This window comes from Vipera berus (assembly GCF_964194415.1).
Source record: "Vipera berus genome assembly, chromosome: 1".
Taxonomy (NCBI): Eukaryota; Metazoa; Chordata; class Lepidosauria; order Squamata; family Viperidae; genus Vipera; species Vipera berus.
In genome coordinates this window covers 204,333,486-204,477,664 of record NC_138202.1, presented here as the reverse complement: position 1 = coordinate 204,477,664, position 144,179 = coordinate 204,333,486, and the positions used below count along the sequence as shown (strand labels likewise).

Here is a 144,179-nt window from a genome sequence, read left to right as displayed (position 1 = left end):
AGGTCACACAACCTGAAAAGTGGTGGCTTGGTAAAACAGTGCTTTCATAATTGAAAAGTGTCATGTCCCTTGACAAGATGCCATCTCTGGGGTGTTTTAACGTCAGATTATGAAATTTAGCAATCCAGCATATCTATTATATAAGCCTTTATTTACAAACAGTTTGAACAAATGCTAATAAAAAACTTTTCCCCCATATGTTTAATTAAAATGTGGAATAGTTGGCTGTTTCAGCTCTATACTTAACTGATAATAGATCAAATTAATATTCCTTCATAAATGTTTATTTTTAAAGATTCCATAAATGTTTATTTTCAAAGATTCCAGTCTACCTAGGCATGGTTGTGAATTTTATGTTTTTGTGGGGGTGGGGGGTGGAAACAGACTAGGCTTTTTTTTTTAGTTTAATTGCTTTTACTTTTTTTTATAAAAAAGACAATTCTAATTGCATCTGATGAGCTGTTTTTCCCCGATTGAAAAGTTGTATATCTCCAGAAGTAACTAAAATAAACCCATTATGGGAATCAAAGCTAATGCTTTTCAATCAGAAGCACAGTCTGACTTTCACAGGATGTGGCTATAAACCAAGCTTTTTAAAGCATTTGAGGCTGTGTTCCATTGAAGTCATGAAGCAACAAAATTAAGTAATTATATGGTTCATCTCCTTTGCTGCTTTGTTCATGCCCACAGTCCAGTTATCTTCAATGTATACCAACTTTCTGTACTTGAAGATCAAGTATATCATTTCCCAATGTGTGTGTGTGTGTGTGTGTGTGTGTGCATGTACACACACACACACACACACACACACATGAAAACAAAGGTAGGAGCACTTGGGGAGTGCTGGGAGAGTGGCTCTAACAGATCCCAAGGACAACATCAGAGCACTCTGCCTAGAAGAGCACAGTGCTAAGAACAACTAAAATATTTTCAAGGAACCCTCAAATTCCCAGGCTTCTGGTAGAGCACCCAAACCTGAGGAACACAATGGACCACCCATAAGGGTGTGAAGAGAATTGTATTATATCATGTGGTTGTTTAACAAAGTCCTTCCACAGCTTTAGGCTCTGGAGACCAATGTTTAATTTTCATCCACCATCTCTTCCAAATAGGAAGAGGATAGGAGGGTAGAAGAAGGCGCAGTCAGGAACAATTTTACTTTATCTGCATATGACACGTACAGTACTGACAGTTCTCTTTCAGCTACCAACTGCCATTCTGAGTTCAACTGGGGGGAGGGACATTAAGCATATTTGAAAGGCTTGAAAAAAGCAAGATGATGATTGCCTAAATCAGGGGCAGGCAACCTTGGCTCTTTTATGACTTGTGGACTTCAACTCTCAGAATTCCTGAGCCAAGTCATAAAAGAGCCAAGGTTGCCTGCCCCTTGTCAAAATCTAAAGGGAGCCTTTATTAGCTTATCTCACCTCTGTCTACTGCTTAACCCTGACCAATTAGCCTCTTTGAGTACTTATCCAATGAAATTCTATAGATCCAATCCACCAAAAATGCCATTTATCCAATAATTCCAGGCCAGTGTAGCTAGCAAGATCAATGTGGATCATTTTCTTACCGAGTAAAGATGTCAGACAGCTCTGTTAAAAGTTTTTATTAAATAGGGCTGATCTCTAGTATTTCAAAATCTTTTAATGCGGGATTAGATGAAAGTCAATAAATGCGCCCATTAACACCAGGAGTTTATTAGCAAATTTTAAACCTTTTTTTTAGCAACATAACATCTCATATGCTTTCACTTTCACACAAACTGTAAATGCCAAAAATGACAAAAGGGGCAGAGAGATTCAAGTGAGCTTTCTAAGATGAACTTCAATGAGATAGACTTCAGTCTCCCATTCTCAATTGTCATTTTATAACTGATGTTGAATTGCCTCAGTGTTGTAGCAGTGGTGGTAATTGATTATTCTCTATTAAGCTGCAGAGGTCGTTATAATTTAATACATTACAAGAAATGTTTTCGAATGAGAACCATTTGCAACCTGGTTCATCTTGGAAAGACTTATGCTTAGGACCTCGGAGTCCTAGTGGACAATCACTTCAATATGAGCCAGCAGTGTGCTGCAGCTGCCAAAAAAGCCAACACAGGGCTAGGCTGCATTAACAGAGGGATAGAATCAAGATCAAGTGAAGTACTAATACCACTTTACAATGCTTTGGGAAGGCCACACCTGGAATACTGCATCCAGTTTTGGTCACCACAATGTAAAAAAGATGTGGAGACTCTAGAAAGGGTACAGAGAAGAGCAACAAAGATGATTGGGGGACTGGAGGCTAAAACATATCGGGAACGGTTGCTGGAATTGGGTATGTGTAGTTTAATGAAGAGAAGGGTGAGGGGTGACATGATAGCAGTGTTCCAATATCTCCGGGGCTGGCACAAAGAAGAGGGAGTCAAGCTATTCTCCAAAGCACCTGAAAGCAGGACAAGAAGCAATGGATGGAAACTAGTCAAGGAGAGAAGCAATCTAGAACTAAGGAGAAACTTCCTGACAGTTAGAACAATTAACCAGTGGAACAACCTGCCTCCAGAGGTGGTGAATGCTCCAACACTGGAGGTTTTTAAGAAGAGACTGGACAGCCATCTGCCTGAAATGGTATAGGGTTTCCTGCCTGAGCAGGGGGTTGGCCTAGATGACCTCCAAGGTCCCTTCCAAATTATTATTATTATTATTATTATTATTATTATTATTATTATTATTATTATTATTATTAATGTACCATCATATATCACTTTTAATAAGTGCAACACTTCAGTCCTTTAATGCCTGGTCATTAACCCATTCTACAACATTCTATGGACACTACTCTGGAAAGAAATTCATAGCTGAACTTTGCCCTGAGAAAATATGCAGTAGTTTACAGTATAGTTAAACTTACTAACAGAAGAGAATCCAAGTTGTGAGTGGATGGGATGCAGAGAACAATGTGCTGCTCTTATGGCCTGGAGATTCAAGGCAGCTGGTCCAGATTGCAATTCCAGTACTATGATCTAAGCATCAAAGCCACCAAAATAATCAAACAAGACAAGATGGGGAATCACTAAACATTTGAAAAACAGCTCTGCGTTTGGAAAATAATGTGTAAATTGTCTTATTTATTGAAAGACTAACAACTGAATCGGGCATCAGGAATTTATGAAATGTTTTCTATAACTCTCTTATAAATCTGCTTCTCTTCTAAATGAAAAATGACCTATGGGGAGAGGGTTTGCTTGTAGTCCCAGATTTCCTACAATATTTGAACCATTTGCTTAATAAAGTGAATGCCCACAAAGGACTATAATTACTGAGAGATGCTAAAAACTGCACTGAAGACATCAGTAAAATTCATTTTGTATAATTTGTATAAAACATGGCTCTCTTCCCCTTCCTTCATTAATGTTCATTGTTGTTGTTGTTGTTAGCTGCGAAGTCGTGTCCGACCCATCGCGACCCTATGGACAACATTCCTCCAGGCCTTCCTGTCCTCTACCATCTTCTGGAGTCCATTTAAGCTCGCGCCTACTGCTTCAGTGACTCCATCCAGCCACCTCATTCTCTGTCGTCCCCTTCTTCTATTGCCCTCGATCTTTCCCAGCATTAGGCTCTTCTCCAGTGAGTCCTTCCTTCTCATTAGGTGGCCAAAGTTCTTGAGTTTTAGCTTCAGAATCTGGCCTTCTAAAGAGCAGTCAGGATTGATCTCCTCTAGGACTGACCGGTTTGATCGCCTTGCAGTCCAAGGGACTCGCAGGAGTCTTCTCCAGCACCACAGTTCAAAGGCCTCAATTCTTTGGTGCTCAGCCTTTCTTATGGTCCAACTTTCACTGCCATACATTGCAACTGGGAAGACCATAGCCTTGACTATACGCACTTTTGTTGACAGGGTGATGTCTCTGCTTTTTAGTGTGCTGTCTAGATTTGCCATGGCTTTCCTCCCCAGGAGCAAGCGTCTTTTAATTTCTTGGCTACAGTCCCCGTCTGCAGTGATCTTGGAGCCCAGGAAAATAAAATCTGTCACTACCTCCATTTCTTCCCCATCTATTTGCCAGGAATTGAGAGGGCCAGATGCCATGATCTTGGTTTTCTTAATGTTAAGTTTCAACCCAAGTTTTGCACTCTCCTTCTTCACCTGCAACAAGAGGCTCTTTAGTTCTTCTTCACTTTCTGCCATTAGAGTGGTATCATCTGCGTATCTTAGGTTGTTGATATTTCTTCCGGTAATGTTCATTATTGAACATTAATTCAGGGTACAGATTACTGATTTTATGCTGCTCTCCCAAGAACTACTGGGATATAGGTATTAATCCTAGTAGTCGCTTATATAAGAGGAAAATAACAGTCCTATAAGAGGAATACACAAATCTATCCTTTAATTTTCAAAGGGAATTAAATATTTGGTCTCCAAGGTAGAAGTGGAATGGATTAGATTTTCAGTTGTTTCACTCTAAATAAAAAGCTTTTAATAGTTCTCTTGAATTACCGAAGCAGAAGAGTGCAGATTTCAGATCAGAAAATATTTATTTTCCGTAACAAAATTCTTCTAATGGTGAAGTACTATGAGGATGGGAGTAATTTGGAACTATTGTGTTATTTTCTAAACTAACTCAAAAAGCAGTTTAAAAAGCACCCAATTCATATGATTAGACAATGAAAAAGTAAGTTAATATTACAAGTAGTTGCAGCTCAACTACTTTGCTTCTATATTTATACCTAGATAGTGATCCATTACTTCAGGTGTGAAGAATACAACCTAGCCGTCCATTTGGAGTTTGTGACAGGGCACAATATAAATCAGAATTCAGCAATATCTGGAAGGTTACTGACCCTTTGCTTTGTTTACTGTCTAAGAGTCTAAGAAAGCAGACTCTTGGCTTTTCAAAACACTAAGTGGGTATCAAGAACCCAGGTATAAATATTTTAAAAGACAAGCTCTGAGATTTGTCTATGTTTTACAGCTGATATAACCCTGTACACTTAAGTAAAAAAAACACCTTGTGAAAATTCATTTTTAGATCATGATCCATTATAGAGTAATAATTATGATTAGAAGAAGGGATTGGAAACCTAAGACCCATTACTGAATCACATCTCCCAATTTACTGACTGGGACATTCAGGAATTGTGCTTAGCAATGTCTGGAGGATTATGGGTTCCCCAGCCTTACTTTGATGCGAATTATATATGCTACCCGTACAATTTCTATAGGCAAACTGTAGCAACCAACTAGCTAAAGAAGCAAGTGGGATGAAAAGGAGAAGTAAAATATTCTATTCAGACACACACAACTAGCTACCTGGCTCAAGAGACAAACAGGATCCAGATTGTCTGGCCAAACAGTTGTTTCAACTCAGGCAAACTTTGACCTGCTTGTTGATGATCTATCCATCCCCATCTTTGCTACTGTACTTCATAGCCACGTCTTGAACAATGGAGATTCTGTACAAAGGCCAGATCTTTAGGTAAGTCACATTTTTCTGGCAGAAAAATTACCTGAGGTTTGGAAGTATCTGTCTACTTTTTTAAAGAAGTGGAAGACGGTTGTTCCTCCTAAATGTTTTCTTCTTCCTCCTGTGTCACTGAGAAATATAACTGCTGCCAGAGAAGGGGGAAAATTACTTCATCCATCATTTTAAAGAACTGCTGTTGGTTCCATTCATACTGAAGAAGAATATTCCATTTTTTTTAGTGAAGCCTGAAAAACTAAGGGAAGCAGAAGATATGAAATCTCATGCAGTGCCAGTACAAATAGGAGGACAGTATTTATTTCCTTCAAGTTTATTTTTTAAGACAAATAAGCAAGCACATGGTAGTATATCTAAGAACAGATCCAAACTCTAGATCCAATTATCAGAATAGTAGATTTCTATAAGGGAAATGTTAAAAACCTCTCTGCAATCCAAATAAGTTGTACATATGGGGAGAAAAAATCTTGGATAACTTTTATGATAACATCTCCTTAAAATCAAGGCTGACTCCTGGTGTACCCATGGACACATCCATGTAGGTTTTGTGGAAGCAATGCAAAAATATTTTGCCCCTGACTTCTTTTAAAATGATTTTCCAACCCCCAGGTCTAGCACACGGTACTTATCATCATTTCTCATCCAAGTAGTAACTGACCAGACTGTACTTAGCTTTTGAGCCCTGAGTAGATGGGGAAAGGTAAATAAATGCAAGGTGGATTGCAAGCCCTATATTCTTCCAAATAAGTCAAAAAATTTCTTTGGTCTTACAAGAAAGATATATATGTAGCAATATTTCCTTATCCTGTCTTCAGCCACTGAAGATGTTCTGTCTCTAACTGTCTTCATAGAAATAGATTTTTCTGGTTCTCATATATATAGCCAACAACTATTACCACATTTTCAGGAGCTCCCCTACAATTACATATTTTATTTATTTTATTAAATTTCTATACCGCCCTTCTCCCAAAGGACTCAGGGCGGTGTACAGGGCAATAAAATGCAACATACAAAAGTTAAAAGAGAATTAAAATTAATTAGCCCTAACAATAAATATTAAAATAAACACAAACCCTTAGTCCAGGCCGGCCTGTTCAAACAACAAAGTCTTCAGGTCACGGCGGAAAGAGCGAAGACGGAAAGCAAATTCCAAGACCTTGGGCTTTCCTATATGTGTATGTATGGAGAAAACAGCCAAAATAAGGACATTAGGGAACATCTGTTCTGAAAAATTTGGTAGTTCTCACAGATCAGACCACTGTTTCTTTAAGATAGGCATATGGTATAAAAGGAACCTATTCACTCAAAACATCAATATTGGTCACATCATGTAATATTCCTTGAAAAGAGGTGGTTGGGAAAGCCTGATGCTTAGAAAAATCAAAGCTAATCAAGGTGAAATTGGCAGAAGATAAAATAACCAAGCACTATCATTGATGACAGGAGCTTATAAACGTTCAGATAAGCATTAACAAGATACAGACCTAGCAAAATGTTGTCCATGAGGTCCTGAAGAGTCAGAAGCAGCAACAAAACAAAAAGTTATCATTGAGAGAATGCTTTGATTTTGTATTGATGTTCTGGTTTGATAAACTTCCCAGCATTTCTGTGAGTGATAAGTATAAAATTTTGTTCCTAAAATAAGCAAACAAGTCATCACAGAGGCTTATCTGTGGTTTCTGAAAGCCCTTAGGTGCGTCCATTCAAGTGTAAGATCAGTTTGTGATGTCACAATAGCCATTTTTTTCCTCTTTGCTTGGATAGCCTTAGCATGAGGTCACAATGGACAATGAAGTAAAGACCAGCAATGAATTGGCACATATGTATCTCTCAAAGAGGAAGAAAGTAGTAGATAATCCTGGGCACTGGTTCTCGTTTGCCGTAAGTAGAGAAAAAAAAGGTTGTCCTAAAATCTGGTCATGGAAGAACTCAAGGAACAATTGTTTGTAGTTTAAATCCAGTCATAATAAATGATACATTAAAAAGGAAACTGCAATTAATTATAATATTAACATAGACTAATTGAAAATTTGCTGCCTTATAAATAATAATCTGTTTAATATATGCACCAATTTCTTTAAAATATTGTTAGGGCTAGGATTCAAGTACAAGGCTTCAAGGCTTCAATGTCTATATAGAAATATTGGTTTCAGAAATTAAATCAAGAGTAGGAGATTTGCAGAATTACAATTCTCAAAGTCCCTCACCAGAAACAAATTGAACTTTTGCAGAATTAACAAAACAAGTTTAACTCAGAAATGCTTCTTGGCAGGGTCTTCAATTTAAGCATTTACTACTCAGTTTATTTAGACCATATGTCATTGCTACTTTAGAAGTTCCACAGTGATTAGAGGTTTCAAAGGAAGAATCTGTGGCTGCTAATACTACATTTTTCTTTTGAAGAAGTTGAAGGAAATTGAAGGAAATTGATTAAATTGATAGATTCACGGTCATCTGACACGTAGAGGGAGAAGATGTTCCATAAAATAGGAACCACAACAGAGAAGGCGTTATCTCCAGCAAGTCTGGTGCAGGATTGCATGGAACAATGTAAAGTGAAAGACCTATGATCTTAAATTTCTCATGTGTACTGGATAGCTCAGAGAACGTTCAGTAAAGATTACGTATAATGGGGATGTAACTTGGATTCTGAAACATTAATCCAAATTGTCTTACTTAACTGTTTCAACATCCAATTTATATCCCCAAACTAGGATGATTATACTTAATCCTTATTGAACATTCTCTGAGACAAAAATGAGCAATTTTTGATGCCTGTATTCTAGGTAGATATCAATAATATTTTTTATCATAACTTTTTTTAAATGCTGTTGTAGGCGCTTGTATTTTTCTTTTGTTAATTATGTGCAATAAAACTCTGATAAACTGGCTGAGGTTGCCAGGTCAGCAGGACCACATTTTGAAGAGCCACGATTCCTGCCACTGTTTGGATTAAAGACTTGCCTACCTCAGGTCATCTTATAGAACATTATCATTTACCTTCTTAAGTACATTTGGAGATGTGATAGGAAGTACTAAGTGGTCGGAGAGGTGATAGGAAGTACTAAGTGGTCTGGTAATATATTTTAATGGAAGGCAATATATGTCTTGATATTGCTATTTTAATGCAACTGATGAAAATCAATTCTGTATATACTAACTTTATTATTAGAAGCAATAGAGGTAGAGATAATTAGCAAAGGGACCATTCTTTTATCTCTTATTCTTATTCTCTAAAAGATTTGCATGTCTTCACATAACCTGCCTCCAGTTAGTTAGACCCACAGTTCCCAAATTGCGTCCTGAGACACCATGAGCACCGCAGTGAGCTTACAGGGCACTGCAGATATTTTAAATTTGGATATAACTATTTAATAAATGGGGACGCGGTGGCTCAGTGGGTTAGGACGCTGAGCTTGTTGATCAGAAGGTCGGCAGTTTGGCGGGTCGAATCCCGAGTGCCGCGTAACAGAGTGAGCGCCTGTTACTCGTCCCAGCTTCTGCCAACCTAGCAGTTCGAAAGCACGTAAAAATGCAAGTAGAAAAATAGGGACCACTACGGTGGGAAGGTAACAGCGTTCCGTGCGCCTTTGGCGTCTAGTCATGCCGGCCACATGACCACGGAGATGTCCTCGGACAAGCGCTGGCTCTTCGGCTTTGAAACGGAGATGAGCACCGGCCCCTAGAGTCGGAAACGACTAGCACACATGTGCGGGGGAACCTTTACCTTTACCTTTTATTTAATAAATAGCACTGTCTTTCCTTTGGCCCAGGGATACCATGAAAACATTAGTGAGATAGTAAGGACACTATGAACCAAGAAAGTTTGGGAACTTCTGGGTTAGACTAATATTCTCAGGATTTTATTTATTTGTATATTTTCATCCTTCCTTTTTGTTCAATTCCACTTTTCTTTTAAGTTTGAATAAAGACACTGACATTCTCTAAATAATATTTTTAAAAAAATTACAAATGGAATATGCTTGTTTTCTCAATGAGGAACCCCTAAGTCAGTCACTGAGCAGAAATCTAATACAGGTAGTCCTCAACGTACGATCACAATTGAGCCCAAAATTTCTGTGGCTAAGTGAAACAATTTGTTAAGTGAGTTTTGCCCCGTTTTATGATACTTCTTGCCACACTTCTTAAGTGAACCACTGCAACTGGCAAGTTAGTAACACAGTTGTTAAATGAATCTGGCTTCCCCATTGATTTTGCCTGTCAGAAGGTCACATGACCCTGGGACACTGCAACCGTCACAAATATGCATCAGTTGCCAAGCCTCTGAATTTTGACCATGTGACTATTGGGATGCTGCAGTGGTCGTAAGTTGGAAAAACAGTCATAAGTCACTTTTTTCACTGATGTTGCGATTTTGAATGGTCACTAAATCGACTGTTGTCAGTCGAGCATTACCTGTATAGTAAATCAAAAGATATACATATGAAAATAAGTAGGGCATGGCTGCCAAGCAGACCACATTATTTAACACATAAATATTAGGTAACAAATGCATATCATATTAGCATGACACAAATACCTAATTGTCTTTGGAATGTTTATGGGGTAAAATACTGGGTAAGCTCTATTATTCATCAACATTTCAATTTCAGAAACTTTGGATCACTCGGGGAGGGGGTGGGGAGGGAACTCAATACACTTTCAAAGAATTAAAGATGCACTCGAAGGATCACCTACAACAGGAGAGAAACAAATTTCAGCCAAAAAATGTACTCATATTTATCCTTAATAGTATTTGAAGACTTGTATTTTTCCTGCTATATTTGGAATGTTTAGGTCTTCTGCTAAAGAAAGAACAGCATAATTTGAACCACAGTAAGGAGATAACATTCCACACAGACTCTGAATCCTCAAAAGCTATTTTCAGCATGCCCAGAAAATTAAGTCCACAATTTGTGTTTTCTTTCCAGAGGAAGCACTCAAGCCCTCCCATAAGCTGTCTCACTAAGTCCCCTCCAGTCCAAAATGTATAGTACTCTGGATCAAGTTCTGTACCTAGACCAAGGCGACCAAATTCATAGACAATTCCTTGAGTGATTTTTGGTCAGTATCACCCAGAAAAACATATTTATTTCCTCTCATATATAGAAATAAAGAGTGAAAATATTTTTAAAAAGTCACAAGAAACAAAAAGAAAAGGAAGAATAAGGGCCCAAAGGTGCTTTTTCAGGAGGCAAATGGACTTTGTTTTTCTTTGAAGACATTTCACTTCTCATCCAAGAAGCTTCTTCAGCTCTGACTGGATGTTGGGGAATGGAAGGATTTATATTCCTTCCAAATAACTGGTCATTTGCATTCTTTCAGTTGCCTCCCAAAAAAGCACCTTTGGGACAACCATCACCTGGATGACTGAAAATCTCCATAGACCTGAAGAATAAGGGCAATATATAAAGTTCTAAATGTTTTATATTGTTATTGTTATTTTATGACTGTAAACTGCCCAGAGTCTTGATAGTGAAATGGGCAACAGATAAATTGAATTAATTAATTACTGGTATGTTCTAATCTAAGTAAAAAACATAGCATTAAATCTTGACCTTTTTTTTCAACAGAGAGCTTGATCATAAGCAGAAAACAAACTATTAACAATCTGAAACTAAATATAAGGTGACACGCTCTATTTCATAAAATGACTTGGCTAGGTTTTATGTTTGTTCAATCCATTATTCTTCATATGGTTTCCAAATTCTACATACATCATTCAAAAATCACATGTGCATTCATAGCCCAAATTGCTTTTCTCCAAACCATATTAATAATCTATGGTCTATGGGGAAAAAAGTAGAGCATCTTGGTAAGATATTTCTCCCCTCCTGAATGCTAATCCTTTCTAAACATTCTCTGTGGTGTCCCAATAAATATGAATAAACGTTTTGTTGAACTGCTCTCATTTTAAGACAGGAATCATATTTAATATTAAGACTCTTCACTTCTGGTTGGTTGATTTGGGATAGTCCAATTCTTTATCCAACATTCTAGCCAATAATTAACATTCTTTTATGAAGTAATGAAGTAGATTTGAAATAATCCAATACTAGCAGCAATTCAAGATGTTTAAATGTTGTTAATGTGTCTGGGCCAAAATCAAAAGATATTTTAATTAATACAAATGCCATTTGGCAGTTTTATATATATACCAATTTGTTTTCTTGTACTTATTCAGTTGACTGTCAAGCTGATTGGTTGATTGTTGATTGTTCAAAAATGTTAATATCCTTGTCCATAATTTTTTTAAAAAAGCCTATTATTTGGAATTTTCAACCTGGGATATCCAGTTTGTTATGTGAATAAGAGTCAAAACTATATAGCTAACACAGGGTCTAGCAAATATGCCTTGCAGCCTTTAAACAGAATTACAGTAGAACTGTGATTAACATAGACCAAAACTCACATCATGGTATTATGGGAGTCAGATAACAACTTAATTGTGCTCATGGTGGTCTTTTTACTTGGTTGCTGTTGTTGCAGTCAAAACATATGCCTAATGATAAAGCTGAAAATCAGGAAAATTAAATCCTCTAAAATAATATGGCAATCATAGTTTAGATTTTAAAAACCTAGCAGTTTTTCCTTCTCATATGAACCTTCTTAATAACTTATCTGCTTGAACTAAATTTAAGATAGTGGATTCCTCCAAGTATATAATCTTGAAGTGACATTCATTTTTACAGTGTTTGTCTTTCCACATAAACTGTTAGGGATTTTTAACCATCTTAATATCAATATTTATCTGAAATAAACTGTCTGAAATAAATACATTTTTTGAGATAATTATTCCAAGATAATTTAAAAATCGTGAAAGCCCAGGTTTTATACATATCCACAGATACATTGGGGCCCATACAGTGTATGAGAATTACTCCAATTAATAGAATAATTCAGCAGTTTTCTAACTATGGGGCCACAACCCTCCACGACTGTTGCAAGCACAATTTGTAGGGAATCACATAATCTCCAGTCTGCCTGGACAGAGCTTTTGGCTGGACCAGGGAGAAAGGGAGATCAGTCTGGCAGTGATCTGTCTATGCGAAATCCAGGCTTATACATCCAAACCTGAATCCAGGACCAAACTTAGACTGCCAGGGGAAACCATGAGATCTGCTCCAGAAGATCCTTTGTCTCTACTCCCTGTCTAATAGCTCTACTTGCTGGTATTGCCCATCATCTAACTCACTTTCTTGCTTTACCTGCATCCCACCATCTTTATACTTCCTCCAGTGGCTTCTGTCAGCCTGCACCAGCCAGGATGGGGAGAATAGGTGGGCATAGTGAAACCAGCATCACTCAGAACCTCTGTGCAGTCTCCAGATGTTACCTGAAGAGAATGGCTGCTTTGGGGAAGGCTGGCAGAAGCAGGAGTGTCTTTCAGCAAATCTGGACAAGCAGGAGGCAGAGGGAGGGGGCTTATTGCAAAGGGATGCAAATACTGACCCCTTGAAGGCAGCAATAGCAGAATGCAGTGCACCTGATAGGACTTTTTCCAGCCATGCTCCCTTGGCAGCATCTGGGGCCCAGCCACAGAGTTGAGGCACAGAAACATCTCAGTTCCATTTGGAGAACATTGGCCTTTCTTACTTGCCGTGCAGGATCTACACCCACATAGCAGTCTGTATTCCTGTTTGGCATAGATAAGCCAGCTTTTGGATTGGCTTGTGCATGTAAAGCCAGACCCAAGATGGTTGATGCGTGAATTAGATTGGTATTCTACCTAGGGATAAACTTACAATAGCTGCTCCTACCTTTGACCCCAACAGATTCAATGCACATCAATGACTATTGCTGCCATCCTTACTTGATGTAGAAGCATTCCCCATATTATCAGAAGAATTCTAGATAATTTTTTTACCTTCCTTGTAATTTTTATGGATTAAAATTATAGGGCGCAGCATATATTTTTAAATGATAAATAATATTTTCTTATTAAAAAAATATAATGCATCTACCATGATAGTTCATTTTAGATCATTTTAACCTACTGCATTCTGCATACATGAGTCCCATATTTCAAGTCTACCTCCATACGCAAACCTCTTGTGAATGGCAAGTGTAATTAGGACTTCAACCCTGACAAATCAGCCATCAACAGACACATAGAAATAAACTATACTTACACACCATTTGAAAGAGACAATAAAAAGCTAGGAACAACCCCCCCCCCCCAGAAAATATCCTCTCCAGCAGCCATTTAAGCAGGAATTACTACCAGGCAAACAATCAAGCAGAAAACAATATTCTAATCAAGGAACTACTAATGACACAAACAATCAAGCAGACAAACATAAAATGATGCTCTAATCAAGGAAGGACCAAGGGGAAAATGACAAGCCCACCAACACTGGTACAGCAAGCTACTGTATATAAACAGAGAGAAAATCCCATACTCAGGTTCATGTAGTCAAATAATGAAATGTCTGCAAGCAAACAACGAAGCTGAGAGAGCACTAAGGACTTTGCATCCATTCTCACATCCATGCATCCATCAACATATATGTTTATACATAGAAATGACACAATGCAGTCCTATATTCATATATTCGTCTACCAGAACTCATTAATATATACTCCTTCGCTGGTCTACACATACAGTAGAGACAACTCCTTGCAGTATTGATCATCAGCTGAGCCTGATTAGGAGTAGCCCAATTAGAGAGGAGACCAACAATTAAGCATATACAGGTGAAACTCGAAAAATTAGAATATCGTGCAAAAGTTCATTTATTTCAGTAATGCAACTTAAAAGGGGAAACTAATATATGAGATAGACTCATTACGTGCAAAGCAAGATAGTACAAGACATGATTTGTCATAATTGTGATGATTATGGCATACAGCTCATGAAAACCCCAAATCCACAATCTCATAAAATTAGAATATTGTGAAAAGGTGCAATATTCTAGGCTCAAAGTGGCCCACTCTAATCAGCTAATTAAGACATAACACCTGTGAAGGGTTCCTGAGCCTTTAAATGGTCTCTGTCTGGTTCAGTAGGAATCACAATCATAGGGAAGACTGCTGACCTGACAGTTGTGCAGAAAACCATCATTGACACCCTCCATAAGGAGGGAAAGCCTCAAAAGGTAATTGCAAAAGAAGTTGGATGTTCCCAAAGCGCTGTATCAAAGCACATTAATAGAAAGTTATGTGGAAGGGAAAAGTGTGGAAGAAAAAGGTGCACAAGCAGCAGGGATGACCGCCGCCTGGAGAGGATTGTCAGGAAAAGGCCATTCAAAAGTGTTGGGGACTTTCACAAGGAGTGGACTGAGGCTGGAGTCAGTGCATCAAAAGCCACCACACACAGACGGATCCTGGACATGGGCTTCAAATGTTGTATTCCTCTTCTCAAGCTGCTCCTGAACAACAAACAACATCAGAAGCGTCTTACCTGGGCTAAAGAAAAAAAGACCTGGTTTGTTGCTCAGTGGTCCAAAGTCCTCTTTTCTGATGAGAGCAACTTTTGCATCTCATTTGGAAACCAAGGACCCAGAGTCTGGAGGAAGAATGGAGAGGCACACACTGCAAGATGCTTGAAGTCCAGTGTGAGGTTTCCACAGTCTGTGTTGATTTGGGAAGCCATGTCATCTGCTGGTGTTGGTCCACTGTGCATCATTAAGTCCAGGATCAATGCAACCGTCTAACAGGAGATTTTGGAGCACTTTATGCTTCCTTCCGCAGACGAGCTTTATGGGGATGCTGACTTCATTTTCCAGCAGGACTTGGCACCTGCCCACACTGCCAAAAGCACCAAAACCTGGTTCAATGACCGTGGGATTACTGTGCTTGATTGGCCAGGAAACTTGCCTGACCTGAACCCCATAGAGAATCTATGGGGCACTGCCAAGAGAAAGATGAGAGACATGAGACCGAACATTGCAGAAGAGCTGAAGGCCGCTATTGAAGCATCCTGGTCTTCCATAACACCTCAGCAGTGCCACAGGCTGATAGCTTCCATGCCACGCCGCATTGAAGCAGTAATTGCTGCAAAAGGGGCCCAAACCAAGTACTGAGTACATATGCACGCTTATACTTTTCAGAGGTCCGATATTGTTCTATGTACACTCCTTGTTTTATTGATTGCATGTAATATTCTAATTTTCTGAGATTGTGGATTTGGGGTTTTCATGAGCTGTACGCCATAATCATCACAATTATGACAAATCACGGCTTGAACTATCTTGCTTTGCATGTAATGAGTCTATCTCATATATTAGTTTCCCCTTTTAAGTTGCATTACTGAAATAAATGAACTTTTGCACGATATTCTAATTTTTCGAGTTTCACCTGTATGCCTTAAAAAGTGCTATGTGTACTGATTGATCCCATTTCTGCTTATGCCTACGAGTATGGAACTGTCACATTTCAATCCATCAGCATTGCCCAATTCTTACGTCACAAACTCCATTGTGGCCCCTGAATGAAATGTATGTTCACATGAAGTTAGTTCTCAACTTATAGCTATTTGTTTAGTGACCATCCAAGGTTACCACAGCAATGAAAAAAGTGACCAATGGCCATTTTTCACACCTATGACTGTTGCAGCACCCCCATGGTCACAGGATCATAATTCAGATCACTTGGCAACAATTGCAGTGTCCCAGGGTCATGTGATCATCTTTAGTGACCTTCCGACAAGCAAAGTCAATGGAGGAAGCCAGATTCACTTCACAACCATGGTACTAACTTAACAACTGCAGTGATTCACTTAACAATGGTGGCACTGTCATAACATGGGGGAAAACTCACTGAACTGGCTTAGCAGTGTCAATTTTGGGCTCAGCTGTGGTTGTTAAGTCAATGACTACCTGTACTTTGGAAACAGAATGTAAGACGTTTCACATCTGCCTGCAGAGCAGTTATCAACTACTCTGGTGCTTTTCATAATGTTTATAACTTTCCATTCTTAATAAGAATCTGTTTACATATTGTGTGATTGCTGCTGGAGTAGAAAAAAATGCAACATGTATTGAAAAGGTATATTTTGTGTTGTTACATGGTTAACAGCCTTCCTTCTTCGGTTTTCTGTGTTATACCTGATGAACTCGTTTCATCCACAATACTGTAATTCCTGCCCTCGTGACTTGCTTTCTGAAGTAAGTCTCAGATTCTTTTTTATATATATAAAATGGGTTCTACCTAGGGATAAACTTACAATAGCTGCTTCTACTTTTGACCCCAACAGATTCAATGCACATCAATGACTATTGCTGCCAACCTTACTTGATGTAGAAGGACTCCCCATATTATCAAAAGAAGTCTAGATAATTTTTGACCTTCCTTGTAATTTTTAAAATTAAAATTATAGGGTGCAGCATATATTTTTAAATGATAGATAATATTTTCTTATTAAAAAAATATAATGCCTCTACCATTTTCCAGTGTAGCTAATACTAGGAAAGTGATATATGGCCAAACTGCCTTCATTACCAGGCCCAGAAGGAGGCATCACACTGCTCTTTGAATCAGCCCCAGTATTTTCTTGAACTATCTCAATTTGTTTTGCATTAATAGCTATTCAGCTCTCGCTCTCTCCCTCTCCCTCTCCCTCTGTGTATGTGTGTGTGTGTGGTTTTTAAGATTGGAAACTGAAGTTGTGGAAAATAAGGGAGAAGGAGAGGGAGGGATGGAAATCTACCCAAAATACAATGGTGAGTACATTCAGATTCCAATTACTTTCACTAGTTCCCCCCCCCCAAAAAAAAGTTCATGAACATTGGAAGAGTTTTAATTCCTAGAACAAATCCAATAATTTGAGATTTAGGGTCTTGCTTGGGCTCTACACTCCAAATAAAATGCAAAAGAGACACAGTCTAACACCGTGTCACACATACATAATTGTAAACTAACCTGGTTAGTTCTTAGCACACAGCTTTTAAACTACTAAATATTTGAATCGTTACAAAATAGAGTTGGAAGGGATCTTGGAGGTCTTCTACTCCAACCCTCCAGTTTGTTCTTAAAAATCTCCAGAGATGGAGCGCCCACAATTTCTGGAGGTAAGCTGTTCCACTGGTTAATTGTCCTCACTGTCAGGAAGTTTCTCCTTAATTCCAGGTTGCTTGTCTCCTTGGTTAGTTTCCACCCATTGTTTCTTGTCTTGCCTTCTGGTGCTTTGGAAAATAAGTTGTCCCCCTCTTCTTTGTGGCAGCTCCTCAAAATATTGGAATACTGCTATCATGTTACCCCTAGTCCTTCTTTTCTCTAAACTAACCATATCCTACTTCAATAAAATTGTATGATTAAATATCTCCTCATTTAAATCATTTCCTGTAGTCTACTTCCAGTTTGTGTCCCAGTGGAACAGGACGCAGGAAGGCAGGGCTCTGAGTTCCGTGTCCGATTTTGCCCTGTTGGGGGCCCTAAAAAGGGCCTAAAATTGCCCTGAAGAGGTGATGAAGAAGGAAGAGTGCCTCGTTGATCACAGAGACACAGTGGTCTTTCCGTTCGATCCAAGGAAAGCCCCCCAAACCAGCAGGGGAAAGACCAGCTACGTTCCTGTGGCCAACCCTTAGCTGCTTACAACCAAAGAAGGAAAAAGCACTACTTAAGACATTGTAAACAGCATGTTTGGAACTGGGTGAGAATATTCATCCTTTCTTTACTATTTTAAAACTGAATTTTCTAGGAAAGGCTCCCAAGAAGTTAAAAACTGCTGAATGTAAATGGAAGCGGCGTTTTAATCTCATGGGGAACAGAAACATACAATACCGAAGTGAAAGTAACATAAAGCTACAGTTTTGATAAATTAGAGAACTGAGATAACTGTTAAGATTTTCACTTTAAAAAAACAAACAAACATTGAGGCCAAATATAAGAAATCAATCTTTTATTTTAAGAGTGGAAAATGGACTTTGAATGACATCTAGTGGTGGATTTGTGTATATCACTGTGATTCCTAGGTTGGGGGAAGAGCTGGCAATAAAGGAAAATATTTTGGCATACCTTCACCCTGACCTTCTTGGATTATAAATATCTACTGAGTTTGGACTCAGTAGTATTAAACAGATTTATATTGAAGAAATTAATGTTAAATGTTTGAACCCAGACAACATGTTGTTTACTAAGCACTAAAGACTGTAATTTTTAAAAATTAATAAAACTTTTATAAAAAAAATAAATCATTTCCTGTGGTCAATGTTCAAAGTGACCTTTTAACAATAGAACAACATGCAACACACCTTAGAAAATTGCTGCTTCAGCTGGATTGTATTTTTGTGTGCTGTGCCAAAATAGGTTACAGCTGAGTCAGAAAAGCAAACAGTCCTGATTTCCTCTTCTTTCCTAGATTATTTGTAAATACTTGGAAGCTTCAACCAAGTGGAAATGCAAGTAAACAAGGGTCAAGCAACCAAATTTTATATTTCCCAAGATACTTTGTTCTTATCTAGACTGTGGACAGAAGATGATGTATGACCACCTTCCTTTTTCTGTCCTTTCCCTGGATCATGAATAATTGCTGGAGGTTGAAGTTGAAATATTTATAGCCTCCTCCCCAAAAAAGAGATAAGGTAAAGGTAAAGGCTCCCCCGCACATGCGTGCTAGTCAGTGCAACAAAATGGAACCTGCAGATATCAGATATGGCTACCAGTATAAAAACATTTAAAAAGAGCCAGTGGAATAATGGTTAAGGTAGGCTAAAAACTAGGAGACTGTGAGCTCTAGTCCACCTTAGGTAAAAAGCCAGCTGGGTGACTTTGGGCCACTCTCCTCTCTCTTAGCCCTAGTTAGGAACAATGGCAAACCACTTCCAAAAAACAGCATTGCCAAGAAAACTGAAGAGAGTAGTCCACGCATTGCCAGGAATCAACAATGACTCAAAGGCACCAACCCCAATACTTGTGTTTTGAACTCTGGAGGGAAGCAGAAAACAACCAGAATTCAACTGATAATAAAAAATATTAAGCTAACAGCCACCCATCCAGGAAAGGGGTAGAATATCTCCACTCCAAGATAATGTTTACCTCAGTTTTCCTTTGGGACTCACAATACCAAATCAATACCTTTTATTTATGGAAAAAGCCAGCCTGAGGGTTTGGCCCCTGTATAACATTAAGCCACTGTCTGAACTCTTCCCATTTTTCTGTCTGAGTTTCCTTTACTTATCAAATTTGTACAGGTAGTTCTCAACTTACAACAGTTCATTTAGTGACTGTACAATGGCACTGAAAAAAGTGACATGACCATTTTCACAGTTAGAATCATTTGCAGATCAAAATTCAGGCCCTTGGCAACTGGCTCATCTTTATCATGCCTGCAACGTCCCCATTTGCCACCTTCTGCCAAACAAAGTCAGTGGGGAAGCCAAATTCACTTAATAAACATGTTCCTGACTTAACTGCTATGATTAACTGTGTTATGCTGTGAATCATGTTGCTGACTTAACAACTGCGGCAAGAAAGGTTGTAAAACGGGGCAAAATTAACTGTCCCACTTAACAACAGAAATTTGGGGGTCAATTGTTGTTGTTTTGGAGAATATAGTACTTGCAACAGCCTACAGCAAACCTGCACAAGTTTAATCAAAAACAACTCCCACTTTTGTGAAAGAATACCAGATTCTGTAACAGCTTTGTTCCCTATGCCATCCATCTGGTAAACTCGCAAGATTCATTTTTCTTCCTATATATCTGAAGTAGACTGTGTTGTTTCTCTGGGTCATATATGTGTATGCATAATTATTCTTATGGTTATAGTTATGGTTATGGTTATGGTTATGGTTATGAAGTGTGGTTACACCCTTTGAGAGATGTATGAAACAAAAATTCATTTTAATGTATGCTGATTAATTTATTATTTTATTAGTTGAATTTATATACCGCCCTATTCCCAAAGGACTCAGGGCAGTTCACAGGGCAATTAAAACAGTACAAAAAAAGAATAAAATGGAATTAAATTAGTACAGGCCCACAATTCCTAATAACAATAAAATTAAAATTTTAAAATTAATTTAATATAATTTAATTAAATACTTTAAAATTTAAAATCCCTCAGTCCAGGCCAGACAATTCGAACAACCAGGTTTTTAAGTCCCGGCGAAAAGAGCGAAGGTCGGGGGCAGTCTGAAGTTCCATCGGCAGTTCGTTCCAAAGGGCGGGCGCACTCACAGAGAACGCCCTCCCCCTGGGAATCACCCGCCGGCAATCTCTAACCGGCGGAACCCTAAGGAGGCCCTCCCTGTGGGTGCACACAGGACGATGGGAGACTGATGCTGATAGCAGGTGCTCCCTACGGTAATCCGGACCCATGCCATTTAGGGCTTTATAGGTCATCACCAGCACCTTGAATCTCACCCGGAGGGCAACTGGAAGCCAATGCAGCTCGCGGAGAAGAGGTGTTACATGAGAGTATCCGGACACTCCCATTACTACTCGCGCGGCTGCATTCTGCACCAGCTGAAGCCTCCGAGTGGTCCTCAAGGGCAGCCCCATGTAGAGAGCATTGCAGTAGTCTAACCAGGAGGTCATGAGCGGTACATTTAAAGTGACAATTCTATTCTATTCTATTCTATTCTATTCTATTCTATTCTATTCTATTCTATTCTATTCTAAATCCCACTTTTGTGAAAGAGAGATTCCCCCCCCCCATGTGATAATACATTGAACTGTAACTGTTGCCTGTGTGCTATAAATTTGGTGTGCATTTGGAGGTTTGGTCTTAAGTGGAAGAGGGGCTTCTATTTGTTCTGGTCAATCTTTACATTATATCCAGAAGTAAGGAAGAAAAGTCCATAATCAGAGCTGGACCTGAGGAGCATTTGCTTTGGCCTAACTGGCGAAAACAAAGATAAAACGAAGGCAAGCACTGATTATTCCCTCTCTTTATAGAGCTTTATTTGTTCCTTCTGGCCAGTAGTATTGATAAGGTCCACAAAGCACCGGGGATAAAATATAAGCCTTGCCATGAGATCTCTCGATCCCATTGTCATTCTTGTTGCTTTTGTCTTTTTTTTTCTTTTCTTTTTACATTTCTCTAATAATGTTACAAGTTTACAACATTTGGAATATCTCAGTGCCACAACATGGTTTATATACCTAATTGCTATACAATAGGAAAGCACCCCAGATTCAATAAAATTATGAAATTCGGTCTTCTATGCTTTTCAAATTTGAATTTTATCCGTGGTTTTTTTTCAACTTCAGTTATTGCTTGTGTTACTGTTTTTTATTTTCTTTTTAAAACATAAAATCTTTTGAATATTATATTCAAGAAGGTAAAAACAATACAAATATTAGAAAATTTCTAGGAAAAAAATGTCCCAGTTTGGATGAAGCGGTGAGGGTGCTGGCCTAGAAAAACAGCATCCGTTCTAGACCTGCCATAGACATGAAAGCCAGCTGGGTGACCTTGTGCCAGTCGTTCTCTCTCAGCCCAACCCAGCTCATGGAGTTGTTGTTGCGGGGAAAATAAGAAGAGAAAGCAGCATTAGGTATGTTCACCAACCTGAATTACTTATAAAAGAATAAGAAACGAAACAGAAATTGAAACAGAAATAAAAGAGAAACAATTATAAAGATAGGTGTATCTTGATAGTGGTTGTGTGAGTGAGGATTGAGATGGCTGACAAATATTAGCCATACCATTCCTGCTTTTCGTTAGCAGCTATGAACACATTTGTATTTTACACTCTCTCTCTCTAAGGCAGGGGTGTCAAACTGCTGGCCCGTGAGCCAGATGTGTCATGCCGAAACCGCACCCATCCCATTGCCGGCAATGGGAAAAAAAGTCATGATAGGTCGCGACATGTCACGTGACATTGCTAGTTTGACACCCCTGCTCTAAGGTTACATTATAATTTCTCTTTTTTTCCCATAAGCTACCCTGCTAGTCTTCAGATCTATAAATCAGTAATTTATTTTTCTCTTTTCAGCAAAAAGTCCACGAGGAGTGTCCAATCTCTGACAAATGTAGTTGTTAAACTTTCTGTAATCAAGCAAGTTAATTTAGTTATCTTTGCTAGTTCTATCTTCACCAACCATTCCTGCATTGTAGGTGTTTCAGAGTCTTTCCATTTTAGAACAGAATAGAGCTGGAAGGGACCTATACCTAGAACCTATACCAGGGGTGGGCAACCTTGGCTCTTTTATGACTCGTGGACTTCAACTCCCAGAATTCCTGAGCCAGCATGGCTGGCTCAGGAATTCTGGGAGTTGAAGTCCACGAGTCATAAAAGAGCCAAGGTTGCCTATCCCTGACCTATACCATCTCAGACAAGTGACTCTCTAGCCTCCTCTTAAAAATCTCCAGTGATGGAGCACCCACGATTTCTGGTGTCAAGCTATTCCACTGTTTTTTGCACATATAATAGTCTTCCTGCAATAGTAATATATGAAAATAATCTTCCATAGCTCTTTTCTAATTGACTATCCATTAGTCCTAGCAAGAAACATGCTGGTTTCAGTTAAATGTTAATTTTTAAAATACTTTGTATCATATGTATTAGAGATTATATGGCTAAAATGTAAGCCCTTTCTTAATCATCTCAGTATTCTCTCCCTCAAATATATGTAATAACCTCAGTTCAGGAATGCATTCTACTTTTTGTTTAATTATTGATCTTATTTCCTGGAAAATTTTCTGCTAAAATAATGCAACTTTTCATAGGACCCTTCCACATATGAAAAAAAGTACATTCTGTTTCCAACATCTTATTGAATGATTACATTCTCTCTCTCGCTCTCTTTGCATATATTTATCTGAATCTATGTATTTGTGTTTGTGTGTGTTTACAGAGAGAAATACACACATACACAAAGACACATATTTTTTGTATTGGGTTTAAAAGCTGTCTATGTATTACTTTCAACTTAAAGTCTTGCACAGAGCCTGATAGACTGATTTCCATGTGCTAACCCAAATTTATATTCCACTTTATCCTGTCTCTCTGTATCTCCAATAGCATCTTGTATATTCTGGAAAATGTTCTTTTTGGTTTTTTTATAATATAAAATATATTAAAAGACTATGTCTCATTAAGTGTCTATAATCATAATCATTGCTTTATGTCTATATTCTAGTAGTCTTAACTATTTTCATATGTTAAAATATTAATATTCATTTTTCTTTTCCTTCTCTTTTGGAAATGATAAAGACTAATTCTTAGCTTTCTTCAAAACCATTTATCTTATCTTCTCCTGTAAGTCAGCTGTTCTGCAAGTGCCCATGGTCAGTTTATATAATTTTCCATGGTTTTTTTCCTTTAACTCTGTCAAAGCTCTGTTCATTTCAGAGGGAGTAGAAATAATCTCCTTTCCTTGAGGTTTTTGAAGGCAATTAACGTAAATGGAAACCCCCACTTATCTTATTCATTGTTTTATAAACCCTTCAATAGAAGGTTTGAAGTCTCTCTTTGTAAAGTGGGCAGACTTCTATCCTGGAAAAGATATGTAGTATTTTTACTCATTTTATTTTCTCCAGCTCAGGTGCTTTGTACAGAATCATCTCTCTTGCTTGAGCATTGACAAATCTTATAACAACATCTTGTGATTTTTGCTAAGATTGTATATGCCGTGGACACACTCCACATCTTTCTCAATGAATTATATCTCTGGCACAAATTCATTAATTCTTGGAATAAAATATCCTAATAAGTCATTCTCTCCTGTGCTCTCCCAAATGCCTTTAATCCTTAAATTGTTCCTTCTGTTTCCATCCTGAACATCAGATTCAATTGTTTGTAATAACTTTTTATATTATTCCCATATTCCCATTTTTAAGCAGTATTGTGGCTAGCTATTTGAGCAATCTCTCCAATTTGCTTTGTTGTGACCTTGAACTGCTTTTTATTTTGGTCATGTACATCTTCAAAGTTCTTACTTTTGTTGATTTTTCCCCATTAAAATATTAATGTAGTTGTGACTAGGAGGGCCTTTGTACGGCTTCACATTATGTACTAGTTGCCCCTGTTTCTAAGTTGGGCAATGGGATCTGCTCACTGTCACTCATGCCCTAGTCATCTCCCATTTGGATTTTTTTAATGACCTCAATGTGGGGCTGTGTTCAACCCTCCTTTCCCTCCTGTTCAGTATCTATTATACATGGGGTCTCTTGGAGAAGTCATCTATCAATAGAGGGTCAGATGTTACTAATGTGTGGTGACACACAGTTGTACAACTGTACTTTAAGTATAACCAAAAATGTATCAAGGCTCTATCTCAGTGTCTGATGACTGTAGAGGTCTGGATAAGTAAAAAGAGGCAAACTGGAGAGGCTGTGAGTGTAGAAGCCAATGGATTCCAGTAGAATATTTGATTTTGGCCAAAGTTACCTTCTCTATGTGCAGAAGATGTCTGCAACTTGGAATCTTCCTGGACTTACAGCATCTATTGGAAGAGCAGTTGGAGACCCTATAAACAGCATGTTTACAGAAGTCCATTTTGTGTACCAGCTGAATCATTCACAGATCAGGGGGTTCTGTTGATGGTCACTTAAGTGATTGTCACATTATGTTTGGGTTATAAGAGTTACTACAGCGGACTACTGCTTAAGACCGTTCAGGAGTTAGAGCTGACCCAGAATATACAGGTTTGAGAAGCAACAGACAGATTGCATTTTATCCAACCTACATCTCTACTTGGACAGCTGCATTGACTGCCAATTGGCTTCAAGGTGCCATGCAAGTGGATGCTTATTACCTTTCAAACTGCATACAATAGTATCTGTGAGGCCATTTACTCCAGGGAGAATTCATCCATCTGATGTAATACAGTAGGGAAGACTTCCTACAGGTCCCAATCTCTAGGAATGTTACTATCAGGAACTCCAAGTACAAGCCTTTTCTAAGGCAGCCACTTTTTTTAGAACTGGGTGCTAAACCCATCCTTGGTTTTTGCACACTGGGGGACACAAGAGTGGGATAAATAGTGTCCTTGTATTTTGTTATTAGGCTCTTATAATACTATGGCCTGCAGACATTTTGATTTATACCACCATATATAACATTGCTGGATTTATTTATTTTTCTTTTTGCATATGTGTGTGTGTGTGTGTGTGTATGTGTATGTGTGTGTAGAGGGACATGGTGGCTCAGTGGGTTAGGACGCTGAGCTTGTCGATCAGAAGGTCGGCAGTTTGGCGGGTCGAATCCCGAGTGCTGCGTAGCAGAGTGAGCTCCTGTTACTCATCCCAGCTTCTGCCAACCTAGCAGTTCGAAAGCACATAAAAATGCAAGTAGAAAAATAGGGACCACTACGGTGGGAAGGTAACAGCGTTCTGTGCGCCTTTGGCGTCTAGTCATGCTGGCCACATGACCACAGAGACAACCTCGGACAAGCACTGGCTCTTCAGCTTTGAAACAGAGATGAGCACCGGCCCCTAGAGTCAGAAATGACTAGCACACATGTGCGGGGGAACCTTTACCTTTACCTTTTTATGTGTGTATGTATGCAAAATAATCAAATAACAAATCAGTGAACACCTAGAGGCAAACAAGGTCATTATGAAAAACCAACATGAGTTTGTCAAAACAGATCATGCCAGACAAATTTCATTGCATTCTTTGACCAAGTGACAACATTAATGGACCAGAGGAATGCTCTGGATATAATTTACTTGGACTTCAGTAAGGCATTTGATAAAGTAGATCACAACCTACTACTTGATAAGATAGAAAAATGTGAGTTAGACAGCATCACCACCAGATGGATCCGTAGCTGGCTGACAAGCCGTACTCAGCATGTGGTCCTCAATGGAACTGCATCTACATGGAGGGAAGTGTGTAGTAGGGTGCCCCAGGGCTCTGTTCTGGGCCCAGTGCTCTTCAACATCTTCATCAATGATTTGGATGAGGGGATAGATGGGGAACTCATCAAATCTGCAGATGACACCAAGCTGGCAGGAATAGCCAACACTTCAGAAGATAGGCTTAAGATACAGAAGGATCTTGACAGACTTGAACATTGGGTGTTATCTAACAAAATGAAATTCAATGGTGAAAAAAGTAAGGTTCTACATTTAGACAAGAAAAACCAAATGTACAGGTATAGTATAGGGGGTACCTTGCTCAATAGTAGTAACTGTGAGAGGGATCTCAGAGTCCTAGTGGACAATCACTTAAATATGAGCCAGCAGTGTGCTGCAGCTGCCAAAAAAGCCAACACAGTGCTAGACTGCATTAACAGAGGGATAGAATCAAGATCATGTGAACTGTTAATACCACTTTATAATGCCTTGGTAAGGCCACACTTGGAATACTGCATCCAGTTTTGGTCACCACAGTGTAAAAAAGATGTTGAGACTCTAGAAAGAATACAGAGAGGAACGACAACAAGGAACGGTTGCTGGAATTGGGTATGTCTAGTTTAATGAAGAGAAGGACGAGGGGTGACATGATAGCAGTGTTCCAATATCTCAGGGGCTGCCACAAAGAAGAGGGAGTCAAGCTATTCTCAAAAGCACCTGAAAGCAGGACAAGAAGCAACAGATGGAAACTAATCAAGGAGAGAAGCAATCTAGAACTAAGCAGAAACCTCCTGACAATTAGAACAATTAACCAGTGGAACAACCTGCCTCCAGAAGCAGTCAATGCTCCAACACTGGAAGTTTTTAAGAAGAGACTGGACAGCCGTTTGCCTGAAACGGTATAGGGTTTCCTGCCTGAGCAGGGGGTTGGACTAGATGACCTCCAAAGTCCCTTCCAACTTTATTATTATTATTGTTGTTGTTGTTGTTGTTGTTGTTATATACATATTATATACATTTAAAAATCTTAGAAATTAATCATATAGATGCCTATATAACACAAGGCACTTATGGATGCATGTGTGGGGTGTGTGTGTGTGTGTGTTTGTGCATATGTATATATGTATCCACATATATACACACTTTGAAAAGCTACTTCTGACATTCCCCCCAGTTTTTATTTTACTGGGTTAGTTTTGGTAGAACTATTTTTAAAGCCACATTCATGCACTTCACTAAAAGTTTCTTTTTGTGGCTGATTTATGGCCTCCAGGGCTATAAGGGGAGAACTGCAGTTCCAACCCTCTGTGGTTCTGCCCTAGAGAGGTGAGGGGCCCGAAAGAGGGACTGACTGAAGTAAACTAAGAAAATGAGTCAGAAACTAAGAAAGGAATATGACACAGCCATCACACTGCACACACAACTTACATTTATAGTACAACCAGGAGTAGTAAATTAATTTTAAATAAGAGCATGATCATCATCTTTATCATCACTATAAGCCCACAAAACACACACACACACACACACACACACACACACACACACAACTGAGGCCTTTTCACTAAATCAGGGATTGATTTTGTTATTCCTACTATACTATCTATTACACTCTCTCAGTTAACCTCTAATGAGCAACATTTGCTCAAACCATTTGAATCAGTAGGAAACTGAATTGCAATTTCTCATCCTCAAAAGACATCAAGAACAGATATATTGCCTGAACTCACACCAAGCTAAAGGGGAAAGAAAATAAAGAGATGCACAGAGCAGAAAGTATCTTTTATTTCCTTATAACAGTGCTTCCCATGGCCATTTTAATAATGGACTAATTATATAAGGATTCTGCTTAAATGTAGTACAAATTAAAGGATAACTCTGTTATACAGTCTTTCAAAATTCTGCCCTTAACCCCTCTAAAAAACATATCTTAAAAAGAATTAGAATACACATATACCTATACCTATACCTATACCTATACCTATACCTATACCTATACATATACATATACATATACATATACATATACATATACATAAGGGACGCGGTGGCTCAGTGGGTTAGGACGCTGAGCTTGTCGATCAGAAGGTCGGCAGTTTGGCGGGTCAAATCCCGAGTGCCGCGTAACAGAGTGAGCGCCTGTTACTCGTCCCAGCTTCTGCCAACCTAGCAGTTCGAAAGCACATAAAAATGCAAGTAGAAAAATAGGGACCACTCCGGTGGGAAGGTAACAGCGTTCCGTGCGCCTTTGGCGTGTAGTCATGCCGGCCACATGACCACGGAGACGTCCTCGGACAAGCGCTGGCTCTTCGGCTTTGAAACGGAGATGAGCACCGGCCCCTAGAGTCGGAAACGACTAGCACGCATGTGCGGGGGAACCTTTACCTTTACCTTATACATATACATATACATATACACAGTGCTTTTTTTGTAAAAGAAAAAGGTGCCAGAACTCACACATGTCATACAACCCGCCTTGCCTACCCTACAAGGTTCCATCCAAAAAAGGTGCCGGAACTCCGTTCTGAGCGTTCTATGAGAAAAAAAGCCCTGCATATACATATACATATACATATACATATACATATACATATACATATACATATACATATACATATACATATACATATACATATACATATACATATACATATACATATACATATACATATACATATACATATACATATACATATACATATACATGTATATACACTCCTCCTAGCAGATTAAACAAAATTAGCTCCCTTCAGATATTATAATCAAGCCATAGTTAATGTTGTTTTAAAAGAAATCATAATTCATGGCCACTGCACTCTTTTCTCAACTCCGGAGAAACACAGCCTGTCTAGTGACCTTAGATTTGTAAAGAGTATTCTTTATAGTTCTAAAATAATTAGCACAACTACCTAATTAAGAGTTGTTTTTTTTTGCATTCTACTTGGCCACAGTCAATTCAGCTAGCTAAAGAAAGTTTACAGGACTTCATTGATAACATTAATAAGATATTTGAATGCTAACTCTGACTTGTATGATATATTTCAGAGTTCAATCAGGAGCCTTAAGCCTACTGTACCCTGATCTGAATTATGTTGCGGGTTGGACTAGAAGACCTCCCAATTCCTTCCATCCATATGATTCTACTCTACATACTTAGGTCTATGCCTCAGTTAGAAAGATCCTGCTTGGGGTACAAAAGATGTTGATTTGAATGCCTCCAGTCAATATAACATGCAATTGACAGTCTGGAGTATCGTAAAGGAAGGCTGGCTTTAAAATAATTACCTAGTGGAACAGCTTGCCTTCAGAAGTTGTGGGTGCTTCATCACTGGAGGTTTTTAAGAAAAGAGTGGACAGTCACTGGTCTGAAATGGTATAGGGTCTCCTGCTTGAGTAGTGGGTTGGACTAGAAGACCTCCAAGGTCTGTTCTAGCTCTATTCTGATTGCTTGACAGACATATATAGACAGTGCTTTTTTTGTAAAAGAAAAAGGTGCCGGAACTCACACATGTCATACAACCCGCCTTGCCTACCCTACAAGGTTCCATCCCAAAAAGGTGCCGGAACTCCGTTCTGAGCGTTCTATGAGGAAAAAAGCCCTGTATATAGAGAACTAAATGTGAAAATAGTCTTCTGATATGTTACTTCACTATACATTATCCATAAGATTGGGCAGTTTTTTTTCCTAAAATCATTGACTGTGAACAGACTTGAAGCCAAAGCTGCAGTCAGAAACTTCTGCTTCTTTTCTTCTCCATTTTGTCATGTTCATTGTATCTACTGTGTATTGTCATACTACATTTCTATTCTGTCTATTACAGGAATCCTGCTCGACTGTCCCAGTTAGCTTGATTTTGTTCAAGATTCAGTCAAATTTGATGTTCGGAAGCATACTGGTAGTAAAGAGAAACAATATAATTACCTGCCTTACACACAGTTTCCAGAAAGGCAGCCACATCAGTATCTGGCAGTGAGTACTACGTCTCTTCTGCAAAACTAATCAAGTCATCTTTGTGTTGAGCTTGACCAGTGGTAACTTTATGGAAAATGGTCCATAATAGATTTCTTGGCAACCATGTGGAAGTTCTCTCTTGCCTTTTTTCCAGGATGACTTCTTGACTTCCTAGTCTAAATTATAACCCTGGTGTTTCCTGAGGGTCTCCCATCCAACAAATAACCAGGTCTGACTTCTTAATCTTTTTAGATCAGATCTTATTTGCTCCCTTTCAAAAGACAAAGCCATTTATTGTCTCTGGAATTTCTTACTGCTCTGTAAACAAGGAAGCCATAATGCTCTTCATCTCTTAATATAACATGTCCTCAGATACAGTTTGACTGATTAGGAGAGAGTTTCCCTTTCACACTAATGCAACAGTTGGATGCTCAAACGAAGACCTAGGTGTTAATTATCAGCGTTTTGGAAGGAAAGAAAGTTTGCCTTCCTACACAGCATCTCAGCACAATGACTTCATTCAGCAACTCCTGTTCATGCATGCGATGTTTTGGTAAAGAGGAAATCCCACAGAGTTCAAACCCCCGTGCCTAATTTACACGGCCCTCCTCCTCCCCTTGTTTGCTTTCCAGGTCTTGGCCAGAGATAACAAAATAGTCACCAGTGAAATGTCTGGAGTAGCTGCTTAGTAATGAATGAGGGCCAACCAGACTTCCCTCATACCCCCTGGGCAATATGGTAGATTCTCAGCAGTTAAACAGCACTTTGAAGCACCCCCCCTCCCGTGCACTTTGCAAGCTTTTCAAATTCAGTCAGGTTTTTAATGGACAAAGCAGAGATGCCGTCTGCTTAAAATTTACCTGGGGATTAAAGCAAGATTGGAGGGAGGTGGAAATAGAGATTAAACTCTGTGATGCATTGACGTAATAAGAAGAAATGTTGGCAGTTTACAATCTTCCTTTCCTTCTGCAGATATGGAAACTTCAAGGTTTCCCCTTGACTGAATCAATATCCAGACACAACAAAGCTGCACAGGGCAGAAAAAGCATCTCTTCAAGCTGAACCACCTGGTGTTATCAGTCAAAGCCAAGGTGTATTGAGAAAACACATGAAATGTAATTTCTTGAAGTCTTTATAACCAAACTGTAAACTTTGCTGAGGCCATATTTCATCTGAAATATGTGTACAGTCAAAACAACAGCCCTGATTGCAACTAAGAAAACAGAACAATTATGATTTTATTCAATTATGATGTTGTACAGATAGTCCTCGACTTAAGTCCAAAATTGAGCCCAACCTTTCTGTTGCTAAGTCAAGACATTTTTAAGTGAATTTAGCGCCCTTTTATGACCTTTCTTGCCACAGTTGTTAAGTAAGTCACTGCAACTGTCACAGTAAGTTAATAACACGGTTGCTAAGTGAAGCTGGCTTCCCCATTGACTTTGCTTGTCAGAAGGTCGCTAAAGATGATCACATGACCCCGAGACCCTGCAACGGTCATAAATAGGAACCAGTTGCCAAGTGTCTGAATTTTAATCATGTGACCATGGGGATGCTGCAACGGTCGTAAGTTTTCCCATGTCATAACTTTGCACAGTTACTAAACAAACTGTTGTAGGTCAAGGACTATCTATACTCTTTGCTCAAATGTTAACTGAACAGAGAAGCAGGTGCTTATTAACTGAGTGGGTCCAACTACATGTTACAAAGATCAGTACTAACAAACCTCCCCTCTTCCCCGCCCCCCCATGTTAATGTCATAGCTTTCTGCTGTAAATGGAGTTTAAAGCAGCTAACATATGAAGTTAAAACAAAAGTCAGTTTCAGCCTCAGTATCAAAATCTGTGCCTGTTAAAAACAAATCCTCCCCAAATAAGCTGCACTTTTCAGTGCACGCTGGTGAGGTTCAGAGTCAAACCTTGAGAGCAGAAAGACAAAGAAGATGGAATTTAGCTGAGAGTTTAAGAACTTAGGAAAGAATGAAGCTTTAGATTCTTACCATATCACACCCCAACTCTCTTACTTCTTCCTTATGGGCATCTTCAAGAGAGAAAGGAAAATCTATGAAAATCCCAGTTACAGCAGTGGTTAATACCTCTAAGGTCACATACCTCCATTACAAAGACTGAGCAGGTATCCAAACAAATGTAAGGCTTCACTGTTTTAGGGCAGCCTAAGCAGACACGTTTCAGAAGCATCTCGCTTCCAAAACATGATGGATAGGTTTAAGAACTCTTCTGGCTGGTGTTTGATGTCTAGTTAAGTAGCATTTTTACAAATGACTCACGGACACCAGCATTTAAAAAATGTATAATGATTTATTTAATCCTGTTTGTTTTTCTGGTGGATCTTTGGGCCAAGAGAGGGAGAGATTTACTATCCACGTAAGCTGGCAATTGCCCTTTTAAAGGAACTCTGGCATTTTCATATCTGTTTCCTGCATAACCCAGAGGATTATTTAGACCCCCAAAGGTACTTGGTTTTAACATAAGTACAAATTAACAGCTGGGGCAAGAAGAGGTATACATTCAGAACTGAACACAAATGAGCTATATTTCACATCAACCTCCCAAAATGGAGAACTATCTTAGAAATGGGTTATGAACCCTACTTACATGCTACTGTAATAGCAGCCACAGCTGCTTCTGTTCAAACTCTGATATTGACAAGAAAGACCATTGATTTGTATCCCCTTTTTATTCCCCAGTCTGTTTTTATACAAATATCATGGCATAGCATACGGTGCCAACTTCCCCGTGGCGCCTTCTGTTATTCCAACCTCACTGCTGCAGCTAAATGAGGAAATTTGTGACAGCTCTCTTCCCTCTCTGACTAAAATCCAAGTAAGAAAACAAAAAGAAAACCTGCCCAGTCTGGAATTCTGGTGTACAGGTAGTCCTCGACTTACGAGCACAATGGAGCCCATTTCTGCTGCTAAGCAAAACCATTGTTAAGTGAATTTTGCCCCCATTTTCTTACCACAGTTGTTAAGTCATAATGCGGTTGTTAAGTGAATCTGGCTTCCCCATTGACTTTGCTTGTCAGAAGGTCGCAAAAGGTTATCATGTCACCCTGGGACATTGCAACCGTCATAAATATGAGTCATCTGCCAACCATCTGAATTTTGATCACATGACCCTGGGGATGCTGCAGCGGTCAGAAACATAAGTCACTTTTTCTGTGCTGTGATAACTTTGAATGTTCACAAAATGAACTGTTGTAAGTCTAGGACTATCTGTACTTTATCAGAATACCAAATTCTGTTCATTACTAGTCAATTCCGTAGGCTGGAACTATTATTGGTATGAATAATTGTACCCATCATGACAATTGTTTTATTCTGTTCTGGAAGAAATAAAGGTGACTCTTTTGCTTAGGATATCACCTGGAATGCTTCAACACTACAGAGTTTTCACTTCATTTCCAATTCCTTATAAACCAGTCTGAAAGTTATCTTCGATTGCCTTCACATCTGCTGGCTTTGAACACTATGGTAATAATGTGTAGGAAAGATCAAGAACAAGTAGAAAGATAAAACATCCAGGATGATGATTGCAGCATTTTGGTCTAAATAGTGTTGCTTTTATCTACCCACTTGACATCACACACAGGCACAAAGGAGTGCTGTTTCAACTATGATGCTGCTACTGCTCTGTTGGTTCTCTGTTGGCTATTGATGCTGCTACTGCTCTATTGGTCTTCCCCTTTAGTCCCTGCTGCTAACTAATCCTTTCAGTTCTGTAATAGGATAACTCTCCAAAGTAGATTCAAAATGTGAAAAATTAAATAAGTATTAAACAGTGAGCTGCCTACGCACCATCCACTATTTCTATTACAAAACCTCCATTAGCTGTGATATTAGAAAGACAGTTGGGCAGTACTTTGTGCATTAAAGCACTTTTTTCATAATAGATCTAATCTTGGTTCTAGCTTGTTGGGTTCTTGCTTGCTTTCATGTGCACCTGGGTGGGGGAAACATCAAAGGGTCCAAGAGGTGAAGCAAGAATTCAGTGTCTTCACTGAAAAGTAAAGCAAACGGAGCAATGGCTTTTCTTTAACAAAGGTCCTGAAACCAAGCAGCAATATTAAGGAGCCTTGGTGGAGCAGTGGGCTAATGCCTCCTTAAGTAACACCAGCTGCCTGCAATTAGTGCAGGTTCGAGTCCCACCAGGCTCAAGGTTGACTCAGCCTTCCATCCTTCCGAGGTAGGTAAAATGAGGACCCAGATTGTTGGGGGCAATTAAGCTGACTTTGTAATAATGCCGCTTGGGGTGTGTGTGTGAAAGCCCTAATAAGCAGGCATATACATAGAATGAAGGCTACTGCTAAGCTTGTAAGCCACCCTGAGTCTTCGGAGAAGGGCGGGATATAAATGGAATTAAAAAAATATATATATAAAAGTCTGGTTCAAAAGTACTGCAAATGTAGCTCATCTAAGTAGAGAAAATTAAGTGGACAGCTTGCTCCTTTGAACATAGATTGCGACACTGTTGAGAAGAATTAAGATAAGGTCGCTAATAAGATTGTCTAATGTTGCTTCTGTAGCATACTTGCAGTGATGCTCAGCCTTGTCTTGTCTGTGCCTAAGCCAAGACATAGCCAATTAAAAACAAAACACAATGCAGAAGCCCCAGCATTGGAAAAATAAAGTCCAGCTTTGCTCAATTTTCAGAAGAAAAATAGGAATGCAGTCATTGAAAGAAGCCAGTGTCATGGAGATGATCCATCGGGAACTGGTCTAAGGGCTGTCCAAAAAGTGCACAAGGGGAAGCCTTTAGAAAGGGGTAGCAGAAAAAAAAGGCAATAATAATATATGCCCGCTGTTCATCATCCCCAAGTGCTAATATAGTATGCAATGCAACTTGCATGTGCAAATCAGATGAATAAACTGAATAGATATTTTGAAGAGTCTGCTTTGCTTCACTTTTCATTTTGACTCCTCTGTTATGAACTTCTATCATGCATCATAAGGACAATCTGAAAAAGGTTAATTGGACGTCAAAAATCTCATTTTCAGTTCATTGGATAGGAAGTTTATTTATTAACCACCTGCCTCTCTGGACCTAATGACTGAATGAAAATACCAGACTGCAACTCTGCATCTTAAACAAATTACATGCTGGAAAGAAAGCAAACATCTGCAATTTGCCTCTGGCAAAAAAAAGAGGATTATCAGGGCAAAAGAATTCTTTGTTTGCCAAGAAATTGGGGTGGGGGGAGGAGAGAGGAGAAATGACAAAACAATACACAAGTTTCAGATACAATTTTTATCAATTACACTCAGTCATGTCAATGTTCCCTTCTTGAAAATTTGTTTGTAGCAAGAAGGAGGGGGGAAGTTGAATTGAGAACCAAAGTGGGGGCCTTTCAATATTTTTTTGCAATGTTTTCAACCAAAGAGATTGATATTGCTAAGGAGCTGCTCTAAAGAGGAGGAAGATCCAATCAGTTAGAAAGACACACATTAGCAGGGCAGAAAATATATGATGGTGTCAAAAGAATATAAAATAGTCCCAAGTTGTTTGATTTACCCTCAGATAATCATAACCAGGAGGGAAATTGTAACTATCAATCCAGCAGTGTAGAGGTAATCTTCGACTTACGACAGTTCATTTCGTGACCATTCAAAATTACAACAGGATTGAGAAAAGTGACTTACAACCATTTTTTACAGTGATGACCATTGAAACATCCCTGTGGTCATGTTTGGCAGACCGGTTCATATTTATGACGGCTGCAGTGTCCCGGGGTCATGTGATCTCCTTCTGGCAAGCTTCTGACAAGCAAAGTTAATGGGAAAGCCAGACTCGCTTAACAACCATGCCACTAACTTAACAACTTCGGTGATTTGCTTAACAACTGTGGCAAGAAAAGTCGTAAAGTGGGGGTAAAACTCCCTTAAGAAAGGTCTGACTCAACAGCAGAAATGTTGTGGTCATAAGTTGAAGGCTATCTGTGGTGGCGTCGAAGGATTGTTAGCTACGAATGGGTGAAAGGATTTACCCCTTCGAAGCAACCGAAAGGCAGTCTGGAAAGGGAAAGTGGACAGCTGTGCACGGGACCTTCTCAACTGACAAACGGCCTCCACAGAGTTTTAAGTGAGCTTTGCAAGCGGAGGAAGTTCCCTCCGACTGTTTCAAGAGCTTTCGGAAGGCAGCTTCTAGGTGCCCTATCGTAAAGAGAGAGAAAGCTGACAAATGAACTTCCATGTTGCCTGAAGCCAGGTTTGCACATGAAAAGAAGCTTTATTAAGCAAGGGGGGGGAGCCTTAGCAAGAAGTTCAGAGTATAATCACGACTTCAGAGGCCAGCATTTCGCATGCTCCCTTGTATTTGATTTGAGGCTGAAAGCCATTCAAGGGAGCCAAAACAAGCAAAGCCATTCCTGCCGACTTCCACAGGTTTGTTTCGTGGAGTCTCTTGCATCTCCAGCCGGACTCAGAAAAACCACACTGCTTCATTTATCAAAAAGGGTATGACTCAAGGCCCAGTTTATTAATGTTTAGAAGTCCTCAGCCCGACAGACAAGTTGCACACATAAGTGGCATTTCATTTTTTTTTACTATTTTTTTATCCCTCTCTGGTATTGTGGAAGAGGTAACATTAAGCAATACTTTGCAACGGTGCTTATATTTAGATTGGCTCGAGTAGACTCAAAAAAAAAAGAGTTCACTGCTAAAGGGTAACCTGAAGGTCAGCACAAAAAGTGATGAATGGTGTGTTCATTATATCCAAGAGGGAACACTCTTCAACTCAGGTCTTCTAATGGAGGGTGCTCTTGTCTCTCACACAAAAACTGGCATGTAAGAACAAGGCTGGAGATATTCACGCCAAATTGTCCTTAGGATTGTCATTGGATTAAAAGAACAGGGCCTGCCCTCTCTTTAGAAGTTACTGCCATTTCCATTTAAATGTAATGGACATCTAGACTAGCCTTCCTGAAATTCATAGCTTCCAAAAGCATAAGATATACATCCCATGGCCAAAGACTCGGTTGGGAATTATCATACAACACAAATGAAGGATATCGGGTTTGGGAAAGCTGGTCCACACTCAGTAGCACAGATTGAACTAATACTGTATGTTCTTTAGATATTGCTTGGGAGGCATAAAAGCTAGGGTGAGGAGCAAGATTGAACCTACCAATGCATATGTCTTTGCACTTTCAAATATAGTACAGTGGGAAAGGAAATACGGAACAGAAACAGATGTCTCCTTAAAGGTATCACTCTTTGGTTTTACAGGGCTGCAGAAGGCATCGAAGGGGTGCTTCAGTTCAACAACACTTCCAGGATTACTACCCTTTGCAATCAGATTGATAAATCCAAGTGGAAATTCATTCTCAAGCAGGGGTTTGAATCATAGGAGGTAGCAGTATGTGGAAATGACCTTGGGAGACGGAAGAAAGAACAACAGACACTAGGCAATGGTCAAATAAGAACTAGATGAGTCTGCAGAAGGAACGGGGGAATGGCGAACTTCTCAAAAGAGACTCCCTTTAGATCAGAGGTCCCCAACCTTTGGGGCACCAGGGACCAGTTCCATGGAGAGAGGTTTATGCGCGGACTGGAGGAGGTGTGGTTTTGTGTGCTGCCTGCATCCCGCAGATGGGGCTTTGCTTGTTTGTGTGGACTGGTTGCTGGCATGCCACGGACCGGGGGTTGGGGACCCCTGCTTTAAATTGTAAAGGTAGTGGAAGAGATGTACTTTCAGACTTGCAAAACCTTACAATAAAGATAGAGCTAGTACCCACTGGGTATGGTTCTTGTCTAGAGTACTTTGCAGGACTATTGTAAATTCAATGAATTTGTTGTGGCTTTGGAGGCTGTTACAGAAATAAAATTGAAATAAAATTGTAATATTTTATTACAATTAATCTAATAAAATGATAATGTTCTCACTCTTTCAGAGTTCTTTTGTAGTAGCAAGGCTAACAATCCTTTGGATTTCCTTTTGTGTCTCAACTTAAATGTGATCAGTCATGTGCCTTAACTTTGCTTTCTTGTACTAATTCAATCATATATTTGTGATATGGGGTTCCTGCAAATGCAGTCGCAAATTATCTAGCTCCATCATCTAGATCAGGGGTAGGCAACCTTGGCTCTTTTATGACTCGTGGACTTCAACTCCCAGAATTCCTGAGCCAGCCATAGCTCGCTCAGGAATTCTGGGAGTTGAAATCCATGAGTCATAAAAGAGCCAAGGTTGCCTACCCCTGATCTAGATGATATATTCTCAAAATATATTTAAAAAATGAAGTTCAAAGGATTATTAGCCTTGCCATCCCAAAAGAGTTATGAAAGATAGAGAACATTATGCTGGCTGAGGAATTATGACAATTAAAGTCCATACATATTAAAATTGCTGAGGTTGAGAAACACTAATCTAGCATTCAATATTCAATGTGGCAAGCCCAGCTGACTGCTCCTTATCAATTTGAAAAGTTAGTCATTTCAAGGCTTTTTTTGGTGGGAGACCACCAAAATGTCCAGAACTCTATGTTAGACTGGGAAACTGAGAAAACCAGTCCAGACGTAATGGGAAATTGTACCATTATCAAGAGAACTATGTGCACACAAAAAAGACTAGATTTTCAATGTAGCAAGGTCTAAAATTGATGGGACTAGGCAAACATTGATTTTCCTTATCAAGCTGAGGAAGGAAGAAATGTTGCTAGGACTGAAGGAAAAGGGAAGACAAACATAATAGAAGTTTCCCTGACTTACTTGGACAACTGCCTTAATTTATGTCATAGATTTTGCAGAGCTCAAAAATTAATGGAGAGTAAGCTATCAAGAGGTAGAATGCAAATTTCCAGCAGATCATAGAAGCCTAGAATCATAGGGTTGCAAGGGACCTTGGAGGTCTTCTAGTCCAGCCCCCTGCACAAGTTGGAGACATCTTAGAAAACTCAGTTTATCTCGGGTGGCAATGAACTTAGGAAGAAGCATTTCAAACCATTTGGACTTCACTCAGTATAAACAAGGGTGGAAATTTCCTCTTACAGTTTCTGATTTCTAAGGCAAGGTATTTTACTGACCTCTACTGAGTTCTTGCTTCTGCTATCTAACCCATCTCTGTTGGACTTGAGAATTTATTTCTAGGAATGGATGTTAGTTTGTTACTTCATCAAAATAAAAAGCACCAATGTAATCTTTCAAAAGAGTTGCTGATGCAGTCTTGCTCTGAAGATCCTCTTTTTGTGCAGGGATTTCAGGATGTTGATTTAAGCCAACGTGCCTGTAATTAAGTTTCATTCCTCTTTATTTTCCTTTTTCCTCATGGAAAATTTATCTTTTTCAGTTTATAGCATATGCCATTATCTGTTGTATATTTTAACATAAATACTGAGTGTGTTTTTGCTGGAAAAAGACATAAAAATGGCAGCCTTTCAGTATTCATAATTCCTCCTTGAAGGAATTCTGTTCCGAAGTTCAGTTTCCTAGGGCAGAAGAGTAAAAATCCCTCCCCAAATCCTTTTCGCTCCAAATTAGCCTGCTAGTCCACCAGGGTAATAGTCAGAGGGATATTGTTCCAGAGTATCTCTGGGATATTCCTGCCCATAAAGATAACCTCTAAGTTATTTCAAAACTCTGTAATTTCTATTTAAATTCTAGAGTGTTTAATGGACTGAAATAAGTAAACATATTTCATCTTCACTGACCTTTGTCTTAATACCAATCACAGAAGTCATTCTTTCTGTAGAGGGATTCAACATCGGAGAAAGGCATTAGATGTGGCTTTAAAGAAATGTCCCTCCCATTAGCTCTCAAATGTTTAATTAGGCACTAATTGGACACTGATATTGTTCATAAGAAACCTTCCTGAAGATGAATTTGGCTAACTGCTAAACTTCTTCGTGATTAAATCTTGGAAAAAGATCCTAAGCATATAAACACATGACACGGCTACCCAATCTCTAAATTTATATTATCTAAAATAAACACTGTCTGATGTTTTCTGTAACTGACATGCAATGAAACCCACATTGCAACCAATATGATAAGCCTGGTAAACAACAGAAATTACACTTCATTACACACCAAGAAACATTTGCTTAACTTTCGTATACACTGTTTGGTTGCTATGAACATTGCAAATCACAGTAAATAAAGGGTAGAATTTTGAAAAACAGCACACACAAAATTGGCCATCTTCAGATTACAACCTAGGTCCAACTTAATTTTGTATTTCATCATTTTGCATTAAAAGGCTTTCAAAACTGTTACCAAAAGATATTTCATTATTACAAAAACCCCATCCTAAAGCTTTCTTTGTGATACTCGACATCTAGTTTGTGTCACCACATGATTCTAAAACTTTTTCAATCATCCTTGAAAATTATTTCTATTATTTTCAGGAAGAAAAGAAAGGTGAGCTTTTTCACACTGAGAGATAAGGATTGAGTTGAATAGGCTCAACACATATTCATTATATACCAATAAGTAAAGGGAGCTCTATTAGGAGCAATATGTGTTCTTAGAGCTACAGCAAAAGACTTTTGTACAATATGACATAAGCTTTTATACAATACACAAGTAGATTTGATGAAGAAAACTGTACCTTGCAAATGTCTATGTCATAATAAATATATTCAGCCTTTAAGGAGTCATAAGATTAGGCTTTGGCTGCAACAGAGCATCCTGGTTACTCTTTTGAAAATTGTCATTTTGGCTTGTTCCCATATTCCAGTTTCAACTCTGCTCCTCCTGAGCAATAAGAAACTCAGGGATACATTATTTATCAACTAGATTTTATTTTCTTTAGAAGAAGGACACCCAAGGCAATATTTGCATTTTTATTTTATTTTTTTACAATTTACATGATGAGCAAAGACACTGCTTAAATGTTTCAACCAATAGATTAGCTCCACCTGCAAGCAACACCTTCTCAAAAGCAAGAATCCACCTCTATCCTGGTAACCAGCAAAGGACTCTGAAAACATAATCCCTAACTGCTTTCCTATTTAACTTTCTGCTGCTCAAACACTAGTTTTACACTAAGAGGGGGGTCCCCCAATAAAATTCTGGTTTCTTCCAAAAAAAAACCCCAAAAAACCCACAGCCAGAACATGAAGGGAAATACAATTGCAGCCAGCATACCCCTTATGTGGCTTGGCCCTCAAGTGCCTTGCCACTGAACAGAGAGGTTTTATTTTTCTAACCACTCATTTGATAAAGTTTACTTTCCTGTCAATTAGATGAATCATGTTTTAAAGCCATCTAAGCTATGCAAGCAAATTCCATGGCGATATGTGGTAGGAAAAAATGCATTGTTTAGAGAAGTATTCCCCCAATTCCATTTTATAAGGCCATATCGGGCTTCAACCATATGGACCCAATGCTACAGTTACAATTGTCCCCTTTCTCCATTCCAGAACTGACAGAAGTATTATATTAGTATTGATGGTTTAATTTCTCGCTATTTTCTCTGGGAATCTCGACACACCTTTAGCTGGTTTTTCTCATCTCCCATCCATCCACCCACCCCAATATTGCAAGAGAATATAATGGAGAGGAAGCTACTATGACTTTTTTTTAATTCCATTTATATCCCGCCCTTCTCCGAAGACTCAGGGCGGCTTACAAGCTTAGCAGTAGCCTTCATTCTATGTATATGCCTGCTTATTAGGGCTTTCACACACACCCCAGCGGCATTATTACAAAGTCAGCTTATTGCCCCCAACAATCTGGGTCCTCATTTACCTACCTCGGAAGGATGGAAGGCTGAGTCAACCTTGAGCCTGGTGGGATGCGAACCTGCACTAATTGCAGGCAGCTGGTGTTACTTAAGGAGGCATTAGCCCACTGCTCCACCAAGGCTTCCCATCCATGAGGCATAATCTTGAACCCGGGTCTTCCAGCTCTTATCCAACATCCTAACCATGTCTCTGCACCTGTTCTACTGTGAATTTTCCCTCCCCAAAACAAAAAAATAGCCCCATGGAAGAGCACTTATTATTCTCCCAAATGTAGTGACAATCCGGGGAAGCAAACACAGAGGTCAGCCACCACAACTCTTTCTCATCTCCCTCCTTCATGTTAAACTCATGGCAAGCAGCTGAGAAGTATTACAGATAATGATGGATAAGCCCATCCATGGATAAGCCAACCATCAAAATTTCTACCTAAATACTATTAACCTCTGGTTAGCTGACCCTCAATTTTTTAACCCTGCAACTGCAAACTGTTGCATTCATTTCTAAAACTGTGCAGTTTTAAGGCCATGACAGATTTTGACTCTGAGTTAAGCTGAACCCAATTTGTGGGATGTATTTTGGAACCTATAATTCTTGGCTTATTCCTCAAAATATACAATATTCTTGAAAATAAAATCAGTCTCATTTGCTTTGCTGCCTAATTAAAAGTAATGATGGAATAAGGACACCTTTTTCATGCTTTTATTTGAAGGACTAAAACCCAATATTCATCTTTGCTTCATCTTCTTTTTTGCCTCTTATCTTTTCACCAAGTTTATGGTGGGTCAGTGGGTTAGGACGCTGAGCTTGTCGATCAGAAGGTCAGCAGTTTGGCGGGTCGAATCCCGAGCACCACGTAACAGAGTGAGCGCCTGTTACTCGTCCCAGCTTCTGCCAACCTAGCAGTTCGAAAGCACGTAAAAATGCAAGTAGAAAAATAGGGACCACTACGGTGGGAAGGTAACAGCATTCCATGTGCCTTTGGCGTCTAGTCATGCCGGCCACATGACCACGGAGACGTCCTCGGACAAGCGCTGGCTCTTCGGCTTTGAATCGGAGATGAGCACCAGCCCCTAGAGTCAGAAACGACTAGCACGCATGTGCGGGGGAACCTTTACCTTTACCTTTATTTATCAATCTATTTCATAAAAAGAAATACCAAGGCTGCTCTCTCACTTTATCCAAGTCTTTGTTCTCTGCCACTAGCTGCACCTCACCTCCATCAATTTTCTTTCCTACCTTTTCTTAGCTCAGCAATATCATCTGGGCCTATTCAGGGCAATTTGCATATCATGATGATGTGGAACGTACCAATTCTGATGGTAGGAAAGGGGACCACCTCTGGAATATTATAGAAAATAACCCCTAAACACCAGATAATACATTCTCCCAGAAGTTTTCATCTGCAACCTATGCTTTTATGGGCAAATGATTTCTGACATCAGAATATTATAAAATATTGTTAATTTCTTTCTTCAGATTTTGATCACCTTCCTTTCCTGTATTTAATCCACTTAAGGGAAAAGAGGAATTCTCTTCAGGACTTTTCGTTCACATGCTAAGAAGTAAAAGTTAAGATCATCGCGATGGATTTATGTCAAAGCAATAGTGCCTTGATTCTTCATAGGGCAAAGAAGGGGTGCTAAGTCCCAAGTGTTTAGACAGTGGAAGAAGATGGCTTTGTGACAGAGAAAAGCAGGAGCTTTCATCTTTCTTCTGGGTAAGTATAGTATTACCCAGAGTGGATGGGACAAAAACATGGGTGTTTTTTTTTGTTGTTGTTTGCACTTTGTGGGGGTTATAGGAGTTTTAATAAACTGCGTGCTAAAATACTTTCTTAAGGCACGCATTTCATTCACTAACATCCTTCAACTCCTCCCAGAATGGATGTTATTGGAAATGATGAAGCTTCTTATTTTTCATTATTAAATTTTACATATTTATAAAATTTACAGTTCAGTGCTTGCTAGCCCTTCTCCCACTAGCTTCCTAGCTCTTGCTTATGTATGATACCCTGACAGTGAAATTCAACTGGAGGAAGTGGGGGAGGGGGAGGGGGAGAATTATAGTTCAGTACATGGAGTTGCAGGGAGAACAGCATTTTCCCCACATGACAGCTGCTGATTACCTTGGGTTAGCCAAACTGAAATTATAAGAAAGTATATTACAAACTATACAACCTGATAGAATTTCAGTGGCATACATTTGCCACAAATCCTGTAAGATGAGTAATGGCTTATCCAGTTTTTCATCCATGTCAGTTTCTTATAATTAATTGCCTCACTTAAAATGGCTGTAATACACCAGATGTAAGGAGAGAGGGTCATTAGGAATATGGTTACATATTTATGTTGCTTAAGAATTGTGATTGATGCTGTCAGAATCAGTCTGGATATACTGAAGTAGCTTCAGGAATCTTAATGCATCTTAGCAAAGTTATTTACTAATCACCTGAGATCTTCTGTTTTTTAAAATGTTTTAATATATTTTTATGTGATGCCCTTGCCCTGAATTAAATATTATTTATCCAATAGTTACTTGCATTTCTTTGCAACCAGGTCAGACATTACATTTATATAATTGTTTTTGGAGGAGAGATGAATATGATGTACAGGTGTTTTTTTCCTCATTTTTATCTCCACCCACCATCCTGTGAGATAGGTTGGGTGTGTTGTGTACTGGGTTCGTTGCGCAGGAATGAAGACGAGGCGAGTGAATTCAGCAAAGATCATGGTTTATTGCTTGCAGGATCTGAACTGGAGAACAGGGCTGCAGGTGCAGCAATTTATACCCTGGCCCTTAGGCGGTGGCCAATAGGTTTGAAGCAACCTATTGCCACCCTAGGGGCAAGCAATAGCAGCACTGAAGACGGGTTGTCTGAGGAGCTGGGAGCCATTAACTAGCTTCCCTGCTCAAACAGCCTTCCAGCAATTGCCACGTGGTGTTCTCTTAACAAAGCAAGCCCAATACATTACACCCCTCCCCCCCTAGAACGAACAACATTATAGCAACAACAGAAAGTAATTACAGCAATACAAATTACAAAGGTTTAACATTGGTGTGAAAACAGGTTTCCACTTAGCAGCTCAATAAGGCACTTTACAACATCATAGCTTCATTGTTCAGGACAATCTTGTAGGTCAACAGGCATTACAAAAGGTACATACAACATTATAGCTTTATTATTTCAGGACATAATCTTGCAGATAAGCAGGAGGTTTGGGAGCCCTTGTGGAATGCCTGGGGGACCCAGGCACTTCCTGGTCTACCAGCTTGCCCGCTGGGCTGGGTAGACCAGTGTCTCTTAGTTCACGCGAATCAGGATGGCTTGGTGCTCTCTGGCTGGCCTTTCCAGGTTGGCCCACCCCAGAGTCAGTTTGTTCAGCAGAGTTAGCACAGCGGCTGTATAACTCAGGTTGGCTATCTCCATCAGGGGACCCATGTTGCACTTCCGGGCTCCCCCCCTCTACAGCCAACTCCCCATTGCTTTGGCTGTTTAAGCCTTCAGAGTCTATGTCTGGATCAGCCTGGCTGCCAGTTTGAGGCCCTGGGTATGGACTTATGACGAAGTCCTTGCTTGGGTGGCCATTCTGGGAAACGCTTCCTAAGCTGATCGATGTGGTGCCAGACAACTCACCCACCTTCTAGGCCCACTTCGTAGGAGAGAGGGCCTGTCGTTTTAGTGATTTTTCCTGGCACCCACAAATTTCCATACCCATAGTTCATGGCCCACACCCTGTTACCCACTTGCAGCCCCCTCAGGGGTTTTGGATGAGAGCCTTCTGCTGCCACCTGGTCTGGGTGCAACCTGTCCAGTTTTGTGATCAATTGCCTCCCCCAGCGCAGCTCTGCTGGGCTTTTCCCTATAGCCGTGCATGGCGTGGAATGTTGGCAAAGCAAAAAATCTGCCAGTCTATGGTGCCAGTCCCCAGTCACTATATGCTTCAGTGACTCTTTTGTGGTGTGAACCATGCGTTCGGCTTGACCATTAGTAGAAGGGTGAAACAGGGCCAACGTTGCATGCCTAATTAGGTTCACTCTCAGAAACGCCTGAAATTCTGCCGCAGTAAATTAGGCTTTGTTGTCAGATACTACGACGTCTGGCAGCCTGTGCGTGGCAAAGAGTTTCCTAAGCACCTGGATGGTCCTAGCAGTAGTCATGTTTGCAACTGGTATTACTTCAAGCCATTTAGAGTGGCTGTCGACCACTATAAGAAAGAGCTGTCCCTGAAAGGGCCCAGTGAAGTCTATGTGAATTCTAGACCAGGGAGTGTGAGTCTCCTCCCACCTGTGAATTGGACTGTGTGGCATTTCAGGCCTTGATTGCTGGCATGTATAACATCCATGCACCTGGGCCTCAATGGCTTTATCTAATCCTGGCCACCATAAGTAGCTTCTAGCTAAAGCTTTCATATGGACAATACCCGGATGGCCTTCATGCAGTGATTGTAAAACCCTGTCTCTTAGTGAGGTAGGAACTATGACCCTGTTCCCCCAAAGAATACAACCCTTGTGAGTTGATAGCTCATGACTTCTTGTAAAAAAACCTCTGAAATTCAGGTCCTGGGCTTTTATCCAGCCACCCTGTGTGTACCCAAGAAAGCACTCTACTTACTGTCTTGTCAGCCGCCGTTTCTGCAGCTATGTCCCCTGCATTGAGGGGAAACTCTGGCAAGTCCTGAATGGACAAAACACGGGCTGCTGGGGCTGGATCTGGTTCGATTTGCAGTACTGGAAGCCTGCTCAGGCCGTCTGCATGGCCCATCTCTTTGCCGGGTTTGTGAATCAGCTTATATGTATAAGCTGATAAAAAAAATAGACCATCTCAGCATTCTAGGGGATAATATGTGGGGTGTCTTCTTCATGGCCTTCTGTGAGTTCTGCGTCCTCGTGGTGGACAGCTTCTTCGCGTTGCATTGTTTTGGCAGGCCAGATAGCTCAGATGGCTCCTCCGGCAGCTTCGTCCACCATGACTTTCTTCTGGGCGTCCAAAAATGATAGGACCTCCCTGGCAAATAGTTTCTGCTGTAGCTCTCGGTTGCGGAGGCCACAGACGAGCCGGTCTCGAAGTCTCTGTCATCTGAGAATCGGCAAAGGCATGCGGCCTGCCTCAAGGCCGCGATGTACTCGGATGCGGTCTCTCCTGGTTGCTGTATTCTTTGCTCGAAGGTGTAGCGCCATGCAATCACCGACATCTTTGGTTGGAAATGTTCTCCAAGCTTTTTCTTCAATTCTGTGTAGGAGACGGACTCCAATGGTGTTGGCGTGAACAGGTTCTCTGCTAGATCGAACGTCGCTGGGCCGCACACACAGAGTAGCGTGGCGGCCTTCAGTCCGTCCTCTGCGACCTGGTTCACCCGAAGGTAGTTCTCGACCTGGGACAGGTACAAGGGCCATTCTTCTGGTTGCTTGATATTAAATTGTCGCAGCTTTCTGACCTTGGGCATTCTGCTGGTCTTCGCAGCTGGATCTCAGCGTCTTCGAATCCTGCCTCTCCGTTGCACAGAGACTGGTCCTCTGAGCATGTGGTCATTAGCGTGGCTTAGCTAGCTGACCATGGGGGGGGGAATTGCTTTCCTGCCAGGCATGCACTGCCTCTCCCCTAGTGACTTTCAGCTTCAATGGAGAAGCAGGATTCCACCTTTGTCGCCAGTGTTGTGTACTGGGTTCGTTGCGCAGGAATGAAGACGAGGCAAGTGAATTCAGCAAAGATCATGGTTTATTGCTTGCAGGATCTGAACTGGAGAACAGGGCTGCAGATGCAGCAATTTATACCCTGGCCCCTAGGAGGTGGCCAATAGGTTTGAAGCAACCTATTGCCGCCCTAGGGGCAACCAATAGCAGCACTGAAGACGGGTTGTCTGAGGAGCTGGGAGCCGTTAGCTAGCTTCCCTGCTCAAACAGCCTTCCAGCAATTACCACATGGTATTCTCTTAACAAAGCAAGCCCAATACATTACAGGGTGGACAGATAAATTCTGTGCACAGGATTGGAAAAGATCAGTGCTTATCAAATTTGGCCACTTTTGAGACATGTGAACTTCAACTCCCAGAATTCCTCATAACACTTTACCAGATGACCTCTAGAATTGCTTCCAAGCTTTACTTTCTATAGGCGCCATTATCAAGCTGAATTTTAGTTTCACTACAACACCTAACCTAATGAGTATCATCATGAAGTATGCTGCTAAACTGTTGATGGAAAACAATTTGCTGTCAATCTACTTACTTCTGAAGTGATCTAAGCCTTTAGATAAGACACATATTAGGAGCTAATGGATACCATTTCTGAAAACCAGGTCCAGAATTCTTTTACAATAAGTATATTATTAATGCTTCTTCAAAAAAAAAAGACAGTAGAAAATCACATTGGTTACTTACCGCAAATCAGAATATATTTTCTTTCCTAAAACTGTATGCGCTAAAGTTGATCAAGGACTGTTTTTCTCCCATCGTTCCTTGCTTCCTTCCCACTTCCAGACCAACCAAAAAGGTTGATCAGTCTACTTATTTTGCATTTTAACTTAATGTTATGCTTTGTAGGTCATACCACTATTATAATTAGCAGAATAAAATTGAATGTGCTTTTGCTAGTTTGATGACTCAACACACCTACTTGGAAAAAAAACCACAATTTTTGTTGGAGAAAAGTAAACATTCTTCAAGGAAAAATAATAAAGCTAGCCTCAGTAACCATGTACATTGATGTCAGACTGCTCTAAGTTAAGGATGCTGTGGGAAGCTGTATCAGTCCCAACAGGCTCTGGCTGCCGTGTAAATGTCAGCAAAGAAAGTCATACCGGGTCTGTTTGTCTCACTACCTGTACACTTCGAGAAGTTATTTGAAAACCTGGGAAGCTGCATTACTAATCTAATGTTTACCATTGATGTTACAGGGGATTTAAGGTGGAAGGTAATTCCAATGGTCTCTGCAAACATTTCCCCTTGCAACTGGGTGTGCACACGTAAAAAGGCATTTGGCATAGCTTGCTTACTCCATAACCTCAGCAGTACCCTGGCTAAAAAAAATTGCTTTATTTTCCTGTGTTATAGTTGACAAGGGGAAAGATAATGCTAGCAACTACAGTTTGGGTTTGATTCAGTATTAGAATCACTAAGAAGCATTCTGTGGATTTCAGACTATAAATATTATTTTAATATTATGTGCTATAAAAACAGCTGCTTACTGTTAATTTAGAGATCAACTAATCATGTGAGCCAACAACTGAAAAGGGTCATTACTAATAGTTGTAATGGTTATAACTGCAGTTTAGTAACTCTCAATCCATCAGAAAACCTACAACTTTCATCATTATTGAAAGTTATAAAATTCTATCCAAGGCCACTGGAGGCTGTGCAACATTCTTCAAAAGTAATGAAATCCACTCAGCACTGATTTTAAGAGCATATACTCTAAATGTCTAAAAGTCATTCTTATGATACATAGCAGTAGAGACTACACCAGTCATTAAAAAGAGATTGACATATTTGGTATATTGTCAGAAGAAACAACTTTGGTAGTTCCAACTAAAACGTGTCCTGGAAGCTTTCATTTATTTTTAATTCCAAATTCTTGATAAGTAACAACAAATGCGCAACCAGTTGAGGTTCATGCAACACATACAGCTACATCTTGGAAGCTTCCCACTGAACTCTCCGTACCAATGTTCTGTCTATTGCTTCTACACTTGGACAACCTAGACAAGACAAAGATGAATAGTTATATTCAGAATAATTGCCTCCAACAAGTATTTACAATAATAGTCTTGAAATTGTTTGCTTTCTGTATGTATTTATTCAAATCATTGGATCTCCTGCTCTCTTTTGAAAGGATAAGTGGCTAATAACTAATAACATGCCTTCTCTCAAATGCTATCTCTTTGGAATAGTCTTCCTTAAAGAGATCCATTTGGTATCATAGTTTTTAATCTTTTAGATGCCACATAAGATTAATTTTATTTCTGAGTGCCATTACTTCAAAGAAGTTGGGATGATGTGGGATTTTCCATTAAAAAATACTATACCCAAAAGAACTTTCCTTGGAAACACAGTATGGCATGTTGTCTTCTCTTATCCCTGTTCTTATAAGCTCTGTTACCATTATCTCTTTTAATTCCATCTGAATTTTAGAAATCCCTCATGTCTAACCCTACATTAATAGTCAGGCTTAGTTTGGCCCTAGAAAATTTCATTAAAAATAGTTGTTAACTTTTATTATGAACTTTTTAGAAATAGGAAGACTACAGCTAAGTAGTAGCATTCATAATTGATGTATAAAAGATTCAAATAAGTGCACTTAAAAAGATCAAGTGTAATCAACATATAAAGGGTAAATAAAATAATCACTGTACAGATAGTCCTTGACTTATGACCACAGTTGGGACCAAAATTTCTGTTGCTGAACAAGGCATTAAGTGAGTCGCACTCAATTTTACAACCTTTTTTGCACGATTGTTAAGCAAATCCCAAATCAATTTTCATTACATGAACCTGTTTTCCCTCTTTGACTTTCCTTTCGGAAGCTTGCTGGGAAGGCCGCAAATGGCAGTCCCATGACTCTGGGATGCTACAACCATCATAAACACATGCAGGTTGCCAAATATCCAAATTCTGATCACTTGACCATGGAAATGCTGCAATAACTGCAAGTGTAAGGTTGGGTCATAAGTCACTTTTTCAGTGCCTTTGTAACTTCAAAGGATCACAAAACAAACTGTTGTAAGTGGAGGATTCTCTGTATGCTCTGCACCTTACCAGAGAGCGCCATTGCTAATTTGAATTCTTCTTTCAATATCTGAAGAACTTCCTTCACACCATCTTCGCCCTGATTAAATTAAAGCACATTGTAAGAATATAAATATGGTGGTCCTAGCTTTGTCCTGGCTGGCAAACACCAAATTGGCCCAGCAGATTAATCTTTCTTTTCTCTTCACAACTCCAGCTTACCTCACTAACAGTTTCAGGTCCATTTGTTTATTGCTTTGAAAAAAGAAGCTGAAATCTTCCTATGTTTCCTCTTGAATCATTAGGGGAAATGGCAGAGCATACCAAGTCATTCAATTAACCTTGTGATCTTATTTTTCTGAAGGCCTCAGTTAACATGCATGGTGCTCTATATATGGGCTGACTTAAAGTTATCCATAATATGGTTTGGGCGTACCATGTTATGAGTTTTGGCACTTTGGCTTGTGTATCCTAGTGTTCTGGGTTGGAAGTTATGAGGCCAGTGGGTTGTGTCTTAAGAGATCGTTGTTAAACAAATAATAGTAAAGGTAAAGGTTCCCCCGCACATGCATGCTAGTCGTTTCCGACTCTAGGGGCCGGTGCTCATCTCCGTTTCAAAGCCGAAGAGCCAGCGCTTGTCCAAGGACATCTCCATGGTCATGTGGCCGGCATGACTAGACGCCAAAGGCGCACGGAGCGCTGTTACCTTCCCACCGGAGTGGTCCCTATTTTTCTACTTGCATTTTTACGTGCTTTCGAACTGCTAGGTTGGCAGAAGCTGGGACGAGTAACAGGCGCTCAGTCTGTTACGCGACACTCGGGATTCGACCCGCCAAACTGCCGCTTTTACCTTCCCGCCATGGTGGTCCCAATTTTTCTACTTGCATTTTTACATGCTTTCGAACTGCTAGGTTGGCAGAAGCTGGGACGAGTAACAGGCGCTCACTCTGCTACATGGCACTTGGGATTCAACCCGCCAAACTGCCGATCTTCTGATCGACAAGCTCAGCGTCCTAACCCACTGAGCCACCGCATCCCTGGGTAACAAATAATAGCGTAGGATAAAATCTGAAATACAAATTGGAAATCCATTATTTTTAGCCCATTTCTCAAATCTATTAAGTTAATCCTTTACCTGTGTAGAACATTCATAAATCCAGTACATTATGTTGCCCTCTTCAAATTTATTTTTTCATGTCTTCATTCATTCATGTCTTCTTCATGTCTTCCTTCTATTTTCTTCATGTCCTCATTCAGGTTACTAATACAAATATTGTAGTGGCCTTAGGATCCAGCTATGCAATTTAACCAGCCAGATCCTTTGAGTTGTCCTCTTAACATTATAATTATCACTTTGTTGTTTTTGCCCAGAAGCACTCCAATGACTGCTACAATGGGGAAGGAGAAACACTGAAGAATTGAATTCCTGATTTATATTACCTGGTACGCAAGGCCCCAGATTACAGGCCTTCCTACAAAGACTGCTTTGGCCCCAAGAGCCAGGGCTTTGAGAACATCCGTGCCTTTTCTTATTCCACCATCTAGAAATACTTCAATTTTCCCTTCCACCGCATCTATTATTTCAGGCAGGACCTCAATCTATAAATGAAAAAGGGAAGGGAGGAGAATTCCACATTTAACATACTTGCAGAAGAATCTTTGAGGTCCAACATTTAAATATTTAAAAGCTGTAAATACCATGGCATTTTATTATCCTGTTTGGTAAATATTCCAGCTAGCCTGCTTCAAATGCTAATGTAAGAACTATATATCCAAGTGTCTATTACTGAAATCCCCAAAGCTTCTGCACATTCTCTGGGAAACCACAGTCCGTGTTCTGCACCATATAATTACTAACTGCAACCTAGACTCTCACTGACACTGCATCATATTAAAATCCTTGATTATTATAGCCTCGCCGACTCTCATTCGCCAGAAATCAGTTGCTAGGTTCTACTGAATCTGCCTTCCAGTGATTAGGGAGTGTCAGCTGGAAGAAACTCTGAGGTGCATAATTAATGCTTGAGAGTTTCTGTCACTGAGAACTTCAAACGGAATAGAAAACCTAGAGCAGTCTCTTGAGATATGTTGGACAACATTTGCATAAATCTCAGGAAATTGTAATTCAGTCAATCTGGACTGGTGGAACAGACTTCAATACACAGGCAATCCTTGACTTACAGACATAATTGAGCCCAGAATTATGCTGGTCATTAAGGAAATCATCACATTAACAACTAAATTTTATGACAATTTTTGTGGTGGTCATTAAGTGAATCCATAGTCTGCAATGAGCATTTTTTGCCAGAAACTGGAAGTAAATGCCAGTTTCTTGCAAAAACTGTCATAAATACAGTAAGAGCCGTGGTGGTGCAGTGGTTAGACTATAGTATTGCAGGCTAACTCACTGCCCACTGCCAGCAGTTCAGTCCTCACCGGCTCAAGTTTGACTCAGCCATCTATCCTTCCAAAGTCAGTAAAACGAGGAGCCAGATTGTTGGGCCAATATGCCGACTGTAAACCTGTTACAGAGGGCTGTAAAACACTGTGAAGTGGTATATAAGTCTAAGTGCTATTGCTGTTGCCATACTGTAAATCACAGTCACATGACCCAGGATGCTGCAAACAGCTGTAAATGTGGGCCAGTTACCAAGTACCCAAAATATTCTGACAATTGTTAGAATCACATATCTGAGTCATAAATACTCTATTTTTAGGTCTGTTGGAATTTTGAATGGTCGCTAAGTGACCAGTCATAATTGGAGGACTAGCTGTAGTAGATAAGTATTAGACCCCTTAAATAAGGGAGCTAGACATGGTCTGTGATTGGCTCCAGAATCCCATATGGTGTTCCAACATTTAGACTCTAAATCAGGGGTGTCCAAGCTTGCCCACTTTAAAACTTGTGGACTTCAACTCCCAGAACTCCCCAGCCAGCATGATTAGCTGATGAATTCTGGGAGTTGAAGTCCACAAGTGTTCAAGTTGCCAACGTTGGACATCCTTACTCTACATAGATCCTCAAGGACAACTTACAATTATATTGTCTGTTTGTTTTTTTCTACAGGCCTGGTAGACTTTTCCAGAGCTGACAAGATATTTACATTTTTGTTTTCCATTGCTGTCCTTTCTTCTCTCCCCCTCTTTCTATCTATACAAAAAACCACAGATATATAAGTCTATATATATATACAAAGCTTTTAGGATAACAAACACATAATTTTAAGCTTTTTTATCCATTTCAGAACAATTCTACATATACCAATTACATTTTACATTCTCCTGTTCCTCAAGCATTAATTTCTTGAGGCATTATTACAGATCCAAACTCTTAAGGAAGTGTGAATATTTGAACCTTAGATATACAGGCAGTCTTTGACTTACAACCACAGTTGACCCCAACATATCTGTTGCTAAGTGCATTTTGCCTGATTTTACAAACTTTCTTGTCACAGATGTTAACTGTAGTTGTTAAGTTAGTATCATGGTTGTTTAAGTGAATTTGGCTTCCCCATTGACTTTGCTTGTCAGAAGGTTGCAAAGGATGATCACATGACCCCAGGACACTGCAAACGTCATAAGTACCAAGTGTCTGAATTTTGATCATGTGACCATGGGGATGCTACAATAATCATGTGAAAAACAGTCATAAGTCCCTTTTTTTGAATGGCCACTAAATGAACGTTGTAAGTTGAGGACTACCTGTATGCAGAACTGAATGACTAGACATCCAAGCAAGCCACATATAAACTATTATCAGTCTCTTAAAGAGCCAGTTTGGTCTAGGTCACAGGGGTAGGCAACCTTGGCTCTTTTATGACTCGTGGACCTCAACTCCCAGAATTCCATAGCTGGCTCAGGAATTCTAGGAGTTGAAGTCCACAAGTCATAAAAGAGCCAAGGTTGCCTACCCCTGGTCTAGAATTAGGTATCAGGCTAGAAACCAGGTGACTGGGAGTTCCGGTCTTCTCTTAACCAGGAAAGCTGGCTAGGTGACTTTGGGCCAGTCGCTTTCTTTCAGCCCACCTCAGAGCATTATTGTTGTGGGGAAAATAGAAGGAGCTCTAGATATGTTTGCCACATTGAGTTATTTATAAAAATAAAGGGAGAGATAGATAGATAGATAGATAGATAGATAGATAGATAGATAGATAGATAGATAGATAGATAGATAGATAGATAGATAGATAGATAATAGATAGATAGATAGATAGATAGATAGATAGATAGATAGATAGATAGATAGATAGATAGATATTTAATAAATTTAAAAACTGGAATCCCAGGTGTAGACATTTGAAGTCAGTAAAAATAAAAATGATATAAGAGAAAATTCTTCTTTATTGCTGAGCTTTCATCAACAAGCTGTTGACATCATATATGTAAGGGTTTTTTTTATCGATGCACCTTGGGTTTTTGAACTTGCTATACTGCAGTTCTATTATTATGATTTCTTTTGCCTTGCAGCTCCAACCTAAGAGCGTTAAACAGGGCTCAAGTCGCTACTGCGAAACATTGTGTATTCAAATTTCTTTTTGCTGACAAAGAGTTAAATGGGAGGCTAGGATAGCTATTTCGAGCTTCTTTGCTCTCATCAGCTAGCCATACCCTTTGTGGGATTTGAACCTAAGCAGTCTGCATACTAGGCAGCCTGCATACAGTTGTAGGTGACCTAGAGGTTAATACAATTGCCAAGTATGCAGGCTGCCTAGGTTCGAATCCCACAAAGGGTATGGCTAGCTGATGAGAGCGAAGAAGCTTGAAATACTTTGCTTGTCAGAAGGTCACAAGCATTGCATGACCCTGGGGACCCTGCAACCATCCTAAATGCATGTCAGTTGCCAAGTGTCTGAATTCTGATCACGTGACTGCAGGGATGCTGCATCAGTCGTGTGCAAAATGGTCATAGATTACTTTTTTCAGTGCCATTGTAACTTCAAACAGTCATTAAACGAATGGTTGTAAGTTGAGGATTACCTATATTAAACATCTTATGTTGTCCTTTATTTCCCTGTTTTATCCAATCCAACAGTCATCCAACTTTTGTATTCAGCCCCATTTGGCATGCTCAACCCATGATTTTTTTTAAATCCCCTTCCCCTCTTTATGTTCTCCAAAGTTTCTACCCCTGTTGAAATTCCTCCAGTGATGTAAATTATTCTGTCTTATACATGAGTGATGAAGGGACGCGGTGGCTCAGTGGGTTAGGACGCTGAGCTTGTCGATTGGAAGGTCGGCAGTTTGGCGGGTTGAATCCCGAGTGCCGCATAACAGAGTGAGCGCCTGTTACTCGTCCCAGCTTCTGCCAACCTAGCAGTTCGAAAGCACGTAAAAAATGCAAGTAGAAAAATAGGGACCACTACGGTGGGAAGGTAACAGCGTTCCGTGCGCCTTTGGCGTCTAGTCATGCCAGCCACATGACCACGGAGACGTCCTCGGACAAGCGCTGGCTCTTCGGCTTTGAAACGGAGATGAGCACCGGCCCCTAGAGTTGGAAACGACTAGCACGCATGTGTGGGGGAACCTTTACCTTTACCTTTATACATGAGTGATAGAGTTTCAGTCCATGGAGAAAAGTTAGGAAATTGGGGAAGAAAGATTACCTCCCCTTGTTTGATGGTTTGAGTATGATGGAAGCTGGTTTAGATGAAAACAAAACAGAAAAAGGAAATTTGCTATTTTTTCCCTTAAATTAATATTTTATTTGTTAATATTTAAAGAACGAAATAAATAGCTACATAAGAGGGAAAAACAGAAGTGTAGAAAACAATGGATGAAGAATAAACAAAGGCTTTACCATTTCGTATCTCAGGGACTGCCACAAAGAAGAGGGAGTCAAGCTATTCTCCAAAGCACCTGAAAGCAGGACAAGAAGCAACGGATGGAAACTAGTCAAGGAGAGAAGCAACCTAGAACTAAGGAGAAACTTCCTGACAGTTAGAACAATTAACCAGTGGAACAACCTGCCTCCAGAAGTGGTGAATGCTCCAACACTGGAGGTTTTTAAGAAGAGACTGGACAGCCATTTGTCTGAAATGGTATAGGGTTTCCTGCCTGAGCAGGGGGTTGGACTAGATGACCTCCAAGGTCCCTTCCAACGTCGTCGTCGTCGTCATCATCATTATTATTATTATTATTATTATTATTATTATTATTATTATTATTATTATTATTATTATATTAAAAACTCTTTGTTTCTTTAATGAATTATATAAAACTGGGATCATTGTACAATTTTAAGAAATAACTAAAAACAATACTAAGTTCTGAATTCTCTCCACTGGACACAACTGGTGATTGCAACAAAATATGAAGTTTGAAATTGTTTCTAATCACTTTACTTACAATACATCCATTATTTCCCTCTTAAAAACATTCTCTAAGTGTCTCAGTTTGCCTTGTAGGGTAACATATAAAAAAATATAAGTTTACTCTGTTCAGTAGAAATACTTGTCTTTTGCTAGGCTAAAATGGACCCTCTACTTTCAGCTAAGCCTATTGTTGACAAAATGTGTTCCTAACAATTCCTCCTGTTGTTACAATGGAGGCATAGGCATCCCACATTAATAACTGCAAAAGGGTTATCAGTTATGCTTCACGTCTTGGAAGTTACATCCTTCATCCACTAGCCCAAGGGTAGGCAACCTTGGCTCTTTTATGACTCATGGAGTTCAACTCCCAGAATTCCTGAGCTGACTCAGGAATTCTGGGAGTTGAAGTCCATGAGTCATAAAAGAGCCGAGGGTGCCTACCCCTGCACTAGCCCAAAAGTACTTCGCTTCTTTCTCTAAAAACATTGGAGTTTAAGTGAAATTGCAAGTGACAAAATCGCTCCGGCTAAAAAGTCTCTTCCTTCAAAGAGGATCAAGAGCTGTTTCTATTTGACTAAAAATGATTAATTAGTTATTTAATCAGCATTATCAAGCGCTTCGGTTCTTTTTCTTTTTCGTTTTCTTTTTCTTTTAGATTAAGTAACTCTAGCCCACGGGTCGGCAACCCGCGGCTCCGGAGCCGCATGCGGCTCTTTGAGCCGTCTCCTGCGGCTCTCAGTCACCCGGTGCGCGCGCACCTCTTCGAACGGGCAGTGGTGCGTGCACACCTCTCCAAATGGAGAGTGGCACCGCCCGTTCGGAGAGGTGCGCGCGCACCTCTCCAAACGGGCAGAGGTGCGTGCGCACCTCCGCCCGAACGGGCAGTGGCGCCTCTTGTTGGGAAAGCTGCTGCAGCCCATTTGCAGAGCTGCTGCCTTCAGAGGAAGGCGGCAGCCTGCAAACAGGTCGCGGCAGCTTTCCCAACGGACGGCACCACTGCCCGTTCCGAGAGGTGCGCGTGCACCTCTCCAAACGGGCAGTGGCGCCGCTCATTGGGAAAGCTGCTGCGGCCCGTTTGCAGAGCTGCTGCCTTCCTCTGAAGGCGGTAGCTCTGCAAACAGGCCGCGGCAGCAAGTCTGTAAACGGATGGCGTCGCCGCCCGTTCGGGTGGAGGTGCGCGCGCAGCTCTCCGAACAGGCGGAGGTGCGTGCGCAGCTCTCCAAACCTTTGGAGAGCTGTGCGCGCATCTCTCCGAATGGGCGGCAATGCCACCCTTTGGAAAGTTGCCGCGGCCAGTTACTAAATTCTACATATTGCAGAGCACACATAACTTGCCAGTTTCTAAGGAAACTGGGCAATTTTTCCACTCAAAATGTGGCGCTGAACTAAGCGATGGCAACGGAAATGCTATGGACTTGCACTTCCGTATTTCATTGTGTTTAAGAGGCCGGAGAAGAAAGGCTGGTTTGCTTTTTAACGAGTGCCAAGCAGTTCCTGACGCGACTCGGCTCTCAGAGGCTCCAGAAAAACCAAACCCGTCGGCTGTTTAGCTGGGAAAATTAAGTCCTGGGAGTTCTTTTTATAGCCACAAAGCAGCAGGAATGTTCAAAGTAGGCGCGGTTGGGCCTCTCAGCGCTACCTTTCACGTAGTCACGCACAGAGGCCCCCCTTTTCTGCTTGGGAGAATGCGAGGCTTCGGTAACCGAGGCCGCGATCGCGATCGCGGTGGGTAAGGAAAAGGGAATCGGGCTTCTTTCAAGGGTTTGTCGTATCTCTGCCACCCTCCTCCACCCAGTCTCGCCCCTTGTGTTCTTTCTGCTGCGTGGGAGGCAGAAATACTGGGGCAGCCAGCGCTGCCTGAGGGCTGATCGTGCTAAATTTCTGCCTTTCTCGTAGTTATTAAAGCATCAAATGGCACCAAGAAGAGGGGTGGGGTTCTGCCATTTTGTCAAAATGGGAAAATGTCGAAGTTGGGGAGCAAGTTCCTCGGAACTCTCCGGGACTATTTAAATTAATCAGCACAATACTAGGCTGTGTGGAGAGCTGATGCAATGGAGGAGGGCTGCCAGTTTGTAAGGTTTGGGCTTTTATGTCGTGGGGAAAAGAGCACTTTAACAACAGGATCTTTTCTCATAAAGAAAAAACAAAAGGCTCACGCTCTGTGTTGCTTTTCTTTCTCCCTGTATTTCTAAGATTACGGAAGCTTTGCCAGAAAATTTTATGCGGGTGGTTGAAAGATGGCATCACAATAAGGAGGTGACCGTTTAACTGGGTGCCAGATTAATGTCGGCTCTGCAAACGGGCCATCGCCGCCACACAACTGGTTCCATCACACATAAAAAAGTGGCAACCGTGCGCGTCCGTGCATGTGCAAGAAACAAAACGTTTTGCGCATGCGCAAAATGTTTTTTTGCGCATGCACGTGCATGGACGCACGCACGCAGCTCTCACTTTTTTTATATGTGATGGAACCGGTTCCCAGTGGCTCTTTTGCTTTTTCAGGTTGCCGACCCCTGCTCTAGCCTAAGGAAGGAAAGGACATGTTTAAAGGCAGAGAAAATCCAAACCCAATAAATTAAGATAGAGAGAATCAAAGAGGTAGAAAAAGTCTGTTCTGGCTATGTTGCATAGACTAATCGGTATTTAGACAAATGTATGCTTTTGTATAAAACTAAAATTATGAAAATAGTGATTAATGAAGAGAAGTGTAAGCTGGATGGTCACATCCTTGAGGATATCGTACACAGCAGCAACATTAATGGCTTTCCTGCTGGCAAAATAGAGATTGCCAAGTGTTGATATTTACTTCTTAACTTGAATCTCAAAAGGAATTTCCAAATATCACCAATGCAGATATGTTCCTGCTAAATCTGTCATTGTTTTAACAGGATCCACTAATTAGCAGTGTAAACAGGGAGGCACAGAGGGGATGTATGCATACTTTGGTATGATGGCATCCCACTTGTCTATCTAGCAGACTTGGAAAAATCTATCAGCCAAACAGGTATGCTTGCTAACCACTGTTTGTTTGTATAGTTGTTTTAAAGACTTATGCAACCACCCATCTTATGAAACACAATTTTGGGCAGCTCCCCAATAATAAAAGCCCAAGACATTCAGCCCATAAAGTGGTGCCTGAGCAACAGTCTTCAGTTTATCAAATCATACAATCCTTGGGCTCCAACTTGACACAATCCCAATGCCTTGGGTGGTGGGGCTGGGATGCCAATCTTTTGCAGCTTTCTGGAAAGCTCAAATGGTGGAGGCCTGCCAGATCTCAAGGGGAAGGTGTTGCACATGGCAGAGGCTGCTGTAGAAAAGACATACTTCCTGGTCCTGCTAAAATGGCAACATTTAGGAGAGGGGACTTGAAATGTGCCACCCAATGTAACCTGGTAGGGCAAGCAGATATCCCCAGGAGGAGACAGTCTTATGAATAACCTGGCCCTTTGCCATGTAGGGCTTTAAAGATAATAACCAGTTTTTTGAACTATACAGAGAAAGAAATTGTGAGCTATTATAGCTCCACAACAGCAATGTGATATGGGCAAAGGAAGGAGCGACCAACATTGCATTCTGATCCAGTTATAATTTCTGAGTAATATTCAAGGGCTGCCCGATGTGTAACACATTGCAATAGCCCAACTAGGAAGTGACGAAGATATGACTGGTTTTGAGCAAGGCCCACAATGGGCTTAATTGGCACACAAGATGTATCTGTGCAAAGATTACTCTAGCTGTGGCTTCTACCACCTCCTTGAGCGGAAGCCACAAATTGAGGAAGACACCCCTGAATTGTGTAGCACGTCTGTCCAGGACATAATATATTATCAGACCAAAACCCCCAAAGCACTCTATCTTGTTGGGGGTAAGTTCTTGTTGGGGAAGTCAGTTCTTCCCTATCAAGAGCTTCACAGCCTCCAGGCACTAAGAAAGCAGCAGAATCATCTGCCCAGCCAGAATTGGCGATATGTAACTGAGTATTACTAGAATACTGATGATACCACGCCCCAGGCTGTTGGATGACCTCACCGAGCAGGTTCATGTAGATCTTAAAGAGGAACAATGAGAGTGTTAAATAGTGGGCTCTTTGGTGCAGGAAGGAAGACACGAGGCTGAGTACAGGATAACACATACTTGATTCTTGCTAGAACTGAACTGAAACTTGGGCTGCAACCAGCCACAATACAGTATATAGTCTAGCCCCTAGGTGGCAGCCAGTAGGTTTGAACCCACTCTTGCTGCCTGGGGCTAGCCAATTGCAGGACAGAAGACAGCTAGTCTGGGTTGCTGGAGAGCCGTTAGCTGCTCCAGCAATGCACGTGGTGTATCACCACAAGCCCAGTACATAACAGAGAGACCCAAGTACTAAGCACCACACCTTGCAAGAGCCCAGAGTTAAACCTCTTCCCGCAACAACACACCAATAGAAACTTTGCAGCTTCACAGTTAAAAGTGTTTTCCATGCTTTTAGCTTAACCAGAATATGGAAATTGCACATATTTTGAACCCAGCTTAGGAAGAATCAGTTAATTTAACAAGTGAAATAAGTACATGCAATGGTTATTCCTACCAAGTAATAGTTGGGGAAGTTATTAAGGGGAGAGGGATGTTAATAAAAGCAGAATTTGAGTAAGACTCATCTTTTCCAGTATTTTTTTTAAAACTTTTTCTAGGTAAACGAACTCTGGCCTACTTACATTGTGACATTATCTGGGGAAAATCCTCCTTAACCCCACTCTAAAGGTGATGTTATTGGTTAGAACGAATTCTTAAATAGTTTACTTTGACTCCTATAAAAGTAGTGCATAAAAAGCTGTGCCATTTATCAATTGTACAAGCTGAAGCACCCTCTGGGCTAGACATTTCCAAATTCTCTTCTTTGAACAGGGCAATATAATCATCTAACAAAAAGGTTATTGTTGTACTGCTTCATAAGGATAAAAAAAATGGCTTTTCTGCACACAAAAAGCCACAATGCCTAACAATTCAGCTAACTTGCTCATAGTTATGATTGGACACGACACAAAATCATGACAGACGTTCCAGGTCTTAAATTGCATGTCAACAATTCCTCCCAAGTCTAATATGTTGATATGTAAGAGAGCAAAGGAATATTTGTATGTATAAACTTATTTTTTTTCATATTCTGAAAACGATGCTATAAGAAACAAGCAGCAGCAAGAGTGATTTCTTTGAAGACAAAATCAGTGGCCTGAGGGAATCGAAACTTACAAGTTCAATTTGCTATATTCCAGTTGAGGTTTTCTAGTCATCTGGCACATAATAAAAGAGATTGTTTACCCTCTTTAGGTTTTACTTTGGAGCCAGAAATATTTTGGTCCCACTTCCGCAAATGTACACTCAATGTCATATCCAAGCATATTGCCCCAAGTGCTGTTACTTTAGTCCTATGACACAAGTCATAATTCAAGCAACCATTTCATCCCTTTATAACCAGACTTAGGAAACAGCCACCACTTTGGAATAGGTTTGCTCTGAAGAGTAAGCCAAATTTTATAGATAGGTTTCAAAAACCTAAAGGCAACCGTCAGAATTTTAAGTAATTATTTTACTATGAATTTGGGAATTCATTATAACCGAGTGACATCTTTTGGCATGACTCAGATCACAAAGCTGGTCCTAGCATCTACCCTTTAAAGAGGCACCTCAATAGGGCTTTGAGGAATTGCTGTTACTTAGAGTAGACCAGTGACTTTTCCTTAAAACTAAGGTAATCTCCATTTGAGGCAGATTGGCATTTCAGGGGGTTTACTCTGGGACAAAAATAGAAAGTTTTGTGGTGGTGATATGGTTTACCTACCCATCCTAAGCTCCCTTGCGTTTTTCAAGGGTGCATGGTTAACACATTCCATTGCAGGGCGACAGTACAATTCAACAACTGCTTAATTATTTAAGTAGACTATGGAGAAATTGTATCTCCAGCCACTACATTTTTTTTTAATCCCACTTTGAATTTTTGCAAATTTACCTAGAAAAAAAAAGACAGGCCTTGAGAGCTCTTAAATACTACTTCCACAGTAGAAGTGGAAACATGGAGAATCTTCCAGATGTCCATAAATATTTGGGATGCTACATGTTGAAACAGCTGCAGCTTCTGAGTGGCCTTCAAGGATAGCTCCATGCAGAGTACATTAATCCAGTAATCCAGATGGGGACTAAAAGAGCAAGAACGACTGTCAACAGAGTCTGCCAATGTAGACATGGATGTAACTGGCATAAAACCTAAGTGCCAAAACATTCTTGGGCACGCACACTTGCTGTTCAAGCAGAAGATACACATCCAAGAGGACACCACAGTACCAGCCCAGGGAATGCAATCCTGTATAGAGCTAAAAAGGGTCTTTCTCTGAAACCAGTGAGCTTCAGACTCCATAGTCAATCTGTCTTTTGGGAATCAAGCTTAAACCTTTCCCCTTGGTCTGAACTTTCACAGCCAAGAGGAACCTCAATAGCATCTTCTACTCATCCAGCATGGAAAACAATATACATTAAAATTGGGTATCATCAGCATAGATTACTTGGATCATAGGATGTTGGGAAATTGCCAGAAAGGATGGACGTGGGGGGGGGGGTGTTACTGTACACAGCCCCAAACAGCATAAGCTTGAAACCTGAACAGGCTATTCAGAAAAGGGGAGAACCAATTCACCCAACCCTCCCCCAATCCTTGCAACCAGTGTAGAAGAATACCATCATCAGTAATATTGAAGATAGCTAAGGAATCCAGTTAATCCATGGTATCTGCTTTCCCTCATTCCAGTCCCATTATAATTTAAGTCTCATAATCCAGCCCCATCTGAAAAGGAATCCGATCATCTGCTACATCTGCCACACTACCACCTTCTCAACAATCTTCCCTATAGCCAGGTTGATCTTCTTGAGTAGAGGCACACAGCATATCTTTCAAGGCTGGTGGGATACCTAAACTTCTCCTACACTGTAATTCAAACTTCCCTTTGTGACATAACATTTCTGAGTTAACTCCTGGTAACTTCATGAACACCCATTCATTTTCTTCACAAGTAGTTTCCCACTGCTGCCTTCTGGGATGTTTCTTTTTATTGCAACTATTGTATTTCCTATAATCTCTAGCTTTTTTAAATCTGTCAGTGTCAGATAATACTTGCCAAAAAGATGTTAGAGATGACAGAATTTGCAGTGCCTGAAGAGGGAGAGGAAAGCAGCAGTACTCATTCACAGCATCATGAAGACCCAGTCCACACATTGGCTATCACTCGAATATAATATGGTGAACATTGGGATAGGCCTATAGGCAGGAAACAGCGCAGATTGATGGACATATACCAGGCACCAGTGTATCAAATAAGATGGAGAAGTAATTCATTCTTTTTATCCTAATTACTTTTATTACTTGCATGCTTTTTAGACTTCTTGGGGAAGTCCTTCTATTATAGATAAATAAACTCCCCAACCTTTCCAGTTTGGCAGCCTGGAAGGAAAGGGAAGAGCAGGGAAATGTGTGTGTACATGGCTGCACACGCACAAATTGGCACACACATGGCGGTGGCACTAGCATGTGTGTGCATGCACAAGTGGGCTGTGCATGCCTGCAGTGGTGCACTGGCACCCATGCACATGCACAAATGGGCTGCTGGCACCCATGCAAACAGGCCATTAGCCCCGTGACACTAGTAGTAGTGCTAGCACACCTGTGCATGGGCAAATGGGGCTAGTAGTACCCGTGCGGCAGTGCTACCGTGAGTGGGGGGGCTCGCTAGCTATTCCCACGGCCCGGTGGCCAATAGGCCACGGCCCAGTACTGAGCCGTGGACCATAGTTTGGGGAACCTTGCCATAAACCATTATAACTTAGCAAGCTATAAGATCAGAAGCAAGTTTTGTTTTCCTTGTGTTTGTTTTGCTTCTTCACAAAATAGAAGAGATTCCTTCCAGTTGAGTGATGAGTAGGGCAGTAGGGTACTAACCATCCAGATGAACTGGCAAATGGGGGACTTGCTCTCAGTCCACCTGCATAATAATATTTTTCATCTATTCCACCAGACCTCCCATATGGACATTCTAGATCTTATCAAGAAAAAAAATCTTTGGAGGTCAGAGATTTGCTGCCATGATAGAATTTTCTTAGCCGGGGGGGGGGGGCAAAAACAGATGTTTCCAAAATACTGCAGAACAAGAACAGATGGACATTTTTGTGGTCTCAAATCAGTAATTAGCATCCTCCCCATTAAATCAAGGCTTGATTATAAAGAAGATGAAAGGCATTAGGGAGGCCTTGCCTTAATGTACTTGCTGATAATTGATGGCCAAAATATACATATTCAATTTACAGAGATTCTGATTTTTTTTCTCCCGCAATAAACCTGCCTATTCTGTAAAACCTTGCTTTCTTGCGGTGAAGTCATCATAAGAGGGTTTGCAGCTGGACTCCAGTTGGCCCACAGCAGAAATGCCTCTCCCACTGGCCATTGTGCTTGGCGTGTTCAAATCCATCCCTGTCAGAGGGATTGGACATAGCCTATTCTCATTTTTTTCTTATTCAGGCACGAGAATACAGGTAGTCCACGACTTACAAAAGTTCATATAGCAACCATTCAAAGTTACAATGGCACTTTGTTACACACTTATGACCATTGCAGTATCCCCACGGTCATGTGATCAAAATTTGGATGTGATCCCCTTTTGCAAACTTCTCATAGCAAAGTCAGTGGGGAAACCAGATTCACAACAACTGTGTTATTAAGAACGGCAGTGATTCACTTAACAAACATGGTGAGAAAAATTGTAAAATGGGGCAAAACTCTCTTAACAAATTTCTCACTTAACAATGTAAACGTTGGGCTCAGTTGTAATCATAGCTTGAGGACTATCTGTATTAATCTTATTGAAGGAAGAGGAATATGCTCCTTTGACAGCTGAGTATTTAGGATGTTTATAGTAACGTGGGACATTTTATTCCAAACAGGGTGACTCAGGTGAGAGTATAGCATTTGTAATCGTCACAACTGGCACACCTAACACAGTTCTTCCCGTATAAAGAAGTAGGATTTTCCTTACATATTATTAAAGTTTATTGCAATAATGTTGCTGTAATTTGCTACCTATAAAAACTAATTGTATAATACCATTCTCCCTCCTCTTAGTAATAATAGGAACTAGTCTTGATTAATGTTGAGATAAGTAGTTAATGGCCTATAGCCATGGTGGCGAACTTATGGCACATGCGCCATCACCCCAGTCCCAAGCCTGGTTTTATAAAACCTTTTTGCTTTAGGCCTCCATGGCCGTGTGCAAAAAAAAAAGTTTCAATCAATCAATCAATTTTAACTTCTCCGGGGGGAAAAAATCCCCCAAAGTTGGAATTGATTGATTGAACTTTTTAGTCCCACCCAGTCTGCCGTTACCACCGCAGCCACGCCCACCCAATGGGCCACACCCACCCTGCACCCGACAATACATAAGTGGGTTTTGGGTTGCAGTTTGGGCACTCTGTCTCTAAAAGGTTCGCCATCACTGGCCTATAGCCTGGACATCAGATCAAAATAATTTTTATACACTAACCCAATTTTATAACTCATAGTTTCTTTTTAAATATACAATTAGGAATTGCTGGATTTATGTAATTCTCTGGATCACACATTGCCCAATGTTCATCTATTGACAACCAGCTTATGCCATTGACACGACAAGAATAGACTTTGAGTGTTCTTCCTGATTCTGTGGAACTGAAAAAGATCAGAATGTACTTTTCTCTATTCTAGCCCAGGAAATACAAAATAAAGCCAAACTTCCATTTTTTTTCCTATCAGCAGGATTGGGCAAATTACTAGGACTTTGCATATCTTATTAACATAGCAGGTTTATTGATTTTTTTTCTTTAGAATCATTCTCTTGCTTTTCACATAATTAGCTTGAGCTTCTAAGATAAATCAACTGGTACATTAACTAAAGTGATTTTGTTGTTTGTTTTAATCAAGCATTTATTGTGCCTGAATTTCATTTAATAATTTAAGGTTTAAGTTTGCCATGTTAGTTACAGTACCTTTATTTAAAATGTTTGTTGGGAATACTTTACAGCAAGTAATTAGTTTGCAGTTTTTCTGAAATACAGCACTATAAACATTAAAGCATCAACAGGAAAGGGAGTCACAGATTATTGATAGATTGCAAAAATAAATGCTAAATATGCTAAACTTTATTTGAAGTAGTTCTGTGTTTAGCCAAGCTGAACCAGTTCCAGCCACACAGAGACTTCCAAGCTTCTTTTATATCCTTTGATAATCACGCTATCAAGATAGGATAGATTATTTTATGATGAAAAAGTAATTAGCAGATTAATACTAGTAAAATATGTATAGGCTTGTAACATTTTGCTTTATTATGCTCTGGCAAATAAAAATAAGGAAGCAATCCTTTTAAGCTTGGAAAAAAAATAACCTTGCATATTAGACAAGGAAATATTTCTATTTCATCTGATGTGCTTTTTCAAAAACTAAGCAAGCTGATAGAAGTTCACAAGTATCAAATATATTAGCACTGAAGCAACTCTGAAAGCCAAAATGTTTTCTTGTTTTAGAGAAATGCCAGCTGCTTGATGACTTTAGCTTTATTTCAGTGATTTGCCAATCCTTAAGACCAGCTCTTAATTTTTTTTTTCATTTAATACTCACAGTAGCTGGAACACCATCCAGTTGACGTGCGCCATGATTTGATACCAGAATCCCATTTACGCCAAGCTTTACTGCTTCTCTAGCATCATCAGCTGAGGAAACAAAATGCTGAATTTTTAAAAGTTGCAGCTGTCATTCTGGAAATTGCAACATCCATTAATGCCCACATTTCAGAAACCGGAGGCAGCCTGAAAAATGCAATTTAGCGATTTAAATCAACCCCAGAACCAATGCTGAAGCTAAAAAGGAGCCTTTTTCCTAAGTTCAAGGCATTGTTCATTCCTTTGAAAGGGCCGTCAACAGCACTTCTTTAGGTGGACCAATGAGCAAGGATACGCAAAGCCTGTTGGGTTGATCTGTGCCATGCCTGTTTTGGGTGGCTGGGTCCATATATGGGATTCAACAGGCTTCTTCTATTATTTACAAATTGAAACATACAAGCAGTAGAAGGGGCAGTAGTGGGAATGGAGGGAAATTAAGATGCCAGGAAAAATGGGTGGTTGGCAGTTCAGGGAGATGTGCCACACTGAGACATTGTCAATGGTGGTGGGGAGGGGAAGGAAAGGGCTGGGGAGATGGGGGAGATGGGTGGTCCAGTACAAGGTCATTCAGAAGAAAGAGAAGAGGGATTGATGTGCACCAGTTTTGTTTTTCCCACCATGCAAAATCACTCTGAGATCCCTCCAGATTATGTTTGGGCTTTGTTTCAACCAATCTAAACAGTTCAGAAGAATTTCTGGAATGTGGCAGTGTGTTTCCACTTCAAAACAAAACTTAGCTTCCATCTTGTGCACATTTCTTTTGATAAGCATTCATCTTCCTAATCACCTCAAAACCATCCCTCTGGTTGAGAGATTTATGGCAGACCACGTTTAATTATTTCAATAATTATCTATTCATCCGATTACATCAGTTACCTCACGTTGCTTAAATGATTTAGTTATCCCAAAGAGAAAAAAGTAGACCTAATTATTTCTACATATTATAGGCAAGCCAGCAGAGAAGCACATGTAAAAGATTAAATATATTATTTTTAATCAATATTTAATTAATTATAATTAAAACAAATTAATATTGCAATAATTAGATATTATTATTTTTATATTTATTTTACCTATATAGACCAGACCTTAGAGAGTTGTATGAAACTTATATCAGTAAAACTTTATTTTGGGAAATGCTCATACACATACATGCATGCAGAAAATGGTAGAAAATACCGCAAAAAATAACTCCAAGATCACAAGCAAATTAAAGTTAAATACAGTTAAAAGCTATTAGAAAAGTGCAAGGATACTACTTTCTTCTCTAATCCTACTAGCCAGTATATAAGATGTAAATTTATCTGTGGATTTGAATTGGCAAACAAAAAAAGGGGGATTTTTCCCAAGGAGTTTATTGTACCAGAGACCAACACATAATTACACTGATATACAAATTGACTTATTGACATGTTTAATATCAAAAGAGCCCTTACAGTTACAGAAACTTGTTAACACATAGCAGTCTGTGTGACTGATAGGGTTTACCTTACTGAAATCATACATAGAACCTCTAGTTTAAACAAAAGGCCTAAGATTCAGTAGCTAAATTGTTCGGGGTTTTTCCTGGAAAGAGAGGCAGGCACCACTATGTACACGTGCGCAAATGGGCCATGCGTGAGTGCATGTGCACACACAAATGGGGCTGTGTGGGTGGGAGTGCTGCAAATGGGGTGGGCCTAGTGCTGGCGGGAACCTATGGGCAGCACTAGTGCTGATGGGACACTCTAGGGCGGGGCGGCGCTAGCACCAGCAGGATGTTCGGGGTGGCACTAGTGCCGGAAGGATGCTCTGGGGTGGGGTGGGGTGGGGTGCCAGTGGGACACTTGGGGGCGTGGCAGTGCTTGGGGTCCAGTGGGACGCTCTGGGGTGGGGTGGCCCTAGGGCCAGCAGGATGCTCATGGAAGCACTAGCACGAGTTGGGGGGTGAGTGCATGCATGTGCGCGTGTGCACTGGCCATCCCTTCATATGGCCTGGTAGTGGGTCGTGGCCCACAGGTTGGGGACGCCTGCTCTAGAGGTATAAAGGCAAGAGATACCTGGATGGTATCTCTTTACTCTCCTACCATCCGGTAGGAGATATAGGAGTATAGCCAGCCGTACCAACAGACTGAAAAATAGCTTTTATCTGTGGGCTGTTAGGCTTTTAAATGGGATATAATCTCTGTGAACTTATGCAGAATTGACTTGGGAGGCCGGTGTGTGGTGTAGTTGGCTCACACGGTGTGCTAGGATGGAGGGTTTGTTGTCACTGTGTGTTGGGGGGAGAGAGCACGGGTGGGGGAGGCTCAGCTAATCTCAATGTACACATGTTGTACTTTGACAATAAAGGTTTATTATTATTAAGCTCTCTTCCATCATGGATTTTCCAAGGTGTCCTAAATAGTAAGACTTAGCACCTGACAGTGTGAAGGCTCCTTTATAATTAAAACTATAGTGTTTAATAAACGATCAGTAATCAGCTATTTTCTGAGAAAAAATGATTAATATCCCAATTAAAAAAAACTTTTTTGAAATCAGTATCAGCTGAGAAACTCCCCAGTTGTACTGCAAGGAGAGTCCCTGTAGGAAAACCATACTACTGGAGTCCTGCCTTCAAACAGTAACTCCAGGAAGTTTGATAGATCTATCAGTACAAAGGCAACCAAACCCAAGAAGGTTAAATTCAGCTTTAACAAACGCCTAAAAATTATGATTCTTCAAAAGTAGAGCCTCAAGTCACAAAATGACATCAGGAATATAGTAGTTATTTGAAAGATTGCCCTTAAAAAATGATTGAATTAATTCCAGAAAGTGTAAATGGGGGTATGACCTAAGCTGAGCTCCACGTAACATTGTGTTAGGAGTTTTCCCATCATATTCATACATCTTTTTATATTTTATTTCATGTATGCATATATATTCTAGCCCACCCAACCCTAAAGCAAACAAGCACCTTTTCGAAAACCAATTATAAAGTATTAAATACTATTTGCTGTATATGAAATTATAGCACCAAAATAGTACAATTTATACCTCAGGAAAAGAGCATCAGAGAACACTTTTGCATTTTGCCTGCAAGTATATGATTGCTATCATTTGAACTGGAGATACATTTACACCCATACTCATATATATATATATATATATTTAATCCCATTTATATCCCGCCCTTCTCCGAAGACTCAGGGCGGCTTACAATTTAAGCACAAACCAATGTGCTTAGCAGTAGCCTTCATTCTATGTATATGCCTGCTTGTTAGGGCTTTCACACACACCCCAAGCGGCATTATTACAAAGTCAGCTTATTGCCCCCAACAATCTGGGTCCTCATTTTACCTACCTCGGAAGGATGGAAGGCTGAGTCAACCTTGAGCCTGGTGGGATGCGAACCTGCACTAATTGCAGGCAGCTGGTGTTACTTAAGGAGGCATTAGCCCACTGCTCCACCAATGCTCATATATACCAAGAAAGAGAAATAGGACCTAGTATGATTACTGAATTAATACATATTGATTAAAATTAATTGCCTGCAAGAGAAAGTCCATTTTAAAAAAAATAGATCCCCATCTGTATATCCTATTCTTTCTTACAGTCAAAGGAGGAAGAGAAGGAGAGAAAAGAGAAGGGAAGATGGGAAAACAAACTGAATAGAAAAAAAAGGGGGGAGGAAGCATTGTCCAGGAATTATAAAAGATTAAAATTCACCCTCCTAAGTTAACCTTCAAAGGATGGTTTTAACAGGGATGTCTGCACTCATGTTTGTGTCAGCATGTAAGAGGATTCATCTACAATCCATAAACACACATACACATTTAGGAAGCTCCCTCTTTTAAACCTATTTACCGTATGTCAAACATTCATCTTTGCGACAAAGAAACTTATTGAATATACTATGGAATCTTTTGTTTACTCTTCTATCTAATACTGAAAGTCATTGAAAGGTTTCAAGGAAGAACCTGCTGTTATTTGGACCATTATTTGGTTCCCTACTCTATCTGGACCCTTGCACCTTTTTTTTTTCAATTAAGCAAGCAGCTGTTCTGTATGTTTGATGGCTTTGGGGATCAATTATTCATGAAGTAGAATGGATATTACAAGTTGCACCTCATAAAAAAGATAGATTCAATTTATATATCCCATCTGTTTCTCTGAGATGTACATGCATAAACATATCAAAGTGAAGACAACCCTTTCCAACAAAGGTTTTCTATAATTCATTTGCCTGTCTGCTGAGATATTGGCCAACAATCCAGACAAAATGTTGGTCTTTGATAGCACTACATGTAAAATACCACTGGCTAACAGGAAAAAGGCACAGATATTTAAGTTGGAAAGCTAGGCATTATAATTGCTTTTCGCTAGAAGGCAGCAGATTGGGGGAGGGAGTTCTACAGCCCCTCAAATATTGTAGAATTTTAGACAAGCAAACCAACCTCGGAGGATTCCTTTAGCAACAATGGGCAATGAAGTCAGTCCTCTGAGCCATTTCAAATCATCCCAGTTGATTGATGGATCAATTGCCTCTGCTACATAAACAGACAGGCCACTGTTTTCACCATAACCCTTTTCAGATGAAAATGCCAGATCATTGGTGTCAAAATTTTTCATTCTGAAATTGGAAAAAGAAAGCTGGGGAAAACTAAGACAAGTTGACTGAAAAATACCAACACTCACTATTGCCTTAAAAGTGTGTGTGTGTGTGTGTGTGTGTGTGTGTGTGTGTGTGTGTGTTTATAAATAATGGATGGAGAACCTTTTTGGGTTAACTTTTGCAGAATGTCATATAACTTATGTCACTGGTGCATTTTTCTTTTCTTCCAAACAGAAAAGAATTTTTGTTTTCTTGGTACAATGTACATATATAAGTTCACTTACAGAATTAGTTACTCAAGATGTCTTAACTTTGACAACTAAATAGCTTTAAAGATAATTTGAAAACTTCATGGAAGCCAATAGAACTGTTAGTAACAATTATCCATACATAGAAACAAAATAGACACGCTTCTGTACTGAAGGATACTATATAGCTACATACCAAACATTTGGAATGGAAAATTGATTCACACAAGAAGGACTTATGACTCAGACCCTCCCAGTGGCTTCGTGAAACTGTTTGGCTAACTACTACATCTTGACTACAAGATGCTGGACAAAATAAACTCTTAGTATGTCTGATTCATCACAGTTTACATTATATTGTGGCTCAGGTGAAGTCTATCACTGAGTGTATCCTTTGAATTCTGGCATGTATGACTCATTCAGCTTGGGCTAAACAAAAATATCATCAACAAATGTTGAGAAGAATGACCATTGTGGTGGTCATTAATGTAATGTATAGCATAAGAGAGAAAGAAAAGAAAAGAAAAGAAAAGAAAAGAAAGAAAGAAAGAAAGAAAGAAAGAAAGAAAGAAAGAAAGAAAGAAAGAAAGAAAGAAAGAAAGAAAGAAAGAAAGAAAGAAAGAAAACAATCCACTTCCCATCTTCCCACAGTGTTCCAAAATCCAACAGAAAGGAAGTGAAGGAGAAGAATTAATTAAAGCTAACATCTTGCATGGAGCTTCAAAGCAGCTGCTGGCCATCCTCACATCCTATTTTGTACATGGGTGTTCGGAATATTACAGCAAGTATTCAAAGCAGCTTTGCTAAACCCTTCAAAACACAGCTGCCTCCCCATGATTCATAGATCTCTAGTCTTAATGGGCGGGGGGTGTGTGAACAGTGATCTTTTAGACAACATGGAACAACTCTGCTCAGCCTCCCCAACCAAGATGGACAATGTTGAGGAAACTCGGAGCTGCAATTCAGCAGTATCTGAAAGGACACCATTTCCTGCTTCCCCCATTAACGGCTGGAAACAGTGAGTATAGAACAACATATCCAATCAATATTCAACTTTGCCAACACTGGCAGCAAACTGAATGATATAATACTATATGAAAAGGGATAAACTCAATAATTAATTTTGTTCTGTTAAGTCTAGGACCCGGCTGTCAAACTCGATTGCATCATGTGAGGTATCGTGATGTATTGCAACATTTTTTGCCTTTGTGGAGCCGGGGTGGGCATGCCCTCACATGATACATTCGGCCCGCAGGCCACCAGTTTGACACCCCTGGTCTAGGCGGAAATAATACTTCAAAGTGCCGTGACTAAAATGCATACATTTGGAAGAACGGGAGATTTTTTTTCCACTTCCAGTGCAACACCAAAATTTATTTTGCAGCACAATTTTTTGTTAACTAAGGATGGCTTTTAGGGTTTCAGTAAAAACCACCAGTAAAACTGTTTTTTATAAATATACGGACGTGGTTCAGTGTAAAATTATCACCCTGCATGAGATATTTCTGTTTCCCATATTTGCCATGCTAGGTATGGAAAAAGGAGTTTCGCTTTGGGAAATAATTGAAACCATGTTTCATAGCTTATTGTTACAGCAATAGCATGGTATTTAGATGTAAGATTTGAATACAGAAAAAAAGATGGTAAGTTGATACCTCTGACTCTAAGTACCTGAGATGCGGAGCCAGACGAAACTTGTTGCGTACATCATCTAAGCGTTTTCCGAGATACGGGGTGTCCACAGTCACAAAAATGCCTTTGTATCCAGCTTTTTCAGCCCGATGCACCAAAGACCTGGTGACCTGCCGGTCCTTATAAATATACAGCTGCAACCAGAGAATTGTCTTTGGAGCTGCTTGAGCAACTTCTTCTATAGATGTTGTGGACCATGAACTCACCATCATCCCCGTTCCTGCTGACCTACAGGCTGAAGAGTGGGAATGTTAGTCATAGGACCCTAGCACAGAAGTTAAAATTCCTTTTTCAGATCCTGAAAAATTATGCAATATTTTAATTGCTTCATCCTTTTCATGCAAGGACAAAAATGCCACGACATCTGTATTGGCAGCATGGAACTCAGTTTGTTTTATGGCACGATGAAGGCCAGATGATTTCACAGTTGGGTGGTTGCCTGTTTGTTATCTCTGACTTGATTTCAGCATTTATCACTTCTTTGTAAATAGATTGGATGAGCTGCTACTACTAACAGACAGTTTCTATGGAAGAATAAAGGAAGCCTGTTTTTTTATTATTGTAATAATAGACATTCTGTGAAAAAGCCTTTTTAAAAATATTTATGCTCATTCATTTCAAACCAACTATTTTGTGCAGCATCAACTATCAAGGGACTTATAAACTTCATTCCTCACTTTCTTGATAGAATGAGTATATTGTATAAAATCCAGGCCAGTTTGTCTGGATGTTAAGCTATAACTACAATTATGCTAGCCTGGTATTTCCCTAGTCTCCAAATACTTCAATGAGATGAACCCTCATGTATAGGATCTCTTGCCTGCATGAGAGAACATTTCTCTCCCACCAATCCTGAGCAGGGATCCTAAGAGGAAAGTGAAGCAGTTGATGTGCCTTATCCGTCAGTGATTGCTTGTGGATCACTGTTTTGCAGCCCAGGCCAGTAAGCAATTTCCCACCTTGTCAGCTTCGTTGTCAGATACGATTTGCTGGGATCCAGCTGATCCAAGTTAAGTAGCCAGTGGGAAAGATTACTGATTCCCCACTCTTCCTATCAGCAGAAAACAATCACTCCGTCTTTTTAACGGTGAGATGATTAGCCACATAGGAAAAGAGGAGGCAATAGCATTTCCAAGGGCTCTACTTTTTGTGACCATCATTTCTTCTGAATGCCCACTAATTTTAGAAATACTTTTTAAAGAATTAGTTGTCTGTTGAAGCATATGAATCGTGAACTCCTGTCCTGCTAACCATACAATCAAAAGATGAAAGCAGAAGTTTAGGAGTTGTACATTCCCAAAACAAGTTAATGGCCAAATCTGCTTTGGGATAACGTCTCTAGTGTCTATTTGAACCATGTCATTGGCTCTATCTTGCAAGGAATTCCAAAATGATACCGATACACCAGTAAGCTTTAAAAAAGATAGAAGGTAGAAGCCTCTCCATATGATATATCTACATTCAAATTCAATCTTAATGTCAACTTGGTCTCATGCATGTGACTGTGTGTGTGTGTATGCACGTCTGCGTGTTTGTGTGTTTGTGTGTGAGTGAGTGAGAGAGGTGCATAAAGTATGTCAAAAAACATTTGAATTAGAAAAGAATTTTTAAAAAAATACATTTAAATTCAGCTCTTGTATCTCGAACACTCAGTTATCCTTCTGAAATACTACTTTTGTTCATACTGTTTCCTATTAACAGCTACATTAACTAATATCTATCAATCTATCCTAAGAAATTGTCACAATATTAACAACCTTGGAGTTAAGGAGTATAGTATTTGCTATTAGAAGTATTAGTGCTCCATCCAGTGGCCAGATACTTAAATATCATCAACTGTTTCTCAGCTAACTTAGATTTAGATTTTAGATTTTTGTTTTAATCTTGTCTGTATTATTTTTATAAATAACTCAGAGATAATACTCCTTTCTCCTCCTATTTTCCCCACAGCAACACTCATGTGAGATGGATTGGGCTGAGAGAGAGGGACTGGCCCAAAGTCACCAAGCCAGCATTCATGTTTGAGGGAACACTAGAACTCGGTTTCCTGGTTTCTAGCATTCAGCCTGGACGTATTAATATTTCCACATGATAGAAACTATAGCTCTGAAATCTTTGTGTTGCACTCTAAAAAAGGGTAGAAGAAAAGCCTTCATGTATGTTCCTGCTGCAGTGAAAGGAGTTACTTCTACATGCATGTTGTATGAATGTATGGAGAGTATTCTTCATTACCAATCAGCATTCTCGCATTTACTATAAGAATCAAGTATTCAGGGTTCCGCCGGTGAGAGATTGCCGGCAGGTGACACCCAGGGATAGGGCCTTCTCAGTGGGAGCGCCTGCCCTCTGGAACCAGCTGCCGGTGGAGCTGAGAACTGCCCCCGACCTCCGATCATTCCGCCGGGGCCTGAAGACCTGGCTCTTTGAGCTCTCGGGCCCAGGCTGAGGAGAAATTTTTAATTGGGGTTTTTAAGAGTACAGGGTCAATTTAATATTTTTTAATCTGGTTTTTAACTTTTGTATGTTGGATTTTTAATTCCCTGTAAACCGCCCTGAGTCCTCAGGGAAAGGGCGGTATATAAATGTAACTAAATAAATAAATATTGATCTGCAGTGTTGATGGTCTGTCAGTTAGGACTATTCCACTCCTTCCCCAAAGGGGAGACATTCCCACTTGAGAGACAGCAGTCGCCAGCTTCTTGGGCAGGGGAAGATGGCATATTTTATTTAGCACAAAACCTCTAACCCTCTTTAACTTTCTTTAAAGCTTTGTTGCCTCTCATAATGGCACTGTGGTTTTAGGTGGTTTTCTATCACCTGCTGGGCCAGAGGTGGACCAGAAAGAGGTTATACAATGGATTTGCCCATGTTGACTAAGAATTATGGGGTTTCTAACTGAAAAAAATCCAGAAGGCATCAAGTTAGAGAAAGATAATGTAGAGCAATCATCGTTTTAAAAGGCTGGAGACATGGAGAGGATAATCTACGGTAATAATCAATAACCTAAAACCTTTTAAGTGAACTGCTTTCTTTCTGAACCATAACTAAATATCTTAACGTGCATACTGTTTAATTATCTATTTGATTTACATTTAATAGACTACTATTTTTGTAGGAGCATCTGCTAACATTGACTCAATGAATTATCCCTAAAGTAGCTACTTAGAATTCTGTAATTCCTGTTCATGAATTATATTACTAAAAACATAGAAACAGATACAGATCATAGGTTCTGCTTCTGAAAACTACATTACTGGATGTTATATAGTTTAGGCAGTGAAGTTGCTTATGAGACCATAGAGAGAAGTATGAAACCTGGTTAGGACCATCTGCAATTTTGCTCAAGTTGTAAATGATGAGTACCTGGCAATATGACTTTATTTAGAGCCACTCTTCTTCTGTGTCTCAAAAGGATAACAACTGTGGAGGATTTATTAGTGGGAAGCAGGCACCATGAAAGACATGTGAATAGAGAAGCCACTAAGGTAGGGTTTCCCAACCTTGGCAACTTTAAGACATGTGGACTTCAGCTCCCAGAATTCCTCAGCCAGCCATGGAGAATTTTAGGAGTTGAAATCCAGAGATCTAAAAGGAGAAAAAGGGACATTTTTCAGTATTCTATGAGTGCACAGATAAGCTGTTCTTTGTAAAGATGCATGGGAAGCTTTAATTTCACTTGTGCAAATTAGCACACTTTTTTTCTAATTAAAAATCTTTTTCCCTAACAATGGCTACCATCTTGGTTGCACCTCGCTTCTGCCTCTCATTAATTCTTTTATTGTGTGAAAGAGGCTGAAATCTCTAGCCTCCTATTCAGAAGTGTATTTCCCACTCTCTAATAGCTAATCAAACATACTAATTACACCAGATCCCAGTTCTTGTATTCTTAATTTATCATTGCCACTGACTGAATTGTGTGTGTTTGCCCCTACGAATTTTTTAAAAAATAAAGAAAAAAATCCAAACAACCTTGTAATTTATCACAGGAGCAACTTTGGAGCAACATGTTAAATTTTGATTTTCCACCTTCAATGGTTCACTAGAGGGAGCTAGCTGATTAGACATTTGACACTTTCCTCATGTTATCAGAAAGTATAAAAGGGGATAAAAATTTTGAGATAGATTCCTGTGATGAATGTTGTAGAAGCAAGAGGAAAGTGCACATATTACTGTATTGTCTGTCTGTCTGTCTGTCTGTCTGTCTGTCTGTCTGTCTGTCTATCTATCTATCTATCTATCTATCTATCTATCTATCTATCTATCTATCTATCTATCTATCTATCTATCTATCTATCCTTCCCATCTCCCCAGTAAGGAGATTCTGGGCAGCTTACAAAGATTAAAAAGTTAAATATAGAAACAAAATTTTTAAAACTATATTAAAAAAAACTATAACTAAGGAGAGGGATGGCAAGGAGATGAGATCTTTTTCATCCACCACCTCCAATGGTGAACCTCCCCACTCTGCCTCAGGCCCCCTTTTTTTCTTTCCTCATGTACAAGAATCAATCAATATTGTGTGAAGTTTTGCCAGACACCAGAGTCTAACTTAGGTACCTAAGGCCCTTTTCTTTCTTCACCAATTTTGTGTGTGTGTTTTTAAAGACACCTGAAGATACACACCCATTCTTCACAACTAACCAATTTTTGTAGTTCAACCATGAAGTTCATAGGCCATTTTATGGATCAAATAAAATGTGCATTGAATAGAAATAGTTCAGTTCAAAATATTTTAATTGCTATAGTCCTTCACTGGAAAACTGAATTCAATTATTTTATTAGCCCTTTTAAAGAACCCTTTTATTCTTATTCTCTTAGGAAGAATAGGCAAATCAACTAAACCTTTATTATGGCTAAGCTATTCATATGGAGCATATGTGAAAAAAGTTTTTATTTTTTTAAAAATGTCATATTACATGTGCTTTATATATATATGTATGTATGTGTATGTGTACGTGTATGTGTGTATATATATACACACACACACACACAGAGACATACATATATATGTGTGTGTGTGTATATATATATATATATATATATATATATACACACGGTGGCTTAGTGGGTTAGGACGCTGAGCTTGTCGATCAGAAGGTCGGCAGTTTGGCGGGTCGAATCCTGAGTGCCGCGTAGCAGAGTGAGTACCTGTTACTCGACCCAGCTTCTGCCAACCTAGCAGTTCAAAAGCACGTAAAAATGCAAGTAGAAAAATAGGGACCACTACGGTGGGAAGGTAACAGCGCTCCATGCGCCTTTGGCGTCTAGTCATGCTGGCCACATGACCACGGAGACATCCTCGGACAAGCACTGGCTTTTTGGCTTTGAAACGGAGATGAGCACCAGCCCCTATATATACTAGCCTGTATTTCTTTTGTTTGTTCAATTTTGAAGCAGGAACAAAAAAAACCTGGCTTGGAAACCAACAACTATGAACTGACCAGGGGAGGGGAAAATCTCTCCCCGCACTTTTTTTGGTGGCATTTGGTAACTTGATTTCCAGATACGTAAAAAGATTTACTTTGCCTTCTACTTATCATCCAAGGTTTATATATAGACCAATGAAATGTTATCCTAATAATCAGCCTAATAAGTAAGTTATGTATGATATCTTACCACAGGACTCATTATGCAAAGACTTAACTCTCTGGAGAAAGCTTTAATGCTGGGGGAAATGGAAGAAAAGAGAAGGACAGCCAGCACTAAGGTGGGAAGATTCAGCTACAATGACAACTGGAAGAGCTGAAAAACCAAATTACAAACTGATTATCACAGAGAAAAATCTATAGAGTTGATAATGACTCGTTAGCATAAAATCCATCAATCAAATTCTCTAAGAATCTATACTCAGGGTTTGCTGACCAGCAGTTTGCAACTGCATTTTGAGGGACAGCTCTGTACATAAAACAGAACACTCTCATGAGATTTTGTTGAGAAATAAAACTCCTATATTTAGGGCTACAATTTGATATTATTTCATTTCAAAATATGGGAAGCCAGTTCTGATGTGTTTGCAGTCCCTCTTGCTTGAAGTGCTTCATTTATTGGCTTGGTCAGCCCTGGTGACGTGTGAGATTCTAGGCATCAAGACTTGAATATTATTATTTCCCTCACCATCCATGTTTGGCCATTATACTGTAGTTTATATCTCTGTCTTCCTCTCATAGTATTGGCATGGATTATCTCATTATATTATTATTCCTTTAAGTTTAAATCAGGGGTGTCAAACTCAATTTCATTGAGGGCCGCATCAGCATTGCGGTTGCCCTCAAGGGGCTGGGTGGGTGTGGCCTGCTGGGTGGGCGTGGCTAGAGTGCGTATGGCCTACTGGGTGGGCATGGCCAGCTCTACATCGTTCGCATCAAGGGTGCCTATGGGGGCCTGGGCAGGAGTGGGACAGATCTGAGGGTCTCTGGCAGAAGGAGAGTCTCTGGGCCAGGGCCAAGGCAGTGGGGGCCGTTCCATCACTGTTTCCAGGGTGGCTTCGTGGGCCACATAAAACCACTTCGCGGGCCGCATCCGGCCCCCGGGCCTTGTGTTTGACATGTCTGGTTTAAATGGAGCGAATGGGGTGTTTTCAATAGCATATACAATCAATAAACCAGCCAAACATTTTACTTGCTCCATTACCTGGAGCAATAAACAGCTTCAGCCCCCTATAACAACTGTGCTACACATGTTAATATATTAGGGTTAGGATTTCATTTAATAGCACCCAGATGTCCACTTTTAGAGCTTTAACATGTATTTAATCATTTGGCTCAAATAAAACCTTTTTTTCAGTAAGAGAAGAGTGGAATGCTTTATGAAAATGAACATGTCACGATAGTATGGGTTTCCGTTAAAATAATAATGTGGCAAAACCCAACTGATAGGACAAACTATGGTCTGTCTGAACCTTAGTAGATCAACAAGTAAAGCTTTTCAGGTTATAATTAAATCCCATGGTAATTTTGCAAACAAAGCTGAGTAATTCTGAAGGGCTGGAACAGCACTTGTTAGGCGAATCACATTAACAGCAGATATGAAGTCTAATAAATACAATAAACTAAATTATCACCTAGCAATGATTTAGCTGAAAACAGTGTCATATTAATATACAGCTTTGGCAATATCCACAGGGATATAAATGTCACCATTTATCTACTCCTAAATTCTAAGGAAAGGGACGCTATTATGAGAGACTTCTCAGAAAGTGCTTCAATTAATGTTTTATACTGAGCTTGAATTTAAAATGGCAATCCACCAATTTATTTATTTATTTATTTATTTATTTATTTATTTATTTATTTATTTATTTATTTATTTATTTATTTATTTATTTGATTTGTATACCGCCCTTCTCCTGAAGGACTCAGGGCGGTGAACAGGGACATAAATACCAAAATACCCAAAATACAGAAATTAAAAACAAATTAAACCCTAGTGCCCAAATGCAGAAAATAAATTACATTAAAACAATAATTAAAACAAAACCCATCAGACCAGGCCGGCTTGTTCAAACAAATAGGTTTTTAGGTTGCGTCAGAAGGAGCGAAGGTCGGGAGCCATCCGGAGCTCAACCGGTAAACGGTTCCACAGGTCAGGCGCACCCACAGAGAACGCCCTCCCCCTGGGGGTCACCAGACGGCATTCTCCGAACGGCGGCACCCTGAGGAGGCCCTCTCTGTGGAAGCACACTGGGCGGAGGGAAGTTGATGCTGGCCGCAGGTGCTCCCTAAGGTACTCCGGACCCATGCCATGTAGGGCTTTGTAGGTCATAACCAGTACCTTGAATCTCACCCGGAAGGCAACCGGAAGCCAATGCAGCTCACGGAGCAGAGGTGTAATATGGGAGTATCGGGAGACCCCCAATACAACTCGCGCAGCTGCATTCTGCACCAGTTGGAGCCTCCGAGTGGTCCTCAAGGGCAGCCCCATGTAGAGAGCGTTGCAGTAATCTAACCGAGAGGTCACGAGCGCATGAGTGACTGTACGCAAGGCATCACGGTCTAGATAGGGCCGTAGCTGGTGCACCAGGCGCAACTGGGCGAAGGCCCCCCTAGTCACAGTTAATATATGATCTTCTAAAGAAAGCTGTGAATCTAGAACTCCCAAGTTGCAAGCCCTATCTACGGGAGGTAATAACTCACCCCCCATAGTGAGAGATGGAATGATCTGAGTTTCCTGAGATGCTGGCACATACAGCCACTCCGTCTTGTCAGGGTTGAGCCGAAGCCTGTTCCTCCCCATCCAGACCCGGACCGCCTCCAGGCAACGGGACATCACATCGAGGGCATCACTGGGGTGGTTTGGGGTCGAAATGAAAAGCTGGGTATCATCAGCATACTGATGATACCCAACTCCAAAGCCACGAATGATCTCACCCAGAGGTTTCATATAGATGTTAAACAGGAGAGGCGAGAGGACCGACCCCTGAGGAACTCCACAAACGAGAGGCCTCGAGGTCGATCTCTGTCCCCCTGCCAACACTTTAAGACCAAATTAATAGCAATGGAGATATCTCTTAGCATTAAATCATAGATAACAAAACCACGGCACTATATTCTTCACATAAATGGAGTTAGTTATAAATGGATTGAATCTGTTTGTGAAATTAAACTGTTTTCAAAACCAAAATTATCTCCATCTTGTCTTGCATGAAACAAAATACATCACACAAATTGACCACTCAACCAAAAAAAAAAGAACACATTTTTTTCTCTAAAAAAGTAAATAACACTCTCAAATTCCTATTTGGCCTCCTATAGACCAACTTTGTTATCACAACACCAGTTTTCCTCATCAGTTTTTAAATCATCATAGCTTCTCATTAGTCAGTAAATTGAAACTGTTCAGGATCAGTTCAGATTGGAGCATAATATAAGTCTTGTAATACAAAAAAACCTCACCACTTTTCCTTTTACATCTGCCAACCAATTCAAGGGAATGTTCTGTCCAGTTAGTGCTAACAATTGCATAAAAAACAAATTGTGCTTTTTTCCCCCCTTGTGCATTCTCTATTCACACTTGCAAGCTCATTTGCAAACACAGGTCCAGCCAATGCAGGAACAACTGGATCACTTCAAGGGATACAGATAGTCCTTGCTTAACAATCACATAGGAATGCGTGCCAGACTAATTGCAAATCATGGCCTTCTAAAATTAATAATCTTTTATTCTTTAAAATTATCCATTCTCTAATCCAGGTTAGGGCCGCTGCATGGTAATATGTTTCCCAGTCCGGTACTCCTAAACCCCCATTTTCTTTGGCATCCTGCAAGTGTTTCATTTTAATCCTCGGTTTTTTCCCTTGCCATATAAAATTTAGTGTCAGTTTGTTCAGGTTCCCGAAAAATTTTTGATGTAATTGTATGGGAATATTTTGGAACAAGAATAGGATTTTAGGTAGTACATTCATTTTTATAACAGCAATTCTCCCTAACAGTGAAAGACTCAAGTTTCCCCATCTTTCCAGGTCTTCTTTTATTTGTTTCACTATTTTATCGTAATTGTCTTCTTTGATTGAAGTACATCTGGCCGTAATAGTAATTCCTAGATATTTTATCTTCTTAACTATTTGTATATCCATAATCCTAGCCAAATTTTCTTTCTGTTTATTCGTCCTATTTTTAAACAATCATTTTAGTTTTACCCTTATTTATTTTCAGCCCAGTGGCTTCATCATATTTATCTAGTTCTTCCAACAGTTTCGGTCCCGATTGTTGTGGATCTTCCATAATAAAGACCAAATCATCCACGAATGCTTGAAGTTTAAAAATTTCTTTTTTAATTTTTAATCCTTTTATATGCGGTTCATTTCTAATTATCCTCGTTAGGGCCTCTAGCGTCAGTATGAATAATAATAGGGATAGAGGGCATCCTTGTCGTGTTCCTTTTTGTATTTGAAATTTCCTGGTTACTGTGACTGGCAATTCCATTGCTAAGCAACCTAGTCATTAAGCAAGACATCACATGACTATGACTTGCAATTTTATTGCCAGCTTCCTCACTGACATTCCTGGTCAGAACCAGCTATGAAGCATGCAAATGGTGATCACACGACTGTGATATAAATCCCCACTAGTTGTGAAGTGTCCAGGTTTTGATGATGTGACTACAGGGACACTGCAACAATTGTAAGTGCAAGGACTGCTCATAAAGCTACTTTTTCAGCGCTATCATAACATTGACTGTTAAACAGTTTTGTCTTTTAAAGTGAATCATTAGCTCCAAATCATTGGCCAAAGTAAATTATTTTTAAAAAATATGTACACCCATTGTGTATGCAACAGGTCAGTTAATGTTCGGTAGATGAACTGAAGAAACAGTAGGGCAAAGGTGTGCCCAAGACATGCAAATATTTTTAACAATCATTTTAACAGTCATTTTTTAACAATCATTTTAGTTTTACCCTTATTTATTTTCAGCCCAGTGGCTTCATCATATTTATCTAGTTCTTCCAACAGTTTCGGTCCCGATTGTTGTGGATCCTCCATAATAAAGACCAAATCATCCATGAATGCTTGAAGTTTAAAAATTTCTTTTTTAATTTTTAATCCTTTTATATGCGGTTCATTTCTAATTATCCTCGTTAGGGCCTCTAGCATCAGTATGAATAATAATAGGGATAGAGGGCATCCTTGTCGTGTTCCTTTTTGTATTTGAAATTTCCTGGTTACTGTGACTGGCAATTCCATTGCTAAGCAACCTAGTCATTAAGCAAGACATCACATGACCATGACTCGCAATTTTTAAAAACTTTATTAAATCTATTATTTAAAAACATTGGACACGGTACAAACGGACTGACATACCTTCTTGTCTACAATATTTATATATATATATATATATATATATGTACACATAAAATACACTTAAATACACTTAAGATACAAATCAATTAAATATAATACAATACTTAGGACAATCAACCAATCTGTAAGATCTAATAGAGACCTTCCTTTTGTTCCCGCCAAAGATAAAATTTATTCCAAACTTTGTAGTAACCTGATTGGTCTTTATTTTTAATTTCCAAAGTTGCATGACTTGCAATTTTATTGCCAGCTTCTTCACTGACATTCCTGGTCAGAACCAGCTATGAAGCATGCAAATGGTGATCACACGACTGTGATATAAATCCCCACTAGTTGTGAAGTGTCCAGGTTTTGATGATGTGACTACAGGGACACTGCAACAATCGTAAGTGCAAGGACTGCTCATAAAGCTACTTTTTCAGCACTATCGTAACATTGACTGTTATACATGTTATTCCCTTTGTGTGTATTGGAACACAGCAAAAAAAGGGAGGAAAAAAATCAAATTGGACATAATGTCAAACAAAACTCCAAAAATGGGCTGGACAAAATTATTGGCACCCTTTCAAAATTGTGGATAAACAAGATTGTTTCAAGCATGTGATGCTCCTTTAAACTCACCTGGGGCAAGTAACAGGTGTGGGCAATATAAAAATCACACCTGAAAGCAGATAAAAAGGAGAGAAGTTCACTTAGTCTTTGCATTGTGTGTCTGTGTGTGCCACACTAAGCATGGACAACAGAAAGAGGAGAAGAGAACTGTCTGAGGACTTGAGAACCAAAATTGTGGACAAATATCAACAATCTCAAGGTTACAAGTCCATCTCCAGAGATCTAGATTTGCCTTTGTGCACAGTGCGCAACATTATCAAGAAGTTTGCAACCCATGGCACTGTAGCTAATCTCCCTGGTCGTGGACAGAAGAGAAAAACTGATGAAAGGTTGCAACGCAGGATAGTCTGGATGGTGGATTGTTGTTGTTGTTGTTAGCTGCGAAATCGTGTCCGACCCATCGCGACCCTATGGACAACATTCCTCCAGGCCTTCCTGTCCTCTACCATCTTCTGGAGTCCATTTAAGCTCGCGCCTACTGCTTCAGTGACTCCATCCAGCCACCTCATTCTCTGTCGTCCCCTTCTTCTATTGCCCTCGATCTTTCCCAGCATTAGGCTCTTCTCCAGTGAGTCCTTCCTTCTCATTAGGTGGCCAAAGTACTTGAGTTTTAGCTTCAGAATCTGGCCTTCTAAAGAGCAGTCAGGATTGATCTCCTCTAGGACTGACCGGTTTGATCGCCTTGCAGTCCAAGGGACTCGCAGGAGTCTTCTCCAGCACCACAGTTCAAAGGCCTCAATTCTTTGGCGCTCAGCCTTTCTTATGGTCCAACTTTCACTGCCATACATTGCAACTGGGAAGACCATAGCCTTGACTATACGCACTTTTGTTGACAGGGTGATGTCTCTGCTTTTTAGTGTGCTGTCTAGATTTGCCATGGCTTTCCTCCCCAGGAGCAAGCGTCTTTTAATTTCTTGGCTACAGTCCCCGTCTGCAGTGATCTTGGAGCCCAGGAAAATAAAATCTGTCACTACCTCCATTTCTTCCCCATCTATTTGCCAGGAATTGAGAGGGCCAGATGCTTAATGTTAAGTTTCAACCCAAGTTTTGCACTCTCCTTCTTCACCTGCAACAAGAGGCTCTTTAGTTCCTCTTCACTTTCTGCCATTAGAGTGGTATCATCTGCGTATCTTAGGTTGTTGATATTTCTTCCGGCAATCTTAATTCCAACTTTTGATTCATCTAGCCCTGCCTTTCTCATGATGTGCTCTGCATATAAGTTAAATAGGCAGGGCGACAGTATACAGCCTTGCCGGACTCCTTTCCCAATTTTGAACCAATCAGTGGTTCCGTGTCCAGTTCTCACTGTTGCTTCTTGACCCGCATATAGGTTTCTCAAGAGACAAATAAGATGGTCTGGTACTCCCATCTCTTTAAGAACTTGCCACAGTTTGTTGTGATCCACACAATCAAAGGCTTTAGCATAGTCAATGAAGCAGAAGTAGATGTTTTTCTGGAACTCCCTAGCTTTCTCCATGATCCAGCGTATGTTGGCAATTTGATCTCTAGTTCCTCTGCCTCTTCGAAATCCTGCCTGTACTTCTGGTAGTTCTCGATCCACATACTGCTGAAGTCTAGCTTGTAGGATTTTAAGCATGACTTTACTAGCATGAGAAATGAGTGCAATGGTGCGATAGTTTGAACATTCTTTGGCACTGCCTTTCTTTGGAATTGGAATGTAAACTGATCTTTTCCAATCCTGTGGCCACTGTTGAGTTTTCCAAATTTGCTGGCAAATTGAGTGTAGCACTTTTACTGCATTGTCTTTTAAGATTTTGAATAGCTCAGCTGGAATACTGTCACTTCCACTAGCTTTGTTGTTGCTCAGTTTTTCTAAGGCCCACTTCACTTCACATTCTAGGATGTCTGGCTCGAGGTCAGTGACCACCTCATTGTGATTATCAGGGACGTTAAGCTCAATTTTGTATAGTTCTTCTGTGTAATTTTGCCACCTCTTCTTAATCTCTTCTGCCTCTGTTAGGTCCCTGCCATTTTGGTCCTTTATCATGCCCATTTTTGCATTAAACGTTCCCTTCATTTCTCCAATTTTCTTGAAAAGATCTCTGGTCCTCCCTATTCTATTGTTTTCTTCTATTTCTTTGCACTGTTCATTTAAGAAGGCATTCTTATCTCTTCTAGCTATTCTCTGGAATTCTGCATTCAATTGGGCGTATCTTTCTTTTTCTCCCTTGCCTTTCGCTTCCCTCCTTTCCTCAGCTATTTGCAAAGCTTCCTCAGACAGCCATTTTGCTTTCTTGCATTTCTTTTTCTTTGGGATGGTTTTGGTTGCTACCTCTTGTACAATGTTGCGAACCTCTGTCCATAGTTCTTCAGGCACTTTGTCTATCAGATCTAATTCCTTAAATCTATTTGTCACCTCTACTGTATATTCAACAGGGATATGATTTAATTCATACCTGAGTGGCCTAGTGCTTTTCCCTACTTTCTTCAGTTTAAGCCTAAACTTTGCAAGGAGAAGCTCATGGTCTGAGCCACAGTCAGCTCCTGGTCTTGTTTTTACTGACTGTATAGAGCTTCTCCATCTTTGGCTGCAGAGCATATAGTCAATCTGATTTCTGTGTTGACCATCTGGTGATGTCCATGTGTAGAGCCGTCTCTTGGGTTGTTGGAAAAGAGTGTTTGCTATGACCATCGCATTCTCTTGACAGAATTCTATCAGCCTGTGCCCTGCTTCATTTTGCACTCCAAGGCCAAACTTGCCTGTTATTCCAGTTATCTTTTGGCTTCCTACTTTAGCATTCCAATCCCCCATGATGATAAGAACATCATTTTTTGGTGTTAGTTCTATAAGGTGCTGTAGTACTTCATAGAACTGGTCAATTTCATCCTCTTCAGCACTGGTGGTTGGGGCATAGACTTGGACTACTGTGATATTGAATGGTTTGCCTTGGATTCGAACTGAGATCATTCTGTCATTTTGAGGATTGTATCCCAGTATTGCTTTTCCTACTCTTTTATTGACTATGAAGGCTACTCCATTTCTTCTGAAGGATTCTTGCCCACAGTAGTATACCTGATGGTCATCTGAATTAAATTCACCCATTCCTGTCCATTTTAGTTCGCTGATACCTAAGATGTCAATGTTTAGTCTTGTCATCTCTTGTTTGACCACGTCCAGCTTTCCTTGATTCATGGATCTTACATTCCAGGTTCCTATGGAGAAAAAATCTTTACAGCATCGGACTTTCCTTTCACCACCAGACACATCCACAGCTGAGCGTCCTTTCGGCTTTGGCCCAGTCGCTTCATTCTTTCTGGCGCTACTAGTACTAGCCCTCTGCTCTTCCCCAGTAGCATATTGGACGCCTTCCGACCTGAGGGGCTCATCTTCCAGCGTCATATCGTTTTGCCTTTTGGAACTGTCCATAGGGTTTTCATGGCAAAGATACTGGAGTGGGTTGCCATTTCCTTCTCCAGTGGATCACGTTTTGTCAGAACTCTCTGCTATGACCTGTCCGTCTTGGGTGGCCCTGCACGGCATAGCTCATAGCTTCATTGAATTACGCAAGCCCCTTCGCCACGACAAGGCAGTAATCCATGAAGGGGGGATGGTGGATAAGCAGCCCCAAACAAGTTCCAAAGGAATGCAAGCTGTCCTGCAGGCTCAGGGAGCATCAGTGTCAGCACAAACTATCCGTCGACATTTAAATGAAATGAAACGCTATGGCAGGAGACCCAGGAGGACCCCACTGCTGACACAGAGACATAAAAAAGCAAGATTACAGTTTGCCAAAATGTACTTGAGTAAGCCAAAATCCTTCTAGGAACACGTCTTGTGGACAGATGAGACCAAGATAGAGCTTTTTGGTAAAGCACATCATTCTACTGTTTACCGAAAACGAAATGAGGCCTACAAAGAAAAGTACACAGTACCTACAGTGAAATATGGTGGAGGTTCAATGATGTTTTGGGGTTGTTTTGCTGCCTCTGGCACTGGGTGCCTTGAATGTGTGCAAGGCATCATGAAATCTGAGGATTACCAAAGGATTTTGGGTCACACTGTAGAGCCCAGTGTCAGAAAGCTGGGTTTGCATCCGAGATCTTGGGTCTTCCAGCAGGACAATGACCCCAAACATACATCAAAAAGCACCCAGAAATGGATGGCAAGAAAGCGCTGGAGAGTTCTGAAGTGGCCAGCAATGAGTCCAGATCTGAATCCCATTGAACACCTGTGGAGAGATCTTAAAATTGCTGTTGGGAAAAGGTGCCCTTCCAGTAAGAGAGACCTGCAGCAGTTTGCAAAGGAAGAGTGATCCAAAATTCCGGGTGAGAGGTGTAAGAAGCTTATTGATGGTTATAGGAAGCAACTGATTTCAGTTATTTTTTCCAAAGGGTGTGCAACCAAATATTACGTTAAGGGTGCCAATAATTTTGTCCAGCCCATTTTTGGAGTTTTGTTTGACATTATGTCCAATTTGCTTTTTTTCCTCCCTTTTTTTGTTGTGTTCCAATACACACAAAGGGAATAAACCTATGTATAGCAAAACATGTGTTCCTGCAATACTTTTCTGTGAGAAATACTTGATTTTCTGGAAAAATTTCCGGGGTGCCAACGGCCATGACTGTATATTTCGATGTAGTGGTAAAAATGAAAACTAACGGTTGAAATAGAAGAAATTTTGATTACCGAATTTAAGATATTTGGAAATTATGCAAAAATAAGAATATTATATTGAATTATTAATTTGTTGATTTAGAATTGATATAGATCAGATAGGTATCCTGAACATCAGATGTTGTGGGAATTGTGACAAAGGGAATTGGGGCCATTTAAAACTTGGAAATGATTACTAATAAACGTTAAACTTAAATATTAATGGAAAATTAAAACTGGGAAATTTCACTGGGTTATTGATGGTCTAAAAGATGGCATGTTAAAACAACTAAGACATACTTAAACTAAAAGTTATTAATAAATGTAAGAAAGCTATGTTGTATCTGATTGATAGAATAAGAAGTATACTAATAAGAGACAGTACATATTAAGGGAATTAGAGAGGAATATTGGCTGAATAGATGGAGATTTGTATTAATAATATCTGTATGGAATTGAATTATTGTAACTCAGCTGCCACGTTGTTTTTCAAAGATATAATTGTAACATTAGAAAATAAATAAAAGGTTTATTTGAAAAAAAATCTTTCTTCACAGAACCAGTCCTTGATGCCCAAAAGGTTGGGGACCTCTGTTTTAGAGAGTATAAACAGGGGATTCCTACTGCAGAAAAAAAAATCAACGAGGCATTGGAGAATGTGATTGCTAATAAAGGAACAGTCTGAGACTCCTATTTATACATTAATTTTTCAAATTAAACATTATTTTATATGTGGGGTTTACATATTGCTCCAATCTAAGAAGACTCTGTGAACTTCCATTCCTCACTTTCAATACAAAAGCTTAAAGATACAACAGCACCACAACAAAAGGAAACAACACTATAAAATAACAATAAAGGACACCAAAGCCTCCAAGAAGCAAATAGCTCTCTGCAGTCCAGAAGGAGAGCTTCTACCTACACTAGATTCCACCCAGGGCTTTTTAATCTGTTGGTGGCTAGGAATCCACAAACCATGGAGGCACTCAGTGAAAATAATTAAAACTGCATTAGAAATTGGTGTATCTTTGTTGCCTGAAGAATTCAGTTCAAAAGATTTTATTATATGGAGGCAGAGAGTTGAACAGGGAAGACAAGGGATTCAACCTTTAAGGTCATCTCAGGGAGAAACCTGGCTATTAAATTAGGACATAACTGCAAATATCCAGAGATCAATAGATGGCAGTGAAAAATATACAAAAAATGACTTTTTTTCAGCCCAAATGAAGGCTGGAGCAGATTTCTCCAACAAGGCAGGTTGAGGGTATGTATGCATCTGTTTTTCAGGGATGGGTGTGCCTTTCCTTTTATACGTCAGCAAATTTTAATGTTTCCCATTTGAATGTGCCTTGCCTTCTCCTGCCTCCCAACAAGAAGTCAGAACCAATCAATACAGAGGGACTACACAACGCAATACAGCATTGGGATTCAGGAGGTGTTTGCATTGACCCATCTCCAGCCCTCTGCAACCTCTGTTTACCCATCAATTCCTTCACAGTGTAGGTATGCAGTGTTGGCAACAAGAAGTTGCAGGCAACTCTAAATCAGCCATAAGGCAACCTTCATTAAATTAAATTAAATTAAATTGTAGAAATAAAAAAGAAATTCTGAAGTAGGCACTGGCATGGTAAACGTGAGAAATCGTGGTTAGTTTTTGATCAATTGACTTCTCTTGGAAAATATTCCAGGATTGGCTTATTGTTTTATCTAATATAGTTTTTAAATTAGTAAATTTACATGTACTCAGTATAGCTGATAGTGTAATGGTCAGGCAGACGGTTGTGTACATCCACAGATTCCCAAGAATAATTTAATTTTCTCAGTGAAATATAATCAGAGCCACTAAACTGGAGAAATCTGTTGTTCAGTCTGCTTTGGCACTGATCTGCATTAATTAAATATATTATGAACTTGTGATTAATTCGTATAAACATTTGATCAGAGACTCATAGCAAATGAGATGCTAAAATGGTGTTCATTTTCTAGGTCTAGTAAACACTTAAAACATTTAAAAAATAGTTAAATATCAGTATTGGCTAATTCAAGTCTAGTGCAGTAACATTAGACTGCCAAGCCTCATTTACTAAATGAAAGTTACAGTTCATATCTTTTTCTTCACAATGAATCATTCTTACTGCTGTTTTGCAGTGCAAATCTATATGTTTAATAAGATGAACACTCTGTATAACTGAGAAAGAAATCAAAGAATAGACTTTTCTTCAACATGCTACTTTATCTTAAATACACATAGAAGTACTAGAAAGAATATGTGTGATCGAGAGCCATGGAATAAAGTAGCTAAGTTGCCACTCTAGTGTAATGTTGGTGTACATTTAGTAACATGTCCTAGGAGAAAATCAAGTATAGAACACTTTATTTTCTTGACACTTTGCACATTTATCCCAAAGTGAGTGCTATTGCGGATAACAATTTTCAACTGGTGTTTTCAGGACCTGCTTACACAGTCTACTCTACATGGACTACATGTGGTGTCTTATTTTCAGAAAAGTAGCCCTATTGTGGTGTGCCAACTGAACCTTACTTTTGCTTCTGCTCTAGCTTAGCAGATTAATACTGGTTCTAAACCTAAAAAAAGGATGTCACTCCTAGATTGTAAAAGCATTTCCTGATTATCCCAAAGATGTTTTTTTCACAAGGCAACTGGACTTTCTTGCTTTTCTTTGAAGACATTTCACTTCTCATCCAAGAAGCTTCTTCAGCTCTGACTGGATGGTGGGGAATGGAAGGATTTATACTCCTTGCAGACAGCTGGTCATTTGCATTCTTTTACCAAGTTGCTGAAGCCACTGGAGGCGTATCTGTGTCTTCAGGGTCACCTGAGTAATGCAAATGGGTGTGGAGCCTTCTTGGAACTATTGAAAGGACTGTGTTGGAGACTGGAGATAAATGATGTCATATCCCTCCTGCTCTGTTGAGAGGGCTGCAAATGTTGAGAGAGGGCTATGGAGAGCTTCTTGGATGAGAAGTGAAATGTCTTCAAAGAAAAACAAGAAAGCCTCGTGAAAAAAGCATCTTTGGGACAACCATAATTTGGATGATTGAGAATCTCCGTAGACATTTCCTGATTAGTTTCTAAATATTACATCCCTATAACTTTATGTTGCATAATACTTTGCTTGGAAATAAAACACAGGATACAGTATTAATTTCCCTAAGCAAACTATGATTATTAGGCAAAATAGGCAAAACAGATTGGACAAAATAAGATGTCTTTAATTTGAATGAAGACATTTCTTCATTCTTCACTTAACAGACTGTCTCCCCTGCTGAATTTCTTTACAAGGAATTTCCAAACCCAGAACATACCTCTAGCAGTTGCAATTTCCCCATCTGCATGAGCCATGCACTGCATGGCAGTGGCTGCGATGCATATTGGCATACTGATTTTCTCTCCCAAGACACAAGTTGACAGGTCCAAGGTTGACACATTTTTCAACATCCGGGGGTATAGTCTTAATCTGCATGGATGGAAAAGGTCCAATAGTAAATAATTCACAGCAAGGGCTTATTTACAATACAAGATTTGTGATGCAGACGCAATAAATTGCTGTCTCCGATATTAACTGAAAGCAAGTTTGGTTTTTAAAATGACTCATCAAATGCTGAAATCTGGAAATGACCAAGCCACTGACGTCAGCTTTTGTTAGTCACACATGGCCGGAAATGGAGAGCAAATAAATAAAAAGCAGCATGATAAGTTGCCAAATGTCAAAGAGTTTGAGCTAGAATTTCAATAACTAAGTTCTAGTGCCAGGATGTACAGTTTGTGAAAGAGTAATTATCAAATTATAGTTTTTATGTTGCCGGTTACATAATAGATTACTGGAAAGTAATTGCATAATCTTTGATTTAAATGAAATCAACTCTAGTTTTTCTTTTTCTTTTTGAAGCGTGGTTTTCCAGGGATTTTCAGGGGGAGCATGGTGAACGGAAGAAGTCTCTGTGAAAGCGGAAATCACAACAAAAACCAAATAACTGATGAGTAAACTGGTTCTTTGGAACATCCCTGGACAAGGAGAGGAGGGGAGATTGCCCGCATGTCCTCTGAATGGCTGCTCCTTGCGAGGAGACCACAGGACAGTGGTCCTTCATGGGTTTGAGCACTAGGAGACTAAAGGATTAACCATCTTGCTCATAACCATAGCAGATCCCTTTAAAGGACACTGCAACGAAGAGATATCTATTTGTAAACTTACAGGGATTGAAGAGTTACTACATTTGTTGTAATGAAGGTTGAAATCACTTTTTTACATATTTCTTTTCTTTACTATAATCTTTTGTCTCCTTTCAGTTTAGGTTGGATTAGTTTTTTACTATTGTAATCAAAATCCTTAATACAATTTATAACATATTTTTTATAAATAATATAAAAATACAAAAAGGAGGAGGAGGAGGAGGAAACATGTCTCTCCATTATACAGCCCATGTACCAGTTACAGTCCAAAATGTTGTCTATCCCTTTTTTTTATCCCCACGAAAGATATGAAAATGGAATGTGACCAAGAGGTGCTATCTGGACAGCCATGTGAATTCCAGGAACTGACTTAGGTTATGCAGAAAACCATTTCAGATCCAAGATATCTTTGGCAATTCCCAGGATAAAGACAATCATATTGAAAAATGTTAAGTATTCAAGACAGCTGGTCTAATCCTGATACCACATAGCATCTATAAAATTATTTTGGTTTGCTTTAAAAGCATTATATTTTGACACCTAATGCTGGCTTCTCTCTGCACCCAAACTTTAAAGGTATAGTAGTTAACACCAAATTGTAAACTAGGTAGCCTAAGTCTGCCTTAGGCATGAAATCTGCAAAGTGGTCTTAGCTAGTCTCAGTCCTAGAAGAAAGATCTAAAGATCTTCTAAAATTTTGCCAAGGAAACTGCAGGGACTTATTCAAGAGATTACCAGGAGTCAACAATGACTTGAACCCACATATACACAGAAATATTGGAAGCACAATACATCAAAGAACCAGAATTTAATTAATTTACCTTTAGCACCAACCCATCACTAACATTGTTGTTTCCCAATCATTCTAATTAACAGAAAAAAATCTGTTTAACCTAATAATTCTTTATCATATGCTTTCGGCACCCATCATCACCACTACCATCTCCCACATTTTAACAAATCTCGGTAGCACTCAGCTCCAGGATGCAACAATTTTGCTTACTATGATTAATGTTGTTAAACAACCTGTGTGGGGGTCTCCTTTTTGTCAGTGAAGAACATCTTATTTTCTAAAGACCTTTAGAAAGTCAAAGATACAATCTATCAGAATTCATTATCTGATCATTTTCTCTCACTCCCAATTTAACATGCTGAAATAAGATTTTTAAATTGATTTTCTTGTATGTCAAAATGCCATAAGCACCATGACCTCATTAAAAAAAATCAATTTTCTAATAGTGAGCTGGCTGAAAGAAACCTGGAATCTATAAAAAATAGAAGATGACATCTTCTTTTAGTTCCCCCCAAACTACTTTGGCCTTTAAAAGACCCTAATAATCTCAAATCACTTGTTTAGGAGACTTCAAAACACTATATTATTAAGCTTTAAAAAAATACTCGCATTGAGCAAACTCCCATGTGTGTTGTTTTTGTTGTTAAAGATAATATGCAGTTGTAAGAAGAGGGTTATCGCAGCTTGGCTAAGACACTTGATTTTCAAAACCTACACAAGCTTTTCTCTGCATTATTAAAGGGTTCATTTATTTTATTCTAATACTTCCTCCCTCCCTATTAACATTTTTTAGAATTACTGTACATTGCTTGGTTGTAAAAAGCACAGAAATAATAATCCAGTAATAACCTGCTTTTAATCTTTCTGTCTGAACTGAAAGATAAATATAAGTCAGTTTTATCTCTGTAATATGCTCCCAGCTGCATCTTCTATAATTTTTTTTCTTGAACTTGAATGGAAAAATATAAAATATACTGTCAACAACGGAATGAGCCACCATTCCAAAATTCAAGATCATTACCTGTTGATGTCCCCAAATCTGCCCATCACAGTAAAGTCTTGGTATATGGAAACATTAAGAAATTTTGTGTCTCAGTGATAATAGAATAGAATAGAATAGAATAGAATAGAATAGAATAGAATAGAATAGAATAGAATAGAATAGAATAGAATAGAATAGAATAGAATAGAATAGAATAGAATAGAATAGAATAGAATAGGAGTTGGAAGGGACCTTGGAGATCTTCTAGTCTAACCCCCCTCTCAAGCAGGAGACCCTGTACCACTCCAATCTCTTCTTAAAATGGCTGTCCACTATTGCCCACAAAGTAAGGCCACACTTCCCAAAGTAATTTTGCTCCTTTGTGGAATAGCTCTTACTGTTAACACTTTTTTTTCCTCGTGTCCAAGTGAAATCTACTTACTTTCTGCCTATTCTTTCTTGTCTTCTCTCGTGGAACCTATCTCCTTAGTTATTACACCCACCTTCCATTTCCTATATTATCTTTGTTTTAACTCTTAGGTTAATCAAAAGCTGCTAGGGTATATAGAGTTCTTTCTTTCTCACTGGTACAGACTGTTGATTGTATTTCTAGGGTCTTATTTTTCAGAAATCTCCAACCCCCCCGAGCTCTTTTTGACCTGAGGATTTCTTCTGAGACCCTGCCTAACATTTCTCTAGTTCAAGTTAGCTGTTTTGAAATCTAATGTACATGTACAAGTATCCTAATTTATTTTTCTGTAGAATCCTGAACTTCAAGATAACGGGGTTACTTTGTCCTAAAGTTCCCACTACTCAGCCAGCTTCCCTTCGTTGGTTAGAATCCAATGTAGGAGGGTCAATCCATTGTGCATTTCACTTCTTCAGGGACAATACAAAAGTGGTTTGTCCTTGCTTTTTTCTAGGGGTTGATTGACCTGTCTAGTGTACAATTCTTGAATTTAAAGAATGAGAGCATTTTTCCCTAAAATTTTGCTTTAACTAATATTGGTTGCCTAGTCTATTGATCAAGGTTAGCCCACTTTGAAAAAATGATATGGGCAATTCAAATATACATTGAAGAAGACAGGATTTTTTTTTTTTTGCTTAGTGGACATGTAAAAAAAACTAAAAAAAATTTGCATTCAAATACGTACAATAACTCAGAAAATTTTAAACATTAATATAAAGCTGAAGCCAGAGATGTTTCTTTTGAGATTAACAAAAAGTTGGAAAAAAATTGTTAGATATGAAAACAGCAGCAAAACTTTTATATACGCAACAGTGAAAAGATCTGACATTACCCACAATAGAAAAGTAGATGAAAATGATGAGCTTGTTGAGATGGCTAAATTGAAAGCCTTGATTAGAGAAAAGACAACTGATTAATTCTGATCAGAAATCCTTTTGGACTTTTGACATGAAACTGAAAAAAAAATGAAATTATGATATATGGGTTTGATGATCAGAAAAAATAATAGATATATTAAAAATTGTAACCATGGAGTAAGAGGTCAATTTAAATTTATAACTGCTGGAAATCAGAACTCATTTATTTGTGTTTCTTTCCCTCTTTTCTATACTTTTGGCTTCATTCTTTACTTGTTCTCTTTTTCTCATCTTATTAGTATTCGTTAGTTTTTATCTTTCATGTTTAACGTGTAATAAAGTTATCATAAAAAAGATTAAACTGAAAAAGTTGTTGAAAATCAAATTATTTTTGCCCAGTTACAGGTGAATTGCAAGTTTTGTCTTTGACCTTTTTAACTTTTCAAGAAGCAAAAACTAATGACTGACATGCACAAATTCAATACAGAGAATAAAGAAAAGCCCTCATAGTCTGTATTCAGCTTATTTTATTCAAGACAAAATTAATGTTATGAAACTGTTTAATTACATATATAATCTATGCTCAGCATTTTATTTCTATTAAGCATAAATAATTATAAATATATATAAATCAGGCATGTCAAACCCGCGACTCCTTGGAATATTGTCTCGCCACCCCAGGGGGTGCGAGAACCCCAGGTTGGGAACCCCTGCTCTAATACAACAAATCTAAAATATTTTCCCCTAAATTAGTAATTGAACATTTGATATAAGGATTGGGTAGTTATCAGATTTATGATTATCTGGCTTTCATATTTCAAAGTATTTTTGCTAGACAAACATCTGAACACACATTATTTTGTTAGATATAACAGCAACATGTTAGTCACAGGGCTGCTTGCTGAGCACAACATACCGTATATTTTTTTGCTCCAAGATCAAAGACACTTCCAATTCCAGGGTAATGACTTGCAAAACTGTAATATTTCATATGAAAATTGAATTCTGCTTCATGATATCCCTTGATATCCAGAGTTGAAAGAAGCAGATGAATGCTCAAATTGTACACGACCAATTTACTTTTAGTATAACCTATTCCCATCATGAATGCACTTCAAGTACTGTACTTTCATTTCTACTTTAATTAAATTACAACCTATTAAATACAAATATGAGTTGTTAATTACCTTGAAAATGCAGCTACATTTTCAGCTAAGGTTTGCTGATCATCAGCCCCAGACTTATAGTAATCGTACACAGACTTTTGAAGAAATTTCTTAGCAAACTTTTCAAAATCAGCAATGCAAATTGGTCTTTCAGACATGATGTAGATCACTGTTTTGTCTTTAAAACATTTAGTTCTGCTAGTTTTCAACTTGTTAATCATTAAACAAAAGCAAAGTTCAGAACATTTTTTTAAGCAACCCAAATAATAAATTTCCAGACTATTCTTTTGGACTTTGACATTCACTAAATTAAGATGTCCCTACAGTGTACCAGAGAAGGAAATACAGAACAAAGTAATATATCTATATAGTGAATATTCAATAGTGGCATAATCCACTCTAGACAAATTACAACTGCTCACTCCAATCTCTTCCCCTCTTTTTACTCATGTATTTGTTGTATTTTTTTTGTCAAAGCATTTTTTTCTTCGCTTTCCCAATGATACCATCACTATTATTTCTGTTTTGCTATTTTTAATTAAAAAAGGAATACAAATAAATAAAGAGCAAATCCAATCTGCATCAAGAGTTAGCAATGATTGTTGGAGGTGACCATAGCTAGGCCCTTTAAGGTGACCTAGGTACAACCTTTTTGCAGGCCAGAAAAAACAGTAACTATGGCACTCAATCAAATGATCTAGAGGTGCTCCAGATTAGAGTTGGGGATACTGTCGATCAGCTAGTGGGCAGCAATGGTGGCAACACAGAGAAGCTTGAATTCAGAGATTTATGGCTTCTGGTTGCCATGGGTGAGTGCCAAGGAGCAAAACTGGCCCAGTAGCAGAGCTGGAGGTTGGCTTCTGCCATGGAGTCTGTCACTCTGAGCAGAAGCCATTTTGTCTTTTACAAATGGTATTGTCTGCAAAAGAAATGTATCCATTTGTGCCACCTTTGGGCAGCATGTGCCCAAGGACTCTTCTGCACAGCACTGAATGACTTGGAATGAGAAGTGAAAGGACGTTCAATCACTATTTGGAGCCAACTGATGAGATCACCATCCTAGATTTCCTCTGTGGAGGAGGGACTATAATTTCTGGGTTGCTCCAGCCAGTGGTGAGCACCTATTTTGCCCCTCATAACCCCCTATGAGAATAGGAGAGGGGATTTGGGAGTGTGGTGTGGATGTGTGATGGGAATGCAGCTGACTGGCAGATCACTGCATGCTACATCAGAAGCAATTCACAGGAACTGGCTAACCAGAGAGGGAGAAAGATTGTTAGTTTAGGATTGGATGGATGGTACAGGTCAGGGAGACTCGGCCTTTTGGGAAGAGAAGGAGCAGACAACAGTATCTTGGACAAGAGATATGGCAGGGCTAGCTGGTCCTGGGGAAGACGATTTCAATGTCTCCAGTTGATTCCAAGGCTATTTCCTCATGTCTGGTTATCAGACCTTGGCTTCCAATTACTGCTATTGAATGCCAGGTTGACCAATAATTAAACCTCTCTTGTTCATGACTTGGCATATATAACAGAGATTAGGTTGGGTGTCCCTAATAAATCAGTCAGTCATGAGGACTGAATGGACCCTACTTGGTTCCAAAGGGAATTGGGGGTTAATCCTGAGGTTCTAGTACATGATGAAGGTCTCAATCAATGCCCAGAATGAGCAGGTGACAATGGCTTTGAACTGGAACATTCCAGTGCAACCTCTCCCTGATCCTTCTGAACCCCCCCCCCCCTGGCTTTCAGAGGATCTCTGGGAACTGAAGCAACAGTTGAGATAGAGTACTGGGTAGGAAGATGAGGAGTGAATGTGATTATGAATTCTATAAACAAACATTAAGTGAACACAGAAATATATAATCAAGTTTATAGTTAATAAAGCAGCTTTTTAATATAAATGTTTTACATAAAAATCATGTCAAACCAAACTAAAAACTGAGCAAGTGTTCATTTAAAGTAACAAGTTCGAAACACGAATGGTAATGTTGCTTTTTAAAATTTTATGTAAAATAGCGACATCTGAGCAGTTTACTTGCCAAATATTAACCCTTTTAAGAATCTTAAAATGAATTAGTTTACTCCACTTGCTGTGTTAGAAAGATAAGCATCTATACATTCAAATTTATGAATAGAGGCTATAGTGACTACTGTTTCAAAGTTGTTTCACTTTTTTCTGTGTTAAAAAAAAACCCTCAAATTTAATAAATTCCTTGGGAATGCTTTGTAGTCATCTTTATAAGCCAAAACCGTAGTTTATATATCCATGTAGATAACAAGACATCAACTCTCTAACCAAGAATGAACTGAAATCTTATGAACTAAGGTCTTAATACTTTTACCTCGTTAAAAGTTGGAAGACAATAAGGAAGACTGTCATACTGAGCCCAGAGTATTTAACTCTCAATTCTTTTTACTTAAAAGTAAACCGTACTGAATTTAGTTCCATGGACACATGTTTAGGACACAACCAGTGTACCAGTTTCTCAAATCAATGCTGAACCCAAATCTTTTACGTCACGGGTGTCGAGCTCAATCGCGTCACATGACATATCCTGACGTATTGTGACATTTTTTGCCTTTGATGCATCCGGCCCACAGGCTTCCAGTTTGACACCCCTGTTTTACATTATCACATTACTAAGGTTTCAGAGGTTTAAGAATCAAATTAAATAACTGGCTAGCAACTTATCTTTTTGATGCTTTTAATAGCATGAAAAAAAATGCTGGTAAATGCAGATGTTGAACTATCAGTTTCTTTAACTGTGCTACATTAAGATTCTCAAGCATGCATTTTTTTATAAGTATTGCCACAGCAGGTTAGGTATGTACACTTAAATATTTATTTGCTTCTAAATGCTTCTTCCCCCCCCCCAGCACTTAAATCTATTTGTCCTGTAATATTAACAAAGTGCAATGGATAGTTTTACTAAAACTTGTTTAAAAAGGTCTTTTAATAAGCAAATTGTATAGATGTTAGGAGTCATTTTAGTGCAATAAAAAGTTAACAAAAACTTGAAAATAATAGTTCTAATCAACAGAGGACACAACTGACAAATATTATGACAGCATGCGCATAAAGCAAATATAGTACTTTATTTTTACTGCTTTCATCTGAGCCTATCATTTCTTAGGCTTAAGATATTTCTCAACTTGAAAGTTGAATAGCATGTTCAGCAATGATCCTGACATTCATTTTAATTCTCTGGATACCATTGAAAATAATTGTCTCTAAAAACAAAGGGAAATAACACTGTTCTGAGTTGCTTCTTTGATAAACCTATTTCATCATAACACATTCAACACTTGAATAACCTTACAAGGGAATACTGATACTTATATTACTTTACATATTTACACTATATAGAACTTTGACAACTATGGGACTGAATAAATACTCTGATTATTGAGGATAAATTAACAGGCAATTTATGCATCCAGACTTTCTGTTTACATTAAGAAATTGGCAGTGACATTTTTTTCCGTCTTCTCCTGCATTGTCAAATGAATTGAAATACATAAAGGAACTAATGTTACATCAAAGCAGTGTTGATCCAAAGAAACCTAAATATGGCCAACAAATCAGATATCGTGATATTTACCTAACAGATTAATATTGGGACAATGGATATGAAACTGATTGTTGTAAGAAAGCCACATCCATACTTAAAAATCTCTTACTGGCTTTCAAGAAAGTGTGCTGAAAGTAAAACCTTGCAGCTTGTAAACTATATTGTAAACATAGCTCTTGTTATACTATGATCACCCCTGAAATACACATCATATTACAGCTCTGAAGCCTGTAGGAAGTGCCTTAGGTAATTGGGGCCAAAGACCTGTGAAAGCTATAAACTGAGTTATCTGTTCAAGCATATCAAACAGTAAAACCTTATTACTGTCTTAAAGCTGTTGTCAGTCCTCTAGTTTTTTGTCTTCAATTATACATTTTGGAATTAACTTGTACCAGCAAGCCCCCCAAAAATCTTTTCTTGCAACACAGAAAATTTGCAGTTGTATAGAATGACCACTTCATACAGTTTATGGTACGGCTGATACAATTTAAAACCTCTTACCTATTCTTGAGCTCAACATGGTTGTTTGATTGTCATGTCTCTGATTTCAACATTGCTCATATTTTACATTCAAAATATTGACCCTAAAAATAAACAGTTGCTTTCTAGCAGTCAGCCCAGATTTAGCTGCAATAGTTTGTAAGTCAAATATTTGGCTTCAGCTGCCATCTTCTTTGGTCCACTTAAAGAGTGTACACTCAATTACTTTCACTATAGTTCAGGCTCCATCTGATTTTTACGTTGTCTTAAGGATGTCTCCTCTGACTTGTCAGATTCAAAGGGCTCTAAATCATTTTCTCCCTCACATCCTTCAACTGCTGAGTCATCTGAGGAATTGGGCTGAGACTCATCGTCTCCCTCTTCTTCATTTTCTCCAACAGACAAACCCTTTTCTGGAATTTTGTCCCCCGCTGAAAGCTCCAATATTTGCTGTTGATCTTCTATTTTATTCTCATCAGGATCTACGGAATCTGATGTAAAAGAATTGAGGAAAGAAGAGCTAGTACTTTTTTTTTGTACAAATGGAATATTTTGTTAAGCTACAAAGTGCCAGCTTTCAGATCTAGCCCTTGTGATTCATTTCCCCAAACGTCTTACCTCTGTGTTGAACTTCTTACAGACTATAACATCTGGATATATACAAGTTAGGCCAAAACAAATTCATTATGATTCAGCATGGTGTCTGAACCCAGTGACAAGGTTTATTTATCAGAGTTGAAATTAAGGGAATACTCAAAATAGGCCATTATTCACAGTGGCATATTTCCATACTATTTGAAAATGTGTTCTACTTACACGTAGAGTGCATTGGACTATTGCAAAGTGCTTTGTATGGGGTTGCCCTTGTTGGTAAGCTGCAGGTGGTCCAGAATGTGGTAGCATGGGCGCTAGTTGGTGCATCTTGGTGTGCCCATGCAACACCACAGCTGCATGAGCTGCCTTGGCCCTTGGCTCCTAGTAGGCTTCCAGATGAAATTCAAGGTACTGGTTGTCAGTTTAAAGCCCTACGTTGCACGAGGCCAGATTACTTGTGGTGCCGCTTATCCCCAGTGGTTTCCACCCTCCTACTAAACTGACAAGCTGGGCATGCTCCAGGTCCCCTCAGTAAAAGTGTTGTCTGGTGGGGTCTTGGAAGCATGTCTTCTCTATCATGGTGCCTGTCTTATGGAACAGCCTCCTGTTGGAGACATAGATGGCCCTGGCCCAGTTGGCTTGCAGGAAAACAGTGAAGACCTGGCTTTACCTGTGGCCAAGATGTTGATGGACCTGGCGATGTGTGGTTAGTAGATGAATGCAAATGTTATCAGGACCTCAGTGTAGCTTATTGTTTGTTTGGTTTTTTTATAATGTTTTATTAATTTTCCAATTTTACATTTGGGTATTTGAAAAGCAATGTGGTGACTGGGTTAACCAATAGTTCAGTAACAAAATCTTTAGTGCAAATCTCAGGTTACATCAGATATTTCTTCTCTTTTTTCCTTAACATTTAATGTCTCATATTCAAGCTAGTACAGTTCTAATTATATCAACTCAATAAAAACATCATTATTACATTTATCAATAAGTTTTTGGCTTATACATATCTTAATTTCCTAAAAGTTACCTATTGCCCACCATATTAAATCATCTACTTAATAATACACTATCCCCTTTAATAAATCAAAACCATTATATATATTACCTGGGTTAATTAATAACTCAAATATATTCATAATAATTAATTTTCTTTTCCCTTTTAGGTCTAATTTTTAAATATTAAACAGATAAAATCCTTATTTTCAACTGATTTCCAAGTATTTTAAGTCTAATAGCCAAAATTCCCCTTATCTCAACATCTCCCTTTAACCCTCTAATTGATACTATGAAATCCCCTCTAACAAGTCAAAACCCCAATTTTCTTCAACCTTATTCTGGCTTTCTTCCTTTGCCAATTAGGCTTCCATCAGTACTTTTAGATTGTCAAATAGATCTCCCTCTGTTCTTATATATGTTATTTGAAATAAAGGAGACCATTTGATTGGAAGGACTAGCCCATTTGTATTCATTAAATTGTCTCCCTGTTATTCCAGTCCCCCATGCTTGCTCCGATATATTTGTCTTCAATTCGCTCTGTTCTTCTTTCTCAAATTTCTTCTGTTTTATATAGAAAGTCATTTCCATTTTCAATGTTGTCATTTCCTTTCCTGGATTTTCCATCAGCTATATTTATTGTTCAATTGAGTCCTCTGTCTTAATATTTGATTGTCCCACTTCTTCTGATATCTTCTGCGTTGTTGGTTCTTTGGTTGTAGTCAAAGTTTGGATTTTTATATCTCAACTGGCGTCTTGATCTTTTATTTTAGGTCTTATTTTATCACAGGCTGAAAGAATGGCTTCATGTATTGCTTTCAGCATGAAAAGAATCTTTTCCTGGTCTTCATCCATCTCTTTCACATGTTTATAAATAGTCTTTCTAGTAAAAGTTGTTTGTCAAGCAAAAGTCAGTAAAGGTTTACATTCACAGTTCAAGTAGGCCAATTATGCTGCCCAGCTGTTCTCTTACAGCTAAGTCTCTCACAGGTGGTGCCAAGGTCAGGAAAGTCTTATCTAAGGTCTGGGCTTCTTTTAGGAAATAACAAATTGTAATACCAAACTTCACCACAAGATGTCACTGACGCCATTTAAGGTTTTTTAAGTACAAATTTTTTCTAATCCTTTTTCCAATTTTATTTCTTTTTTGTACATAAAAACAAGAGTCTCCAGTAAAAGTAGGAAAATTTTTGGTCCCCAAGTTTCAGAAATATATAAATCCAATTAGATTAAAATTGTTCTTTTTAATGCTTTGATCAGGCGCCGCTATTCTTAGAGGGTAGGATAGAAATTCCCTTCCTTCTCTCCTCACAGGGGGATAGATATTTCAAGCAGCTTTTACAGGAAAAGAAGGTACTCAGGGTAAAAAGATCAAATCTCACCCAGTTTCATCCGTGTTGCTTTCGAAGTGCTTGATGGTGAATTTGACTTCGGCTGTCTGCAGCCTAATGATGGGCCATATTGTTATGGACGGTCTTTCCTCCACCAGTTTGGAGGGCTGCCCCGGATCGAGTGGAAGGGCTGCTGCCCTCCCGCGATCAAGTGGGGGGGTCCCTTCCTTGCTCGTCGTCCCTAACGGGTGACTTTCGACCCTTTTCAGGGTCTCCCAGCAAAGCGAAATCAGACGTAGAAGACGGAGTTAGGCTTCCAAGCGTCTGCGGCAAACCGGAAGTTGCTTATTGTTTGTTTTAAAGCGGCTCTTTTAGTGTACTATTTTTTTTTCTGTTTGCTGTCAAGTTCTTTCTGGGAAACTATATATTTGTTTAAACAAGCAAACATTATAAGCACTAGCATTATCCTTCATTATATGTACATACCAAAACTTTCTTCTTTGGACTTAGCTGGACACAAGCAGTCTATAAGCAAAACAAGTATCTGAAAGAAAGAAAGAAAAAAGTACAAAACTAACCTAGGGAATTTCAAATCTGGTCAAATAGCCAACATTACTGAAGTTTGAGTGGTTTGTAATTATGTTGCACTTCAATGCAAAATATCTTTTTTTTTACCAATGAAGGTCATGAGCTATGCTAAAGAAGGCCATAGATCAAAGCCCTCTCTAAATGCATTTTTTTACAATCTCTAATTTCTAAATTTCTAAATCAGATAAACCAGGACTTTTCAGAATACTTAACCAGGTTCTGATCTATTGTTCTCTCTAGCAGTATATAGAAGTTCTAGACTATAATTTTTTCTAGTGATATTTTAATTGGTGGTGTCTAACTACAGCAACAAAATACACCAGTGCGTATATAATACAAAAGAAGCTACATATACTGTAATGATCAAATTAAACAAATTTAAAAGGTAAAACTAATACAAAAACATATTTGATATCAATATAGGTTAATCTAAACCTCAATTTCTGCTTATATTTAAACCATAGAAACATGCTGCTCCATCTTTTCACTTTTAGAATATAAAGATATTTCAAAAATAGATTAAATAATTTATAATAAATCTACTCCTTGCTATCAAGAAGATAAAGTTTCCTTCAGTTTATATAAGATTATCCTTTGCTAAATCCCAAGTTTAATGCGCCAAAATTCATCATAAAATTAAGATTAAAGATTAAACTTTACATCTTTGACAGCAATGTTTCTTTTCAAAAATTTATTAACATATGCAATACTAATTTCTCTTGAGCATTATAAGTCAAGATAGCACAGACCAGGATCACTTAGATGATAAAAAGTAGACCTCAAGAGAATGTTGATCAATAGTATGAGAGATAATTGTCTACCATTCTCTTGAGGTCTACTCAAGAGCACCAGAAAAAATAGAAGTTCTTGATTACTATTTTCTCTGACACCATAGAATGATTTGATCCACCATGAATTTTTTTTCCACAATTCCCCAATTCAGTAGGAATACCAATATCTTCTTGATCTACAATGAATTCTTGAGATGATGCCATTTGCTGTCGTTATCCATACATTATTATTCCCATTTTTGTACATTCTGGTTTAAGAGTATAAAAACTGTTTTCTTACCAAAGCCAAGATAAGACCGATCAGAAGGGTGGCTAATATGAAGATGGCATAAGAAACCCAAATATGAATTCCAAGAGTGCCAGTAAAATAGTTGTGGATTTGCTGCAACAGAAACATAACTTGAATTGAAACTGTCGTTCCGTTATCTACCAGTTATTCTTTGGAATGACGTGAGCAATATATCGTCAAATCCTCATAAATTCTCAAAATGTAATTACAGAAGCATACAGTTTTGTTTCATTTTTACTTTAAGAGGTTTGAATCAATTTCACATAAATCATTTACAAAATCAATATCTTTCATAACACTATTTCTTCTGTGGGTATTAGGTAGTGCCAGCTGGGATGTGTACCTATGGCTCAGATTTGAGGGTTTTTTTTTAAACTATAGATTACTATGTTTTTCCATTTTTTTAACATTAATTTTCAGATGAGGTATGCCCTGCAGGTTTTAAGTTGCCAACAACTGTTGATGGAACTAATTCCATTTATTGAACAAAATAATTTCTCACAAGACACAGTTCACACTCATCAATACAGAATATTATTCTGATTTTAAAGCTTACGTACTTACATAAAAACACAGCATCTTTACATACATAAAGCCAGTAGATACTGTGAGCCTACTCAGAAGAACTGAGTCTTGCTGGTTTATTGTTCTGCTTAACATTCCAACTGTTGGTTAGAACTTTTATTTCTGAATACAACTAATACCATTGTCTAAATAAATACAGGTAAACAGCAACTATGTGTTTTCTTCTGTATGTTTAAGACTTACAATAATTTATTTAACATCTTCTAAATGGAAATTTATGGATTATATACTTAATTTAAAAAACTGTTTATAAATCTCTGTTGGAATTGTTACCAATATGGCAGAATATGGAGTGTTGACATGCAACCATGTTGAAATCTGGCATCCCATCATGAAATTTACAAAATTTCAATTATTTATCACAATTTGAACCAAGGTTTTAGAAGTACAAACTTTTTCCATGGATAGGTTTGATCAGCATTAATATTGATCTATATTCTTTCCAGATTTTATTTTCCTGGGCTCCAAGATCACTGCAGATGGGGACTGTAGCCAAGAAATTAAAAGACGCTTGCTCCTCGGGAGGAAAGCCATGGCAAATCTAGACAGCACACTAAAAAGCAGAGACATCGCCCTGTCAACAAAAGTGCGTATAGTCAAGGCTATGGTCTTCCCAGTTGCAATGTATGGCAGTGAAAGCTGGACCATAAGAAAGGCTGAGCGCCAAAGAATTGAAGCCTTTGAACTATGGTGCTGGAGAAGACTCCTGCGAGTCCCTTGGACTGCAAGGCGATCAAACCGGTCAGTCCTAGAGGAGATCAACCCTGACTGCTCTTTAGAAGGCCAGATCCTGAAGCTAAAACTCAAATACTTTGGCCACCTAATGAGAAGGAAGGACTCACTGGAGAAGAGCCTAATGCTGGGAAAGATTGAGGGCAAGAGAAGAAGGGGACGACAGAGAATGAGGTGGCTGGATGGAGTCACTGAAGCAGTAGGCGTGAGCTTAGATGGACTCCAGAAGATGGTAGAAGACAGGAAGGCCTGGAGGAACATTGTCCATAGGGTCGCGATGGGTCGGACACGACTTCGCAACTAACAACAACAACAACAACAAAATATTCTTTCCATATTGTATAAGCAACACAAGCTGTATGATTATTGGGGAATATGATGGATCTTTTAAAAACACAGATCAGGTAGAAAGTTTTTCTGCTTTATGTAAGACACATATTGCTTACTTACTCTGATCCATCCAGATAAATGGAAGAGTCCTGCCATTCCATACATCCTAGTAAGAATCAATATAAACATGATCACTAAAAAAATAATTAAAGTTTGAAAAAGTGTGTTCCCATTTGTTCTAGGACTACTATTATTTTTCATGTTACTTGATCAAGAGACACAATAATTTACGTATGGAAATAAAAGGAAAGTGGTGGTGTTTCTCTAACCAACCTTTACAATAGTTGCAGAATGTATTAGTAAAACCAAATTATCAAATTTCATCATACTGTTTCATGCAGATTTATACAGAAAATCTTTATCATAATATACTTCACACAAGATCTTATAGCAATGTTCACTAAGCTGTACTCTACAGGTGCCCTCTAAATACTGCAACAACTTTGCATATATTCCATATGTCATCATCACAACCAATTATCAACTTCTGTGGTTTTTATTCCCTAAAAACTACAGTTCAAAATTGAATGCAAAGTAATTACCTTCCTATAATCCTAAAAGCAGTGGACAATCTCTACCAGTAGATGGTAGAGCTGAAACATAGGTAAAGGTAAAGATTCCCCCACACATGCGTGCTAGTCGTTTCCGACTCTAGGGGCCGGTGCTCATCTCCGTTTCAAAGCCAAAGAGCCAGCGCTTGCCTCCGTGGTCATGTGGACGGCATGACTAGACGCCAAAGGCGCACGGAACACTGTTACCTCCCCACCGTAGTGGTCCCTATTTTTCTACTTGCATTTTTACGTGCTTTCGAACTGCTGGGACGAGTTAACAGGCGCTCACTCTGTTACGCGGCACTCGGGATTTGACCCGCCAAACTGCCGACCTTCTGATCGACAAGCTCAGCGTCCTAACCCACTGAGCCACCGCATCCCTATAGGGCTGAAACATTGACTACCACAATAAGTCACCCTGAAAGTTAAAAAGTGCCAACAATATTCAACAATATTGCTATTTTCAGCTAAGGCTGCATTTAACCTAGGATAAAATTCCAATCTGGGACATGATATTGCAATATAATTACATTAAAGATGAGGGAGATTTCCATCCTGCCACAGGTTCTATACTTTCCCATTTCCTCTCCAGGATATAACTCTCAAGATCCTCCAATGTCTTTGAGCCACGATATCTGCGAAAAGCTCCATCCTTTGCACTGAAAACAGATTAAAGTATAGTTACGCTATAGCATATAACATCTTGTTGCTCTCCAAGAGCAGCAATCATGCAAATTAACAAGTTTTACAGAGAACCAGATCCTTCTTATACTATTTTTCTCTGCATCCTTAAGGCTATTATTCCACTTGGGGAATTGGAAGGCAGGGGGGAAAGAAGATGAAAATAAGTAAGAGAAGAAAGGAATAAAGAAGATATATTCAGGGGAAAACAAGAAAAAGTTCCTTTTATTCTTATTACAACTCAATCATCCAATTACTTGTTTGGGGTAGCTATCATAGCAAGTTTCTTCTGGGCCAAAAATCTAACTAGTATTTTCCAAAGGATATTGAAGTATATAAACCCAGGAACAGCCTGAATTTACTATGCTGCCCATTTTTTCTAGTTAATCCAAGTAATCTGATTAATAAAAACCACTGGACCTAATTGCAGGGAGAGATATTGAAGTAATGCAGTGAATTCCATTGTGGTTTATGACAAATTGCTAGTGGTCTATGACACATTACTACCTTATTTTCCAGTCACAGCAGGCTCACATTATCCATATTAAGAAGGACAGCAGAAAACTCCCTGTTTAGTTCATAATTTTCTTCTCAAACTGAAACATCTTGCTTTCTACTGGGGGGTAATCCTTTCTAGTAAAAAGGTAAAGGTAAAGGTTCCCCCGCACATGTGTGCTAGTCGTTTCCGACTCTAGGGGCCGGTGCTCATCTTCGTTTCATAGCTGAAGAGCCAGCGCTTGTCCGAGGACGTCTCCGTGGTCATGTGGCCGGCATGACTAGCACGGAACGCTGTTACCTTCCCACCGTAGTGGTCCCTATTTGTCTACTTGCATTTTTACATGCTTTCGAACTGCTAGGTTGGCAGAAGCTGGGACGAGTAACAGGCGCTCACTCTGCTACGCGGCACTCGGGATTCGACCCGCCAAACTGCCGACCTTCCGATCGACAAGTTCAGCGTCCTAACCCACTGAGCCACCGCGTCCTTTCTATTTGCCCATAAATACCATGTGTCCAAAATGGCAACTATGGAAAACTTCCTCATCTCCTATTAGTGTCTCTATTCATTTGACTCTTTAAATTGCAAAAAAAAAATAAAAGTATCTGAACTTTTTAAAAATGGGAAGCTGGCATTCTCCAAAACACTAATCTCTAGCATCATGTTCACTTCCTAGAATGCAGTTGGGTATCAAATGGCTTGTATAAACTTTGTTATGAAAGCAGCATTCTGGTCACAATATATTTTGTAACTGCTTAGATCCACCAAAAGAATTATTCTACAAATAGGCAAGGCCCCCCACATTCCAACAACTATTTTTTTCACAATGCTTACAACATGTTCCCAACACTCATCAAAATAAAAAGATTGGGGCTCCCAAGGTAACTTTTTTGAAGTTTCCTCTGCTTTTCCAGATTGCAATGGACATATAGATCAGGGCTTTTCAACCAGTGGTACAGGTACCGCCTGTGGTACATTGGCACCTGGCAGGGGGTACATGACCATCCTAGAAAAGTGGTAGCGGGGGAGGGGAATGAGCTGCACTGGTGGAAGCACTGCACAAGCCTGAGCGAGAGACGGCTGGAGCTGCAGGGCCCAGCGGAAGCACCAGGATCAGCACTTCTTCGGGGCTGTCAGGGCTCAGTGGAAGCACCAGGATCAGCGCCAGTCTCCAGCTGGAGCTCGGCGCTGATCCTGGCGCTTCTGAGCCCAGAAGAAGCGCTGATCAGCTGGAATGTTGCAGCGTCTCCAGGGTCTTGTGATTTACATTCAGATGCTTGGCAATTAATTCATATTTATGATGGTCACAGTGTCCCAGGGTCATGTGAAGTGACCAAAACCTGCTGCAACCACCCAGCAGACGGGGGGAATAAAAACCAAACACCCCAACCTCACCCCCGCTGCCAATCCTCAACAGAAATGCTCATAACAATGAAAACCTCGGACAGGAGGAAGAGCGCCGCCGGGCAGGCAGGCAGGTGACTTGCTCGGCTGTGGCTTGGGGGGGGCACTTTTTTCAGTGCCACTGTAACTTCGAACAGTCACTAAGCGAACTGTTGTAAGTTGAGGACTACCTGTACTTCATCACCTTTTTTTTTTGGTCATCAAGTTTTTGACACCTTGCTAGAGACTGGTGGTACTTGGATCTTGCATATCCTAAAAGTGATATAATCAATGAAAAGGTTGAAAAGCCCCGATATAGATGGGCAATTTTTCCTTAGCTTCATCATATATTTTATTCTGCCACACATACAAAAGGAAACATTTTGAATGACAATTGTAAAACAACAACTATTTTCAGAGTAATTAAAATATAAACTTACTGGTAAATAGTGGGAAGAGTAGTGACTAAGAAACGGCCACTTACACCTGAGGAGAACAGATACTTGTTTTAAATAGTACTTATAATCTTGCTTCTTACACATAATCATCACCTAATAAACACTTTATAATTAAGAGCTCATTTTCATATTCTACACATTTTGTGGGAGTTGGCAACCTTCCATGGCTTTACATGAACAATAAGAACCCATTTGGTCTCTTTTGGATCCCCTTAACCCAGACATGTCAAACACAAGGCCCGGGGGCCGGATTCGGCCCGCGAAGTGGTTTCATGCGGCCCACGAAGCCATCCTGGAAACAGTGAGGGAACGGCCCCCACTGCCTTGGCCCTGGCCCAGAGACCCTCCTTCTGCCAGAGACCCTCAGATCTGTCCTGCCCAGGCCCCCATAGGCACCCTTGATGCGAACGATGTAGAGCTGGCCATGCCCACCCAGTAGGCCATACGCACTCTAGCCACGCCCACCCAGTAGGCCACGCCCACCCTGACCACACCCACCTGGCCCCTTGAGGGCAACCGCAATGCTGATGCGGCCCTCAATGAAATTGAGTTTGACACCCCTGCCTTAACCACTACTGATACAAATGTGAATTATAACTAAAGAGGTCAGGCACTGAAGGAAAACAAGAGAAAGAGAGAGGAGTCCCAAATACTGGCAGAAAAGAATTTGTCTTAGCACATTTCAGAAACATTCAAGGGTAATTTTAAAATATCCATGAGCAAATTTTGGCCAAGCGCACAAGCTTTTAGCTCACAGATAGTCCAGAAGTATCTTGGGAAAAGAGTACTTTTTCTGACTTAAGTCATGCCAAATAAAAACTTTTTTTTTTTACTGGTACCGGTGATTCTTCCCTCTCAAAAATTGTTTTGAGACAGGTAATGCATAAATCAGCATAGACCCTACAATAGGGTTAATATGGTTTTTAAAAAAGGTTCCAGTAAGGCCATGACGAAGATGAAGATGTTCCTGAAGAAACAGGACATTATAGCTGAAATCCTTGGCCAGATATGGGATTCAGACTGGCAAAATCACTCAAGAGAAAGGAGAGCTCTCAAGATAAGTCCACAATTGGACTCTACACAACTGCTTCTCATGAGTAGATGGCAGGAGCCAATATTTTTGAGGCTTGCTTGTGAGCCGAGTGACTAGAAGTCGATGGATTACAACTACACTCATAGTTGTAATATAAACTTTAAGGATTCAAAGTTCAACCGTTCCTTGTTTCTTAATCGCTTTGGAATTGATTTTTAAATTCCTTTTTTACATTAAAAAACCTCTGGAACAGCAAGTTTTTATGGACTTCACTGGGTGAGCTTCTTCTACTTATTACAGAAGCTATAAATACATTTTCAGAGATTTTTTTTAAAAAAATCGAGGCCATTCCGAAAATGGTGCTTGCTTCTGGGATGGAGCTAAAACAGTCTAGGAATGCTAAGGGGCAAAGCAGCCTGGCCCTCCTTTCTCAATGTGAGCTTGAGCTCTGCATATCAACAAAAGGTGGGGAGGAGGGTGTGAGGCATAGTGGGGTGGGAAGCAGGCCAAAAGCCTACAGGAACCCAAGGTTAACTCTCAGTTAATGACCCTTACCCCTGATCTCCTGTTAAGCAGATCACAGGGTGCCACAGAGAATGGGGGACAGCTTGGAGTGCCATTCCTGGGCCTGCATTAGGCCTCCCAGGGCCTCACTCACCTGAAGCATCCCATGCTCCATTTAACGGGAGAGCAGTGGTAGGGGTCGTTAAGTGAGGCAATATTGTGGACGCTTCACTTAATGACATCATGACTTGTGACCATAATGATCGGGTTCCATTACGGGAAGTCGAGGACTATCTCACACAATAGTCCTAATATCCAAAGCAGCTTTAGTCACTATGTCAGACATGTCAAACACAAGGCCCGGGGGCCAGATCCGGCCCACAAAGTGGTTTCATGTGGCCCGCGAAGCCATCCTGGAAACAGTGAGGGAACGGCCCCCACTGCCTTGGCTCTGGCCCAGAGACCCTCCTCCTGCCAGAGACCCTCAGATCTGTCCCACTCCTGCCCAGGCCCCCATAGGCACCCTTGATGCGAACGATGTAGAGCTGGCCATGCCCACCCAGTAGGCCATACGCACTCTAGCCATGCCCACCCAGTAGGCCACGCCCACCCTGGCCATACCCACCCGGCCCCCTGAGGGCAACTGCAATGCTGATGCGGCCCTCAATGAAATTGAGTTTGACACCTTTGCACTATGTCATCATCCAGATCCACTGGACTATATGCCAACAACGCGGATTATCCCCAGTGAGCATGGGTGCTGACTACACTGATCTGGGATCATATCAGACATCTAGCAGAGGTTGGGGGAACTTAATCTAAATTTGGGCTAATAACATTAAGACTTAATATTCTGTTCACAATTTTTTAAAAAGCAATTACGGTACTTACACTGATTTTTGTTCTTAGTGATTATTCATTACTTACCTGGTTCTCGAGTGACATCAACCTTGCCCACACTGAGTTCAAGTTCCTTGCTATTTCTTGCAAAAGTTTCCCACGCTAATTCCATTTGCTGACAGACAGGACACCACGGGGCATAGCTAAGGAAAGTGACAGTACGATATAAGCATGAACTGACTTCATTATCTTCTAAGGTGGCTTCCAATTTATCAATTTTTTTTGGCAACAGTTAAGAGAGAAAAAACAAGGGGAAAATATTTTGAATTCAAAATTGTCCAGAATCTTTTGCTTTTGAGTTCCAAACAGGCTGTTCTGACTATACCAGAATTTTTCTACATATTTCTAAGAAATCTGAGCACAAAACATATCCTTTATGATCTTAGAACACTTTCAAGTTCAGAGAAAGTTGTAACAATACTTTCAAACTTACAAGATATTTTCAACTCTTAATGTTTTTCATTTTAAGAATTCTGCAATGCAACCTGGATTTCATCTTTTTCTACCATAATACTGCATCAAAAAGCAGTGAGAATGCCAATATTACACTCCCGCAATTATTCTATTCTCCAAATTCACCCCATACCAAGCAATACTATTTTTTTCAACATTCAATGTCAAAAATCCAATTGGTTCAATCTCACAGATTATCGACACAGCAGTGACTGAAGTAAAACCAATGAAAATGTTGTCCAACCTCTACGTTAATCCAGCACCTACTCTGCTGTAGGCCAAATTATATACAGGCAGTTCTCGACTTACAACCACTATTGGGACCAGAAGGTTTATTGCTAAGCTCATTGTGGCCATTAAAGGAATCTGGCTTCCCCTACTGAGTTTGCTTCTTGGAACACCCCTCTCCCCCAGGAAGGTCATGAATGATGATCATGTGACCCTAGGATGCTTTAACCATCATAAATACATGCCATTTACAAAGCACCCGATTTTGGATCATGATGCTGTGATGGTCATAAGTGCAAGTTATAACTTACTTTTTTCCATGCTGACTTCCAACAGTTGCTAAGTGAAAGGTGTTAAGTCAAGAATTACCTGTAGGGCGTGCAAAATGTTTCAACCTGAAAATAATTGTCTTGAATTGGAAACAAACTATTTCAACCTTCCTAAAAGTGGTCTGACACCAATCCAACCAGTTTATAAACTTGGGAGTATTTTAAGGTGGTCATAACATTTCTATCAAGACTAGTACTGCTGCTTTGAAATCTAACAGGATGTTTGAAGTTCAAAACATTTTGATGTAGCAGTACATCCTGGATCCTATAATTCATTTATTCAATAGTACATATGATCACAGTATTCATCAATGATCTTATATAGCTATTTGAAGGAGATACTCTTTCTAAAGGAGACGTTTGCAGGGTTAGGCATGCTGACTGAAAAAACTTAGTGCATAACGTGAGTAGTCACAAGAGCACACCTATGCTCTTTAACAGCAAAGTTCAAGCACAATTAAAAAACTGAACAACTCAACAGCATCACAGCATAACATCCTACTAATTAGTACAGCAAATGCTCTTAAAATTCTTTCAAAAAATATAGAATTTAACACCAGCCAATCTCTTGCAGTCACCTTCTATTATGTAATCTTTCAGGAATAAAGACAAACTTTCTAGGCAGCAAACATTCTTAATATATTACTTCATAAACATTTATTCTGGCCAAGAAGGAACCAACCAAAGGGGAAAGTATGCTGCAGAAAATGCACATTTACAGTTATTCTGCAAGAAATATATTTGGAGGAAGGAGAACCACCTTCACAAGTGATGCAGTGTTTCTTATGTAAGGATTTTATACTGTTGCATATCAAGTAAGGACATCATGAAATGTTCCAGTCCTAAAACAAGCTATTTAGTGTATTCTATGCTTCACAGAACATTCTGGGACAGAACATTTTGCAAGCCCCTCCTGGAGATGCTTAACTGCTAATTTTCTGCTAAAACACGTAGGACTTCCTACATTATAAAGTATATAATCTAATTCTGACAGCTGGTTTTATGATATTTTAGCAGTATTTTCAAATCCCTAACTCACTTCATTTCCAATATGCTGCAGTTCCACAAAAAATGTTAAGGCCAGAAGCCGTCAAAAGATCGCCTATTCATGATATATTATAGTGCATTCAATAGTTCTACATTTCATTTCACAAATCTATTTCTCATTCATATGATACCCTGAACCAGGTCAGTGAAACCGTGCAGTAGTCTATGCATTTGTGTTAAGAGGGGGGGGGGGGAAAACAAGCTTCATTGCGGGACAACTTAGGATTTCATCCATACCCAAAAGAGAAGGCTAAGCTGAGGTGAACATACTTTCTCTTTCAGTGGTATTTCTCTTTTGCTTTATACCCATGGTATTCAAATTGTGAACCAAAGCATCTCTTGGTTTCTTCATTTGTTTGGCAATGGATCACTGGTGAGTTACACTAAGCGGAATCTGACTGTTGTTTGAGGAGGGTGTCTTTTATATTATAGATCTAAAATAAGAGCTATTCTTTTATATGCACATCTGACATATAATCTGTGTACACAAATAAAAATAACTGTACCACATATAAAAAAGGCTGACAGTGGCTACTTAATAGTCTGTACATATTTTTCAAAATGAGTGTTCAGTATGAGTGAGTGGATAGGAAGCAATTTGATTTCCTGCTTCTAAAAGAAGCTATGTCTCCCCCAAGTTCATGGATCTAATATGGAAAATGCCCTTAGCTGTTATGTCATACATGTGCAGCCATTCTGTATTTTCCAAGGAAGCAGAACGGCTGTGGATGTACATGCTTGTAGATAGCTATGTATGTACTTGCCTTTTGAAGCAGCCTTGTAAACCTGGAAATAAAACATGTCTGCTTTAATGATTAAAAAGGAAATGCTTTATGTGCACAGTCACTTTTCAAGCATCCCACAGAAAAAGTTACAAAAAAAGCAACAGAAGTATTAGAATACTATATTTTTGCTGTTTCCGAATTACACTGGTGTAACATATTTAATCTAATTTGGGGGCTGCCACAACAGCAATTCTTCTTCACGTGCAAGATTTTGTCACTATAACAGCTATTTGTGGACTGTAAAGCTAATCCCTTATCCTGAACTGCATGTCTTCTTTTTCTTTCACCATGTCCTTCCCAAGAATATCTATGATAGTAGACATTCATGCAATACACTAGATAATCACTAGTTTGTGAGTTCAGCTTGTTGTGCAAATTCAGTCATTGTCTTCAAACATTTTGAGAACTAGGCCATTACATTACACCATAATATTGTTTGGCAACAGCCCTTTACATATATGCAGCAATTCATTAGCAGGGTTTTAGCATGCTGCAGCCAGTGTTGTTTAGCATTAAAGACCAAATATCACCTTGCAATGTAGCTGTATGTCTATGGAGATTTTTAGTCATCCAGGTCATAGTTATCTCAAATGTGCTATTCCACGAGGCAATTGGACCTTGTTTTTCTTTGAAGACGTTTTGCTTCTCATTCAAGAAGCTTCTGATTCAGCTCAGAGCTGAAGAAGCTATTTGGAAGAGAAGCGAAACATCTTCAAAAAAAAAAGTTGAAAAAGCACCTTTGGGATGACTTGCAATGTAGCATAACTCCTGCAAGGACACTCACGTTTTTTGAATAAACTACAACGGAACCAAACAGTATGGCCAGAAGCCTGGAATTCTTTAACTTGACCTATTAATATATTGAGCAGACACTGGATTGGGAAAAACTGGATTTAATTAAAGCCCATCGGAAAAGACTTAAAACCAAAAAAAGCTTTGTAAAAAAACACCCTATCACTTTAATCATTTACTTTATTACTAAAAAGCCAACTCCCCAAAATTAAGACGGATGAACTAGGTCAGGGGTCTTCTTCAAACTTGGCCCTTTTATGACTTGTGGACTTCAACTTCCAGAATTCCTCAGCCAGCGTGCCTGCCTGAGGAATTCTGGGAGTTGAAGTCCACAAGTCATAAAAGGGCCAAGTTTGAAGACCCCTGAACTAGGTTTATGAATTGCATTCGATTTAGGTGCAGGACCACGCCAATCACGCCAGAAGGACCGAAGTCAACGCCCCAAAATTAGCGCCACGTCAGCTATCCGGACTTGCAGCAGGAGCACTCTACGCTGCCCTGCCTGCAAACGTGTTAGCCAAACTGGCTGGGGATGATGGTGGCTGTAGTCCACCCTCTTCTGCCTTGCATTCCCTTTCCAAAGTTTGCGCGCGCCCTTCCCGACCCGGCTTGGTTGACTCACAATTCCACCATCCACTGGCCCTGCAGCAGGAGGCTCCAGTTGGACCCGCTCAGCTCCACCACGCCGCTCTCCATCGCTTCCGGCTCCGGCTCCAGGGAAGCCGCAACCGTAAGGATGGACGCCAGGCCGGCGGCTCCCCACAGCATCAGCAACAGCGGAGTTATCCCCTCCTTTCTCCAGCGGTTGCAGCAGTGCCTCCGAAAGACGGCCGCCGCCATCTTGAGCAGCTAGGAAATTAAACCGCCGCCGCCAAGCAGAGTTAAGAAACCCGAGAGTGGCGGGGCCGCCCGACGGGCACCTTTGCTTCCGGTTCAATGCGAACGGTTTCCACCATGTGCGGGGTAGAAGAAGCGTGGTGGGAATGAGCATTAGGAACGTATTGCAAGGCAATCCAAACAGTCGGGAGTGAAATAGGAAAAGATGACGGCAGATCTGCTTGGATCCCTGGAAATAAATCCTTCTGCGGTTCCATAGGGTCGAGACTGGCAAGAGACGGAACATAGGCACAACCTTTTTGCTGAGTTATAATGAGAGACCTTGGTTGGATATCTTGCTAAGTCATGGGTTGCTTAATGAAGGCTTGGCGTTTGGATTCACACTCTGAACTGAGTCATATATTAAACCACAGCAACTGGTCTCATGCCTTCAGCCAGCCAAATTCAAAGAATGGTGGAGGTTTTTTTGGGAACCTCCTGCAAACAAAACATAATTACAGTTTATGGAAATGTGATGGAAACCAAACATTAGAGACGACTAATGAGAAGAAGCCAGAACGCAGTGAGAATCGAAGAGCAATTGTTATGATTATTACATACCACCAAAAGAGTCCTCATTTTTGTCCTCTGTCTAGCAAGAATAATCTTACAATGAAATCTTGTCTGGCTTTTGGATTGTTTTCACAACAATAGTTGGGTTGGAGGTTAAGCAAGTTTGCATTTGACATCCGAGTGCTGCTTTAAGGCGTGTGAGCTCCCATTCTTGGCTCCAGCGTTCATGCCAGGGACATGAAAGGAGCCCCCAGCTGGGCATCCCTTGGGCAACTGTGATGTCACCGGCTAATCCTTTCAACTTGGAAGTGCCTTAGTGCTTCTGACACAAGTGTGATGCGGCAATGGCTGGATTTAAGTACCATATTAAATTAAAATGAAGCAACCTATGTTTCACTTCTGCATGATCCATGAATCAGTCCCAAGTTCCTTTGGTATTCGGTTTCAATTAGAGAATGCTCCTAGGCCCCTTACAACAGTCCATCAGGCAGAAATTCAGTTGACAGGAAGCATACTGGATTTCTGTTTGTCACAGATCTTTGAAAGCACAGCCAGATTGTTTTTCTTTTGTATTTTTTCAACCAGATTGGTCTAAACTGAAGTAATGGTAAAACCAACCCCAGTCTGTGATGTTTTCATGGATGCATCCACACCTTTTTCTTGATTTTCCACCCTCTTCTTTCAAGATTTATGTTTGATTTTTCTGATCTTATCAGTTTTCCTTGGGACTTGTGCATGCAAGTACTAACAATAACTAGCCTTTCTTAGCTTTGGTTCACCTAACCTACCCCATTTGGGCCTAGCATGTCGGACAAAAAAAAAATTACAGAGCCCAGCCAGGATAAAAGGGTCATCTTGCCCAGAGGATTTTCAAAGCCCTGGAAAGAAAAGGGAGCCTTTGAATACATATGCATTGAATTTTGTATTGACAATAACTGCTGGACTGGGTGTTACATCAGTTGCAAATATATTCCAGATTTCATTTAGGTTTCTGTTGAAACTAGTAACATTAAGAAGAAAGGTAGTGGGTGAACTTTTGCTGCTTTGAAGCTGGACATAAAATGCAGTTAGAGCGTCCAAGAAGCAATTATGGAATATTTTCTAACCAAAGAAAAATGTTTTTGTACCCTGGGGACATTCCCCATGGAGTCACAGTTCTGCTGAATAATTTCAGCATTTACTTACTGTTCAGCTTGCATGTTAGCCCAATACTACATCAAGAAAGGACAGAAAAATGAAGATTGCAGCCCAGTTGGCTGCAAAGAATAGTAGTGTTGTCTAAAGTGACTGGAGATTAGGCACCCATTCATAACAGTAAGGTTTAAATTCAAATTTGGGTAATACTTGAATAGGAGACCATCAGGAAAAAAGAACAGAGCTGTAGGCTAGATTCGGAATCTGGAAGACATCCAGGAGAAGGTAGTAATGACACATGGCTGTATTCTGTCACCGCCCTGAGTCCTTCGGGAGAAGGGCGGTATACAAATAAAATTAATATAATAATTAATATAATTCTTGTCAAGAAAAGCATGCAAAAATAGACTCATAATTAACAGGAGTCAAGTGTATGCCCTGTGGAAGTCAAAGTTCAGGTTAGACTTAAAACTCCTTTGGACCCTCATCACATTTCTTCCAGAGAAAAAGATAATGTTTTAAAGAAGAGCGATGGCAGACAGAAGGCAGCCATGCTTCTTTTTCTTTCAGAGGAAAAGGACCCAGTGACATCTCTTTCCTCCCAGTCTGCAGAAGATTAGTGGGTACCCTTCACTTGGAATCAGGTGATCGGGCAGCTTCTTTCAGCAGATCAGTGGGGAGCAGGTTGACTGAAGAGGCCCAGGGCAGGCAGCCTGGAACAAGTTGCCCTATTTTCCACCAGCCAGAGACTTGTTTTCAGTGCCCTCCTTGAAACCAGGGGCCCTATCCTGCCAGAGACAGATAATAGTCCCACACTGCTTTTTAAAAGATGTTCCATTTGTTTTGAATGTAACTAATAATCTCTAAAAGGGTTAATCACACCAGATGGCTAAGCTGAAAAGGAATAGCTCTTTCTTTATTCTGTGATGAATGTAAGACAGACATGTCAAATTTGCGACGTCACGTGACGTTGCGCGACGTATCAGGACTGTTTTGCCACTGCCAGCAATGGGGTGGGCGTGGCTTCTGCATGACGCATCCAGCCCGCAGGCCAGCAATTTGACAACCTAGGAGCTAGAACTGGTTGAACTGGCTGGATTCACATTTCAGTAGCATGTGCATTACTTTGGCCCTTCCATATCCTCCCATTAACTGTTGGGTACAGTCAAAGCAGACCTTAGCACAAAAGAACCCACCCATTTTGCAGCACATTTTTCAGGCCCCTCCATCAACAGAAAAGTCTAGAGATTTCCATTCAAGCAGAAAGTACTTCCAATTCACTTGCAGGTGAATGCTTCTAGGCAAGTAAGCCTATGGGGACTGGTTGGCTAAATTCATGATTAAATTCATTTCCCCTCCTCATGTAGTTAAGCAGCAGGGGAGGAAATTGCTAGAGACCGATGCTCTTTTGAATTTCTCCAAAAGTGGTAGCTGGTTGTGGAGAAGGAAAGAAAGGAATTATAACCTCATCCCCAAGTTATAGGACATAATCTTTAAGAATGCAGGGTGGGACTTAACTCACTGGGATCTGTAGGTACAGTATAGTGAATAACAGACAGTGGGAGATTATTTATTTATTTATTTTATTGGATTTGTATACCGCCCTATTCCCGTAGGATTAAGATTTGGCTTTAGACCTAGTCCTCAGTTAACAACCGTAATTGGGACCGGCAGCTCTGTCACTGATGCAGTCATAAAGGGTGACATCACACAACCATGCTGACTTACCATGGGCATTCCAGTTGTTAAGCATGTCATGTGACTTCCAGGTAGCTTCCTCTGATTTTGACAGGTGCAGAATGTGAAGGTTGCAAATGGCAATCACATGAATGCAGTATGCTGTGATGTCCACAACTATAAAGGCCAATTGTAAGTCTTTTTGTTCATCATCTTCGTAACTTTGAATGGCCACTGAACAAAGCATCACTAAGCAAGGACGATGTGTATTTTATACGGTATGTGCTCAAGGCAAACAGCTGGCTTCTTTCAAAGTTCATTTTTCTTGAAGTCCTAATTGCCATCTTAGTTGGGCCTATCCATTGTTCCCCATTCCTCTTTTGAAGTCTGATCATTTCTATCTGCCTGATATCCACTGTGATATTTTCTTTACTGGTTTGTGTGTTCCAAATAAACTCGACTGTTGTAAATAGTGCCACTGCCACACTGTGCTGAGGGTGGATTTATAATCTGATCGCATGCTTCAGTAGTCCTAGACTTCTCCAGGCTGACCTACTGTATTGGGCTAAAGCTGCCTTTGCATTTCTCAGTTAGCTAAAACTGGAGAAACTATTGCCTTTCTTTTGCCCTTGCTCCCATAAGGGGCAGAAAAGAAGACACTAGGAAATGCTGGCTGAAAGAAATTACTGCTGCATCATCCTGAGCTGACCCAGTTGAGTGGGGCAGGCCTGATGGTAAACACAACATCATCATCATCATTTTAGCCATTTTCTATCCACTACGGGATGAAGGCCTCTTCTGCATGTTTCCAACCAATACGGTCCTGAGCTTTCTTTTGCCAATTGGGCCTACAATACTTGCTGATGTCATCGATCCGTCTTGATTTAGGTCTCTTTCGTGGACGCTTTTTATCAAGTGCGATCCATTCTATGGCCGCTTTGGTCCACTTGCCTTCAGTTCTTGCTATGGAACCAGCTTATTTCCATTTCAATTCTTTTTACTCTCTTGATGATATTGTATAGTTTCGTTTGTTCTCTAATCCATGTGCAGGTCTTTCTATCTTGTCTTGTAATGCCGAGCATGTATCTTTCCATGGCTGTTTGTGCCACTTGTAGCTTTTGTATCAATTGTGAGGTTCGGGTCCACGTTTCACTGGCATAGGTTAGAGCACATAGCATACACTGATTGAAAACTTTTCAGGTATAGGGGGAGATCTTAACAAACATTTAAAACTGTGTGTGTGTGTGTGTGTGTGTATGTATATGCATATGTATATGTATATGTATATTTGGTGAATTTATTAAACATAACCTGGTTCTTTTTCAGGTTTATTTTTAAGCCAAATGGTCCTCCTGCTTTGTGCAACTCTTTAATGTGTCTTTGTAGCTCTCTTCTAGGTCTTGTGAGAACAATATCCTATGTACAAAGTCCAAAGGCAGCCTTATTTAGCCCGGTGATTCTTAGCACCCTCTGCCTTCGGGCAGCAGGTCTCCCCACTGCTGTGGTTAATTGCCTTAGGGCCTCCGGGGAATGAGGGCCATTTCTAAGGTTGTATTGGCATGTGGAAAGAATAGACCATAATCTGCCATGCTGGTCCAGTGTGGGTTGGCAGATGTGATCGGTGTTAATCTGGGGTATCTATCATGGCCTGTTTGCCTTGGGAGACCCTTCTGGACGTATACATGTCTGGCGACATTGCCTACAATTTCATTTACCCACACAAGCCCCTTCGCCTCATCAAGGCCCCGATCATAGAAGGAGAAACACAGACCTATCTTCACAAAAATACTGCTTTGGGGATGTTTGCTTATTTTATTACTTAAATGCATATCATGTTTATGTATAGCGAGTACTAAACCTCTGTTAACCTCCCCAGCTCACGAGGTTCCTTTGTGCCATCCCCTCTGTTTCCTGTATTCTAGCTAGCATCCTAAGGTTTTGGCAGAAGGGGCATGATGACTTACTGATTAAAGACACTGAGCTTGTCAGTTGGAAAGCTGACAGTCCGGGTTCGAGACCCAAGTGTGACACGATGGGGTGAGCACCTGTTACTTGCTCCAGCTCCTGCCACCTAGCAGTTTGAAAGCATGCAAATGTGAGTAGATAAAGAGGTACTGCTTCGGTGGGAAGGTAATGTGCATCTCGGTGTATAGTTATGCTGGCCACATGACGACAGAAATGTCTTCGGATAACGCTGGCTCCCTCGGCTAAGAAACTGAGATAAGCACCGCCTCCTAACGTTGGACACAACTGGACAGGGGAAACCTTTACCTTTACTTTTAAGGTTTTGGGGGAGGAGAAGGCAAATGGATGCAATTCTAACAGAGCATAGATTGAAGCTACCAATCTTAAAAATAAACATGATGCAAGAGGTGGTTGTTTATAACGTGACAGGTTCCTAGCAATGCTCCACATTTAAATTTATTTTTTAAAAAAACTAAAATTGTGCAAGAAAAGTAGTAGGCCACCATGGCACATCTTACATCCCTCCTGTGTGTTCTCCAGGGTTGGTCTATGAGCCAAAATTTGCTCTGAGCCCTCATAAACTTTATGCAGACTTCTTACAGTTTCCAAGCACTCCTCCTTCTCAACAGACAAAATTCAGCAATGCATAAATGAGATCGTACAATGTCAGCCTAGGAGCCAGCAAGTCACTTTACTATTTTTTTTTAAAAAAAATGGCATGTTAAATAAGATTCAAATATTTAAATAATATTTAATATTTAAATATTTTAAATTCAAGTAATGCATTTCAGCACTGCTTTTTTTGATCTTTCCAAAGAAATAAAGCAATTTGTCAAATATAATTTGGAATGATAACATTTGTCCATATACCGCATTTATCAAATTCTTGTTGGGTTTTGGTGGGAAAAATGGTTCTGGTAAAAGGATTCCCAAGAAAAGCACCGACAGCCACCAGACCCTCCCAATCACCTCTAAACGCAAACATGTACACGCCCATCACAGCATGCTAAATATAAGGATGTTTTTGTTGGGCTGTTTTACTGTTCAAAGCTCTCCCAGCAACAGCACCATCCAGCTCCAATCCTATTTTCACACTGTCATTTTCTTGGCAATGTCATTAATCTTTGCCATATTATTAGGGCAAGATGCTCAGTATTTTTTTTCTCTTTTAAAAATAGGAGAAATAGACTCACTTCACAGACAGAATCTAAATCACCCTAATGGTACATATTTCCTGAAAATGAAACAGCAAGTAATTTGAGCATGGTCACACAGCAGAACCTGTATCCTTGTCATCATTCCGCATAGATGGAATTCTGCTGTAGATCTTTGTGTATCATGGACAGTATCAGCCTTTATAATGGCTTATGCACTAATGAGCCTCATTTAAGTTGAACTCATAAATAACTCTGGAAAGTCTATGTATATGAATCAGATTCCAGCATATATATCTATCTATATATGTGTCCTGAATTTTTCACTCTCGCTCCTAACTACCAGCCATTGCTTACTGAGGCTGGTGAGCCCTAAGAGCATGAACAGCATTTTGTTCCACATCACAATTTGTTCGTTTGTAGTCCAAAGTTTAACCCAGGGGTCTTCAAACTTGGCCCTTTTATGACTTGTGGACTTCAACTCCCAGAATTCATAAAAGGGCCAAGTTTGAAGACCCCTGATTTAGCCAAAGAGTTCAGTGTAGGGCTCTCAAAATTATTTCAGCTTTAAAGAACTTAAATTGCATCTATGCAGTGACCAGACTTCCTAGTGTAAGTCTGGAAGTCAACGTTCATTTTTATGCCACTGAGTTGTTTACCTGACTCATACATTATCCTTAGCCATAATATGGTTTGTAATTTCAGCTTAGCGCATTGTGCGAAACCAGACTTTGAGAATTAAGATCACAGTTTATGGTAATGCTGAGTGAAACTAGCCAATTATCGTTTACTCAGTAGGCTTTCAGAAATAATGGCTGAATGTAATGTATGAATCCATCTTGTTCTTACATTGAATCCCTCTGAAAAAAACTGCCCTGTTTTGTTTCCTGTAATGTTATTAGTCTGATATTTTAATTCTTTTGTAAGGTAGAACGTAAAATATTTCAACAAGACTTTTGCTGTGTGAGCGTTTCAATGAATTAAGTATCATCCAGATTCTGGAGGCTAATGCTAACCCCTCTCCCAGAGTAAACCTTTGCCACACAACATCTGTAGTTAACTCATTTCCTATGTATGCATCACATAAAAGCTTTCAGTATGAAAAGTCATCGCTCACCGGCTGAAGATATTTACCCGTTAGGTGAGGTAACAACTATATCAGTGATGGCGAACCTTTTAGAGACCGAGAGCCCAAACTGCAACCCAAAACCCACTTATGTATCGTCGGGTGCTGGGTGGGCGTGGCCCATTGGGTGGGCGTGGCTGTGGTAACAGCAGACTGGGTGGGACTAAAAAGTTCAATCAATCAATTCCAACTTTGTGAGATCTTTTTTTTCCCACGAGAAGTTGAAATTGATTGATTGAACTTTTTTTTTTTGCACACGGCGGTGGAGGCCTAAAGCAAAAAGGTTTTATTATATCCAGCTGAAGGCCGAGGACTGGGGCGACAGCACGCGTCCCCACAGAGAGGGTTCTGTGTGCCACCTGTGGCATACGTGCCATAGGTTTGCCACCACAGAACTATATTTACTGTATTGGTTACTGTCAGCTCTTCAAGGTAGTTCAGACAGGAACGTGCATTCCGTTTACTGCTTTTATTGTAAGTTTATAGTAACAGAATCTGGCAAGTCTGAATGCACTTCTCCCCTCCTCTGGCTTTACTTCCCAGAGAACTATGATTCCTTCTGAGATGCTTTCTCCACCCCCATTCTTTCTTGTTTAACTGTGGTTTAGGCTGCGGTTCCTCTTCTCGTCTCCCAGGCTTATTCTGACAGCCCGTTACAGTTATTAGAACTGATCTTTTCGTACAAAACCCTAAATACTGTATGCTAATATTACATGACTGCTTAATCCTAATGTGATGAAACATCACTCCACTAGCCAAAAAGGATAAGCTTTTCCTTCATGCCTGCCAGGATTTGGGTTGTTTTCCCACCATGATTCAGAGTGCCCGGTAAGTTATAAAAATTTTAAATTAGTATATCGTGTTTTATTCAGGAAAGTTAGTATCTACTGAAAGGGGGAACATTTTCTCTTTGCTGTATAATTGTATGGAGGATGTACAAAGTAATTTCAGTAATCATTGAAATATCTGGAATCTAGCATCTACAGCCTTCCACATTATACCATTGGCCAATTCTTTTCAACAAGGAATATACACTTTCTACTACATTGTATTTCTTTGCATTCACTAGTTGAACATATTTTGTTTCATGAGAAAGCACGCTTGTGAAATCAAGGATCGCTCTTGCAATAAAAAGTTCTTTTTTGAGTAAGGTTTTAAAAAAAGCTGGCCAGGTTTAACAGGTTCTGGCAGCACTGGAAATACATCTTAAGCCTGCTAATTACCTGAAAAGTACATCTGTGGCTGCCCTCTGAATCAAAATTGTATTGCATAGTTTTTTCCAACAGTAGAATATGCCTGCCTTTGGAAGTACTTTAGAAAGCATGGGAATTTCCAGTGTCTGGAAAATGTGTCTTCTTTTCTCTGTCCTTCTGTCAGTTCTTCGTAATAACATTTATCACTTCTGGTAGCTTTTAATAACATTAAGCCATCTGCTATAGTAAGACAGCTACTGAGTGAGGCCTTTCCTGCAGGTGTTCAAATCCTTATTGCTTCCCCCCACATCCCTACATCTATAACATATGCAGGCTAGCTTATTATATCAGGAGGAATTGCTAAACAAAACAAGGAATCAGAGTCTGGAGGCATTAATATATAATGATCAGTAGGTGCTATGATTTATTTTCCTGCTCCCTCGACTCGGGGCTCTGTGCCAATTCACCAGCTTATTGATTTTGTCTTGTCTGTTCTATTCAAGCTGCCAGTATTCTTTTTTTTTTAAAAAAAAAGCAAAATAGATGAAATGAATTTAACAGCTACTACTTGGGAGAACCATCTCCCTCGTATACATACAGGTGTAGACTCTGTGAGGTTTCTTCCATTTTCTTCTGATTTACTGAAAGAAGAATATTTACAAATATACTGTTGTTGTTTTTTTAAATAATTAATAGGGTTTATGTCTGAAAGCCTACTGCTGTGTTCATACAAGGTAGCCAGAAGCAATCTTTGCCGGTCAGCTCAGGGAAAGACAATTAAAAAGAGGCTTTGCATCTCTGATGTGTTGTCAACATCCATTGAGAAGCAAACCTCTTCTTTCTTCTCTAGACAACAAGGAAGCACCAGATCTAGAATGTTGTCCCTTGTGAAGCAGGACTCGTTGGAGAGGAAGCTGACATTTTCTTCACGGAAGTGCTGGACAAAAGAGAAAAGAGAAGTCTTCAAAAGTACAAAGTTGCTCTAAATATCTGTTGCTTGAATCAGGCCTTCCTTCCTCACTGTCCACAAACATTCCAGTCTTTGGAAAGCTCATTCTCTTTGTACAGCCGCTGCCTTCAGTGATTTTTATTTTTAGCCTCAAGCAATCGTCTCAACTCTGTTTATGTGCATTCCTGAAGGTTTTCGTTTTAATAAAAATAAAACAATGAAATTAGAATTTAAGAATGTTTGTTTCCAGTTTCAGCCGAAGAAATGTGGGCTGCCCTGGAATACATTCTGGGGCGTTCAATTTAGGGTTTTTTGCCAAATTACTGCCTACCCCAGCCTCTTCACTAATGTAACGGCACTCAAGAGCTCAATATAGCTGCTTTCATTGTGCCCCATGTGACTCATCCATTGTGCACTCGGCAATGTGCAATTCTAATTTTCCTAAAATATCCACAGTTTATCACCCTTTCTCTATAACCTTGGTTCCTCCTCCCCCGTGCAATGAACCACCCCTATCTTTACTCTTTTAACAATTCTGTTTGCTTGTTTATTTATGGAAAGTTGTGTAGCTTTAAAAGCTCTTCCTGTTCCCGCTGAGGAGACAGTGTGCTTGCAGGCAGATAAAACTTGCTAAACTTTTCTGTTAGCCAAATAACCAGCCAGGGAATGAATCAGACAATGTTCTAGCAATGGTTCAGAAGTCAGCTGAGGTAGCAAAGGAGTTCCTTTCCCACATCAGAGGATCGAACAGTATAGTAAACTATGGCCACCATCACAGCAGTATTTTGAAGTTGGCTGTGAAATTATCTTTACTTCTGCAAACCTAGAGGGGAAAAACACTGTGAGTCAACCAGTACTCTCTTCAACTGGCCAAGAGGAGAGTACGGATAGTCCTCAGCTTATGACTTTTGTTTAGCAACCATTACAATAGCATTGAAAAAGGTGATTTACGATTGATCCTTGCACTTAAGACAGTTGAAACATTCCCATGATGATGTGTTCACCACTTAACAACCTTCTCAGTTGGCTCCCCACAAACAAAGTCAATGGTAAAGCTGGCAGGGAAGATTGAAATTGCAGTTCCATGGTGTCTCACTTAACAACTCTGGTGATTCACTTAATAACTACGGCAAAAAAAGATTGTAAAGTTGGATCCTCCCACATGATGCCTTACTTAATAACTACATCACTTAACAATGAATTTTCCCATCCCAGTTGTGGTCATAAGTTGAGGATTCCCTGTAAACCATTTGTTATTGCACCCTGAGTAATGATAGTTCTTGGAGTAATACAAAACATTCCAAAATGAAAGGTAAAACAATAAATTGTTAGGGATCCTCGAGTTTTCAGTATGTATTTTGTCCATTTGTCTGGTCAGTTTACAAAAATTCCGAGCTGCTGTTATGAAGTGAAGGGTGCAGCCATCAAGAAGACAGTTATTTAAATCTATTTCCAGCACAAGGCATAAGATAAGTATATCACAGAGAAAAGAAGAGGGGAAAAAAGCTTGTAACCCTTATATAAGCAATACCTGAGATTAAGTTGAGATGATGGAGCCTTACATGCAATTAATTAAAGTCCCACAATATTACCCACCCTCATCAGATGTTAAATCTTTTTTTTCTCTCTCTCTACAGGGAGTATTCACTGAATAGTTTACTTTGTAATTCTTTAGAATTATAATGCTGATATATTTAAGCAGTGTCCCTGCTTAGCCTGCAGTCCCAAATGTAGTAGCAGCATTTTGCCTAATCTATCCTAGTGTAAACTCAGGGAGGTATATGCAAACTCAGAAAAGTTGGTTCTACCTTTTGATTGCTCTTTGGTCCTTTTGAAATAATGTTGATATTTTTAACCCATTCAACTCAGAGATCAGAGTAAACCAATACATTTTGTAGTCCAAATGGGTCGAATAGAGGGATGAAAAATATCAGGAGAGGGGAGATTAAACTAGTTAAGATATGTGTGAGCTCACTGATTTCACTCTTCCACAGCCACTTGCTTTTTAAGAAATAAAGAAAATAAGTAACAGCCTGCTATATGTTGGGGGCAATTAAGCTGACTTTGTAATAATGCCGCTTGTAAGCCGCCCTGAGTCTTCGGAGAAGGGCGGGATATAAATGGAATTAAAATAAAATAAAAAATAAAATATATACTCAGTTCAAGCAGATCAAAACTAGCTATTTGTTCCTTATGATTTCATGTACTGTTCAGATATTTAAATAGAATAATCCAAGTGGACAGGCACTAACTCTCTAAATTGTTACACTGATTTCATATCTAGAATGTAAAAACCAAAAGTATTTCATTATATCAGCACTTGCTACTTCAGAAGGACAAAGTGATCTTAAGTAGGGATGGTTGAAATGCTAAAAGCCTTGATCCATTTCTGAATACGCAAACAACTGATTTTTCAGCAACTGGACCTAACCTCTCTCTGAACTAATTCAGCTTATTAATATACCGATAAAAGAAGAAAGTAAACAGCTCTTGAGTGTGTATGACTCATACTAAAAAGAACATTAACAGCACAGTTGCCTTAGTATTGACCAATAAATTACTTTCAATGGAAGAGTAGACTGTTGTAAGGCAAAGGACCGCTATGAAATAATCATATTTTTGGGTTTAGTGATAGCTAGTATTTCTGCATTTTGAACTGCTGAACATTCAAGATTAATGTCTTAGGGAAATAACATGATTGATTACCCCAAATGTAAAACTTACTAGGTTCAGGGACCAAAATATTTATGTCACAAAAGTCAGGGGACATATCCAGAGCTTTGACCAGAAATATAACCCTATGTGACAGGGAGATAATAACAAAAGTTATAGTTACTTCTAAAAATATTCCTTAGCTAGTCTTAAATTGACGGGGTAACATATTTTACCCATCAACGTTTTATCATAAAAGGTCTATTGCTGACCTCTGGGATTTGTTTCTTGAACTGATATGGATTCCTAAGCTCCCAATTTCTTTTCACTTCTACTCTTCAGATTATGCAAACTTAATATTCACATTCTGCTTTATTCCAGAACAAAGCACATTACTTTCATAATGTTTCTTTGGCATCTGTGGTATTGATTTAAAGAACTGATGAGAGAGAGAGAGAGAGAGAGAGAGAGAGAGGGAGAGAGACAGAGAGAGAGAGAGAGAGAGAGAGAGAGAGAGAGAGAGAGATGCAGCCTGATATCTGCAAACTCCATGTCTTAGTTCTGAACAAGCTTCGGTAATATCTGTCAGATGTAGTAGAGGTGGCACTGGAGTTTGTAAGAAGTTTAGTGATTGATAGACTTGTGTTAGACTTCCTTCATATTAATTAGACATTGAGTCTAATTTGGTGTTAATACATCTGTTACAGTGCCTAGGGTATTTTTAGTGTAGCTCACTAATTTATCAAGTGTAAAAAGCTGAGAAAATGCCCATAACAGCCTTGATTGGATTTGTACCTTCTGACTCATAGAAATGGGAAAATAATTTTTTGATGTTCTAAAATCCTGATGAACTACAAATCTCAAACTTGAAATCCTGACAGCCTAACAGAAGAAAAGCATACAGAGGTTGTAACCAAGGGGCTAGAACCAATCCTTCCCCTCACACAGTGGTGGGATACAAATGTGTGAACAACCGGTTCTCTGTGTGGATGCCACTTCCGGAAGTCCGTTCTAGGTCTGGGCAACAAAAAATTAGCTACTAGTTCTACTGAACTGGTGTGAACCGGCTGAATCCTACCACTGCCCGCACAGTATAAGTCTGAGACCTTATGTTCCATTTAGACTTCATATGTGATTAAAACTAAATTTTTACAAGACCACTCAGGAAGACAAGCATCTTTCAGAAAGATTGGTGAGGAACCTTCTAAAAGAGTGCCTGTGAATAACTCTTCAGAACAAAAATGTCTCAATCTGTATGCAGCTGAATTGCAAATGTTGCACTGTTTCTGTATATTATCTGAATAAAAGAAAAAGAAAAATTTGAGCATTCACTGCTGAAGAAGAAAGGTAATTAAAAGGATGGGGTCAGTATTCACTTGAATATCTTAAAGAGGAAACCCTTTTTTGGCATCTTGCTTCCTTTTAAATTATTTTTTGCTATCCCAAGAGAAAGTGCAGCCTGCTGGTAATTTTACTATAAAGGATGGGGCTGGAGCCAATTCTAAATTAAGAGAAATATAGTGCATTTTTCCAGACCTATCTGAGTAAATCATGGTAGCTGAAAAATTCAATGAGACATGCAGAAAATTACCTCTACCTCCTAAAGAAACAGCTGAGCTATGCCTTATTTTTCCAACTATATACTCTGAGTAAAATCCCTTCATCTAATAACACATGAGTATGCAGCAATCCTTGGTGTTGAAGTCCACACATCTGGAGATTGAACAAGGTTGGAAAACGCTATTCCAGAAGATTACGTTCCTCCTGGATGTTGCAATGTACTTTATGATTGTTATTCAGAGTTCAAACCATTTTTCCTCCTTTCCATGTATAGCTTTAGAATAGTAGTATATTCCATTCTTGCACTGTTGTAACCATTTACAATCTGCAGAAAATAGCTTCAGCATATTGGCCATATCTGATAAGAATGCAACAAATTCTGATTTTTCACACCCTATATCCCAAGTGGGGTCTCTAAACCTCTTGCTCAGTCATTCCAGAAAAAAAAATTCATGCCATTGTTGATATTTTTGTGCACCAAATGTTCTTACAACCAAGGCCTGCTAAATTATTCAGGAACAACATAAACTGCTTCACTGCCTGTATCTTAGCTTGCAGCTTCTAATGGACTCTAATTAAAAGCATTCGGCTATTTGTTATGAATGCCCACGTATTGTTACAATTAAAAATGAACTAGTGTTGGCTAGATTGGTGATTATAAATGGTCAGGACTTTGACCAAGTTTAATTATTGTAGGATTCCTCTCTCTTTTCTCTTTGCAGAGAAAGGGGTGATGAATAGCTGGGAGCATGTGGTGGTTCCACTACTTTAAAAGAGGTGGTGATAGTTACAAAACTCTTACTGAATTCTACCATACTGGACCATTTTAATTTCTATTCTTTCCTTTTTAAGGATGTTCTTTGAGAACAGCCCCCAGAAATCGGTACAGCTCCCATCTCACCTGTTTTGAAGCATTTTTTAAAAAACCTGGCTTTTTCCTCAGGCCTTGGTTTGAAATGGAGGATAGGCTCTGTGAGTTACTGGAGATATGAAGGCATAGTTTTATTTTCTTAATGGTTACTATTTTCTGATTTTTTTATGATAGTATATTATTGCTGTTTTTAAATTCTGGGAAACTCTCATAGTCATCTGAAGTTGAGTAGCCTAGAAATGTAATAAACAAGCAATTGTAAACTGTCCTTTTTTGGTGCCGGGTTATCTGTTTATTCTAGTCTTGAATTCCTGTTACTTAACCTCACAGAGTGTCTCTGAACGTTATCTCAGACAATATTTGGATTCATTTTGTTTCACTGATTGAATTAATTTGATTTGTGGATTAATTATATTGTTACGAGTCTATTAGCATAAAAAGCTGAGATGAGACATTTAAGGGTCAAGCAGTTGTGCAAATTAGAATATGACATACAAAAACAATGTGGGCTGAATATTAGTTATACTATTCAGGATACATCGTTGTAAATCTGAACAGAGTGTAAATTCTCTTCTTACTAACATCAAGACATTGAAAGTGAGCTTGGGACACTTGGCCTGCTCCAATCAGTTCACCTCTGATTTTTTTTTGCAAAAACAACTTTTCACTCTTCCAATTAAAGGGCCTAGCATGGCTAAGCCATCATCCCAGATTCCCTACTCTTGGAACAAAGTCACTGTTAAGTCGTGGGCTCTGGTAAGCAGGAATGATGACACAAGACTGAGTACAAAGAAACTCATTCTTTTATTCTTGCTAGAACTGTACTGGAGCTTGGGCAGCACCCAGCCACAATATATAGCCTAGCCCTAAGGTGGCAGCCAATAGGTTTGAACCTGCGCTTGCCGCCTGGGGCTGACCAATTGCAGGCCTGGAGACAGCCTGTCTGGGTTGCTGGAGAGCCGTTGCTCTCCCAGCAACGCACGTGGTGTAATACCACAAGCCCAATACATAACACCCCTCCCTCCTAAGATCAGGCTATAATACCCCTTAATAAGCGTAACAACAGTCAAGACTTATGAATCACTCCCAACCACCATAATAAAATAATAACAAAAGTAATAATTAATAAAGCTTATAGATTCAAGATGTCTACAAGGACATTAGACAACATCTACAAGCGTACCAATGTAGCAGGGACTACAATGAGATTTAACAACGGCTAAACGGCTACCAATGCAGTAAGGACTACAATGAGATTAAACAACGTCTCATGAACATGCTTACAAGCAGTACTGGCAGTTTCAAAATGCCCCAATTTCTGTAGGTAGTGGTACAATTTTCATAACATTATACATCACTTTACTTTACAATATAGTCTGTGAGATATGCAGGAGGTTTGTGTGGCCTGGAGGAGCACCTTGGAGTTCCCCTCGCTTTGTGGTCTACCAGCTTACCCAGTGGGCTGGGTAGACCCATGTCCCCTTGTGCTCCAGTGTCCAGGGGAATGGAAATGCTCTGGCTGGCCTCACCCGGTTGGCCCACCCCAGAGTCAGTCTGTTCTGCAGAGTAGGCACAGCGGTTGCTGAGATTCGGCTGGTTCGCCTGGTCAGGGGTTCCATGTTGCACTTCTGAGCTTCCTGGTTCTTCCTCAGATTCCACCTCCGCTGAGAAGGGAAACCCCTGGTGGTTCTTGTGTGGGCTGGCTTGGGTACCAGTTTGAGGACCTTGGGAGGGACTTATGCCGCAGTGACCGTTCTGGAAACCTTTTTCTAAGTTGGTCAATGTGTCTTCTGACCAGTCGCCCTCCCTCCAACCCCACTCATAAGATAGGGGTCCAGATGCCTTGGTCATTTGACCAGGAACCCATAAATTCCCTTCCAGCCATTTTGAGTGGCTATCCACTACTACCAGGAAAAGCTGCCCTTGAAAAGGCCCAGCGTAGTCTATGTGAACCCTAGACCAGGGTGTATGCATTTCCTCCCACCTGTGAACTGGGGCCTGAGGCATTTCAGGCCTAGATTGCTGGCATGTATAGCAACCATGAACTTGATCCTCTACAGCCTTATCCAGGCCAGGCCACCAAAGGTAGCTTCTAGCTAAGGCTTTCATTCTGACAATGCCTGGATGCCCTCATGTAAGGAGTGTAAGACTCTGTCCCTTAATGAAGTGGGGATTGTTACTCTGTTGCCCCATAAAATGCAGCCCTTGTGTGCAGACAACTCATGTCTCCTGACAAAATAACTTTGAAATTCAGAGCCTGGACTTTTTTCCAACCAGCCCGTGTATACCCATGACAACACTCTACTCAGAATTTTATCTGTGGCAGTTTCAGCAGCAATATCCCCTGCGTGAAGGGGAAACTCAGGTAAGTCCTATATGGACAATATTCTAGCAGCAGGAGCTGGATCAGGATCCATTAGTGGCAGTGGTAGTCTGCTGAGGCCATCTGCATGGCCCATTTCCTTCCCTGGTTTATGCATTAACTTAAAATTGTATGCAGACAAAAAATAGACCATCTCAGCATTCTTAGAGATAGTATACGGGGGGTTTGTTTGTTTGTTTGTCTGTTGTGAACAATCCCAACAGAGGTTTGTGGTCAGTGTAGACAGTGAAATCCCTGCCATATAAATAATCATGAAATTTCTTAACTCCAGCCACTATGGCCAAGGCTTCTTTATCAATCTGTGCATAGTTTCACTCAGCAGAAGATAAAGTCGTAGAGTAAAATGCAATAGGAACCTGTGTCCCATTTTTCTCTATGTGGCTTAAGACTGCCCCCACCCCATAGGGCACGGGTCGGCAACCCGCGGCTCCGGAGCTTCATGCGGCTCTTTGAGCCGTCTCCTGCGGCTCCCAGCCACCCGGTGCACGCGCACCTCTTCGAACGGGCAGTGGTGCGTGCGCACCTCTCCAAATGGAGAGTGGCACCCCCCGTTTGGAGAGGTGCGCGCGCACCTCCCCGAACGGGCGGAGGTGCGCGCACACCTCCCCAAACCTTTGGAGAGGTGCGCGTGTACCTCCGCGCGAACGGGCAGAGGTGCCGCTCTTTGAGGAAGCTGTCGCGGCCCGTCTCCGAAGCTGCCGAAGCTAGATGTAAGGGGTGCAGAGGCAACCATCTTCGCGCCAAATTGCAGATTTTTCTCGGCCACGTGTAAAGCTTGCAGAAGAACTGGCCACATTGCGGTGGTTTACAGAGCCTGCCAGAGAGACAGGACGCACGCGGTTGCCATTTTTTTTTAAAGTGAGATGGAACCGGTTCCCGGTTGCCCGACGGCGACGGCCCGTCTGCAAAGCTGCCGCTTTCAGCAGCTTTGCAGACGGGCCGCGGCAGCTTCCTCAAAGAGCAGCGCCCCTGCCCATTCTGAGAGGTGCGCGCGCACCTCTCCGAACGACCGGAGGTGCGCGCGCACCTCCCCAAACCTTTGGAGAGGTGCGCGCGTACCTCCGCGCGAACGGGCAGAGGTGCCGCTCTTTGAGGAAGCTGTCGCGGCCCGTCTCCGAAGCTGCCGAAGCGTTCTTCTAAGTTCGAGAACTTGCAAATGCGTGTGGCCTGCATTAGGCTCGCGATAAACTCTGAAGCTGTCTCCCCAGGTAGCTGCAAGGTCAAAAGTCGCTGGGCCACACACGCACAGCAATGTTGTGGCCTTTAGGCCTTCCTCTGCAATTTGATTTGCTCGTAGATAGTTTTCCACTTGCGAGAGGTAAGACGGCCATTCTTCTGGATGCTTTACATCAAATTCTCTACGTTTGCCAACCTTTGGCATCTTCCTTAGATTCCTGCGTTCTTGGATCCTGCTGTTCTGAACCAGCCCTCTTCTGGCCTTGTAAAGGCAAACCCCTTTTTAGAAAGAAGAGACTGGAGAGCTTCCAAGGCTAAAAGGCATCCGCCAAGATTTATTACGCAGTTAACAAAAACACTAGAGCTTGTCTTCTCAAGCGGAAAAGTTGCTTTCAGCAACCAGCCCCTCCCCAAACACTCCTTTTATAGAGAGCTCAGGGCGTGGTCTCCCTGTGCCTCCTCCCGAGGAGTCCCACATTCTTTCTTTGTTTGTTCCTGCTCGACTGCCTCCTGCGTCGGGCGTCCTTGAACAGGGCCAGCTGTGGGTCATCATCTTCCGCACTATCGGGCTCACGCAGCTGAGAAGAGGGCCCCGGCTGGGAACTCTGCCAAGCCTCCACGCCATCATCAACCGGTTCATCTCCCACACGGTCCTCCTCCCCCTCATCTGAGTCATCCGACACATCTGAGCCGGCTGCCGAAACCACAGGCTGGCCCTGAGTCACAACACTATCCCGCACCGCAGGGCCCTTCCCCCGGGTCTGCCGATCCGGATGCGGTCGGGATGGGAACTGTTCGTGAAACGCAGTCACCAACGCAGGGGCATGAACGGCGGTCGCGTCTTCCCATGTGAAGTCCTCCGGCCCGTACCCTTTCCACTCGATCAGGTACTGGAAGCGACCTTTCAGCCAGCGGGAATCCCTGATGCTGGCGACCTCGTACTCGGGGGTGCTGCCTCCATCACGAGTTCCTGATGGGGGAGGTTCCGCTTGGCGAAGTGGACAGGCCGGTTGTTCGGGGACCAACAAGGACCGATGGAAGACGGGGTGCACGCGCAGGGAACGTGGCAGAGTTAAACGATAGGCGACCGGATTGATGACGGCCTCGACTGGGAACGGTCCAAGGTAACGGTGGTCCAGCTTCCTCGCCGGCCGAGTGGATGGTAGGTTCCTGGTGGACAGCCAGACCCGATCCCCCACCGATAGTGGAGGCGTATCCCTTCTCGACCGATCGGCGAACCTCTTGTAGTCGGCCTTGGCCTTCTCCAGCTGCCGTCGCACCAACCGATGGATCGCCTGTAACTCCGCCATAAATTCGTTCGCTGCCGGCTCCGATGAGTCCACGGGAGAAAGGGGGAAAAACCGGGGGTGATAACCCACGTTGGCCAAGAACGGTGTCATCTGCGTGGAGGTGTGCTGCGAGTTGTTAAAGGCAAACTCGGCTATGGCCAAATAGTCCACCCAATTGTCCTGCTGCAGGTTAACGTAGCAGCGCAGATACTGCTCTAAGATGCCGATGACCTTCTCGGTACCCCCGTCGGTCTGAGGATGATGCGCGGACGAGAGGCAAACCTTAATGTCCAACGCCCGCATCAACTCCTGCCAGAAGCGGGCTGTAAACTGGGCCCCCCTATCGGAGACGACTCTATCGGGAAGGCCATGCAGCCGGAACACCTGTTGGATGAACATGCGACTAGTGGCGCGAGCTGACGGTAAGCCGCGACAGGGGATGAAGTGCGCCATCTTGGTCAACATGTCCACCACCACAAACACTGTCGTGAAGCCGGAGGATGGGGGTAGATCCGTCAGAAAGTCCATGGACACAGCCCCCCAGGGTCTCTTGGGTGTTGGCAAGGGCTGCAGTAAACCAGGCGGGGCCCCTGTCGCTGACTTGGCCTGCCTGCAAGGAATGCAGGAGGTGACATAAGACTGGACATCGTGTCGGACTCGGGGCCACCAGAAGGTACGGGAGACCAGGTTCAGAGTCTTGAACAGGCCAAAATGCCCCGCAGCCGGGTTATCATGACACTGGCTGAGGACGAGTCCCCTGAGTGGCCCTCCTGGAACATAGAGCCGGTCACGATAATACAGGAGTCCATCCGCGACCGACCAAGGCGAATCTGGCCCCACCTCTTCCTTCCGCTGAGCCACCCACGCCTCCTGCTGCTGCGCCTCCCGGATCCGAGCCCGTATATCCACCGGCTCCCGCACCGCAGCAAAAGACTCGACGGGGATCACTGTCCTGGGCGGAAGCTTGTCTTCCGCTCGGGTGTATTCGGGCTTTCTGGACAGAGCATCCGCTCTCTGGTTGTGCCCGCTTGGTATGTACCGCACCCGGAAGTCAAACCTCGCAAAGAAGAGGGACCACCGGATCTGGCGTTGATTCAAATTCCGAGCAGTCTGCAGGCTTTCCAGATTCTTGTGGTCCGTCCGGACCTCGATCTGATGCCGCGCCCCCTCCAGATGATGCCTCCAAGCCTCGAACGCCGCCTTGATGGCCAGCAGCTCCTTCTCCCAGATGGTATAGTTGCGCTCCGAGGGGTTCAACTTCCGAGAGTGATCCGCGCAAGGGAAAAGGGTACCGCTGGGCGTCGTTGCCTGAAGTAACACGGCCCCAATGGCAATGTCGGAGGCGTCCGCCTCCACGACAAACGGCCGTTGCGGGTCGGGATGTTTCAAGATGGGCTCCTTCATGAAGGCGTCCTTCAAAGCCTGGAACGCCTGTTGTTCGGGGGCGTTCCACTGGAACCGAGTCTTCTTCTGCAGGAGCCGGGTGAGGGGGGCTGTCAAGGCAGCAAAGCCAGGGATGAATGTCCGATAGTAGTTGGCAAATCCAAGGAGTCGCTGAACGTCCTTCACGCGACGCGGGGGTTGCCAACTCTGCAACGACTCGACTTTACTCGGCTCCATGGCGATGCCCTCAGGAGAAATGCAGTGACCCAGGAAATCGATGGTCACCTGGTAGAACTGGCACTTCTCCAACTTGGCAAACAGCCGATGTTCCCGGAGGCGCTGCAGGACCTGACGGAGATGCTGATGATGCGCTTCACGCGACGGGGAGTAAATCAGGATGTCGTCCAGGTAAATCACGACAAACTGGTCCAACAGATCCCGAAAGATATCGTTCATAAAATGCTGAAACACAGCGGGGGCGTTGGTCAGGCCAAACGGCATCACCGTGTACTCGAAATGTCCATAGCGAGTACCAAACGCCGTCTTCCACTCATCACCCGGCCGAACCCTGACGAGGTTGTAAGCTCCACGCAGGTCCAGTTTCGTGAAGATCTTAGCCTCCCGGAGTCGGTCCAAGAGCTCGGGGATGAGGGGCAGCGGGTAGCGGTTACGCACCGTGATGGCGTTGAGTTTCCGGTAGTCACAGCAAAGCCGTAACTCACCCGACTTCTTTTTGACGAAGAGCACGGGCGCAGACACTGGCGAGGACGAGGGCCGGATGAAACCACGAGCCAAATTCTTTGTCAGGAAGTCCCGCAATGCAGCCAACTCGGGCTCCGACATGGAGTACAAACGCCCCACTGGGAGAGGCGCATCAGGGACTAGATCAATGGAACAGTCATAGGGCCTGTGCGGGGGTAATTGGTCCGCCTCTGACTCGCTGAACACATCAGCAAAGTCGGACAGTTCGGGAGGCAAGGAAACCCCTGAGGAACCCTCCACCTGGCCGGCACAGATATGGCGGGTGTGGTCCACGCACTGCAAACTTGGGAAGGTGACCAAGTTCTGAGACCAATAGATCTGTGGATCATGCGCCCGGAGCCACGCCAGTCCCAAGACCACGGGGAAGTGCAGATCCGACGTGACGTAAAACTGAATGGCCTCCACATGGGTACTGATGGCCATACACACGGGTTGCGTGGCGGCCGTAATAGGCCCGGACAGGAGCACTCGACCATCGATGGTCTCCACAAGCATGGGCGGATCCACTGGACACTGGGGAACAGCCCATTTGGCCACAAAGGCCGAATCCATAAAGTTAGTGGTAGCCCCAGAGTCAATTAAGGCATGGACCGGAATCCCCTCTGGCTTGCCAGGAAGGATCAGTCGTGCCTCCAGAATCAAATGCCGTGGAGGTTCACAGGCACCGTCGGAACGGCGTCGCTCGGCGTGGTCGTTGTGGGTTGCCCGATCTTTCACACCGTTTAGATCGGGCTCGGGCCGTTTCCCGATAGCAAAGCAGGGGACTTTCTCGGGGCAGGCTTGGTCACTGACGCCCGCTGACGCTTCTTCGGGCAAGAAGCAGCCAAATGTCCAGGGTCCCCACAGTAAAAACACAACCCCTCCGATCGTCGTCTGTCCATTTCCGTCACCGATAGACGGGACCTGGCGGCACCCAGCTCCATTGGCTCCTCCCTCTGGACTGGGGGCTCACGCACAACAGGGGCGGCAGGGGTCTGTGGGGTGACACGGCGACTCTTACGCTGCTGCAGCCGGGCATCGATCCGCAGACAAAGATGGATCAGCCCATTCAGGTCTGAGGGAATGTCCACGCGGGCCAGCTCATCCAACATCTCCTCTGACAAGCCATCCTGAAAGGCATCCACGAGCGCAGCCTCATTCCAGGCGGAATCCTGGCTAAGCAGCCGGAAATCGCTGATATAGGCCTGTAGAGGGCGCTGACCCTGCCTCAAAGCTTTCAGGCGTCGGGTGGCAGTCTGCGCCTTAATCGGGTCCTCGTACATGAGGCGCATATGGTCACAAAACCCCCCAAAGTTATCCAACAAAGGGCTAGGCTGTGCCAACAGAGGCGTGCCCCAACGAGCTGCATCTCCCGACAGAAGGCTCAACACGAATCCCACCTTATCTCGGTCAGTGGGGAAATCAGCTGCTCTCACGCTGATAAAAAGCTGGCATTGTCCCAGGAAGGCAGGAAACAGTTCTGGATTACCAGCAAATTTATCCGGCATAGCTATCTGACATTTCCTCCTGGGTGGGGGTGCAGCATGTACCTGAGCTTGCAGTTGAGCCACCTGAGCTGCCAGCAAAGTGAGTTGCTGGGTGAGCTGGGCATTCTCGGCAAGAAGCTGCTCCATCGTAGTAATAAGGGGTGGGTGGCTGAAAGCAAACTGTTCTGAACCAGCCCTCTTCTGGCCTTGTAAAGGCAAACCCCTTTTTAGAAAGAAGAGACTGGAGAGCTTCCAAGGCTAAAAGGCATCCGCCAAGATTTATTACGCAGTTAACAAAAACACTAGAGCTTGTCTTCTCAAGCGGAAAAGTTGCTTTCAGCAACCAGCCCCTCCCCAAACACTCCTTTTATAGAGAGCTCAGGGCGTGGTCTCCCTGTGCCTCCTCCCGAGGAGTCCCACATTCTTTCTTTGTTTGTTCCTGCTCGACTGCCTCCTGCGTCGGGCGTCCTTGAACAGGGCCAGCTGTGGGTCATCATCTTCCGCACTATCGGGCTCACGCAGCTGAGAAGAGGGCCCCGGCTGGGAACTCTGCCAAGCCTCCACGCCATCATCAACCGGTTCGTCTCCCACACGGTCCTCCTCCCCCTCATCTGAGTCATCCGACACATCTGAGCCGGCTGCCGAAACCACAGGCTGGCCCTGAGTCACAACACCTGCTTCTTAGGCTCAGGGAATGCATCCACTGAGCACGCAGCTGCTAGTGTGGCTTTACTAGCCGGCCAAGAGAGGGGGGGGGGAAATGCCTCTTCCCTCCAGCATGGACTGCCAACCCCTCATTGACTTCAGCCCTTTAAACAGCAAAGCAGGATCCCATCCTCGTCGCCACTGTTAAGTTGTGGGCTCTGGTGAGCAGGAATGATGACACAAGACTGAGTACAGAGAAACTCATTCTTTTATTCTTGCTGGAACTGTACTGGAGCTTGGGCTGCACCCAGCCACAATATATAGCAAGCCCTATGGTAGCAACCAATAGGATTGAACCCGCGCTTGCCGCCTGGGGCTGACTAATTGCAGGCCCGGAGATGGCCTGTCTGGGTTGCTGGAGAGCCGTTGCTCTCCCAGCAACGCAGCGCACGTGGTGTAATACCACAAGCCCAATACATAACAGTCACCATCAATTTCTAAATATTCATTCAAAAGATTATAAAATGGAAAAAAATTATCTGGAGAGGCAGAGGAAGCTGATATGAACTAACATGACTACCTTTGATATAAACAACAGTGTTTTAGATTTCTTTATCTGTTAATAGTAATGAAAAACTAAGTCAGTCATGTTCTATGAACAAATTTTGATGGGTTACACTAAACGAAGCAAATATTTCTATTTATCAAATTAATACAGCTACCCATCTCAGGGAAGTGTTTTTGGTGGTATACAACAACCCTGTAAAAATATAAAACAGTTGTCATCTAAAACCATTATATAATAATTTGTTAAGCATTAAAGACAATGAAAGCGACACTGAAAGAAAATAGGTGGAATATTAATAAGGGAG

At 40.5% G+C, this 144,179-nt stretch overlaps 2 protein-coding genes across 3 annotated transcripts; both read right to left on the bottom strand.

The window, feature by feature from the left end:
* Positions 1-47,517: 47,517 nt before the first annotated feature.
* On the bottom strand, positions 47,518-99,404 carry HAO1 (hydroxyacid oxidase 1). The gene is made up of 8 exons (XM_081322088.1): positions 98,565-99,404; positions 93,409-93,560; positions 74,038-74,293; positions 71,961-72,136; positions 67,505-67,596; positions 51,962-52,120; positions 50,552-50,621; positions 47,518-49,494 (listed from the first exon to the last, which is right to left on the bottom strand). The coding sequence occupies exons 1-8, from the start codon at positions 98,762-98,764 to the stop codon at positions 49,424-49,426; spliced, it is 1,176 nt and encodes a 391-aa protein (XP_081178214.1). The 5' UTR covers positions 98,765-99,404; the 3' UTR covers positions 47,518-49,423.
* A 2,218-nt stretch (positions 99,405-101,622) lies between these two features.
* On the bottom strand, positions 101,623-119,373 carry TMX4 (thioredoxin related transmembrane protein 4; the record flags this gene model as incomplete). 2 transcript variants are annotated; one of them, XR_014025712.1, is made up of 9 exons in its annotated part: positions 101,623-101,776; positions 102,619-103,088; positions 106,005-106,062; positions 107,178-107,279; positions 108,954-108,999; positions 109,975-110,103; positions 112,445-112,490; positions 114,927-115,042; positions 119,156-119,373. XR_014025712.1 is itself a non-coding variant. In XM_081322073.1 (8 exons), 8 exons carry the CDS (start codon positions 119,371-119,373, stop codon positions 102,829-102,831), a joined length of 975 nt encoding a protein of 324 aa, XP_081178199.1. In that variant the 3' UTR covers positions 101,623-102,828. The 2 variants fall into 2 exon arrangements, 1 of the variants encoding a protein (XP_081178199.1); XM_081322073.1 differs by having other exon boundaries at positions 101,623-103,088.
* Positions 119,374-144,179: the final 24,806 nt, after the last annotated feature.

Bases quoted from the DNA above. Each gene is read 5' to 3' on its own strand.
- HAO1 (XM_081322088.1), bottom strand. From the start codon at position 98,764: ATGATTAACAAGTTGAAAACTAGCAGAACTAAATGTTTTAAAGACAAA. The intron at 72,137-74,037 runs GTACTTAGAGTC...TTCCAATTTCAG, and splicing joins CGTCTGGCTCCGCATCTCAG to AATGAAAAATTTTGACACCA. The intron at 67,597-71,960 runs GTTGGTTTGCTT...TTGTTTCCTCAG, and splicing joins TGCTAAAGGAATCCTCCGAG to CTGATGATGCTAGAGAAGCA.